The sequence below is a fragment of the Podarcis raffonei genome, chromosome 9 (assembly GCF_027172205.1).
Source record: "Podarcis raffonei isolate rPodRaf1 chromosome 9, rPodRaf1.pri, whole genome shotgun sequence".
Lineage (NCBI taxonomy): Eukaryota > Metazoa > Chordata > Lepidosauria > Squamata > Lacertidae > Podarcis > Podarcis raffonei.
Genome location: NC_070610.1, coordinates 44,006,088 through 44,144,723, shown reverse-complemented (window position 1 = coordinate 44,144,723; position 138,636 = coordinate 44,006,088). Strand labels below are relative to the sequence as shown.

The 138,636-nt window shown below is 42.1% G+C and overlaps 4 protein-coding genes across 8 annotated transcripts; 2 read left to right on the top strand and 2 right to left on the bottom strand.

Annotated features, from left to right (window-relative positions):
* Positions 1–17,659: 17,659 nt before the first annotated feature.
* Positions 17,660–42,230, bottom strand: ANAPC10 (anaphase promoting complex subunit 10). Of its 2 annotated transcripts, none has more exons than XM_053403266.1 (5): positions 42,135–42,230; positions 37,761–37,881; positions 37,142–37,232; positions 35,143–35,263; positions 17,660–17,957 (listed from the first exon to the last, which is right to left on the bottom strand). In XM_053403266.1, the coding sequence occupies exons 2-5, from the start codon at positions 37,873–37,875 to the stop codon at positions 17,727–17,729; spliced, it is 558 nt and encodes a 185-aa protein (XP_053259241.1). In that variant the 5' UTR covers positions 37,876–37,881; positions 42,135–42,230; the 3' UTR covers positions 17,660–17,726. The 2 variants fall into 2 exon arrangements, with proteins under 2 accessions (XP_053259241.1, XP_053259242.1); XM_053403267.1 differs by lacking the exon at positions 42,135–42,230 and adding an exon at positions 41,961–42,119.
* A 105-nt stretch (positions 42,231–42,335) lies between these two features.
* ABCE1 (ATP binding cassette subfamily E member 1) lies at positions 42,336–61,386 on the top strand. Its single transcript, XM_053403265.1, has 18 exons — positions 42,336–42,513; positions 47,656–47,831; positions 48,159–48,244; positions 48,885–48,982; positions 49,699–49,816; positions 51,434–51,571; positions 52,134–52,203; positions 53,834–53,930; positions 55,372–55,461; positions 56,176–56,297; positions 57,195–57,416; positions 58,746–58,805; positions 58,895–58,953; positions 59,060–59,170; positions 59,261–59,403; positions 59,532–59,654; positions 60,692–60,803; positions 60,909–61,386. Exons 2-18 carry the CDS (start codon positions 47,729–47,731, stop codon positions 60,954–60,956), a joined length of 1,800 nt encoding a protein of 599 aa, XP_053259240.1. The 5' UTR covers positions 42,336–42,513; positions 47,656–47,728; the 3' UTR covers positions 60,957–61,386.
* LOC128421039 (cardiolipin synthase (CMP-forming)-like) lies at positions 44,839–46,699 on the top strand. The gene has a single exon (XM_053403268.1). The coding sequence runs from the start codon at positions 44,905–44,907 to the stop codon at positions 45,385–45,387; it is 483 nt and encodes a 160-aa protein (XP_053259243.1). The 5' UTR covers positions 44,839–44,904; the 3' UTR covers positions 45,388–46,699.
* Positions 61,387–62,370: 984 nt separating the features above from the next.
* OTUD4 (OTU deubiquitinase 4) lies at positions 62,371–90,210 on the bottom strand. 4 transcript variants are annotated; one of them, XM_053403261.1, is made up of 21 exons: positions 89,588–90,206; positions 86,784–86,867; positions 83,933–83,983; positions 82,512–82,558; positions 82,214–82,286; positions 81,129–81,210; positions 80,183–80,321; positions 79,451–79,508; positions 78,069–78,186; positions 77,896–77,960; positions 76,417–76,517; positions 74,223–74,347; positions 73,963–74,134; positions 73,214–73,379; positions 70,515–70,665; positions 70,123–70,178; positions 69,944–70,015; positions 68,499–68,637; positions 67,907–68,176; positions 66,315–66,355; positions 62,371–64,830 (listed from the first exon to the last, which is right to left on the bottom strand). In XM_053403261.1, the coding sequence occupies exons 1-21, from the start codon at positions 89,771–89,773 to the stop codon at positions 63,655–63,657; spliced, it is 3,372 nt and encodes a 1,123-aa protein (XP_053259236.1). In that variant the 5' UTR covers positions 89,774–90,206; the 3' UTR covers positions 62,371–63,654. The 4 variants fall into 4 exon arrangements, with proteins under 4 accessions (XP_053259236.1, XP_053259237.1, XP_053259238.1 ...); XM_053403262.1 differs by lacking the exon at positions 89,588–90,206 and adding an exon at positions 88,332–88,418; XM_053403263.1 differs by lacking the exons at positions 62,371–64,830; positions 66,315–66,355; positions 68,499–68,637 and having other exon boundaries at positions 68,039–68,176; positions 89,588–90,207.
* Positions 90,211–138,636: the final 48,426 nt, after the last annotated feature.

The following is a 138,636-nucleotide window of genomic DNA, read 5'->3' as shown; positions in this document are numbered from 1 at the left end:
TCCCTGTATCCTTTACTGAACCTCTGCATTATTTCCTTACATACACACACACACACGCACACGCACACACACCAGTTTTCAGGTATAACTTATCACACGTTCCTGAAGACTGCCCATGATGGGGAACCTGTGACCTTCCAGATGTTGGATTCCAACTGCCATCAACCCCAGCCAAGATAGTCCATGGTCACAGATGAGGGGAGCTGTAGTCGTGCAAGATCTGGACGGCTACAATTTCCCCACTCCTGTGCTATACAGTAACGTTCATCAGCAGAAACTTCCATAGTGGCTTACACCCTTTGTGAGAAGTCTCGACTCTTCCAAATGCCCATTTTCAAGATTAGCTCAGGGTTTAGTCATTAGTTTATTACACTTAAATCCAACCCTTCTTCCCAGGAGCACAAGGCTATCTATCTATGTATCTTCAGGTAGGTAGCTATGTTGGTCTGATGCAGTCAAAATATTTTTTTAATTTTTTAAAATGTCCAGTAGCACCTTAGAGACCAACTAAGTTTTTTCTTGGTACTGTATAAGTTTTCGTGTGCATGCATGTATCTGAAGAAGTGTGCATGCACATGAAAGCTTATACCAAGAACAAACTTAGTTGGTCTCTAAGGTGCTACTGGACAATTTTTTATATCTATCTATCTATCTATCTATCTATCTATCTATCTATCTGGGTCTCCAGCCACTTCCCAGTCCCAGACCTCCTTAGCTTCAGCAAGGTGGCATTATACCTTCAGGTGACTTTGAAATGTCATGGAAACATAGTGGCCAAGCATCTTATGAAACCTTTTGGGGAAAACAGAAAGTCTATTGCAAAACATAAATGTAAACAGTTTGTGCATAAAATTCAGCTGCTAATCGGAATACTAACTTTAATGGGGAAATGGGGCATAATTGTCAATGGGTTGTACCCATTTTTATTCCTACATAACTAACTTGGGTCCATTAATTTCAATGGGTCCAACTCTAGAGTATAACTTTTATTGGATGCAACACAATGAGCCTTTCCTACAAGTGGGAATAGTTAGGATCAGGTTGGAAGGATGTCACCAACAGTACCTGATTTTGAAAAGGCCTATAGAGGGAGGATGATGCAAGTGTAATAAATAAACAAGGTGGATATGAACCGAGCTTTGATCCAGACAATAAACACTGGGAACAATACAAGGCAATGGCTTAGAGAGCCAATGTGGTATAGTGGTTAAATTGTTTTGACTAGACCTGGGGAGACACAGGTTCAAATTCTCACTCAGCTATGACGCTCATGTGGTGACCTTGGGCCAGACACTATCTCCAAGCCCAACTTACTTTACAAGATATAATGGAAGGGGACTGTGTACACTGAGCCCCTTGGAGGGTATAAAGCTAATAGATGATTCTATGAAATTGTGAGCATCAATAACGGTCCTTGCTGCCAGCTGGTGGAAGTGGAGGAGGTCCTTCCTGGGTGCAGGTACAGCAGTGGGTGTGGCGCTTTGTCCTGGACAGGCTGTTGGGTTCCTGCAGCCCAGGCTGACTCTGCTTTTCTACAGTCTGCAAGGGCCCATCTACATGCAAAGCAGAAGTGATGGGCTGATCCCCCTCTGTCTCTCTTCAGGAGGGTGGCAGACATGCAGTTTGCCATCCACACCAATATGCTGGGCATGTCACTCTTCTTCCTCATCATCCTATATGGCTATCAACAACCCCCAAAGCAGGAGGGATATTGAGGGGTTGGGGGGGGACTAATCCCCCACCTCACAGAGACAGAGGCCTCCAGGACAATGAAGCATGGAGGCCCTAGACACCGAAGCCCTGCTAGGCAATAATGGCTCGATAAAAAAGAGGAAAATGTCCCTTATCGCCTTTGTCAAGACCTAATATGTGCTTTAAATGATTTGCTCAACTGTGTTTTCCAGAACCCACAGTAATACAGCATGTTTATATATTGACTCCCAGCCAGAGCAGCTCTGCTTTGGAGGCCTGCTCTGTCATTGGCCATTAACAAAACAAAATAAATTTCAACTGAGTAAGGTAAGCCAAGTAGAAACCACAAATCAGGAAGGCCACTGGCTTAGGTTGTCTTCACTGCCAAAGCCTAATGCGATATATAATGGAAAGATAATGAGAGGTTACAGTTAAGTTCTACTGTGCTGCACATAAATGCTGGCAAGGCAGAAGGGCTGGGCCGATCTTCTCAATCCTTAAACAAACATTTGATTCTGTTTCCCCTGCCTCACTTTCCCACCGCAGCGATATGCCCTCCCCTCTAGTGACCTAAGCCTCTTTACTCCAGGGTGGGGTAGGGCTAGGTCCTCTTTGTTCATTTACCGCTCTGCTTCTTTGCTGCTCCAGCCCATTCCAGATGTACCTAGCTTCCAGCCACACCAGATTCTGGATATCCTGAAGGAGCAGGAGGAGGAGGAGGCGGCCATGAGAAGGCAACATCCTGCACTAGCATCACATTAACTGGCTTGCAACTTCTCCCCGCAGTTTATTATTCATAGCACTAGCGGGAGGGCAAGGTGCAGGCTGACTCACACAATGGCATGCCAGAGCTGTAAGCTAATACCAATCCACACCCCCAGAACTGAGAATCAGATCTGGATTGGGTCAAAGCGGTCAGCTTCCCTCCAAGTGAGAGCTGGGGCCCGAGGGACTCGCTGCTCAGGGCTGCCGAGCTCAGTTGCTATCACCAAGTACAAAACAAGGGACGGAGAAAGCCTTCTTCCAACTGTTTTGGAGAAACGCTGTATTTCACAAAGCTTCTGTCAAAGAAATTAAGGCTGATGCTTTTAACAAATGGGCATGTGGGGTTTGAACATCCTTCAGGTGTTTGCAGCGGTGGGGTGGGGGAGAGTGCTGAAGAAAAACATCAATACAACCAGAGGCAGATGAAACAGATTTGAAATAGAAATCTCAACATCATTTATTATTTCTGAGTGCTTACAGTTTGCAAAGCAATGCAGAGAGATAAAAGCGGGCAGCCTCTCCTGTACCCTTACCTTCTCAAACTTTTCAAATCTAAAATAATCTTAAAAGTTTTTCTCCCATTTAAAGAACAATGCATAATAATGATTAATATATGATTGTCATGAGCCACTGCTTATATCACTCTCAGTCTGCCCTGGACTCCTTTACTTATTATTTAACCTCTGAATATTGCATAAAATGTGTTCTCACCTGGCCTGCAGCAGCATAGCCCAAGTTAAAGAATAGTTCTAGGGAAGCAGAATTAATCTAGGATGGATTTGGTTAGGCTACTGAGCAAACCAGGTCAGCTGCTAGAGAAACTGGTACAAAAATAACTCGAGAAATTATAGTAAATTTTGAAGAGCTCTCTTTACATTCTAAGGGCAGAGAGTGGAATACTACAGCTAATAATACACCTTTTTAAAGACAGGTTTTCCAAAGTCCATGATATACATAATTGCTGAAGTACAATAGAGACATGAGCAACCAGAATATTTCTCCCCCAAGTGGATAAAAATATTTCAACATGTAAAAGGTTTTATTAATTGATGCACCTTCATCTCAATATTATTATTAATTACAGCCACAGATCTTCACAGACCCTTTCTTCCCTGGCGGGAGAGCGCCATTTTGTGAGTTCACCACAAATGCAAAAATGTATTGGGCCAGCTCTGCTGGGCAGGGGGTACAATGTGGATCAGGACCACAGCACTGCAAATGGTTAAAGCCCCCATCCCCTCTATGCCACAGTCCCAAATCAGATTAGCTCTCTACAGAGCTGCTGTTTTAAAGAAATATCACATCACGTTTGGCCCTGAAAGTTGGGTTCACCTATGGAAAAACATGAGGAGTAAAAGTGCTAGTTAATTGTGTTTTCTTTCCTTGCTGCTGATTGTACTATCTGAAACTGCTTTAAGATACAAGACAATGGAGGGCAGTAGTAGCATATCTTGTTAGAAGCCCTTCATTCAATAACTGTTTTTTTTAAAAATGTGACCATGCTGGCAGCTACCAAAGCTTGAATTAGTATAATAGGGTAAGAAAACCTTTGTAAAATATTTAAACTAACACCAACATCTGCCGATGGTTGGAAGTTCTGCAGTGCATCATCATCATCATCATCATCATCATTATTATTATTATTAAAGATTTCTTAGTTTACAAAAATACATGCATTGTCTCTTTTCAAGTTGTGTTTTCTACAGATCAGTTTCATTTCTTGTGAGACATTAGTGTTGCATACAGTATTAGGTTGGGAAGAAATGAAGGGGAAAGAGGAAGAGGGGGAATGGTGAGTGGGGTAGGGTGGGGTGGCAATGCTTCTCTTCTTCTATTTAGTGTATGTGTGGGGTTTTGTGTCAGCGTCACTTGTATGGGTTGTCTTACTATTCACTTGTTATATTTCCTTGGTAGTGAGAGGGGTTGGGGTGGCCTGGGGTATGGTTGGTTGTCTTTGGTTGGCTGTAGTAATATTTTTTTACGTGTGAGAGAGGAAGTGGATTTTTTGACCAGGTTAGCCAGATTGATTCATATGCTGTCGGTGGATTCTTGTTGGGCTATGTAGGTGTTCAAACTTTTGGAGCCAGTGTGGTGTAGTGGTTAAGAGCAGTAGACTCGTAATCTGGTGAACCGGGTTCACTTCCCCGCTCCTCCACATGCAGCTGCTGGGTGACCTTGGGCTAGTCACACTTCTTTGAAGTCTCTCAGCCCCACTCACCTCACAGAGTGTTTGTTGTGGGGGAGGAAGGGAAAGGAGAATGTTAGCTGCTTTGAGACTCCTTCAGGTAGTGATAAGGCAGGATATCAAATCCAAACTCCTCTTCTTCTCTCTTTGCTTCAGTGGAAAATTTTGTCAAGGAGAAATGAGCATTCTGAGATGGATGTAGTGTCACTCTGAATAATGGAAACTGGAATCCAGCTCAGATTTTCACTTCTCACAAAGTTCAGAAGAAAGCCCATATCTCACCTCTGTTGTGTAGTATCTGGCATGCACTTTAACAATGCCTTTCCCAGTATTTATGCTCAATGGAAAGAAATCTGACACATATATTAGATCTCTTTATTATGTTTATCCATAAAGAATTGCTGCCAGAAATTAGTGACTAGGTTAGGGGTACCATCAAGTCCAACATTATTATTATTTTAGTTTGGGTGTGCTTCTTAATATGGACTTCAATCTGGATGTTGAAGTACCTTAACACTTTTGAACAGCTGAGGGTAATATGCAGATTGTGCCCATTCCAGAAGGTGTCAGATATGGCCCATAGTGATGTACTATATTTACATCTTCTTTGAACTACTGTAAAACCATAATAATTAAATGTCTCCATACAGCTGGTTGGCAAGTACTGTGCTTTGCTTTTTCCTTCAGGTCATACATAAGGTTTAGATCTGAGCTTCCAGTCCATGATCCCATCTCTCTTTCTCTCTTCTTTCTGTGCGTGTGTCCATGTGTGTGTAAAAAAATCTTTTTAGATGTTTTCTTGGCTTCAATCACTCACAATTTTTCATTTAGAACAGGGTGACCTGGCCAGGCACTCTGAAATTGTTCACTCCCAGTTCTCTGGCACATCATCAAGCTTTTTCTTTATTGAATCAGTCATTAGGAAGGATGGTTCCTCCATAATTCACACAGCAGCATCCCTAGAAAGAAGCATTGTGATGCTGTTGTTGGGTTTCAACAAAGGAAAGAAACCTAGGTTGGAATCACCACTCAGCTATGAAGCTCGCTGAGTGATTATAGGAAAATCAGTATCTGCCAGCCTATCCTTCAGAGGGACATTATGAGACTAAAACTAAAGCTATGCAGTTTTATTTGTCTGAATCCCAAACCGAATTGGGTCCATTTGAATCAATTTGGCTGAATCTGAATTGGGTCAAGGCAGCTACAAATCGCTGCAGTCAGGTGGACCAGAATACATTTACAGCAGTTTGTGCCGAACCAATGCTCAGAATGGTCTCTGGAAAAGCCAGACAAGCTGTCTCCTACATTTTGCAATTATTAATTATAGCACCATATGTGAAGAAATCCTGTTTATTTGAATTAAGTTTTAATGAGTATTGTGTAATGTGTTCTGACATTTGTATTGTACATGGTAATGCATTTCATGTGGAAAGATTTCTGTCTGGACCAGTGAAAGTTAGTTTAACTGTCGTAGGGACCTTGACTAAGAGCTGTGAGGAAGGGTTGGTGATATAAAGAAGAGTAGAAGCTATGTACATTTCAATTGGTGGGTGCAGGTTTAGAATTTTCAGTTAGACAGTGTGATTGGCTGGGGTTGGATTAGAGGGGCCTACAGAAGAAGGGGCCTATAGAAGAAGCCTGTATGTGGCTTGGTGCTGGTCCAGCAGAGGAGAGTTGGGGTGGAGCTGTTGATGCTTGGTGTTCATGGAATCATCCAGAAGGCAAGGAGAAGGAAGACCTCAGAGGCAGCTGGAATGGCTTGCTGGGGATAGGTGAATAAATGAAGAAACAAGAGAACCTGTCTGCAGTCCTGAGGGAAGTAAGAAGGAACTTGGGATGTGGGTCTCTGGTGACAGTTAGGAGTACCAGAAGTGAAGATTTCCAGGGCACTGGCAGAAGACAAACCTGTGCTTCAGCCAGGTCAAAAGAACTAGGATGGAAAGAATAAAAGAGAAGTTTGGCTAAAGGATTTTAATGAGTGACTAAGTAACTAACTCAAATCTGATGCACCTATATGGAAAAAAATAAATTTATGGAAATTTTGATTTCCTAATGCAAGTCAATGGAATTTCCAAAGGGTTTCTCCCCCCCCCCCCCAGATTGTAAACTGGATCTAGGGTTTGAGCTGAGTTTGGATTATCCCTGGTCAAAGCTGTTTTGGGTTGGAATGAATTGGATAAGAAGGGGACTGTACACAGCACTAGCTACAGCATATCTAAATTTACTAGAAAAAACTATGAGCTATAATTGTAATAAACTGATATTGTAATATTCTATGTTAAAATATAGAGGTGGCCTTTAACTGAAATATCAAAGAATGTTCACAGCTGCTACAAAAGTATAACTCTAAACAGAACATTCACAAGCAGTCCAGCTTCTGTGAGGGAAATTAAACACCATTTTGACTAGTTCTCATATTTAAGGATCTGAAAATTTCACAGGATCACATTTGGGAGTCATTCCTCAAATATATAATTAGTGATTAGCAATGTTTGAGTAGTTTCACCTCAAATATTGCATTACAATTACAGTGGTACCTCGCGTTAAGTACTTAATTCATTCCAGAGGTCCGTTCTTAACCTGAAACTGTTCTTAACCTGAGGTACCACTTTAGCTAATGGGGCCTCCCACTGCCGCCGTGCCGCCGGAGCACGAGTTCTGTTCACATCCTGAAGCAAAGTTCTTAACCGAGGTACTATTTCTGGGTTAGCGGAGTCTGTAACCTGAAGCGTTTGTAACCCGAGGTACCACTGTATTTGGATCTTAAGTTGCATTCACTTGAGAAAGTTCACAGAAGAAAAGTCTCCTCCTTCCCCTTGCAGCCCCCTGTGCCTCTCCAGAGGGTTGGGGGCCCCCCTGAACACTGTGGAACAGGGTATATGGCACATTTGATGCCTCCTCTGGCATAAACTAGAAGTGATGGAGGCAAACATTAAAAAGTAATAACCACATAAACTTACACACAGAGAGAAAAATCTATATTGGAATGGATTTATGTTGTTATGTAATGTTCACTGGTACATATGGAAGGTGGGTAATTCTGGGTAATGTCTTTTAATGCTGGATATATATTTATATAGTATGGTAGTGTCATTTTTTAGTATGTGAAGCTACTCATGTGTACTACACTGATACCTCGGGTTACAGACGCTTCTGGTTACAGACTCTGCTAACCCTGAAATAGTACCTCGGGTTAAGAACTTTGCTTCAGGATGAGAACAGAAATTGTGCAGTGGCGGCGCGGTACCAGCGTGAGGCCCCATTAGCTAAAGTAGTGCTTCAGGTTAAGAACAGTTTCAGGTTAAGAATGGACCTCCGGAATGAATTAAGTTCTTAACCCAAGGTACCACTGTATGCCTTAACATTTAGACCAGCTTTTCTCAACCTTTGGTCCCCAGATGTTGTTGGACTACAACTCCCATCATCCCTAGGTAGCAGGACCAGTGGTGAGGGATGATGGGGATTGTAATCCAACAACATCCAAGAATAACGCACATGTGCTAGATTATTTCCAGGCACTTGCTTTCCTAATAATCCATGCAGAGAGGACAGGAAGAGAATATGGCTCCCCTTTAGAGAAAATTGCTGTATGCCATCATAAAGTACAATTTCTTCATCTGTGAACTGTTTCTTTGCAATGAAAAAGGTGCAAATAATCTCATAGGCAAAATCTAGTGCCTATGAACACATTTAACAAATATTTATCAACAAAATTACACATTTTTTTCCTGTGAAAAAGTAGCATTAGTGAGATGCAACACCGGAAAGGAAAAGCTTAGCCTCAACCTTCCATGTTCATAAAACTGTGCAATGGGAAAATGTGTGTGTTCAAAATACATAAACAGAGTATACTGACTTGTTAATCTTAAAATTCACCAATGTTACGGCAAAGTCAGTCATGGAACACTTTGTGTCCAATCAGAGAAAACTCAATGGGGCAACTGGACAAATATTAAAATAACAAATCCATGGATATTTAAATAAAATATGTCTTCTCTACTAATGTATGAACTTTTGCCTTTTAACTTTGTGAAAAGGTAATTTCAATTTTTTTAAAAGCGATGCCAACTGAGTTTTACGAGCCTGCTATAAAAATAGGGGTTAGTAAAAATAATAATTTCACTAGGCATTTGTAATTTTGAAAAAACAAACAAACCAATAACCTGTGCCTTCAACACTCTTAAAAGGACTAAAGTATTCACCAAAGCTATCTTAATTTCAGTAATGTACTCACTGGTGAAACCACATAACACAATTGGAGCCACCCATATTTAGTCACTACCAATATTGAGTTGCTTTGAAAATACAACATGTGACTGCTCACAATGGATAGGTATGAATATGCTGTATTTAATTATAGTTTATTAAAAAAACACTCTGAAATAAATGGGAGCACACCAGTATAAACCTGTAATAGGAAAGATTAGCCAGGTCTAATGTGTTAAAGTCTGAAGAAATATGACTGTGATGATCCGGCCCTGCAACTACAACTCCCATCAGCCCTAGCAAGAATGGCAAATGACCAAGGATGAGGTAAGTCATCGTTCAGCAATATCTGGAGGGCCAAAGTGTACTCCCACAAACTCTACCATTTATTCAGCGATTTGATACGTATTCAGATAACTGTTTTAACTCATACATATTCTGACTTTTCTGGTTGTTAATTGGTAGGATTCAAGTGAAATGGAAATGGAGGCTTCCATGATGGTTTCCCAATCAAACAGTTCTGAACGAGCTTGATTTTTGCAGCTCTGTCGCAGCATCAAATATATTTTCAGGCAGTAAGAGTGATGCATTATCTCAGGACCTGGAGCCTTTGATACTCAAACTCCACAGTACTTATTTATATATTTCCACTTTTGAAACACTTCCTATAAAACATCCTGAAGTGATAAACAATATCAACAATAAATGACATTTTAAACAATTTCATCTAAACACAATTCAAATACAGTGCACATACAGACTGAGATATTATATACAGTGGTACCTTGGGTTACAGACGCTTCAGGTTACAGACGCTTCAGGGTACAGACTCCACTAACCTAGAAATAGTACCTCGGGTTATGAACTTTGCTTCAGGATGAGAACAGAAATCGTGTGCTGGCGCTGCAGCGGCAGCGGGAGGCCCCATTAGCTAAAGTGGTACCTCAGGTTAAGAACAGTTTCAGGTTAAGAATGGACCTCCAGAACGAATTAAGTTCTTAACCCAAGGTACCACTGTGTGTGTGTGTGTGTGTGTGTGTGTGTGTGTTAACTCCACTTAAAATCTCCACTTTTAAAAAAGTCTGATAGGGGTCTGTCCCTGAGAAATCAATGGGACTAGTTTATATTGACTTAAGAAAAGTAGATAATAGGATTTGTGAGTTCACTAATAGACATCTGGCCCTACATTTAACTACATCAATCTTCTATCCTTACAGTGGGTGATAGTCAACCAAGTCATACTCAGGATATATCCACTCAATTACTGTTTGAAAGGATATGTCCTGAATATGACTAACATTGGTTATCACTCAGTATAGTTAATGATGAAGGTAATTATTATTGCCTCAAAGAAGTCAATATACAGGGTTTAAAACCCAGAATAAATATGTGGGGCGGGGGAGAAGAGATTATAGAGGTGAGATACTCCTCCTTTACCTCACCTCTCCTCACCTACCTGCTTAATTAAGGTTTAAAACTGGGATTAAATGGTACGGCTGTGAAAGCCTCCCAGTTGGTTGGGGCCTAAGTTGGGTCTGGACTGGTCTGGCCTAGATTGGGGCCTAATCAGGGTTACCAAATTGGGCCTCAAACTAAATTAGGACTGGAAGACAAACCAGGAGACATACAGCCAAAGATTCCAGGAACTCACCAGAGCTCAAGAAGACTTTCTTGCTTGAGCAAAGCTTGAAATAGGAAGACCTTTTATAGTTCTTTTTTTACCGGGGGCTTACCTCCCTCGCAAATTTAGGATTTAGTCAGATTTTGATCACATGTTCAGTTTGCTGTTAACTGTACATTGGTATTTTCTTCAAACACTGTAACAGCAGTTCCAGGCCAACCTTAATAATAATTTGTAAAGAAGTTTTTTACTGGTTCTTCCCAATTTGCTGATTGAGAAAACTTCCTGTCTGTGTTTTGTTCAAACAGGCACATATTTATTCAATTTATTTAGCTTCAAAGCACCATATTCACCTCCCTAACCTGAAAAACTAGCTACTCCAGGTTTTCCCCTCATACATTTTGCTTTTAAAAAAATCAATTTCTTATTTCAGTGGATATTTGTAGGTGCAGTACATAGTGAGTTTGTCCATATTTCAATGCTCCTCTGTTACTTCCTTAACAAGTAAATACCACAAGGATGGCGCCAAAATATATCCAGTGCAACATTAAGCTACAAAATCATTGTATTTGTCCTCTATGGTTCTCTAGTGGACCGTTGGCTGTCCTGCAGGAGACAACTCAATATATCCCATTTTCATACACTTCAGTGCCTTCAACATATACATGAGCCCAATTTCAGCTTTCCAAATGACTAATGCTCATAATTTTGTGGTGGAAGATCCCTCATGATTTTGAGATTTCACTGTCAGTTAGCTAGTGAGGGCCCCCCAAACATCTTACGTATGATTTTTTAAAGTTATTCTCTCTCCCCGCACCCACCCACCCCACAAAAAAGTGCAAAGAGCAAATGTTCAGACTAATCTATATTGTAAGCTTGTGCTCTGTCAAGTTTGGCAAGTTCATAGTTCTTAGTCTAAATACTATGCTTGTTTTTCGGCTTCAATAATAAACAATTACTGCATACATGTATTAAACTCCCATTTTGTCAGACTTGGAAGTCAATCAAAGTCTTCCTCTGGTGGAATGTGCCCTGTATCTATCCAATAGAAATATGAGCAGGACCACACAAAATGGTCCCACCCATTTCACCTTCCTTAAAATAAACCTTAACCACAAAAACTTGTCATTTCCTACTTATTAAAAATGACATACTATGTCATGTCATTTCCAGTTCATTTTATCTCTGCATCTGAGCCTTCATGCACTCAACAAATGAATATTAAATGGACACTGATTCAACCAAATTAAGCAATTGTGTGAATTTTACCACAAGTGCTAAGAAAAAGAAGTGTTGCACCTAAAATTGCCCCAACCCTTACCGTCAAAGTTAAAATTTACTTCAGACATCATATCACAACTGCGAAAGGCAGATGCTTATTAAAGCCTTGCTTAACTGACTATTTTATGGGACCAACGTATGATTCAGAAGGAGGGGTCCTATTGACAGTAGCATCAGAAGTTGCAGATGTTCAACAGTCATACACTTTTACACAGATATAAACACCTAATAAAATGCAGGCTATAACTTATCCACATGTGCCTCCCTCCCTCTGTTGAATCATACCTTTCAATCTACAAAGCAAGTTATTTCATCTCCTAAAAACAAATAGTACCTGCTCATATGCTCCAGCAACCAACCAACAACCTGCCCTACACAATCCACGTCCCTTTTCTTACTCCCAGGGGTGTGTATGTACCAATAGGTGCCGTGCCAGTAATACCAACAAGTGTTAGTGCTAATGCCCAGGGATGGGTTTACCCTGCTCTGTGCCAGTATCTGAGAGAGCTGTGAGTTTTCCTTTAAGCTAAGATCTCCTGGCTCATTGTCAGCAAGCCCATGCCAGCTGCACCAGCCAATGAAAGCTTATAGGAAAAATAAATTTGTCATAGGAAAAGTACAGAAATGTGATTGCTTTCATGCAGGACTACAGTCAAGAGATTGTTTGACTAAATTTTGCTAAGGCTGAAGGGGTAAAGGGGTGGGGGGCAGAAAAAACCTTGCCAAATTAGATTGCGGTCAATTAAAATGTAAGTGCCTGGACTTGCCCACAAGGAACAAAAAATATTTTAAATAACAAAACACAGCGATGCTGCTGGCTTAATTTTGTTGATAAATCCAAGCCATTTCAAAGCCATTTTGCTCCATCATCCCACCAAGGTGTAAAGATTGGCCAGAGAATGAGCAGCTGCAGAGCCTTCTTCCCCTCCCTTCTGGCTAGAAAGTTCCAGCTGTTAACTGCCCTGGGATGACAGAAGGGAAGAGATGGACACTCTGGTCTCTACCACCGGCCTGAAGAACAAGGGACCTGGGTACTAGTTTGTTTAATCATCTGAATGCATTGTACGCAAAGCCTTGGAGGTCATTAGAACAAAAGGTGATATAATTACCGTATTTTTTGCACCATAACACTCACTTTTTTCCTCCTAGAAAGTAAGGGGAAATGTCTGTGCGTGTTATGGAGGGAATGCCTAAGGGTGGCATGCCTACGGATTTTCCTCCTCTAAAAACTACGTGCGTGTTATGGTCGGGTGCGTGTTATAGAGCGAAAAATACGGTATTTCACGTAACCATTCAAAAACACAAAAATGACGTGCGAAGGGAGGGTAATTTGAGAAGCACAGTTAGAAAATGGAAGATATTATGGAATCTTAAGGGAAGTGCCTGGTCTTAAGTTTATGAGCTTCAAAAGCTCTGCCGACACAAATCACATTAAAGGTGAAAGATCTTCCTGAGTAGAGTATTTGAGGTTCTGTTTGCTTATGGTTGAACTTACTCCATTTCATCCAAAATGCAACTGAAATTAATGAATAGCTTCGAAAGGGAAGAGGAAATGGAGTGAACTTAATATATCCTCAGCCAAATGCCAGTGTTCCTGGAGTCTCCCATTATAAAGTGCTAATGACTTTAGGCCAGGGTTGGGGAACCATTTTGTTGGACCCCAGTTCTCCTGGCCTGGTAGAATCCCTTTGGCTAACCCTACCATGGCAAAGTAATTGGAAAACTGAGGTACAACAGCATTTTTAAAAGGATACCAGTCCCTGTCTTTATTATTAAACTACTTCTAAGTAAGTGTAGATCAGCAATGATTCCAATTGTTAATGGAGTGAGGAAATGTGAGAGCTTTCTTCAATGGCCAAGTTAACTCATTGTATCAGACGTAAAGAAAGACAGACAACACAAACTTGCAAGAAATTCACAGCCATGTATTGATTACAGCATGGATTTGGGGTTAATCAAAACATATTGTGGTTTTACAGAGTCTTGAAGTTGGGTATGGCGAGTTGGGTATAATAATGGTTATATTATTATATTTGAATCTATAATCAAAAAGGTATGATATGGATTCTTGTCTTTTTTTCCTTTTTTCACTTTGGCTAATTCCTTTTGATATAGAATGCAAGCTTATTTTAAATTTTGTAGTTATTTTGTAATTGTAGTTCTGCAGATGTTCTGTTTAAACTCTGACTTCCCCTTTTTTTGAATTGTAATCAGGGTGGATAAAAATCTGATTTTTTAAAAGAGGAAGAGTAAAGAAAGAACTAAACTATGTAAATAACATTAGAGAGACCTGCATCAACTTCTATTGTCTTCTGGCTTTGTCACATTCGGTGTGAAGGGAGGAACACCCTGAATTAAGAAAGGATTTCCAAATGGAAGCTAGCAATAATAGGGCCATATACTGTGACAGCATAAAAAGACCAAAGTTGTTTTATTTGCCCATGAATATGCTACTTGGGTGGTAGAAGGTACTTGGCTTCCTCAATAACCTAGTGTATTAGCAACTTTGTAAAAATGGAGGATCCTAACGCCATATTTACTAAGACACCTAATCTACTCTGAAGAGGTGAAGAGATCAAGTGCATTTCTGTTAAATCTATTATACATGTTCACCACGAAGCGCATGATGGCATTCGCTCCCCTATAGCTCTCTCAAGTATTTCCTTTTAAAAAGAAGGAAATACAAGTGATGATGCATCACATTGCACAATATTGTAAAAACTGAAAACAAACTGATGTGCAAGTCAAAGGATTTTTAATTGCTATATTAAGAGGTATGGTTTTTTTAAATAAGCACAGTATGCTATGTTCTGGAGTCAGGGGACTGCAGCTGCCGAAATATGCCTAATATTCAGCATTTCATGCATTATTATTCCATCTGGACCTGTTACCATTTGAAATAGCTGCCTTGACTATTATTGTCACTGATGTTGCCAACTAATTCAAACGTTAGGGACTGTGTTCTAGATGCATAATACAAATACTTGAGATTCAGCTTATTTGATACAGTAGTTCTTCTTTGTGTGTCCCCTAAACGAAAACATACTTATTTCAATGTTCGCTTTACAGCACCCTGATTAAGGAATAACCCCAGCATCATAGCTACCAATATATAGGTGAATAAGTCATTTCATATACATTTGGGCGGCCTTGGGTCCAAGTTCACAATCTCATCTTCAATAAGCAAAGCACTTAAGTCCAGGATTTACCAGCACAAGTTCCTAATGCAGATTAAAGCCTAATCTTAAATCTCTGGCACTCTGGATTTTCTGAGATCCTGGTTTGTTTGAACATTCCTGCTCTATGGAGTTTTTAAGACTGGTCCTCTGGAAATGGATAAATATTTTAATGGGGAAAACAAATATGCTGACTCTTTATTTCATCCTACTAAAGAATCCACACAATCAGAAAGCTTTGAGGTCTTCACAAACATTTTTGTTACACTGAGCCAGAGTCAAAATAATGTTTTAATCAGTTCAAACGGCATGCGATTTTCTAAGGTGGAAACTTGAGATGAGACGTCCACTGATTAGGATACATAATAGGACCTAGCTTTCACATACATGTTCCAAAGTAGGGGTGGTCTCAGAGTGGCCTTCAATCTACTATGAGAAGCCCTCTACAAACAATCAGTTCAGATCTCTGGCAAAAGCAATCTGTTCTTTCTGTGGCAGCTTGCTGGGGAAGGAGAAAGAGGGAGGAGGAGGAGGCCCTACCCATCACCTTCTGCCTCCCCACCACCAGCATGTGGACCAAAACAGAGGACAGACCTCAACAGGAAAAAAGGTTGGTCACCCATGTTCTTAAGTAACCGTGGAAAGGAGACGAGGCACATGGCAAAATGTGGAAGCAAGAATCCTCATCAATACTTTAGGGAAATCTGTCCTCAACCAAAAGTCTTGACTCCAGAGTGGAGAACAAAATAAAACAATCAGCTCTCTAGTATTCCATACTAGAAAGGAATACTGAGTAGAAGACAAAGGAGACCCTCAATCAAATGACAAAGCACATGCATCTCAACAGAATCTGGGTTTGGCACCTGCCTAAATCTGAACTGAATGAGGGAATCAGATCCAGATTCTCCTGTAGCATTAACTGTATGTGTCTGGAAATCCAGACATCTAAATATTTAAATTGGTGCTGCTGCCAATGCAAAGGATACTTAATAAAATGGTGCTAAAATGAGACACAATCCTACCCCAGTTTACCACAATTGGTGGAATATATACATAGCATATACCAAACACGTACTAAAGTTAATTATTTTCTAACAAATTTGGGGATAATAATATATAGGTCAGAGAATATAGTAAGTCAATGTAGTATCTATAAATAAGTTATACTCACTTAGCACACACTGATTATTCCTAGAATTGGGACTTCATAGTCCTCTGGAGCTGTACTTCGTGTCTTTAACCTCAGCCAGGAAAAATAGTGCCTAATATCAACTGCACAAAATATCTAGGTAGGGTTGCACAATTGTTGTATGAAGACTCCTGCTTTGTGGTAAAGTGGAGTTTCTTGGCCATTTGAGCTCTTCCAACAATGCAACATTTGTCTGAAAATGCTTTATTTTATGGGCTGGACTCCTGTAGCAGAAAGCAAAGATGGCAGTAACTATAGTTTTAAATGTTTAGGAGACTGAAGCTTGCTTCACAACTTCCAGTAACACAACTGTACAAGGAACACAACACTGCTTTGTAATTTAAAGTTTTATGTAGATCCAAATTACTCTAGCAAAATTTAAGCAACACACACACCCTTGTCACAGTTACGTTACTGAAGGGATGGGAAACCTTTGGCCCTACAGATGGTGTTGGATCCAAACTTCCAAAATTCTTCACCTTTTTAGTCACACTAGCAGGAGCAGCATGGTGTTAGAATCCAAGAACACCTGGAGGGCCCAAAGTTCCCCAGCCCTGCCTTAGAGAGATGTGTATAAGTGCCGGCTCCAGGATTTGGGCCCCCCTAACACAAGGCATTCTTATGAACCCTCATCCTGGAAACAACGTGAAACACTAGGCTGGGGAAGTAGTGCAGTTAGGTAATTTCAGACTCTGGTTATACAGCACACACACAGGTAATGTGTATTAATTCAAAATGTGATAAGTCCGTCCTGATTCATTTAGAGGCTCTCCTGCTGATTCTTCTGTGTGGGACTCTTGACTTCTACTACAAAGGCCTCCCTTGAAGGCACTACTGCAAGCAAATGCTAAGGTGTAGTGATGGTCACTGATGTCTTAAAGTGGGATTAGACAAATTAAATAATTAGAATTTCTGGATGTGATAGATAAGCAGAACCTTCAGATTAAAAGGCAGTATGCAACCAAATCTCAGTTACTAGAGAGGCAATGGTGTGGGAGGCCTAATGCCTTCATGCCCTGGTCATGGCTTCCTAGAAACATCTGGCTGTATCAGACAGACCTTTGGTCTAATCCAGCAAGGCTCTTATGTTTCAGAAATAAGAATCTTATCCTTTACCTCTACAAAATCAAATAAAATTATATCCTCAGATTGCCTTCCTTCAAATCTCTATAAAATATTCTTAGAAGTAGCTCTGTATATGCTATGGGTAACCAGCACTTAAGAAAGTCTGGTCCTACAGGAGGCAGTAAGGCAAAGTTCATGAATTTATTCATCAGCTTCCCTGTACATTGAACAAAATTACATAATCACACTTTAAAAAGCCATTTACACACTTGTGGAGGACCCCAATGTAATAATGAAATTATACAATAAAATACACTAACAGATAATGATCAAATGAAGAAGCTTCTGAGATTTCCCCCCTTCTGTTTCTAGAAAGGAAAAGCAATACATTTCTTGGAATAAAATAAACAATAGTGAAGTTACATCCATGAGGATGTCTGCAGTGCACACACACACATCCAGGAACTAGACAGTGCAACAAGATTTTATGTCTTTATTTGAAAATTAAACAAAAATACAATGCTTTAGTACAAAATTGAGCTTTGTTTACCTGATTGAACGATACATCATGAAATCAATTGTTGTACACCTAGGAAATTTACCAATAGAACTTTCTTCCACTGGCGTATACACCTTGATTTGCCGCATATGAGTGTCTCTTCCATTTTGGTGATTGGCTAAAACAGCAATCTGAATCATAAAAGTGCGGATAGGTTTCTTATGAGTATCTGTTAAGGCTACGTGAATCCAACCACTGGGTTCCACTAATTCAAGTTGCTGGAGAAGAAAAGAAGAATAAAAAGGTAGAAATGGAATCAGATTAAATTATCACTTAGCATAAGCAATCAATTATTCAGTACAAAAGGAAGTGGACTGAAGTGGAAAATGAGAGTTGAGCATACATGATCCCACAGTCGTCTCACATTTGCTACATACACAGTCCAGCACGGACCTTGAGAAGGAAAAGGAAGGGCTGTAATGCTTTTTTAGGCATCTGCAAAATGCCACTTCTACATCTTAACAAGGAAGATACATACAGTGGAACAAACGCTTCGGGTAACAAGCTCCGCTAACCCGGAAGTAGGTGCTCCTGGTAGTGAACTTTGACCCGGGATGCAAGTGGAAGTTGTGCAGTGGCAGCGGGAGGCCCCATTAGTGAAAGCGCGCCTCAGGTTAAGAACAGTTTCGGGTTAAGAACAGACATCTGGAACGAATTAAGTTCGTAACCGGAGGTACCACTGTAGTTCTGCCAAAGGTAAAAGTGTTCATGGGGCAGGAGCTACCAACACTGAAAAGTTATTGGCATGTAAGGAAATATGTATGCTAGACTTTTGTGAAGATTTTTCTATCTTCTTAGCAAAGGTTGTCCCCTCCCCCCCCCCCCGCCATGCTGCACATCTTAAGTTTTTCTATTTTGACGGTTTGTGAAATTTCATGTCACTGGTGCAGTTAGCATATAAATCAGAATTTAGTGCTATGTGCAGGAGTGGGAATGGACCTAAGCGAAGCCCTGAGCTTGTGTGCTTGCACCTTCTCCCTCTATCTCAGGCAGGAGGGCTTCTGCTGCATTTAGTTTCACTTTCCATGAACAAATTCCGGTCAGTTTCAAAATGAGCCAGCTTCAAACCATGGGTAATTAAAACTGGCTTGTTTAACTAACCTGAGGTTGTTTTAAACCACCGTCTATGGTTCATACATGATGAGAAAGCAAGGATTCATAGAAAGTAAAACTAAACACTGCAGAATCCTTCTCCTGGCCATTATGAGAGGAGGAGAGGAAGGAGTGCAAGAGCCAGAGCTTTTCTCAGACTCAGTCCAACTGATACACTTAGCAATAAACCATGGCTTAGTTGTTATGTGCAGACAAGCTCACTGCCATGTATAAAACCATGAAGATTAATATCTCACAAGAAGTTTAATTCACGACCTGCAAAATTAAGACTCCTGTTATCTTATTCCAACCATCCATTCCTGACATGTTGCAACATGGATATGACAATGTACACAATTTAACTATGTTAGAAGAGCACTGTCAGAATGTGGTGTGGAGTAAGGAACAAAGGGCAGAATCAAAACTTAGATTACTGGTTTCAGATATGAAACAGCTATTCTTTTATTTTTGGATTTACAAATTGAGATCAGATATTTAAGAGGCGAGGATAGAAATAAATGATTTTCAAAAAGTAATTAGATTTTTAGCATTTAAATTGGATTTCTTTTTAAAAATCGTATTAATTGCCCTTTTAAAATCCAAATGTTACAGTATTATAATAACATTATTAGGTCAAACAAAATGCCAAAAAGTTGTGAGCAACATGGTTGTTTATAATTTCTGTGTGCTTTTGTTTAAAAATGTAAGCTGGGTTCAAATCTCTACTCAGACACTGAGTGACTTTGGGCTATTCATCCCTCAGCCTACTACAACAAAGGGTTATTGTGAGGGGTTTTGTTAAAATTAATAAGCAAGGGGGGACTATGTATTTTACTTTACGCTCCTTGGGAGGAAAGAACGGCTATAACCACAATAATAAAATAAAGTAAACATCCAGCTAACCCATTTTTTTTAAGTGTTTATCATGATATAGTTTACCAAATTATACGAACAAAAAGTTCTCTGCAAATAAAACTTGCAAAAATAAATTCTTACCAGAATGAATACACACACACACACACACACACACACACACACACACACACTTCAAGTATGTCACTTCTAAACGCTGAGCTGAAAAGCCCTCTCAATAGGCAATGATTTCTAGTAATTTATTGATGCACCGTATCTTGGCACTCAAAAAAAAATGCCCCCCTCCCGCCTGCCCCCCCTGGTGAGTTTGCTGCACTTCCCTGAAGTGCACGTGCCTCCTCGTAACAGCTTTAAAGAAAGAATAACTTATCCTGAATTTTGCAGTCTCTGCCCCATGGCTCCCATGTACCACAACATAACTACAAGGAATAGGTTTCAGCAGGCTGCTGTGCAATTCCAAAACTGGAACTGTCAACACATGAAGTAGCAGATTTTGGGCGCCTGCCATCTCTTCGCTTAAGACAGAAGAGAACAAGTTAATAGCAATGATGCACCGGTTCCAGCTAGAAAGTGAAGCGTATCCAAGAGAAACTTCAGAAATTCCAAGTGAGTCAAAAGGAGGGACACCACAAGAGAAGCTTTACAAGAAATGCAGAAGGAACTCCAGTCAAAGAGCTCACTGTGGAGAGGCCGACTCGCTTGCCCTCGTGAAGCAACGACCACCTAGGGAGGTGACGGTGTGGCCACCATCCGTTACCTCCTGTAAATGGTCAAGACGTGGCTTACTTCAGTCCATTAGGTCAGAAGAGCTTTCTATTCACTCAAGAAGCTAAAACAGACATTCCTGGAGAGCCTACAGGAAGACAGTCCGGTTCCAAATAAATGCCAAATATGAAGAAAAAAAATATTTCAACAACAATTTTTGTAGAAGGAAACATATAGAAAAGGAAAGACCATCAAGATGGTGGAAATGACGAAATGCCATGGCAGGGAATCCTTGAACACAGTCCAATGAAGGCTCAGAGGAACAGTCTCTGCACCACACACAACCTCTTTCCTGCAGGATTAAACAAAATTGTGGACACCAACAGGTGTAGAAAAGATCACAATTTTGTATTTTGCCATGCGCTCACATAGTTGGAAGCAACTGTGCACTGTCCATTTAGCAAAAGTGACATGCGCGATATGGCCTTCAGAGACGTATTGAAGGAAACAATAGGTGAATGTGTCTTTTTCTTATTTTAAAAATAAATCTTATTTGACAGTGATCAGTAAACTCAACAAAACTACAACCCACCTAGCCACCCACAAACATAATATTTTATTTGTGTGTGTTTCAATACATCATAGGTACTAGGCAACAGAAGTATGAAAAGTTACTTGAACCAAAGTAATAGGTAAGTTGATGTGAATGTCCAACAAGCCATTACTTGAAGAAGAGGCTTGTCTCTTCAGCAGTGGGAGCTGCTGCACTGAATGAACACAATAGAAACATGACTGTACAGTCATGTGGTACCTTTCCTTCCATAACACACATCTGAATTGTACTTAGAGTGTATTGTAAATTTATGACAGGTCTACCACACTGTCAAATGCTGTCACTGTGACAAATGCTAGCCATTCCTTGTTTCTGTCTCATTCTTTTATCTCTTGTCGCTGACAGACTGGGGAAACATTTGATCTGTTTCCACTAACAAATCTTAATTCACTACTTGCATCACTTTGAAAATGGATCAATGGCTTGGGACTGAAGCAGGGTAAGGAAATAATGGCACACGGCCATAGTAATCTCACTGAAACAGAGCTTGGGACTTTTGTTTAAAGGAAAGGCGGGATATAAATGTTTTAAATAAAAAGAAAGAGGTTAATTCTTGCTAGAGCTTTGCATGCAGAAAAGTCAACTGGACTACTGAGAAACTGTGTGGGACACTATAAAAGTCTGGAATCTCCTACTGACTTGTCTTCTGTCATTGGTAACTTTTGCATGTGCAAAGAGGGGAATTTTAAAGGTCCTTGGGCCCTCTTAAAATTTTAGAGCCCTGAAGAGTTCTAACTGAAAGTTGACCTCATTAGATTTATAAGAAAGCAAAAAAGACGTCACTTGGAGGTTATCCACAGTAGGAAAAGAACTGCAAGTTTCAGACATTCATACATGGCCACAAATAAAAGAAAGTTCAATCAAATGCATCATGACTTGCACAACCCTTACTTTGGGTTTGTCATTTACTAGGACTAGCACTGCAATAAACATTCCTTGACTATAGAAAAACAGCAACACAGACCAATGCTAGCTAATTCATGACACACTTTGCACATAAAACGGTAAAGATTTATCTGCTTGTAGAATATTCTTAAAGATAATTGTCATGGCAATGTACAAGAAACAGAATTTGGACATCTACAGCATACCTGCTGTCTGTTTGTGGTACTTCAGATGTCTTGAAGATGACTTGCTCAGATGCACAGACTGAGCTATGTGGCATTGGTCGCATCTGATATAACTCAGAGCAAACTTAAACCAGCACCCAAGCCTAAAGTGAGGATTGCAGCTGAAAAGCTTATTCCCTGTCTGCTCTGGTTCAAAAAGAACAATACACTTGCCTGATTATAAATGGAGAAGGTGCTTTGCTAAGGTCCCCAGTCTCTGTGACATACATAAGCAAGCTTAAACTGGAGCTACTTATGCAGTATAATTCAACTGTAGGCTATTTAAAATAGTACATCTTGCAGGGCGCACTTCAGGGACCTCACAAAGCAGTTAAGAAATAGTTTTCTTGAAATCTCAGCATCACGATCAGGCAGCTCAATACAGATCTTCTTTGGAGTGTGAAAAATGACCACATAGTACTGAATGCACTGGCTTAGGATGGGATCAACATATGCCCAGGAGGTGAAAGCACAAAAAGCAATTGGCTAAACATTAGACAATACCTCATACAGTGACTTAACTTATTTACACTGCAAATGATACAACTCTGTACATGATTGCCACATTGGATTGGTTTAAGAATGACAACACGTCCAGTCTACTGGTTTTATGCTCTTTTAGCCAAGGTTTGCAGACAAGCTCTTTCCCTAAGGACAAAAGAATTATCTAAACAAGCATTTTTGATAGCTTACAGATTTCCTAACCTAGTACATTAGGCTTCAGTTTTTGGGTCTCACTCTTAACTAAAGTGGGTTGCAGCAGTAGCATCATTCCTATTTTGATATAAAAGTGGGGAGGGGCAGAAAGGCATAGACTAGATGCAAAGGGGCAGAGAACTGCTTCTTGGGCAAAAGAGGGAATTCTGGTAGGTGTGATATTTTGATCACAGGGCCCAAAATTTCCTCTTCTGCACTCTGCTCAAAAAATCAAAAGTGGTTCCCAGCACCGTGGGTTGAGGTTATAGGTAAATCCCAGAAGCATGCTCACAGTACGTATTGCTCATCTTCTCTTTACTCCTTTTTGAAATTGACAAGTAGCAAACCAGGACAGTTTTTCTCTATTTGCTTTACACAGGTTACACATTAACAAACTGCAACTGATGTCACTGTGGTTACATCAATGCAAGCCACTTGGCACACTAACACAGATGCGTCTATCTACAGAACTGGGATGCTTTTGTGATAACGCTGCTTAGACTGCAAGCAGCCTCCACTTGGTTTCCCCCCATTCCCCCTCTCAGTGTGGCCCCCACCTCACATTCCAGGCCTTCCCCAAGCGTCTCCCAACCCTCAGGACAGGCTTTTCGTGGCATGCAAAAGGCTGCAATGAGAAGGAAGGAGCAGAGAAATGCCCTTGGGCAAGTGCTCTTCTGCAAACGCTGCATCGGATACAATTCACAGTGTTTTGTTTTGCCATAGTGAGAAGTTTTTTAATAAAAAAAGAAAAAAGTGCATGCCAAAATGTTGAGGGAAAAAATAATTAGTTATTTCCTAGCAGTGGTTTTGGGTTTTGTTTTGTTTTTTGCACCATATCCCCATACAGACACAAGACTGTTGGAAAATAATTTTGCTTCACTTCAACTCTCTGCTAATTCAATTTGTCCTGTTTTTATCATATATAATGGAAAGAGACTATGAACGTGCAAAAAGAAAGTTCATAATTTACTTTGAAAATTGTTTGTTATGTCTAGACAGATTTCCTGAGCATGAATAAAATGAGTAATCTATATATAAAAAAAATAAACTAAGCAATGGAATTAAAGTAATTTTGCATCTGCACAACTGAACAGAAATATGCTAAAGGGCTACAGAATATAAGAAGACCAAGAATGCCACACTGGACCAGTCTCTTACAGCCTTTGTAGGGTTTGCATCATACAAGCTTCCAATTCCATGTTAATGTTAGTTAGAAGAACAACAGGATACACTACTGAGGTGCGCTGCTCACTCAGACATCTTTGGTATTCAAACGAAGGTAAAAAAACACATATCAAGCAAGCTGCATACTAAATGCTCAGCAGAGGTGCTGCCAGAATTTGACTTTCACTCAGTTCACTTGTATGCCTCAAGAGGAAATGTAATCAGACAAACCCTGGGGGGTAGTGGGTTATTCTCGCCTCCACATCAGATCCTGGACCACAGATTTTAGGGGGGGGGCAGGATGCTCCATTATAGTTTTTCCTATTCTAGATCTTTTCCTGGACAAGTGAACAGAGGAAAAAGTACAGTGCTACCTCAGGTTAAGTACTTAATTCGTTCCGGAGGTCCGTACTTATCCTGAAACTGTTCTTAACCTGAAGCACCACTTTAGCTAATGGGGCCTCCTGCTGCTGCAGCGCCGCGGGAGCACAATTTCTGTTCTCATCCTGAAGCAAAGTACTTAACCTGAAGCACCATTTATGGGTTAGCGGAGTCTGTAACCTGAAGCATATGTAACCTGAAGCGTATGTAACCCGAGGTACCACTGTATTCAGCTTTACTAGTAGAGAATGAGGAAGTGGACTGCAATAAAAAACCATGCGGCAAATTCGACGGTCAACTCTGCCAGTGGGGGTGTGTGTCACTTTTCAGGGAATAAAAAACACAGGTTTCAAGAGCTGATATCAGTATTTGAGTAATGCTGTGATATATAAAGTTTTGTGGTACCAGATGGGCTTGCAATCATTTGCGGGGGGTGGCAGCAGAACTCTTATTACAGCAATACATTCAAATGAGTTTGTTTGTTTCAACTGCATTTTAAAGATGGTGCAACAAACATATTAACTATGCTACAGCTTCATGCAACAATCACCCTCACTAGTTCTAGCTGATTTCGAGGGTTGCATCATTTCAATAATGACAGATAAATGTTTCTGCAGTGATGCACAACTGGCCATCACGTATGAACAAAGGCAAGCAAGCCATATTTCAAAAACTGAAAATAGATTATATATTCCAAGCAGTACCCCCTCCCCCAAAAAACCTTTTCCAGTGCTTGCAGTTTTTGCATTTGTGACTATCTACATTTCTCCCCCCTTTCATTTATGGTTTACCTGAGAGGTAAGTTACAAACTGCCAATGCATCGCTTGAACTCTGCAAATCAGCTATCAAAATTATGACGAAGATGCTGAAAACTCTGTGTGTTGGGGGTGGGAATTAATTAAAAAGTAAAACAGAAAAAAGCAAGCATCAATGGGAGCTTTTTATCTTGGAAACGATGTGCACATTGCATCTGACCAAATATGGAATACAGCCGATCTAAACATTCTAACACTAGAAGTATCTGCGCAATCATTTTTGTTGTTAAGGTATCATCCAGCCAAGGTATACTTCATCTAAAATGAAATCCAAGTTTAAGATCTTCAATGGTTATATGTCAATATTTAAAGCTATCATTTCCCCTGCTACCACACACATATACATGCAAACACTCCTTCAAATTTTTTTTTCTTTCAAGGCAGAAAAAACAAATACAGGATAGAAGAGCATCTGGTGTTGTGTGTGTGTGTGTTTGACGCAACACTTATTTACTTTATCCAGCTCCCTCACCACCGTTGGTTTCTTTTCTTTTTTGATGTAGTAATGATCATCTGCGAAATACATCTAGTGAGCCTACCAAAGCAAACTGAACAATATTCGCTACAACCTTTAAAACACAAGGGCCAAAAAAAACCTCTCAGTACACTCTCCAATATTCCAAAGAGAACTTTGAAGGGGGGAAAATGTGTGTGAACAGCAGACATTGATGTTCACACAAGCACACTGCATACAACTCAGCAGGCGGTATTTCTGTTTTTATTGGATTAAGCCCTGGCACAATGGAGTTTCAATGCCATAACTGCTTATTTCACTGTGTGCCAGCCTTGAAAACAGGTAAAGAGAAAATAAAGCCAGGCACATAAAAGAGAGAAAGCTGCACCCCATCTATTTTTTTTTAAGAGTCACAAAATAGAACGTTCTTAATTCTTCATTTCAAACTATATAATTTATAACCATGACACGAATAGGGAAGAAGCACAAAGGAGAAAATACAGAAACATAACTTTCCCAAGGTTCAGTTTGCAAGGACCTCACACAAAGTTTTTTTGTTGGTTTTCTTTTGCTTGCGACTCTTGCTAGAAACAGTATTATTTGCTAAAAATGCAAAAGCTGCCAAAAGCTATGGTCCATCTAAAGCAAACATGTTTAAGATGGAAACGGAGAGCCAGCACTGAAGAAAGGCAGAATAGAGTATACAAAATTTCTGTAAGGTTGCAGATGAGGTTGTTCTGTGCTGTTGCAAAGCTGAGCAAGTGTAACTGTAAACAGATTGTGTTCACAGATTGAGGATTTGAATTATATAAAATACATTAAGACAGTAAGAAAAGTAATCACATTTCAAGCTTTCTAATTAAACTACTTCCACCCCCCTTCCCCGTCAAGTTATTGGGAATTCAACGCTAGTCTTGGTTCACATGCTAGAACAATGGGAAAATTTTCCGAATGGTTGAACGCTAACCCTGACAAGTGTGGAGAGCCAACTACAATACATTATATGGTAGCATAACCTGCCACCCACGATGCTGAGAGAACAGCTTTCAAACACATGCACTGAGCTGTAAAACCACAAAATCCCTTATTACATATTGTCTCTCTTACTTTAGGTGAAACATACCATCATTTCCCCCTCATTACAAATCTAAGGGACTTTTTTTTAAAAAAAAACCACCATCTGTAAGCTAGCTTTCCAGTCAACTAAACTATCATTTTAGATATCAGGTGCAATTTTGATCATTGCTTTTTAAAAGAAGACAATCATCTCCCTGCGGCTTATAATGAATCCAAGCATGTCATCTTTTGAGGTTCTCGGAACTTATTTTTACAGCTATATTTTATTTAAAAATAGTTGTCTCCTGCTGTTCTTTTCCAAACCAAAGCAGTTTCTTTCCATGTGACATTTCACATCATTTAAGGAGACAAAATTATGTACTGGAGACTGTATTTTTGAGTATTTCTTTCTCAGAGGAAATAATGCATTATGCTTTTCCCCATCCCCCATTTTTTTTATAGTTTAAATAAAATCTTCTCATCACTGCTGTAACAGATTTAAAAGATGGACCACAGTGACATTTTATATTTTAAAAACAGGAGCAGTCCATTTGCTGCAGTTGCTTTCTACCAGGACACAATGCTGATAGATTCACAGGAACATGCTCTTGAATATCCAGATGTACTGTTCTGTATATTGGCTCACTAATGCAAAAATCAGACATCACTACAGAATGACAAACATACTCCACCCTCATTACAACACAGTGTGGTTGGAAGCCAAACATTCTTGCCTTTTGATCAGAAAAATAGGAGTTTACAACAAAAGCAAGGAAAATGGACAAACGGAGACATGGAGAAATATGTATACTAGCTAACTTAACAATTGCTTGGAAATCTAGCTCTAAGTGAAAAAACCAAGTTTTTTAGGTTTTTTTTAACACACACATGCCTATCAAAACAGCAAAACTCATTGAAATATTTAGCATGCTGACATTCAGTCCATGATTTTCCAACCCTCTCCAATGACTGAATCATAGCATTCCAAGGTTCTTAGAGGATACTCCAATTTCTTATGGAATTTCTTCACTTACAATTTTGTTGGCAGGGGGAATTTTGTTTGCAAGTGTTTCTATTATATAGTGACATGGTCAGTTAGTCCAGCAACCTATTGGCCATTCCGCCCATTAGCTTAGCGGATTGTTTGGTGGACCACATCCAGAACCCACAACAAAATGCAGCTCCCCTTATAGATTGGAGACCACTGGCTGTCCAGGGATATTGCTAATAATTCTAACCACAAGAACTAGCAATGAGCTCGCACCACGCTGAACCTGGAAGTGACCCCAAAAGTCACAATGGAACAAGGTGTTTGCAGGCTTTTCCAAAAGCGTGTTCCAATTATATGCGACTTAACGTAAGCATGTGGTGCCTCGGAACGTAATCCCCATGTAAATGGAGAGTTGCCTGTATTTCTTTTGCTTTGTAGACTATGAGCATGAACCATAAAGGACCTCTCATGTACACCTAAAAAAGTCCAATCCATTATTAAGCTTGGGAATTTTACATTGTAAACCATCAGGATTGCAACGATGTGATTTGGGGATATATTAGCACATAAACTACTTTGGTTGCCCTGTATGATGACCTCTGTCGGGAGAGAGACAGAGGAAATGTGTTCCTGTTAATTCTTCTCAACCTGTCAGTGGCTATCAATAGCATTGTCCATGGCATCCTTCTGGAGCAGCTGTCTGAGTTAGGGTGGGGTGGTGGGTGGCACTGCTTTACAGTGGTTCCAGTCCTGCTTGGATGGTCATTTCCAGAGGGTGATGCTTGGGGAGTGCTCTTTTGGCCCTGTGGAGCCTTCAATGTGGGGTTCCTCAGGGTTCCGTTTTATCCCCAATGCTGTTTAACATCTACATAAAACTGCTCAGTGGGGTTATCTGGAGCTTTGGAGTATGTTTTCAATAATGCTGATGACACACAGCTCTACTACTTCTTTACATCTGCAGGTGTGGCAGTGGATGTGCTGGACTGCTGTCTTGCCTCGGTAATGGACTGGATGAGAGCCAACAATCCAAAGAAGACTGATTATTCATTATTATTATTATTATTTATTAAATTTGTATACTGCCCTTCATCCAAAGATCACAGGGCGGTTCACAACATAAAAATACAAAATGAGAACACAAAATACATAATAAAAAACAAACAAAACAATAACACCCCTCCCACAAACACATTTCAATCAGCCAAAGGCCTGGTTATAGAGAAATGTTTTGTAGTGAAGGTGTCAAGTGAGGCTCTCTGGAGAGAGCATTCTATAAACAGGGAGCCACTGCAGAAAAGGCCAACTCTCATGTTGCCACCCTCCAGACTGCTCATGGAGGAGGCACATGAAGAAGGGCATCAGATGATGATCACAGGGTCCAGGTTGTTTCAAATGGGGAGAGGCAAACTGAGGCACGGTTAGTGGGAGGTTCCCTAGACAGGATAGATGGAAGGTTACCTGCTCTTGATGGGTCACAAACGCTCTTAAGGAGCGGGTACATAGCTTGGGTGTACTCCTGGATCCATTGCTGTCACATCTAGAGAGGGATAGCTTAACTTCTTTTGTCAATGCTCTGGTAACCTCTAGACTAGATTACTGCAATGAGTTATACATGGGGCTGTGAAACATTATTTGAGGTGCTGCCTCTGAAGACAATTTGGAAACTTCAGCTGGTGCAGAATTTGGATGCTGGATTTGACCTATAAAGCTTAAATGGCTCAGGACCACAGTACCTCAAGGACCGCCTCTCCCCATATGAACTGACCTGGACCCTTTTAAATGTGTGTGTTGTGAGGAGAGGATTATTGGTTTTTGTTGTTGTTATGGTTATTGTTGCTGTCGCTGGTGCTGCTGTTATGATAGACATTATGTGTTTTCATTTTGTACTTTTATGCTGTAAAACACCCTGTGATCTTTGGGTAAAGGGAGGTATATAACTTAAATAAATAAATGAATAATAGTAACAACTTTCCAAAACAGCTTGTCATTTAACATGAAGAAGGGAGTAGCAATGTTGTTATTATAAAAGTAGATGTCAAAAGCCATCTGGGCACATTTAATTAGTTGCTGTTCTTTGGAACCATCCATATGCATCATGTATGTACACTTTCATTTTTACAGGAATTATGTGTTCCACAGTGCTCCTGCCACCCCTGGGAATGTAACCATGATTGAAAGCAGCTTTCCCCAACCTGCTGCCCTGAAGATGTTATGGACTACAACCTCCATCATCCCTGACAAATGGCCACGCTGGCTTGGGTTGCTGGCAGCGGAAGAATCAAGTGTCCAAATAGACACTTGTCACTCAACAAACAGGCACCATTAAAATTATTCACAAATTCTAATGCAATCAAACAATATATACACATGGAAAAGTCCTCAGTGTGTGATCATTGACTAACAGCCGCCATCCAGTTTAGAGAAGCTGCTCATCTGCTTATGAAGCAACAAATATTCCAGAGTGATAAATAGGGTGGCAACATGTCCTTCTGGCTATCACATCTTCCAAGGCTGGGGAAAGCATGCCATGGTGCTATTTCTATCTTTTGATGTTACTGATGGTAAACTGAGATCTGTTTTCTTAGCTTCGGTGATGTTTTATTGTGAGTCTATTGAATTATTGTAACCCACCTAGATATATTTAGGTCAACAGAAGGTTATAAGTACCTCAAATAAATAAATATCCAGCCACCTGCTTGTGCAAACAGGTCCTGCTTTTGGACTTCCCATGCTGATTGACCACTGCGAGAACAGAGGGGCTTTGGCCTGCTCCAGCAAGCTCCTCTTAAGTTCTCCTTGTCCTTTAACACTACCATATACTAGCTGGTCCAGTTTTAAAGGCATAGCTTAGTTATTTGGAATAATGTACTGGCAGAGGGCAAGGGCCATGACTGAGTAGACCAGGGGACCAGAAGAAGAAAATGTGGAGTTGCCTCCCAGTCACTGATGAAACATCAGTACTTAACTAAGGAAATAGCAAGATGCAGAATGCTGCAAAATATGAGAAATATCTATGTGTTTTGGATCCTCACAAGAGAGCATATCACTCAGGAGGGGCAGAGTAACCCACCCCACCCAATTAAGTGATCAATTTGCTTTTGAGGGCTCTTTTAGGTATATGGCCTCATATATACACATATACAGACTACTAAACTAATGTTAGCTATGTGAGCCCTTAGTATGGTCTGGACTATAAATCTATATAAATAAATAAAACTGGAAGAAGCCCCACTGAATCCCAACACTTCATGACTTTAAAACTAAATTGGCATGTCTTATAAAGAATCCAACTTCTATGAACCAATGATATGGTAAGAAAATATACGAAGACAGAGGCAGAATAAACGGGCTATAGCCCAGCCTGCCGTATGGTTGTTTGCTTTAACCCAGTCCATACAATCCATTTATGGTAGGTCTTTCAGCCTGAATTGTTGGGTCTATCCACAGTTTACACACAGGCCCAGTTCACAGACAACACCAAACTATGGTTTAGCGCTACTTGGGCAAGGCCTCCACAAACCTAAGCAAAGCACTGGGCTTATATGCTCCATCCTCCGCTCTTGCTATGCAGCAGGATGAGAACTTCAGCAGAATTTAGTTTTGCTTTCAACAAATCTCAGATTAGTGTTACATATGAACCAGGATGAACCAGGGATCCTGGTTTAAAACAATGGTCAGTTAAGCAACCAGCTTCATAACTGGTGGCTTGAAATTGACTTGTTTGAAAACTGACCACACTTCGCTTTAAACCAAGATTAAACCTAGATTTTTGTTTCAGACATAACACTATGCCAAGATTTCTTTATAAAGTATGGCATGGTGTGGCACTGCTGCTCCCCTGACCTCTGCCTGGTTGAGCTGCTGCTGCTTACTAGGAGGCAGAGGGGTGGCAAGGGGTAAACGCAACAGCAGAGCTAATCCAGTTCTAGTGCCAGTGTGTTTCCATTGTGCCAGTTTCTCTACCCACCCTTCACCTCCCCGTAACATGACCAAGTGGAAACCAAGTGAGTGGCGCATCCCACCCCCACTGCCCACTACTGCTTAAAAGGGGAAATGAAACTCAGCTCAAGTCCTCCTCCTGGCCATACAGGAAAAGCCCAAGGCTTTGCTCATGTTTGTGGAGACTTGTCCAACTAACGCTAAATCATGACTTCATGTTCACACATTAACGCTGCCACACTGTAGGTTGTTTCCCTAGAAAGAGGGAGGGTAGTACATTTGGATGTGTACAAAGGCTATGCTGATAAGGCACTTGCCTTTACTGGATATATTTGTCATGTTCAGAACCTTATAAATGCCATTTGCCACAATGGTAAAATGTTTTGCTAATTATATATAATAGGAAGGATAGGGAGGTGATTTTTTCTTTTTCTTCCTTATTTGCTTTTTTAACCTTTTTTGGACCTAGCCTTGGCAATGATTGTTTTTGTTTGTTTGTTTTTATGAAATTGCATGGTCAGGATCCCATCAGCCAGATAACTACGTAGTTACATATACTAATGGGGCTTTTCTATTGGGTTTCTTGCAGCTTTCCCATACAACCAACTGTTTTTGAACCTCATGGGGAGTTTTAAAAAGCAGCTGGTGATATTGCATAGGGGATCGCTTATTTTGTTCCAGAACCCCAGCTAATACTATACAGTGGTACCTTGGGATGCGAACGGGATCCGTTCTGGAGCCCTGTTTGCAACCTGAACGCAACGTAAGCTGCAACGGCGCGTCTGTGCATGCGTGGGTCACGTTTTGCCGCTTCCACGCATGCGCGTGACGTCATTTTGAGCGTCTGAGCGTGCGCGAGTGGCGAAACCCGGAAGTAATGCGCTCTGTTACTTCTGGGTTGCCGCGGAGCGCAACTCGAGCGCACTCAACCCAAAGCACGTTCAACCCGAGGTATGACTGTAGTTGCTATTTCTTAGATTTTTACCTGCTCTTCACCACAAGGTCCCACTATGAACAGTTCTCATGCATTCATTTAGGTGCATTTTACAGATCACAATATTTTTACAGAGAAAAACCTGACAAAAATAAACATGTTGCTAGACCCAGGATTAACAAACCCTCTAAGAACACTGATAAAGTTCTCCAGTGCTAATGCTACCACAGAATGGCAGGTTGAAAAAATAATTTATAGTGAAGCTGGCCCATATGCCAAATTACTGTTTCTTCCCAAATGCTGACAGATTCACGGATACAATCTCAAAAAGTTGAAAAAATATAGTTCAAATGCAGTTTCCAGATATTCAAAGGACAGTAATATACGAATTTTGGTTCCCAAGTTTAAATGTTTTCCAGATTAGAGTAGCTACTCCAAGAAAGGTAAACACACACTTCATATCAGGTGCAAAATCTCAGCTAACACTAAGAAGGCATTGTTTTATAACAGTCGAAAACAGAGAGGAAATACAGGACAACATCATGGGATTTTCATTATACACCATGAGCTGGGCAAGCATCCATGGAAAAATATTAAAAATTATTTAGTTGGATTTTCCATCCAGTTAATCAGCCTCAAAACAAGGGAATAACTGTACAAAGAACTGACGTTGCTTAAAATAACTTAAAATTACATTGGGTTGGGTAAGGAGCAATAAGGAAAGTAATATGACTTGTGACATGTTTTCTGTTTGGGGGTGTTGAATAGTGTAATAAGACAAAACCACTTTGCGTATAGATCACTGTTGCTCCATGAATTAAAACAACAACAACAATCAAACTACAAAAAGGAAACAAACATTTGGAGGTTGGGGGGGCAGGGGGAATAGTACTCCATAATAGCTTGGCAACAGTTGAGAAAGGCATCCTGGTTTATAATTTGTGTCTATGAAAACCTAAAATTGTCCACTGAAGAATATTTTCAAAACTCTCTCACAAACAGATCAAGGGTGGCATGAAGAGCAGAAGCTTTCAAGTTTCTCGCCGAGCCCCTGAAAATTACCAAGGATACACGTAGAACTACATATCATTATAGATGTATAAGCGTTTACTACGAGTAGAGAGGGTGGTGGAGCATGACTCCAATAGCTAGTATTTAAAGCCAACAATGACATCTAGTGGACACTAAATGTAAAAAAGGAAGTACAGATAAGAAGGAGGATTTTTAATTTCATGCTGGAAGAAACGCTTTTGGAGGTGCAACAGCAACCTTCGCCTCCCCAGAGAAAGAAAACACCACAGTAATTGTGAGTGTTCCCTGCCCAATCCTGTTCTCTGCTATTTCCCTTATATGCTGCCCTTTCTGTATTACCCCACCCCCATGATTCTAATCACTGTTTTTTTCTCCTTGTATTTGTAACAGGAGCTATCCTAGCTGATATGGGATCACACAGCGAACAGGATGACATCACAATCCTACATAGCCCAACAGATTTCACTACATGACTGTATCATTAAATGCAAGCAAAGCTATTCAGAGTGAGGGCAATTCTTTCTGGATCAGGCAAGCGGCTGCTCCCAGCCGACCAGGAATCACTTCTTAAAACAGGATGGCCTAACACTGCAGAACCAACCAGTGTCTTTGTCACTGAGGGCAAATACATTCAGAAGGATAGCAATGCCTCCTGAACATGTAATCTTTTTGCAGACAACAGAAGCAATCACACACACACACAAATCACCAATGGGTGAACTTTCTGAATGTTCATTTAAAGCAGCAAGTTCTACTTTTTTAAAAAAAGGTTGTTTTGTTTCCTTTCTTGACCCAGAGATTAAATTAAAACTCCCAGGATGCAACTGTGATGCTTCTTTAGATGAGACAGTTGTGACCAACTCAGTGCAATTTGGAACTCAGCGCTTATGGAAGTTGTAGCTGGAGGGCACAAAGTTGGGGAAAGCTGACCTACCTTACATTATTCGACCTTGGGGATCATAATGCGGTAATGCAGGTGGAGTGGAGGGATAAATTTGCATAAGATGGAAAGGCAGGCACATTCCCACACATTTATGTGTCCTAAACCAAACTTGGTAAAGCTGGTACCATCGGTGCTGGCTGGGGCTGATGGGATTTGTAGTCCAACTGCTAGAAGGCACCAGGTTGGTGAAGCCTGCTCTAAACCCTAGTTAATGCTATTTCTTTCTGCTCTAGCAATTTGTGTTAACTTTAAACTGAATACAAAATGAGAGGCTGCCCCACCGTCTCCTCAAGTGGGTCTTCTCAATGATAGAACCTCCCTCAGCTAATTCATGAGATGGAGACAGCAGTGGCTTTTAAATACCTCTAAATACTGTATCTTTCTTTGCTAGATTCTAATTCTTTAACTTTTTAACTCTGTTTCATACACTGCTTAGTTTTATTTGATATGTAGCCTTTTTACCTTGTTTCAACTTGTTTTACCTTGTTTCTGGAAAGCTTTTACTGAATGTCATGTAAAAAAAAAATCAAGCACCATAGACAATGTATTGTCTGACTGAAAATAACTGGTCTGACAAAATGTTTTGAGGAGTAAAGCACACCTACCCGGATTTCCTGTAGATTGTGGAAGTTGTTTCCTACCCTGACAGAGATCTTACTTGGAGTGTAGCTTTCATCTGATTTATAATCTGCATAAATACACAGCGTTTTCACCGTTGTTTTCCTCCTGTAAGTAAAAATAATAATTAAAAATGGCAAAACCGAAGCCCTGTTAAGAATTATCCAATACAGTAGTACCTCAGGTTAAGTACTTAATTCGTTCTGGAGGTCCGTTCTTAACCTGAAACTGTTCTTAACCTGAAGCACCACTTTAGCTAATGGGGCCTCCTGCTGCTGCCGTGCCGCCGGAGCACGATTTCTGTTCTCATCCTGAAGCAAAGTTCTTAACCTGAAGCACTATTTCTGGGTTAGTGGAGTCTGTAACCTGAAGCGTATGTAACCCAAGGCACCACTGTATATGTGTATGTGCTATTTATTTATTTATAAACGTATTTCTATCCTGTTTCATAAGCAATCAGGACAGTGTTGAACAACAAGACATAAAACACTGTTAAAAAATACAGATCATTGTTAGTGACTGGCTAATTAAACAGCTGCAAAGACTCACTGGCATAGAAAGGTCTTCAAGAGCTGCCTATCAAATCTCTGGTGGAAGGGTGTTCCATAGCATCAGTCTGGCAACACTAAAGTAGAGGCCATTTCAGCCTCTGCAAAAAGGGGGAAAACTAACAGCACTCCTTCAGAGGATCTCACTGATCAATGTGGGACTTAAGGACTCAGACAGTCCTATACAGTATATATTTACTTAGTATGGAAAGTTCAACACTTAATTTATCCTTGTCTATCTTAATTATTTTATTCTGAAACATTACAAGCCACTTTGGGAACATGCTTGAATGGTGGGTGAAAATCCCTAACACAAAAGACAGCTGACAGAAATGAATTGTTTCATACCAAGAACCATGTCCGTTATTTTATAATATACTTCTAAAGAGACTCGTTCAAGGGCCAGCTCTCATATGCCTTCAATATGGCTGTGCTGACAGGAGGAAGGCACCAAAAGGGTCTTCCTCACTGGAAGAGTACTGCATTTAAAAGGACTTTCTTCTGTGTAGACACAGTCACAATTGCACTGCAAGGTTATCAGCACCAGTGTATGGAATGGCATGTTTAGGCCAATGTGCTCCAAGACCTTCAAGGTCAATCAGAACACTTTGGGTTAGGCACACAGCAGACATGGAAGTATGCAGACAGCTCTGAAGTTAAGGGATCATTGGCTTCCTTGGTTATCCTGATGTCCAGCCCCTTAGAAAGCTTAACTCTCCTTGTATAATTTTTATATTTATTTTTATTTAAACCCCATGTTTTTTTCCCTGACAGGGACTCAAGTCAGCTTACAGATTCAAAAACAACAACTAAAAACATAGAAAAAAAAACAATAATTAAAAAACCCAGTAAACATTGACAGAAATTTTAAAACCATACAAATAATTACAGTAAAAATAGCCAAATGCCTAATTATATGCATATAATCTGAGGATGGGGGACGGGAGGGCCATTATGGGTAACTTGCACCTCTCAACTATTTTTCTTTCCAGGTAAGCATATGAACAATAAAGTGTGTCTTGTCTCAACACCTGCAAAGGTGGATGGAGTTCAAAGTCAAGACAAACTTGCAGCAATATGAGAACAACTAAAGCCACTGAGAAAGGGAATCCATTGGATTCTGAGCTTATAGAAACTAATTCAGAACTATTAGCCCTGAAACAAGTTCAGATTTCCTCAATCATTATGTTTGACTTTTAGGCAACAGCAGATTTAAACAAGCCAAATATCCACTAACTATAACATTATGAAGCCAAGCTACAGTAGACCTAGTTTCAAAAGTTATAACTTCTGACCATTTTGCTACAAATCATGTTTGGGGATTAGCTATGATAAATAAAACAAAATAACACACTCCTTCTGCAGCCTCTATCTTTTGCCTTCTTCCAAAGAAAGTAATAATGACTGCATAAAATCCAATATATATAATATTCATTACCTGAATTGAATGTTCACCAAATGAGGTTGTGATCCATCAGACTGCCAGTATGTTTCTAGATTATCATCTCGTAACTGATCCACACCGAATCCTAGCGTGGAAAAGTACATATGGGTTTCACCACTGCACTCGTATGATGGAGATGTCAAAAACATCATAGTCCAGTGGAATCTTGGTTTTTTTAACGTAATCTGTTCTGGAAGACTGTTTGACTTCCGAAATGTTCAAAAACCGAAGCAGCTACTTCCAGGAGCATTTACTTATAGGAAAACTCAATACGGAAGCCAAGTGGCACATTCAGCTTCTGAGACGTTCGAAAACTGAGGTTCCACTCTAATATATATCCTAGGATCTGGGAGGCCCTGTTATGGTTCTGAACATGGGAACAAACTAATAATAGAGTACTGTCACCACAGTTATCCAGAAAACTCCACTAGCAATATTGGTACAGTTCCAAATTCCTCTATTTTTTTCTTTTTTCTTAGATCAAAAGGCCATATAATGTAGAAAGGCAAATACACATTAGATAATTTAAATTGACACAGAAAATCACTGTCTAAGTAGTACTTGAGAAATTCAGCAGATATGAATAGTTTGTATGTGCACACTTTGCACTTACCTGGTTTACAAGAGGAAAGTGACCAAACAGCTTGTGATCCAATTTCTCGAACAGTTCCAGTCCTTTCCAGTTGCTTTGGATCTGCACCGGGTGGTGTCTTGTTAGCAGTGGTCATTTTTCACTAGGAAAAGGAGGAGTTACAAATGTGTTTTAAAAAATAATCCAGGTTCGAGACAAAGGAGAAGGAAGAACAATATTTTGAAAGTCTGCCACAAACACAGCAACTTTTGGTGGCAATGTAGACAGCCTCTTTGGCACATGCAAATAGCATATATGTAGTCAACTAATTAAATATGCTTGCACTTGATGCTAGCACAACAGAGGGAACCTCTTTACTATATATATATATATATACATATATATATATATATAAAATATTTTTATTTAATCACTCACCTGGTAGCCACAGACAACAAGGAATTACATACAGGCTACTGAGTGGCTGCTGGAAGAGGAAAAGAGAAACCTAACATATTGAAGAAGGCGCTACAGCATTTAGGACCACAATCCTCACCTTTAACATTTTGTATGGGGAAAGTCTAGGGATAAGTTGCATTTTATGTTGCAAACCACCCTGTAGTCTCTTGATGAAAGGCAGTATAGAAATGCAATAATAATGATATATCATATTAATGATATATTTCAGCCTATGCACGGTCTAGTTGAGACTAATCTTTGGCCCTCCATATGTTGCTGTACTCCCATCACCCCTGACCACCAGTCACATTGGCTGGGACTAATAGCAGTTAACAGACCAGCAGCTCTGGAAGGCCTCAGGTTAGCCACTCTTTGTCCAGTTATACAGTAGGGCTGCAAACCTACAGACACCTACAGAAGAGTAAGTTGAACTTAACTTCAGTATAAACATCCAATGGGATGAGGTTGCAAGAATATCTAGTCTGAACACTGTACAGAAAATGAAACAAGACATATTAAGCTATCTGGGCTAGTGGGAACAAAATCTGTGCAAAATATATTCAGAAAACCAACTTTGAAAGAATTGTATAATTGCATTTTTCCTTTTCAGAAGCCTATGTGGAATAGGGGACAGTTAGGACTTGGACCAGGGACAGCTAGGTTCAAATCCCCACTCAGGATGAAACTCAGCTGTGTGAACTTGGGCCATGAGTATCTCTCCATCCCACAAGCTTGTGGGGATAAAGTGAGAAAGCATCATAGATGCCCTAATTCTGAACTCCTTGGAATACAAATCAAAAGAATCAGCATTTTTTGACTCTCCTTTTTATTTTTCCTTCCGTTTATTTTGCATGTTTAATTAATCACCGATTTATCTGAAATATATCAAATTAAGATAATAAAAATAATGCATATTTAAGCTGTAATTAAAAGAGCAATTCCCAGATCAGACACCAGAAGGCAGTCTTTTCTGAACAAAATATCCACAAACTACTATCTTTTTTTTGTTGTGGTCCTTCATCTGTTTAGCACAAGCAGTAAAAGAAGTAAATTGTTCTTTGCGGATCTAGTCACAATAGAAACATAAAGAGCCATTATCAGGAATGAATTATAAAATAATTACACAATGGGAAAATTCAAAGAGACCTTTAAGTTGTATTAGTTACAGCTACTGGAATAGTTTCAAATTTATTAATAGCAATAACAATTTCCAGTGTGTCAGATCTGGTTTCCAAACAGTTTTCAAATTCTTCAAAATGTCAAGAATCTGTGGTTTGCAACCATGCACCAATTGCGTCTTAGGAAGCAATTTTCCATTGTAATAACATGCTGCCTTCATGGTTGGAAAACAGAATTTTCATGCAACACAAATGAAGAATGTTTCCCTAGACCCAATTACAGAGCAAATATTTAGGAAGTCAGACATCATGGCACACTTTTTTCTGCAAGACAAACAATATAGGACATGGTGGTTAAGACTGTTTTTGCAATTAATAAAAGACCAGTTTTTGCAATTTCTGATCTTTCCTCTAGATAATCTAACCCATTCTTGTAAACAAGCCCACCAACAGAGGGCCTGCAAAGGAAGTACAAAAATTTCCATCCCTCCTGTAGCAACCCACTGCATTTTTAAGCTGGGCTAGGAGAAAAGGGCATCCCTTCTCTGGCAGTCCACCTGGTTCTATGCTAGATGGGACAAGTCACTCCATCCCTCTACTGCCAGCCTTTTCATTTGCCTGAATGCAATGCCTTGCCACCTATGTACTTTGGAGAGAAGGGAAGCATGGCCATTCCATCAGTTCTTCTGAGAGACCGGCCACTTTTGGCCCTTCCTAAACTGTTGCCTGGCAGCATTTCATATTGTTAATTTGCTTAAAACTATTATAGTTACATATGCCAGAACCTATTTCAAATTTTGAGTGCTGATATGCTCCAAAGAAGCCAAAATGACGCAGTAATCAGAAATAATGGTTACTAAAATAAGTTGTCAAATACATGAATCCTAATGGACTATAAAATTTCTACCAGTATTGGCTAAAAAACCAAGCCTGGTCATTGACATCTGAACTGCTGAAGGCAAGAAGCAGGTGTTCTCCTCCCAGGTATGCTACTGTTGCAGGATCTGACTACTGCCTCCTTTACTCCCCCAACAGTCTTCAGTTGAGGGAGATGAGTTGCTGCCAAGGCAAGTCCTAGATGCTGCTGCCACCACTTCCTCCTCCTCTTCCTTTAGTTATTATTATCCTAGCTGGATCTCATTAACAGTGGCTGCTAGAGAAGGCTGAGCAGCTAGCTAGGCAATGAAGAGGTTTGCAGAACAACTGTATCAGATTCAACTCAGGCTGCCTAAGACTCCATCACAGTGGACAACTAGGAGGTTGGGCATATTTTGATAGGATGCTATCTCACATCCCTCTCAGAGTACCAAGGAACATGTGCTAGGGTGCTGCAAAGCACAGCCTTCCATCTTCTTCTAAACAAGTAACACTGCTACTTTAACAGACTTTTACAGGCCTACCAAGCTGTTTTTGCTGTTGTCACATGAGCAGTCCTCATATGTGGTGGTGGCTGTATGTGTCATGTGTATGCATGTGCTATGAATGTGAAGTTCTGAAACATGACAGTCCAAACGGACATGAGTAAAGTGAACACATGTGCAAGTGTTCCGCATGCAACCTGCGATTTTTTAATCCACCTGGCATCTGTGCTGGCCAGTTTCCTTACAGCATTAGCATGTCAGTGGCACCAATGGCCAATGAATTTAATTGTGACATGGGTGCCTGTGGAATGCCTACATGAGCAAGTACTTTCCCACAGCCCTGCCTCTCACCCATTCCAGCCCTGAATCAGGTGCTGCCACATAGAAAGCCATCCTTGTAAAAAAAGACATAAGGAGATGCTGTGCCCTTTGCAGGGTGCATTGTTTTGAGCGCACATATGTGCGGTAATAAACTTACCAGAAAAGTCAAATAACCCAGATCAGCACCTGTGCCTCACTAACCCAAGTCAAGTCTCTGCCTACCATGTTCCTTCAGTTCAATGAACTAACAGAGCAACATCAAGACTCTGGCTGAGGTAAAGGCACATGACAATAGCTTCTTGGGTACACACAGACAGGAAAGGGGTCGTGAAGGAAAGGTTGTCTGCTCATGAGCAGGGACACTTTCTCCCTTGGTCAAATCCTTCTGTTTTAAGAAGGTACCTCTTCTCGTTCTACACCCTGACTCAAAAGTGTTCCCCTACACCTGCTGATCGGAAGGTCGGCAGTTCGAATCCACACAATGGAATGAGCTCCCGTTGCTCTGTCCCAGCTTCTGCCAACCTAGCAGTTTGAAAGGATACCCGCACGAGTAGATGAATAGGTATAGCTGTGGCAGGAAGGTAAATGGGGTTCCCATGCGCTCTGGCTTCCATCACGGTGTCCCGCTGTGCTAGAAGCGGTTTAGTCATGCTGGCCACATGACCTAGAAAGCTGTCTGTGGACAAACGCCAGCCCCCTTGGCCTGAAAGTGAGAGGAGCATCGCAACCCCAGAGTCGCCTTTGACTGAACTTAACCGTCCAGGGATTCTTTACCTTTACCTTCACCTACACTTCATCTCTGTATCCCATGTCCTTTCTTTCTCTTTTTCTCCACTCAATTTTTTTCTCCTTTCTTGTCTCCCATTATATCTGGCTGCTGGATCTGTGTTTTTTTTGGGGGGGGGGAGGGAACCCGTTTCCCTCCATTGGCGAAGGCAGAGGCGGCAGGTGGGCGAGGACGGGCGTTTCCACTGCTACTTTACCTGCTCCTGAATCTTAACGGCGCGCGATAAATATCCTAACTGGTAGCGTTAGGGGCCGAATCTCTTCCTCTTGTGGGGAAAAAGGGCACATATACTACAGGTGAAGGAGAGCGAGGATGCTGTTGAGGGACGCGGCTTTCCCTCAACAGAACCAGCAACAGCAGCGCTACTTACGCTTCCCGCGTCCGGCGGCGCCGCCAGCGGCCTGTGGCCACGCCCCCTCCCCCGCCAACTCCCTCCCCTCCCGTCGGCTTCACAGACACCCCGTCGCTAAGCGATGGCGTCACGCGTAGAGCGGCCGCCTCGCCCTGCGCTTCCGGCGCTCTGACCCTTGTCTACGGCGGCGGCGCGTAGCTCGCCCACAGGCCGCATCTCTATGGTGAGCGGCGCCAGCTCCTCCTTTTAGGGTGGCGGCCATTTTGGCCGGGTGGCAGCCGGAGCACGTTGTCTCCGAGCCCAGCTGCGAGCCCCGGAGGGGGCCCTTCGCAGCTTCCCCGTTTCCCTCCGTCCCGGACTGGAGGCCTCCCCTTCTCCCCCCCCCCTTCGCTTCTTGGTAAGTAAAAGCTGCCGGAGGGCGATAACTTGGCAGCCACCCGCTCCTCCTCTGGGCAGGTGGGGCCGCTGGAGCGGCTGGAGATAAGGCTGGCTGGGCCGCGCGGGTTCCCGACCGGCTTCGGCTGTGTGAGGAACACGCGGGGCCCCGCCGGCCCTTCCAGCTGCCGAGTAGGCAGGGCAGCCTCCAGCCTCTTGGGGTTCCTGCCTTCCCCTTTAATTCTTCCCCATCTCCACGGGTTGTCCAACCCCTTGGTTCTCCCCGACCCTCCATAATGATTTCGGATCTTTTCTTTCCACGTAGAGGCCTTTGTTTGGGGGCTGGGGGACTTCCACACTTTGGAAAGGGAAAATGGTTTTTTTGGGGGGGGCGGGTTGGCTCCAGCTAAACAGACCCTCCTGGTGAGAAAGGTTGAAACAGTGGTCGACTGTCAAAAGGTGTTAAAATTACTCTTTTTTTCCTCTTGCATGAGCCGCTCAGGTAAGCTTGTCATAAGTCAAGACCTATCTCTCTCCCCCCCCCCCCCCGTATTGTTGGCTGTATCCTCCATCTCCTGTTAAATTCAGTGTCGGTGGCCCTCCATACATTACGTATAAATAAGGAGAGAGGGAGAGTTCCAGTCCCTTGGTTTTTAATCATCTGAGATGTAAGGCCACTTCTGTGCCGTGCATTTAAAGCACTGCTGTGGCATTTTAGCAGCCATGGCTTCCCATAAAGAGTCTTGGGAGCTGTAGTTTTTTTCAGGGTGTGGAGAGTCCTTAGAAGACCCCATATTCCCCTGACAGAGTTCCTAGGAAAGAGGAGTCACTTGTTAAACCACTCTGGAAAATGTAGCTCTATGAGGGAAGAGGCATTTTGTAACAATTCTCAGTATCCATAGCAAACTATGGTTCCCATGATTATTTAAGGGAAGCCATGACTGCTGAAGTTTTATAGTACTTTAAATGTATGATGCAGCAGTAGTATTGACATGAGTAGACTAGTGTCTCTTTTTAACAAAATTAGTTGAGATGGATAAATTGGTCTTCTACTGGTAAATTTGACATGTTGGAGTTTTGCTGCTGTCTAAAGTTGCTAGAAGGCTATTTATTACATAGAATCATAGAATTGTAGGGTTGGAAGGTACCGTAAAAATGTGCACTTTCTTTATCCGCCCTGCATTAAGTAATGGCTTAGTTAAGGATGGTCCCTCTATAGCAGTTGTGTCCAAACTTTTTTCAAAGAGGGCCAGATTTGATGAAGTGAAGGGCCTTGAGGGCCGACCAAAGTTGTTGATGTTTTTTTAGGATTTAATTTTGAATTTGTTGAGGTTTTTTTTTTAGGATTTTACCCCAGGAAATAAACTGCCACAGGGGCTGGATTAAACTGACCAGTGGACCAGACATGCTTGCTCTGTGGTTTTCCATGGTAGATTTTAGGATGATTAGTTGAACTCTGTGTACATATAGGGATGTAGGAGTTGCCTTTTTAAAGTTAAAATAGGTGTGTTCGTCTGTTGGAGCCAAAGCTAGAGAGATAAGGTACCTTAAAGGTTAACCATTTTTATTGCTAACAGCTGCTTAAAAATATTCTCACTCATAACTTTATTCAACCACATCAGGCAGTTCTGAAGGACCTAGAAGTCAGAACGCATTGAGAATTATAACATTTCTTATGATAACAATTATGGGAAAGTGGTCTCCTACAAAAAATGCTGTGCAGAAATAGAAATCCCAACTGAGGTACGAAAACAGGATCTCTGCACTGGGGAGAACTTGGCTTATAGCTGGAGCTTTGCTTCCTTTTCCTGTGTCAGCAGTTCTCTTTGCCAGAAAGACCAGCTTCTTAAATAGCTTATTATTACTGCTATATCAAAGCTCTCACAGCATATTTCACTCTCTCACTGCATATGCTAGTCACTTCTTTCTTTCCTGGCCTTCATGAGGAAAAACCGATATCTTTAAATGAAAAGAGGGGGTGAACTCTAGGAGATTACAGAGGCAGAAAGTGGCCTTTCTTTGCATTCCTACAGGGTGGAGCTTTTTGGTCTAACTACTGGCCAAGTATAACATCAAGTAGAATATCAGCAAACATGACCCCTGTTCAGAATTAACATAATTTGATGCCTGCAGCTGGGGGCTCCTGAGGGGTGCGGGCCCCAGTGAAGTCTCCGGCGCCAGATTCCTCTCCCAGGTGCCACTCGTGACTGCCGCCTACCCTCCTGGCAGCTGCTCACCTTGGCCTGGCCCGGGTGCTCCACCTGAGGGCCTGGGCAGCCACGATGTGAGCAGGCAGAGGTGGCCCCATGGGTAGCCCCCAGAAAACTCAAGAGCATGGTGCGGGAAAGTGAGACCTTCCCACGGATACACCGAACTGTATTACAACTCTCGGACAATTCCTAATTATCTATCAATGGCAAGGATTGGTCTGGCACCAGTTTTGGGCTACTTGATTGTTAAAGAAAATTTCAGTATTCCGTTGGGTGTATTTACTCTGGCTGGAATAACAGATTTGTTGGACGGCTTTATTGCACAAAATTGGGCCAACCAAAAATCTGCTTTAGGAAGTGCTCTGGACCCTCTGGCTAATAAAGTTGTCATCAGCGTCCTGTTCATCAGCCTGACTTGTGCAAATCTTATTCCAGTTCCTCTTACATCTTTGATCATTTTAAAGGACATTGCATTAATTGCTGCTGGTTTTTATATGCAATACAGAACTGTTCCTCCACTAAGAACACTTAGATGCTTTAATCCATGTTATGCCACGGCTCAGTTAAAGCCAACATTTATCAGCAAGACGAACACAGTAGTACAGGTCACCTTAATGGCAGCTTCTTTAGCAGCTCCTGTTTTCAATTATGTGGACAGTATCTTCAGACCTTATGGTGCATCATAGCTTTCACAGTGACAGCATCTGCTTACAGTTACTAACTGGCCGAAAAACAGTTTAGGTGCTAAACAGCAACTGAAGGATCTCAAGAGTGAGTTGCTGACTTCCTATTTTGTTTGTGTTGGGATGGCATTGCCTGCATAATATTTGGACTATGGATAAAGAACACTTCTTTTGATAGCTTTGTCTCAGTGGAAACCATGTCTTCACATTGAAGCTAATCAGAAGTTAAAGTGAAGATTTGATCATGTAAATATGCTCAATTTTCAATGCACTTTTTCAATTTGTTGCAAATAAAATATGTTTTACCTTAAAGCAATTAAAAAAAAAAGAATTACAGTAACATAATTGAAGTAATAGTGTTTTTCTGCCACACTGAGGCATTTGCTGTGTAGGTAGAAGGTTGGGTTGTCTGTTTTAAAGGCAAGTCTATTATATATGTAATATGATGAGGATGGCCAACTTTGTTTTTACGGTGACCATTCTGTTTTCCAGTTTGTGATCCAAGGTATTCTGCTGTGCAAACAGCTTTATTATAGAGCCTACCTAGCAATAAGAATTTTCCAGTAATAGAGAACATGCACTGGGGTGTAGCATTCTGTACAAAGAACACTTTAATGTATTTACATTAAGGATGTGAGAGAAGGAGATAGAAAAGATAGAATATCTTTGTTTATCTGAAAACATTTATCTGAAAGTTTAGGCAGACCCCTATAACTCCTTATTCCTCTCTGGCTCAGAAGTGTGCTCTTCAGTGGTATTTCTTATTTTTTCATGAAATAGTCATTGTCCCATTGGGGTTCTATTCCTTAATTTCCTTTCTCTCTGTCTTTCTAATCTTACATCCTATTTCATTGTTGTATTACTTAGCCATGTGTTATATTCATGGTCTGTCCTATTGTCATGTCTGGTCTGTTATGTTTTTGATTATGTAACTACTTCTGTAAAGCGCTTACTCAAAAAGATCTTTATAAGTATTCATATTGTATTGTTATGTTGAACATACTTAAAGACGTGTCCCCTTATCTTGACAGTTACTGTTCTGCAGAGTGTACTTTCATGGTATTACCATTTCAATCTCTGGTTGGGCCCAATTTCTAAAGCATTTTTTAAATAAAAGATTTCCCTAGAAAATATTCCATTCTGCTCACCTAGTTATTGTAATACCTGATTTTCAGGACAGTACACTTGCAGCTAAAGATCATGGCACTAGAAGCATGCTAGTATTTGATTTACCTTATAATTTTGTAGCGTCCAACTCAGAGGTAGGAAGCATAGTTGTCAGAGATAATGAGGCAGTTTTGCAGGAGGCAAAAGCATAATGCAGCATATTCCCAGTCATCTTGCTGTTAAGTCCTTACCAGTTCAAGCCTTAACGTAAATTTGGTTATACATGAAACTGAATTTATCAATCCATGTTAGTAAAGAAGCTTGTAATATTGATGGGTGGAGTTGAGCCAGAGACTTGTTTCCATTGCTAGGAGATAATGCCTTTATCATTCAGTATGTGCCACTAGTCTTTCACAGCATCAAAATGACCCACCAATTACCACAATGAATTTTTAAAGTGGAGAATAAAATTACTGTGATGTATATAAGCATGCATGAATAAAAAAACGTAAGAGACCTCTTTATGATTCCTTGGATAAAAATACTTTCCAGAAATAATTTGTCACTTTGCAAGAAGAAGTAATTAGAAGTATGCGTATATATCTATATTTCAATTGCTTTCAGGGTTTTTTACAGTCCAGCGGTATGAACATTTTATCGTGTGTATGTATATACACATTTCATCAGCTCTGCGGGTTGGTTTTGATATATTTTCTTGACACTTTGTTGAATATAAGTTGAAGTATTAAAATATGGCAGGATAGGTCCTATCTTTGAAATATGCATAAGGAAGGTAACCAGATTTTTCTTTTTCATTGCATTTCTCAGTCTCTGTAGTTTTCCATATAAAAACTGGTATTTCTTCCTTGTCTGTCACAACCAGCTGAATAAATATTGGGAACCTGAGCAGGTTGGGAATCCGTGACCCTCCAAATGCTGTTGGAAGTCCTAACTCTCATTATCGCTGACTATTGCTCATGCTGGCTGGGGCAGGTGTGAGTTGGAGGGCAACACATTCCTAGTTTCTAGACTTTGCCCACAATGATTACTTGTCAAAGTGAGAACCCATTCCTGAGTTTAATGAACATGCTTGATCTTGGACTGCACTTCTTATATCCTGTGCTTTCTCACTGTTTATTAATCATTCTGTTTGTTTCCACCTAGAACTTGAATTATCCAATTCCATTGTTTTGGAATCTCAAGTCTGTGTTATCTACGTAATTCTAAGTTCATCACAATGGCTGATAAGCTAACAAGAATTGCTATTGTGAGCCATGACAAGTGTAAGCCAAAGAAATGCCGCCAAGAGTGCAAAAAGAGCTGTCCTGTGGTTCGAATGGGTAAGGAACTCAAAACTCTTAATACAAAACTCTGTGTTAATATTAAAACAGGCTGAATGTTCCACTTACTGGTTTCTAGACTACAGAGTCAGATTTTTAAGTTTTTTTTATTTTTGAATGTGTATGAAAGTACAGTATCATAATAAGAATATGGAGAATTTGGGGCAATCAAAACCATGAAAACTGCATCATGTGGAATTCAAATTCAAGACTATTGGAGGTCTAAGTCACAAATTGATGCTACTGCCTGGTTTCTAGATCACATTCCATACTAATGCTTTCAATAAGACCTGCGTGTCTAATCTTTTTAATATTCCTTTTCACCAGGGAAGCTGTGCATAGAAGTGACATCACAGTGCAAAATAGCATGGATTTCTGAAACGTTGTGCATTGGTTGTGGTATTTGCATAAAGGTAAAGATTATGTCTAGTAATAATAATTGAAATTTGTTTAAAGCATATGTCACATTAGAGCTGTTTGGACATGGGTGATCTCATCTTCTCCCCATCCCACCTCCATGCATTGAGAATTTTGGGCTTGTGTGCTTCATCACCGCACGTCCCCTACCTCCCAGACACTCAAATAAACATGGCCAGTGACATGCTCATGGCCTACTTTGCATGTACTGTTTTAAACTCTGAAAATCCCACTGTGGCCTGGTTCACACAGTACATTAAACCATAGTTTAAAATAAACTGGTTTAATGAGAACAAGTGGTGTGCTGGTAAATGTTGCTGAGATAACATGCTTTGCTGCTCTCACCCACCGACTGCTGCTGGAAAATACGTTGTGGTCTCGCTTGTCTCCCCCCCCCCCTTTTTTTTTTTTTTTTGTCTCCTGACAAAGTTCAAGAAAGAGGGAAACCAAGGTTTGTTCTTGGTTTGTTTCTCATGATTTGCATGTAAGTCTAGGTTCAGATGGCAAATCAGACCATGGCTTGTTTCCTGACCGGGGCAACAAATACAAGTGAAAAACAGTCTTATTCCAATACTATACTTGGCTTCTGTTTTGTTTATTTGTTGTAATGTAAAGCTTATTTTATTTATGTTACAGAAATGTCCTTTTGGAGCCTTGTCCATTGTTAACTTGCCTAGCAACCTGGAGAAAGAAACAACACACAGATACTGTGCCAATGCCTTCAAACTTCACAGGTATCACTCTGCTACAATCCCTGAAAAGTTGTTAATATAAATTATTGTCATTATTTGTTAATCACCTTCCACTTTCCTTCAAGGCAATGTACAAAATAAAATAATAGCAGCTGTTAAAAAGTTAATGGGGGGGGGGACCAGGATTTGAATTTTAAACAATACAGAATGGACACCCATGGCAGAGATTTATTCATCCAGCTAGTAAAGCTTGTCACACACACACACACACAAAATGTATTCAGTTGTTTCCAGAAAGTGCAGGTAGTGGGTGCCTGTCATATTTTGACAGCTAACATGTTGTGACACACAGTTTGGAAAGCTCTGGTTTAGGAGAAAGAAGCCATTCCTTCCAAGATAGGTGTGTGTGTGTGTGTGTGTGTGTGTGTGTGTGTGAGAGAGAGAGAGAGAGAGAGAGAGAGAGAGAGACTGACTGACTTATGGTGAAAAGTATTTCCTTCTGAATTACTCTCTTTGGTAAATGTGTCTTGTTTGCCTTTGTAAAGTAATTAAAGGATAGTGTATATAATTTTAAATTTCAGAGCAAATAGAGATCACTTTAGATATCATTAATTATATTTCCTTATTTCTGATGAAAATGATGCACATAATGGGGTTGAGAGAGGAAAGCATATTGAATTAACACCTAAGTTCTGTCTTGCTTTAGATAAGGCTGTGTTGGTTTATTGTTGTGTAAAATGTTGGATTACTTTATGAAGGTTGCCTATTCCACGTCCAGGAGAGGTGCTGGGGTTGGTTGGAACCAATGGTATTGGAAAGTCAACTGCCTTGAAAATCTTAGCAGGAAAACAGAAGCCAAACCTTGGAAAATACGATGTATGTATTTTAAATAAATGTCCAATGTGATTTCCTAATATCCTTTGAAACTGCATTTTGCAGTTCTTGTGCAAATGAAAATGAGTAGTGCTTGCTAGACTGGCAGCATTACTTTGCCCCAATAAGTAAAATCTATATAGCCATTTAACCATTAGGAAGTTCACAAATATGTATGCTAAGAGATGTACAAACGTTTTTCACGTGAGGATGTTAACCATCATTTTCCTGTTGGACCAAGAAGTTAATGGGTGGGAAAAGGAGGCTGTTGAAAGGACGAGCATTGTAAAGCAGCAGTGATGACAGGTTTTGCTATAAGCATCTTTCCACTCTATTGCTATTGGTCTTTTTTATTTTATGCATTATTATGCCATTCTGTGTTACGAACACAGAAACATAGGGTGCTGCTTTATACCAAGTCAGACCGTCTAACTCAATATTGCTTACACTAACTGGCAACAGCAGTCAAGGGTTTCAGGCAGAAGTCTTTTCCCAGCCCTAGCTTAGCTGGAGGTGCAGGGGATTGAACTTTTGCATGCAGTGTACATGCTCTACTACCAAAATACAGTTCCTATTCCGTTCCCCCTTTCCAGCTGTGAATTCACTTGCATTCACATCCCACATAAACACTTCGTGGTTTTTGCCATGTGTAGTAGTATTTTGTGGAAACTTTAAACCCCAAAGCTTGAATTGATATACCACACTTTTTTGGGGGGGGGATCCTTGCATAATTAGGAATATCATTTTTATACCTCCATTAAAAGTTTAAAATCCTAGATTTCTGCGACAGAATGCATAAGTAAGCAGTAGGTTCAGACACCTCGGTTCTGCCTACTTGACCTGATTGATGTTAAAGTTAAGTTTTTGTACAAAGAATTGGTTGCCTACAAGTAGATGTCATGACTTGCTAACTGTATTCTATGCAAGTTGGATGGGTTAAATTTAGTCCTGCATGATTTGTTTCAAACTAGCTTCTCAAAAATACCACCTGACAATTTATCTGATGTAAAAAAGAACAGAGCTATAAGCTGCTGCTACTGCTTTATGAAACTCATGATAGACACATTTGTGAGTCACATTACACGATAGCTAATAGTTTAGCATGAATGTGAAGATTACACCTGCTTTTCTTCTCTCCTAGCATGAGTGGGAGTGAAAACCATAATCCCTAGCTTCCAGTTAAAACTGAATGGGAATTGTGATTTCTTTACTTCTAAACAACCCATGTTCAAGAATAAATCTTGGCATCGCATCATGGCTTGTTTGGAGTGCAATAAACCATGATCTCTGGTTCAGACCTAACACTTAGATCACATATTTTGCTTTATTCCTTACATTAGAGGAGTTGAAACAAAATTTAAAAATTCCTGTATCTAGAATTAGAGGAGTTGTGCTTTGTTCCTTATGCTAGGGGACTAGAAAACGGGAAGCCACTTGTACATTCAATGTACAGTGTCTACTACAGACAACTGGGGTGTGATCACAGCCAGTGTTGCTCTAGGAGGCCACTGCTCCCTCATGAGCACTTGAAACATTTTCTCAAAATGCCATTCAAAGTATTCTTGTCCTTAGACGTGTTTCCATACCTCTCAAGTGTTTATTTGAAATGCTTTTATATAGGATCCTCCTGATTGGCAAGAAATCCTGACTTACTTTCGAGGATCTGAGTTGCAGAACTATTTCACCAAGATCTTGGAAGATGACCTCAAGGCCATCATTAAGCCCCAGTATGTGGACCAGATCCCTAAAGCTGCTAAGGTGAGTAAGCTTGTTGGCTAAGGCTGCAGTCCTAAGTTCCCTTATCTTGGAGTAAACCTCATTGAATTCAGTAGGACTTAGTTCTGAGTAGACATGGTTAGGATTGTGCTGTAAGGTGGGATGAGGGGAAGAAACAGACTGGCTTTCTGTATGGGGTAAAGGTAAAGGACCCCTGGATGGTTAAAGTCCAGTCAAAGGCGACTATGGGGTGCGGTGCTCATCTTGCTTCAGACCGAGGGAGCCAGTGTTTGGCCACAGACAGCTTTCCAGATCATGTGGCCAGCATGACTAAATGCTTTTGGCACACAGAGGACCGTGATGAGTGCCAGAGCACACGGAAACGCCATTCACCTTCCTGCCATAGTGGTACCTATTTATCTACTTGCACTGGTGTGCTTTCAAACTGCTAGGTTGGCAGAAGCTGGGACAGAGCAATGGAAGCTAACCCTGTTCTGTATGAAAGATATAAGACAGAGTTTTAGTCAAGAGCAGATTACAATTTTAGTATAGTATCTCATATCGTGGCTTAAGTAAAGTCCTGATTGTCATCTTATTGTGACAGGGAACAGTGGGCACTATATTGGACAGGAAAGATGAAACTGGCACACAGACTATTGTATGTCAGCAGCTTGGTAAGTGATGTTTTTATACAAAGTTTTAAAATAACCTGTGTAATTACCATATTTTTCGCACCATAGGGCGCACTGGAGCATAGGGCGCACCCAGCTTTTAGGGGGGGAAATCAAGAAGAAAAATATTTTCCCCCCCCAGCCCCGAAGAGCAGCGTACAGGCTGCGCACAACCTCTCCCTGCCGGAGGGGTTGCGCGCGGCTATGGCACAAGCCAAGGCAGCGAGCAGGATGGATCCCGATAGCAGTTTTGGCTTCCCCTTTAGCCCTGTGCAGCCTCTCCTTGCCAGAGGGGTTGCGTGCAGCTATGGAGCAAGCCAAGGCAGGGGGCGGGATGGATCCCGCTCGCTGTTTTGGCTTCCCCTTTAGCCCCGTGCAGCCTCTCCCTCCCGGGAGAGGCTGCGTGGGGCTAAAGAATCCATAGCCCCGTGCAGCCTCTCCTTGCTGGGAGACGCTGCGCAGGGCTTTCCTGGCTTTTCTGGGAGGTGGGGGGATTCCCTCACCTTTCGCAAAACCGGCAGAAGCCGCGCACACTTTAAAAGGGCTGCACGGCTTCTTCTGGCTTTCCTGGGAGGTGGGAGAAGCAACTGATGCGGCCAGTCAGTCCCTTCTCCCTCCTGGGGAAAAGCCCGCAAGAGCGCACGGAGCTTGTGTGCGGCTCTTGGGGGCTTTTCCCGACTGCCTCCCCCCTGCATTCGCTCCATAGGACGCACACACATTTTCCCTTGCTTTTTAGGAGAGAAAAAGTGCGTCCTATGGTGCGAAAAATACTAGTCCTAAAAACTTTGTTTTGTTTTTAAAATTGAAACTACTTTCATAAACCTTAAACTTTTAAATTCACATTCAGCATTATATTTTTTTAATTTAAGAATGTTTATAGACTGCTTAGTGCAGAATGATGATTAATATTAGTTACTTATGAAATTTTAGGCTTTCTTTGTAAAAGTATAATCATGTGTCCCAGTAATACGACTTAAGCTAAAAATTGATTGGATCCAGACTAAGTTAGTCATGCTGTAGACCCATTGAAATCAGTTGGACTTAGTTGTGAACAACTTCACTTTTTCCACTGGTATTGATAGTCTGGATCCATCTCGATCACAATAAAACCAATTGATAATACAGTAACCATAAAATAAATGCCACAGAATTACCAAATGGAGGCCCAAATTACAAACACTAGAGGTCATTTAAAAAGGCACATTTTCACCTTTTTATGAACAATATGAAAATATGGGAATATGATCAAACCCTATGGGCTAAAGGGCACAGGGAAGAGCAGTAGTCCCTCACCACTGCCTTTCCAGAGCCTACTTTCTAGGAATGAAATTTTTTTTTATAAAATATTATGTCTCAAGGTTCATTCCCAAAAGGTCATCCAGAAGGGTGCTATAGCTGAAGCCATAGTTGCATCCGCCAACACTTAACTTCATTTGCGGAGGGCATCAGTTCGTTTTGGGACTTGTACATGTTGTGCAGTGGACACTGTTGGTGCAACCCGGGTTAATGTGTGGAGTTACTTATTGAGATGAATGGTGAAGTTCTTGTGTAGAAACTAATATATTTAATTGTAACCAGTTCACATGTTAGCATATTTTGTATGTACTTGGTTGTGAGAAAAATATATTTGCAGATTTGTCTCATCTGAGGGAAAGAAATGTTGAAGATCTATCTGGAGGAGAACTTCAGAGATTTGCCTGTGCTGTGGTTTGCATTCAAAAAGCTGACATGTATGTAGCAATTTGGCTTTTAATAGTGACTTCAGTAACTTTAGATAATTTTAGAATATTGTTTGTGACCTGAGTTGTATGCATAATTTTCACTCACTTTGTCATGCGGGCCAGGCATTTCGAAAGTTCAAAATTAGACCTTAATTTTTTCACTTACCTAATTAACTTCACGTCTTTTACTGACTAGGGTTTATAAACTGTGTGAAATCTAGTCTTGTGCAAGTGGAGCTGTCTTTCCTCCCTGCAGCCCATCACAACCACCAAACTTGCTCTGAAGAATCGCTTGACACGCCAGATCAGATCTTGAGGGTTTACAGGAGAGGAGAGAAGTCCTGTTGTATAACAATATAATCATCATCATCATTTATTCTTTATATGCCACCCATCTGGTTACCCCAGCCACACCCTGCAGCTTCCAACAAATGAAAACACAATGAGACATTGAATATTAAAAACTTCCCTAATACAGGGTTGCCTTCAGATATAGAAGTCTGTTCCCCTCACGTCCACGCCATTGGATACAACCTTGTGATATTAAGACTGAAGACTTTCTAAGTTGGCAAGAGACCATAATAGTCACATGACCATTTCTATTACAAATTGTTTTATGCAGCGTTTTGACAAGAGAGTATTCAAATTTTAGCATTCAGCATGCTTTAAACTTGTATTTATAACCAGGGATGCTGTTCATGGGGACCAATCTATTCTGCAGACAATATAGGGACTGAAATACTTGGTGTGACTTAGCACGAATATTCACTTTCTAGCAAGGAAGCTCACGTGGAGTTGTCCATGTGTAACATTGAAAAGACATTTTTCACAACTTACTGGAGGAATTATTTGAGTGAAACCAGACAGATAACTGGATCCTCTGTGCTCGTCCAGTGGGTTATCACTGCTTTGTGTGATACTGTGGCAGAAGAACAAGGCACCAAATGCCAGAGCATGGTTGAGGAGGAGGAGGTGGGGCTATTAAGCCTTTGAGAAACGAGATATGGCAACAGAATATTGTATCCTCACCCCTTAACAGGAGTACTAGTATTCAGGATTCCAGCCTGCCATACAGGCTATTGGAAGCTGTGTAAAGTGTTCAAATGGGCCAATTCATTCCTCTACATTACACACATTTTTATTTTTCTCTTTACTAACATGACATTTCATCCCTCAAGGCTCATTTCCCATTCGCTCGTTTTGAGCTTTTTGCTCCCTTGGGGTTTTTAAAAAGATTTTCCGTACTTCTGCATACCTTTAGGTGCACCTGATGGTGCTGGCATATCCCTCTTGTTTCTCCAACAATCCCTTTTTTTGGTTCCATTCTTATTGGTTCTCAGTTCATTATTAGTAGAGAGAAATGGAATTTAGGGAAGAATGGGTGGTCTGTTAAATTTGATGAATATAAAACCTGTCTCCCCCCCTTTTTTTTTCTTTTTCCATGGGATAGCTTCATGTTTGATGAGCCCTCCAGCTACCTGGATGTTAAGCAGCGTCTGAAGGCTGCCATTACTATTCGATCTCTAATAAATCCTGACCGGTAAGTAATGTAATTATAAATGGAGGTACTATTACTCAAGCCTCATAATGCTGATTACATGTGATAATTTTCTTATGAGAGATATGTACTTGGAGGCGGGATGTTTAGTATCCTTACTTATAGTTCTTATTGCATGTGTTTAATATTGGTTTACTATGTAAGTTTCCTTCAGATCTGCAGTTAGAAGGTGATGCATAATTAAATTAGTAAAAATACTAATTGTTCATAGTATCATCCTGCCCACTAGTGCCTGAATTCATTTCAGGTTTTGTGATTTCAACCAAAACCGATGCCAGTATGCCTTATCTTAAGCACTTACTTAGAGATGCAGAGCCTCAGAATGCTACTGTTTGTTTCTAGTTTTAATGTAGAAATAATAGGGGTGGACATTGCTTGCTCCTGGAGAATATCCCATTTACATCTATTATTTTCTGATTTAAATGTCTCTTTCTGTATCTACTTTTGTAATTTATTGGATAAAGTGGAGAATAAACTGAAACTGACATTCTTTGACTTTCATATCTTAGTAAAATAACGGCAACCAGATTTTCAATATTTACAATTTACAATTTTGCTTAAAATGCACTATGAAATGGTACCATGTATGTATGATACCATATACTAGCAGAAAAAATTCATGCTGTCTTATTTTTGCTTGAATCTAAAAATATAAGAAAACTTAATTCACCTATCTTTTTGTTTTTGTTTTTTCAGGTATATTATTGTTGTGGAACATGACCTGAGTGTGCTGGATTATTTGTCTGACTTCATCTGCTGCTTATATGGTGTGCCAAGTGCTTATGGTGTTGTCACTATGCCTTTTAGTGTAAGAGAAGGTAACTATATTTTAAATCAACTTTCTCTTCTCCCTCAATTATCTGTGTTCTTCCTGCAAAATAGTTATGTGTGATTTAAACAATTTGACATCTTTAGTGTGTGTGGGTTTTTTTACAAATACTTCCTAAATGCTCTCAGGCTTCTCATACTTAAAAAGTAGGTCACATTAGACAAATAACTGAGCTGGGTTAGCTCTTGCCCTTACCAATATATAGTTATTTCCATCTATATAGTTCTATTCACTTCATTCCTCGTCTGTTTCATCTCAATACCATGAAAGTAATATGACATGTATTTCGAGGAGAAGAGCAGACCCTGAGTACCCCTAAATAGAGCTGAGTCCTATTTTTGGGTTGTCTGTGTCAGGAGCTCGTCCTACACTCAAGTAGGACCCTGTCAGAGAAACATGCCCAGCTGGCATGTTCTCTCCCTCCTGGTCGATCGTTCGGGAGCTGCATTAGCTTTCTTCAGCCCAAACATCACAGCGACTGATGCCAACAGACATCGGCACGCTTAGGGATCCGCAGAGTTTGCACAGTTGCGTGACAGACCTCAGCAACTCAGCATTTTAGCTAATCTACTTTATTTACATATAAACACACACGGAGCACTGTAACATGGCTCCCTCTCTCTCTAGCATCAGATAGCAAAGAGAAAAATAACAAAGGACAATAGTCCCACTTCACGGAACACAGTAACACAAACATCCTGTCTCTGTCACTTCCCACTCTGTGGAGTAAAAACATATACCGTCATGTGATAGACAACAATCCCATGACTGCAGTCATAGAGCAGGAATTCTAACAGTGTTGTTCTGTCATGTTGGTGATTTATCTTTTGATAATTCTATGCCTGGTTTAGGTGCTCTTTCCTAATGATGATTTATCTTCTTACAGGGATAAACATTTTCTTGGATGGCTATGTTCCAACAGAAAACCTAAGGTTCCGAGATGCGTCTCTTGTTTTTAAGGTGGCAGAGACAGCTAACGAAGAAGAGGTCAAGAAGATGTGTATGTATAAATATCCCGGAATGAGAAAAAAGATGGGGGAATTTGAGCTGTCAATCGTTGCTGGAGAATTCACTGACTCTGAAATAATGGTGATGCTGGGAGAAAATGGTGAGTGTATTTCAACTGGAGAATTCATTGTGATCTGTTTTTCAGGGGTTAGGTCCAAAGGCTGTGTCAGAGTGAAAGGATATAACTTGCTTATCCCAGTTGGTAAGGTTGGGGCACATCCAATGTCATTTCGTATTTACCCTTCTGAATCCAAATTGATGCAAATAGAGGGCATAGCAAAACTCTCCAGGAACAGTGTTTGGTTGTTTCCTGGCCTCATCCAAATTAATTGCAATATTTTAAAACCGTTTTTAAAAAGTTTCAAATGTCTCAATGGATGCCAGCAAAAGAAATGAATAGACTGAAAACCATTATTTAAAAATGAATGGCAAGTGTCTAGTGTCCCCCACACCCCACCCCAACTTGGATCAAGATGTAAGCAGCTTCTCTTATTTTCTGCTAGTTTCACAACTTTGTGAACTTTGATACTTAGCTGCAGGAAGATAGTCGCACTATACATGTATGAATACCTTTATTCAACCAAGCATGGACTCAGTTCTCTAAAGTTTTGATTGAACACAAGGGAGCAGGTGGTCTCTATAAGTCTTGCATGGGCCCAGAAACCGATTTATGACTTTTAAAGTAAAAAATCCATTGCATTAGAACTGGGCCTGGAAGAGAACTGAGAGCTTGTGCACCTTGTGACCAGCTGCTGTTAAATGACAGTCAAATCAACTGCATTCCACACCAACTGAGCCTTCTTACCGTCCTGCATATTAGCCCCGTGTGGAACACATAACAGTAGATTAGGAATGCTACATCAGTTCATAATAAACATGCAAGTAAAAACAACACTGAACCCAGGGTTTTTTTTAAAGGGATTTATTAGCATTCTGCTCTTAGTAAAAAAATTTAGTGCAGCAGTGTTGGAAGCATTTGTACATCATGGTGCACTATAGTTAATATTTTACCCCAATTGCATCCATTTGTGCCAGAGGTGGGGTACAAACCATCATCTCCAGCTTAGTGATACACCCAGACCTGGAGATCATGGTTTGTTTTGTTCCAGACAAACCTTAGCATAGATTCTGGTTTATGGAATAAGAACCATAAACTCCAGTTTGGATGTAACATTTCGCTACAGATTGTGGTTTTCTCCCCTGCACTTGTGGAGATGAGGGAACTGGTTACAGTTGGTATGTTCATGATAAAACATGAACTACAGTTTACTGAAACAAGCAAACTGGACCTATATGGCGCCTTTAGATCTCTATAAACAGTACTGTTCCCCAAAGCTTTGCCAATTTTATTATATTCAGATTTATGTTTTAAAGACTAGCCATAAACTATGCTTTGCTAATTTTGATTATATATTTTTTAATCTTACAGGAACTGGAAAAACGACATTCATTCGCATGCTTGCTGGGAGACTGACACCTGATGATAAAAGTAATGTTTTGTGTATTTATTTAACATATCATTTAAAACTTTAATTTTGTTTTTAATTACTGTGACTACATATGATGTCTCTCTTACAGGTGAAGTACCAGTTTTAAATGTTAGTTATAAGCCACAGAAGATTAGTCCTAAATCTACTGTAAGTGTTTGTTTCACATTTTTACTTTCTAAGCAATAGTAATGGGAATGGCAAGAGTAAGAATGAGGGGAACTGGACTAAGCAAAGTGTGAACTTATTTTGATAGGGAAGTGTACGTCAGCTACTTCATGAAAAGATTCGAGATGCCTATACACACCCCCAGTTTGTGACTGATGTAATGAAACCTCTACAGATTGAAAATATCATTGATCAAGAGGTATTTATCACCCATGTGATGCCACGTTTTGTAGTTAATGGGTCCCTTCCCTCTTACACCAAGTGAATTTTTTAATATTGCTTCAACCAGGTGCAAACATTGTCTGGTGGTGAGTTGCAGCGGGTTGCTCTTGCCCTCTGTCTTGGCAAGCCAGCTGATGTCTACTTGATTGATGAACCTTCGGCATACCTAGACTCAGAACAACGTCTGATGGCGGCCAGAGTTGTCAAACGGTAAGCTGCTTAGTGGATAGGGAAAGAGGGGTGCATGTCTGCTAAGGTTTCATTTGATATTTGAAGGTAGTTTAACTTTTTTAAAAAAAAAAATGCAAAAGCCTCATTGATTTTCCCTTCCATTTCAGTTTCATTCTCCATGCTAAAAAAACTGCCTTTGTGGTAGAGCACGACTTCATCATGGCTACCTACCTTGCAGATCGTGTCATTGTCTTTGATGGCATTCCATCCAGGTGCACAGTGGCAAACAGGTAATGCACAGCGCCGGGGGGGGCGGAATATTGTAGTGCAATTTTGATGTTTATGTTCCTATGGTGACAGGATCCGCTTCTGCCTTTGGATTCTACAGTGGTACCTCGGGTTAAGAACTTAATTCGTTCCGGAGGTCTGTTCTTAACCTGAGACACCACTTTAGCTAATGGGGCCTCCCGCTGCTGCTGCACAATTTATGTTCTCATCCTGAAGCAAAGTTCTTAACTCAAGGTACTATTTCTGCGTTAGCAGAGTCTGTAACCTGAAGCGTCTGTAACCCAAGGTACCACTGTACTCTGGGAAGGAGCCATACTATTTGCTCAATCCCTGTGGTGTTCGTGTTGGCTTCATGTTGATGTGATATTATTGCATGGAATTGTTGTGAAGCAATCAGAGTAAGGGCAGTACTTCCTGGCACTGGAGTCTTGTAGGTTTTTTAAAAATTGGCAACTCCCAGCAGCAGGAAGCACAATCAACACCCATGGTAAGGTCTCCACATACTTCACCTCATTCGTGTCTCTCCCATCTTCACAACTTGTGAATAGTATAACAAAAGCGGTGGCATTTTAGCCTGATACTAGTGCAAATACAGAACTTAGATTAGAAATGTTGTGTTTGAACAAGCATATCAGTTTATGCCATTTATCCCAATTTATGTGGGAATGATAAAATTGTAGGGTTGGGACTTAGTCATCTGGTCCAGCCCCCTACAATTCAAGAATCTCAACACGTGGTCCCCCATCTAATTTGAAACTATAATGGACCCTTGTTAGCTTTGCAAATATACTAGCAGTTTTATTGCTGCACCACTAGGGAACCAATGTTGCATAGGTGGAAAGGGAGTAATGCTAATAAGGGATGTGATTTAAGAGGCCAAGATGATTTCGTAGTGCATTGTGTTCCTAGCAAAAGTAAATAAAAAGAGGACCCTTTAACGCAAGTCCAGGAAAAAGAGGTTGCCTCTCCAGACTATGCAGGTTTACAAGACCACTAAAAGCACCTTTGAGAAAGTAATATACACCTGCTTTCTTCACAGTCCTCAAACTCTTTTGGCTGGCATGAATAAGTTCTTGTCTCAGCTCGAGATTACTTTCAGAAGAGATCCAAACAATTACAGACCAAGAATAAACAAACTCAATTCAATCAAGGTAAGAATTCTAAGCTTTCTTCAAATCTGTCATACAATAAAAAAATGTATGCTGGATGACCAAGCAGGGGTAAGGTTTCTGATGGTGTTTTTTTTCTTCTAACAGGATGTGGAACAGAAGAAAAGTGGGAACTACTTTTTCTTGGATGATTAAATGAAAAGTTGATCATCAGTTTATAAAAACGAAAACTTTGTTATATGAAATGCAATCAGGTTTTAAAATATTTCTCATTCCAGAGGTTAAAATAGAATGTTACTGTCATGTAACATCTCCTGCCCAGTAGCAGAGTCAGAGCACCTCTTTTTGTGCCTGCCAAGGCCATCTTTTGATGTAATATTTCAAAGCAGAGACAGCTGAAGTGACCATACCAAGATACTATGTACTTTTTCCACAATGGGGATATTTTGGTTCAAACCTAACTTATTAATGTACCAAACGCTGACATGTTTCCAATTTTAAGTCTTTGAGCTGTTTTCTGTACAAGATGGTTTACAAAAAAGTCAAGATATAGAAATTGCTTATTTTAAAAGATTGACTCTCTGTAAATGAGGGTTTCATAAATAAATGTCATCTAAATCTACAATTGTTTGAATGTCAGTGATCAGATTGTAAACATGCATAGTCCTTGACAAGCAAGATCACTCATGAGTTGTTAGTCTAGTTTCTCCCTTGAGGTTCTGTGAGTAATGCATTAAACTAATTCCAGTATATAAAGTCATTGTAATGAGAAAACACCATCCTGAACATTAGTCTGCCTAGTCCCATTTGATCCCTCTACCTTTGGATTACGGAGCTGGTGCACATGTCCTTGCTTTCATGTTTAAAAGTTCTTTGCATTTTCTCCTTTTGTAGGGTCTATGTATTCAGTCTGGAAAAGTTCACAGCAGAGAGTCCTATAGGGTTCTGCAAGGCCCCTGTAATTGTGTCTTAACACATGTTGTATTGACACAGCTAGTGCACCAATAGGGGAGAAGTCAAACTATTGGAGTGTTACAGCACTTGCCGTGGCTGGAGACCAATGCAGGAGAGAAATGTTTTATTGAAGCTGGGGGCAGTTGAAGGCATCCGTTTCCGCTGTTGTGCACCATTATGTTTCTTCTCTCTGTGCTCCTCCCAGCAGTAATTTCTCCTCTGGTCTCCAAGCACTGAGGTTATCTGCAAGGGATTCCCACATAGCGGGGTTAATGTCGTCAGCCTTCATGTCACATTTGCAGGCTATAACACAGTTTGTCTGGCTACAGGCCTGCTGCCAGCTCCCCAAAAAGCACGTCCTTGGGAATCCTGCCATCTTCCATTCTGACCAAGCCAACGTAAACGTCACTGAGACAGAAGTGCAAACATGTTGGGAATATGGGCTTGGCAGAGTACATCTTTGTTTGGGGGGGGGAGAGAGAATATGCTCTGCCAAGTCCAACTATTCCTGGGTATTTTTTAAACTAGGTATTAAGCTTTAGTTGCAAAGTTGTTGCAAGCTAAACTTTACTCAGCTTCCTAGTCTACACCTGAGTTTCACTTACATCTAGTTATCAGGTAGATGTTTAAAAACCACTCACACCATATAAAGAAATTCAGAAAAAACAAAACTTTTTTAATTATAGCATGCATCAGAAGGGTATTCATAAACAGTATCATTCAAGTCTCCTGATGAAAGTTATACAATCTCTTGGACACAAAATAGTAGTAGCCATCACCTTCTCCACTGATATACACACACAAATATACACAGTTCAACTTTACAGAGGGGAAAAAATGGAGCACATATTTCAGTGCTTTGTAAGGCAAAAGAAAGCAACCAGATTGATAGTGTAATGTAAATTAGAAATCTCCCACTCAAAGATGGGTAACCAGGCTTTATATATATTTTTATATATAGGCAGGAAGGAGGCTTTAAAAAAAGGAAAGAACAAACAATACAAACATTTCCACAGTGTAAAGGGGCAGGCAAAGGAGGCTTAACAGCAACTCAGTGCCTAAGCCTTGCTTAAACAGAAAAGGGAAGCTTAAATCTAGCCCATGCATTTCTCACATAGCAAGTGTTTTAAGGATTTGTCAGTGCAAAAGTATCTTAAAAGTTCTGTTGTAACAGTTGCAAAACTATTTTGGAAATGTACTTTTGTCGAGGGTACATAGTTGGCATAGGCACCATTACAATCATACCAGTGGTTAAGACTGCCTGGAAGAATTCACAACAACTTCCTACCAGTTTATACACTAGTATTCTTGATTGCTTTTTACAAGTTCAAGAAATGCTTTATAAAATTAAAAAATATATACCCCTATGAGTAAGACACTATCAACCACCTAGGACACACAAGGATAGTTGACTACCATATGTGGCATCTTAACTGAAGCAAAACGCAACCTCACGTGTTCAAGTTTCACAGATTTTTGAGATGAAAGGCCTTTGGATTGGAAGCACATCAAAGTCAACTGTCCAGGAAGCTACAAGTGTTTATTCCCAAGAGGCAGTATGCGAGGACATACATTCTATTTGGTTCAACATTCTTCACTGTCATCTGTCAAAATACTCAACTGCAGTAGGTTTCCATTGTAGCCATTTTTTTCTATTATAAATTCCAAAGAAAAAGTCCAAACACCAAACCTACCTTTCAATATTTTAAACACAATAGTTTATATAGTTTTCGGAATTTAAATAAACCAACTAGCATTTATTTATAATTTCCAAAAGTTATTTAACACTCGTGAGGTTATTCCACTTGGGCCTCACGTCCCTCTTCAAAAATAGAAAAGGGAATTCTGCTCTTTAAAGAAAACAAAGAGGGGAAACCTTTGGGCATATTTCAGCTGTCAACATGCATGTGCATGTTGAAGCCTTCCGGAAGAAGTGCTCTTAAGGCAGCTGCTGCCCACGATAACCATCTCCCATGTTTGCTCTTCTTCTGTCATTCCGATATGGCCTTCCTCTATAATTGCGGTGATACTGAAAGCCATCATCTCTGCTTCTGCTGTGTGGCCCCCGCCAGGTTTCTTCATTTCTTGAGTAATGGTATCCCCCCCGTCCAGGAGGGTAGCCCCATTCACCTCTAGGCCTTCTGCCACCTCCATAAGTCTGGTTATAAAACTGTTTTGACCGGCCACTCCTCAGCATATCACACACTTCATGCTCATCTTCCGAACTCTCTTCCCTTGGCCTTTGTACCCGACAATCCTCCAGGCCTGCACTGGCTTGGTCATTCTTCTCTTTATGACTAAAAGAAGAGTTTTTCAATTCTCTTTTTGGCGTTGACACCACCTGTCTTCTGCTGTCCTGCGTCTCTGTGGATGGGTTTTGGAGTGGAGACTCTGCTTGTGTAGCAGATGGCGCAGGAGGACAAGCCTGCTTCTCCCTAGGCACTCTGGTTGAGGTTTTATTTAGAACATTACAGTCACTCTTTGCAGGGGCTGCAGAGAGAGGTGAGCCTTGGGTGCTGTTTTCACTCCTTGCCTTCTGAAACGACTCGGTGTATCCCGTCGCTGCAGCAAGGCCCTCCTTAGGCAAGCCGGCATCAGCTCTCTTGTCCACAGGAGGCACAACCACTTGTCTCACCCCAGAATTGTCAATATAGCCCTGAACAGGATACCCATACCAAAGTTGAGAATACACTGGTGCAACAGGAACAGGTCCTAGAAATTGATTCTGCCCAAACGGAGGTTGTGGGAACATGCTTTGGCCTCCGAAGGACTCGTCGTATTCAGCCGGAAGGCCTTGCCCTAGATTCTCAGACTCTACACAGACAAGTCCTTGGCTTTCAGGCACCTGAGCAGCCGGTATGAAGAGGGGCACAGATGGAGGCCGGGTGTCAGTCTGCGGACTCTGGCCATTCATTCCGACTTCATTCTGCCCAGGCAAGTGTCCGTCTATTCGGGGAGCTTCATTTCCGTTCTGAGATAAAGAAACCTCTTGCATCCAAGGGTTGTGGGAATACACTGCCAGGGACACCTTCGGGTACATTCGGCAGGCTGTTAGGCAAGCCTGATGAAGAGGGTACAGATACGAGTGAGGGGCCCACATGGGGCAACTGTACGCCTGCAGAAACGCAAACAAGGAGAACTTGGATGAACCTTCATCATACGAAAAATCCTCGATCTAGTTTTTCAAGTTCTTGTTTTTCATGCCTAATGCAGTATGTTGGTTAACATTATCCAGTTACAGTTCTAATGTGCATAGGTTATTTTCCCTAATGCATGACACCTCAATGGCATATCATTACATTAACTCACATTGCTAAGCTAAAGGTGTCCCCTTATAAAGTAGCCCCCACATATTGGCAAACCTTCCTAAACGGGGTTAAGGTTTTTCTTCTGGATCTCCCAGAAGCACTCGTAATAGAACAGCAATAATTTTAACTATTTGATAAGGTGACAGCCACACTATTACAATCCCACTCATATAGGGAGATTGTGGTGGCAAAGCTGAGCAGAATAAAGACTTGCTTCTTGGGACTACTTTACTATTTGCAACCAGCAGGTGGTGCAACAGGGTGCATTTGGATTTTATCCTATCTGGAGATAGATTTTATGCAGCACATCTGTCCTGAAAAACTGCAGGTTGGTGAGATGTTAAAGCCTCTCTTTGCAAACTAGGAAGTTTTCCATCAACACAAGTTTTCATTTTCATCTGGACCAGGAAACTCTGGCCAACTATACTAAGAGAAGCTAGGATATGAAAGCCAACTTCAAATTATGGCTTTCATCTCCTGCCTTGCTCCAAAGCTGTTAACCATAGTTCTCTAATTCGGACAATACAAAAAGTTCAAGTTGTTAAAAGCAAATTGTCATTTGCTTGGTTACGCTATGGAGGGTTGAGGATTCAAGGGGCTGGGATGCATGTACAGCCAAATGGTGTGTTCATATCTTTATTTATTAAGCTGAGATGTGATCGGCTCAAATAAGACCACACTCTCAACACAGGCATAACCTGCCCCTAACAGTAGGCATGCTAGATGTGCCAAGTTAGTTCTAAACAGATAGTCTTTCCATTGTTTCACATTTCAATGAGACTTTTCCATGTTAATATAAGCTTAACATGTCCAAATGCATTTAAGCATAAGCCAAACACAGTAAGAAGAGCTATTCACCTTACTCCACTATCTGCTCCATGAGCAGGTGGAGGAACTACAAGGAAGCCAAGCCCCCAGTGCATATGGGCTGTACGTGTAACCTGACACCTTCTGTGAGTTTATGTGGTTACAACCCACCTACTTGTCACCAACCTACTTTTGACTTGTTTTAACAGTAAAGCACTTATGTTTTTACTGTGAACTGCCTTGGGAGTCATTTTGGCCAAAAGGCAAGCAATCAAGAAAGTAAAATACCCTTCAGAAAGATAATAGATGAAAGGACTTGATGGTTTTTTAGTTGTTTCGGAGGTGAGCTGTTCCAACTTCAAAACAACCAGAATTCTGAGGCATTCAATTTCTCTAAAACTGCTACATCTTTTAAAAAACACACAACTGGGCTCGTGCATATTTTGGTTCTGCAATACTGAAATGGAAAATACAGATAACTTACCTTTACACCAAGGTTGAAGAAAAATCGGAGGGTATTTTTATCTGAGAAAAGGAAAAAGCAAAACAAATTCAAAGGGTTTCCCCCCAATTCCAGTGTGTGTGTGTGTGTGTGTGTGTGTGTGTGTGTGAGAGAGAGAGAGAGAGAGAGAGAGAGAGAGAGAGAGAGAGAGAGTCACTTTGAACTGTGTCACCTCATCTAAAGCTTTTCATTTCTACTGATTCATAGCACAAGGAGCTGAGTTCTGAGAGAGAAGATAGTGACCACTTTGCTCCTCCTCTGCTCATGCTACCGCTGCTGCTAACTCATGGTTTTGCTTAGTATTGCATCTGAAACTGGTCTTAAGGTTTTTTCAATTTCAGGTGTACCACCACCCGTAGCCAAGGTATGTTCTACAGTATTCCACCTGTTTGTCTGTGGGAGATAAACCACGAGCCACACACTGGCTTAGTATTACATGCAAAAGAGATTACTGTCTTGTAATATGGCCTGGGAATCAACTCAAGCTTTAATGCCACACTTAAAGGACTTGAATCTAGGACATACAGAAGACTTGCAGTACTAAGTGTATTGCTTACACATATTTTTAGGGAGGGTTACAAAACTTGACCAAATTAGGCAATGAGATGGAAGACAAGAACACTGCTCCAGAGGGCAGTAACCTCTCTGAACTATTGAAACATTTTTCATTCTGTTGATAATCTACTGTACACCTAGCCTTGCTAAGCAATATGGTGTTAAACAGCCACAGATTCCCTATAGACCTTTCAATCCTCATTGTTGCTCCCTCGCACAATTTCCTACAAGCCCGTATGCTTCTTAAATGGCAAGCTTATCAACAGACCAGTCAAATTCCAATCCTGAGCACATTAAATTGGGAGTAAGCCTTTTTGGACACAGTGGGAGTAAGCACAACTAGAACTGCACCCTGTAAGTCATATTAATCTGTAGAAGCCAGAAATAAGGATGCAGCGTTATCTCTGTTAGCCAAACTCTTGAGTAAATCCACTGAGGGGGGATCTTCAACTATTCTTTTCTCAGAGTAGACCTACTGAAATTAATGGTTGTGGTCCTTAATGGGTCAAATTGAGTAAAAACACAGGTGAATACCACCGACTTAAATTTATGACATGACTAACTTTGGCCCATTAATTTCAAAGGTCTACTCCAGGGCTGGCCCATACATGAGGCAGGGTGAAATAGCCGCCTCAGGCAGCAGAAGCCTCAGGTGGAGCCCCCTTGAGCACACCACAAACCCTACCACCTCTGCCACTGGTGGAGAAGCAAGATTACAGGATCTTGCTGGAAATCAGCACTGCTTCTGTGGCAGCAGCGGCAGGTGACACAGAACTTGCTTGATTCACCTCAAGTGGCAAAATGGGGCAGGCTGCCTCTGGCCTACTCTCAGTGGAACTTAACTGAAGCAAGGCTAGAAAATTTCCTATATAATTCTATTTGTGGCTGCTTTAAGACAGTCTATGCTTGCTCCTCACATTTTTTATAAAGCTACACCCACCCACCCCTAACCTAGATTTTGACCAAACTTAACAACAATATTCCCCTGGAGCTATGGTGATAAAGTTCCTTCCCCTTACCGTTGGGAAGATCCTCCCCTGTGCTGCACAAGGAGTAAGGTGGTGTAACGACTCGCTCCCCCTTTTCGTTTAGAGGGAATCCAGGGTAAAGTGGGTCCTGGTAAAGGTTCATGGTTTGAGGCACAGGCATTAGAGGCTGGTTCACTGCTTGGAGAGATACTGGAATCCCAGTAACTGGACTGGAGGTCACATGGACTGGGGACAGAGAGGGATCTAGCCCAGTCACCGGCGTCGGCATCACTGAGGACACGGGTATCTGAGGTGGAAGACCTAAGACACAAAGGGTGGAAAAACAAAAAAAAAGAACACAGAAAATTGTCTAGATCTAGGTAAGAGTAACACCAAGAACAAATTAAAAAGTCAGCTTGTGGAACGAGATGTGGATTGATACAGGGATTGTGGGATTACCGTAACAACCAGACACCCTGAGATCCGATAGGCAAAGTATTTAATGTTGACAATGTCTCTTTAAAAAATATTTATTCTGTATTAGCAGTTTCCATGACAGATTTTTAAGAACCATTCTATAGCAAGGTATGACATTAAAGGACCTCGTTCTTTTTGGATGAGCAAGCTATTTATTTCTCCGAACCTGTTGGTCCATAGGTTGTTGGCTCATTTGGCCAAGCTGGCACAACGGATGGCACAGAAGGCACTGGAGGAGGTAAATGCATCTCGTGAAAGGCCAAAGATGGAGGAGGAGTCACGCCTGGTATGTGTTCCTGGAAGCTCTGCAAGACGAAGACGCCACAGAGAAAACTTAGAAATGTTTCCAAATCAAATGCTCAACCAAGAGAAAAAATTAACTCAGTGGCAAAACTCAACATACCCTCCTTCCCAGGAATGAGAAGGTACTATAATAACTTCGAAGTCAACTCGAAGGACATTTATTCAGAAGTCTCACCAAGTTAAACCAGTCTTACTTCCCTGTTAAGCGAGCACAGAGCTGCAGCCCCAAAGGACAAACTCATACAAAATATAAACCAACTACTACTAATTTATTTTCATTTTCATTATGATGTTGCCCCTCTGACTGGGTTGCCCCAGCCACTCTGGGGGGCTCCCAAAAAAAAAATAGTAAAAACACAATACAACATCACACGCTAAAAACTTCCCTGAACAGCTTTCTATGACAGCTTTCTTACACAACCAGCTGTGCATGAGGACTGAACCCTCTTGACCAAAGGCAGGAAAGATACCGTATTTTATGCTCTATGACTCACTTTTTCCCTCCTAAAAAGTAAGGGGAAATGTGTGTGTGCATCTTATGGAGTGAATACAGGCTGCACAGCTATCCCAGAAACCAGAACAGCAAGAGTGATTGCTGCTTTCACTGCGTAGCGATCCCTCTTGCTGTTCTGGCTTCTGAGATTCAGAATATTTTTTTTTCTTGTTTACCTCCACCAAAAACTAGGTGCGTCTTGTGGTCTGGTGCATCTTATAGAGCGAAAAATATGGTAGGTCTAAGGCAAATAGGCAACAGAAGACCCTACTGAACCCTACCCAGATGCTTCCAAGAACAGGCACTAGTAGGGCATGTAAGTCACCATCTTTCCCTGTTCATTCCTAGTATCTGGTGGTTCAGAGGTACACTGCTTCTGGTCCCATTGGTTCCAATTAGCCATCATAGCACTCTGAGCTGACCAGATCAGCTACACAGCATGTGCGACTTCAGGTGGATTCAGTGAGCCAGTGAGCAGTTTTACAGTTACCAAGTGACAGGAATCGAGTGGCACTAGATCCGGTCTAAGATATCTATTATGTGGAGGGGCTCGGCATCCATTACTAAACCAGATCAGTGTCTGCTTTAATTAAGGCATTCATCTCTGATTAATAGTGTGCACCCCAAACAAATCCTCATCTTGTTAAATCAGCTCTTCCCAAATGCTGTTTCTGGCAATTGTGCCCAAAGTTCCAACCAACCAGCATTCGGGAATACGAGGCATTCCGCTGTAATCTGAACCTGCGATAGGAAGGAAAGAGGAAGCTAAGTTTGCAACAAAAAGAGTGGTAGAATTTAAACACAAAATCCCTTACTTGTTCCAAAAATGGGGATTGCGAATCCCCATGACCTGAGGGGGGCGATATTCGTGAAGTTTCTCCATGGTTCTGGAAGTCAAAATGGACATAACACAGTTGCTTTATAAGCTTTCGTTTTGTGAAAGGCTACGGTTTTTGCGGTACACATCACAGCTCATCAAATATTGAGTTATTACCTCAGATATTTTTGGCTCAAAATTCTGATCTAAGAGGATCTGCCCAGGGTTAGATTCTGCAACAGGAAAATAAAAAGTACCATTAACAAAGTCAAGATATTATAACGCAGACTTCAGCTTTAAGTTCCCCAGATGTTATTGGAGTACAACTCCTATCATCCCTCCCCAGTGGTCAAGCTAGCTGTGGATGATGCATACAGAAGGTTGCTACACTGTATCGTCATTTAAAATACCGTTCAGCTGCTTTTCCCAAAACTCGGCAAGTGTTTAAAGTAATTCCCCACCCTGCCCCAAATGCCCTCATATTGCGTAACTTCCTTATTTCACAAAAGCTACAGAAGAGCTTCAACTAAGGATTTGTCAGTTTTAAACCCACTTTCCATTTTTTATACCTTTTTCCTCTTTTGCTTCCATATTTTTGCTTTTCCCCTTCTCTTCTTTCAAACTACTTCTTCTTCTTCCTCCTCCTCCATTAGATGCTCGGTGTTTTCTCCATCCAGTGTTATCAGTAGTTTGAGTAGCTACCTGAGACACTGCTGGGTTCTGAAAGAATTGAGGGTTTTTTAAAAACTAAGAACTAATGTGTGCCACATTTTTTATCAACGGGGCCTGGTCATAACAGTCAGAGCAGAGTCCTACCACCTGAAGAGACCTTGATCACTGCTCTCCTACTAGTACAGTGGTATCTTGGGTTAAGAACTTAATTCGTTCTGGAGGTCCGTTTTTAACCTGAGGTACCACTTTAGCTAATGGGGCCTCCCACTGCTGCTGCGCCGCCACCATGCGATTTCTGTTCTCATCCTGAAGTAAAGTTCTTAACCCAAGGTACTATTTCTGGGTTAGCGGAGTCCATAACCTGAAGCGTCTGTAACCTGAGGTACCACTGTATAAGCTCTACTTAACTGAGTTCCTCATTGGTGTAAGATGAGAATGCCCATTGTCCTAGCCCCAATACATTATTTGTATGAAGCCTCAATACAATAAAAGGGGAGAGGTAGGCAAGTTCCTACAAAACAGTGGTGCCTAATCTGTGTCCCTCCCAATGTTGACGGACTTCGACTCCCAACAACCAGTCCCAAACAGCACAGCCAATGATCAGGGATGACAGCAGCTGTAGTTCCAACAACATAAGGAAAGCTACAGGCTGCCCACCAATGCCACCAATGAAAACTAACTGTGCTGAAGACTAGTGTCTTAAAATTACAAATCTGATGCTTTAAAATGTAGGTTAAATTCCATTAAAATGGGGTGGGTGGTAAGAGTAACAGTCTCATAAGGGGGAAACCTCCACACAAAGGACCTCCTTCGGTCACAATTGCCTTTCAATCACCAGAAAATTCCAAAAACCACCACATCATGGTCCTGTAAGCCAACTAAGTGATTTATACCATTATGAATGTATAACAGGTTCTCGGTAGCTGCGCAACTAGGAGACAAATCACATAGGCCAAGATCCAAAAAGCCATTTTAGGTGCAGCCAGTGGGGTTGCACTTTAAAAACAAAAAACCTTCCCCCACCATTGTAAAGCAGTTGCTCTCATTGCATCACAAATGGCTTTTGACTGCCCCCAGCCTCAATTCTAAAAGTGGCACCATGGGAGCACCATGTATGAAATATCAATGTTTAAAATATACATTCCACGATTTATTGGATTCTGTCCAGTACGAGGACAACATCTGGTAGCTTCCACAGATTATAACGACAATCCAGCTTTTCAGTTATATTTTATGACACTCTTCTGTCCTTCTCATTTTGGCAGGGGGGGGGGAGATGAGGGAGAGGAAGAACAGTTTCAGCAGAATGGAATGACAGAGGAATGGTGGCTAATATCTTGCTGGCTTATGATAGTTACAAGCCCAAATACTGTCCCTAACATTCAGTACTACTTATTACCACACACTATTCCATGAATTGAAGGGGCGTGGGTGGCACTGTGGGTTAAAGTACAGAGCCTAGGACTTGCCGATCAGAAGGTAAGCGGTTCGAATCCCTGCGACGGGGTGAGCTCCCGTTGTTCGGTCCTGCTCCTGCCAACCTAGCAGTTTGAAAGCACGTCAAAGTGCAAGTAGATTAATAGGTACCGCCCTGGCGGGAAGGTAAACGGCGTTTCTGTGCACTGCTCTGGTTCGCCAGAAGCGGCTTAGTCATGCTGGCCACATGACCCGGAAGCTGTACGCCGGCTCCCTCGGCCAATAAAGTGAGATGAGTGCCGCAACCCCAGAATTGGCCACGACTGGACCTAATGGTCAGGGGTCCCTTTACCTTTACCTATTCCATGAATCACCCCCCCCCCCGGCTAAACTCCTTAATTAAAGAAACAGAAGCAGACAGATCCAGTTCCAGATTTCCTAAGCAAACTGCCCTTGGTGGGGTCTCCAGTGATAGTATGAGCACCCACTCTGTGGGTGCCTACCCACCAGTAGTTGACGGGCAGGTTACTACCGTGAGCGTCCAGCAAAAGTGGTGTGCCTATACTCACCAGTGTGTGAGTACAGTGTCAGGAGACCCGGGTTCCATCCCCCACTTGGCCACGAACCTCACTGGGTGACCTCGGGCCTGCCTCTCAGCCTAACCTACCTCACAGAGTTGTTGTGGAGATTACATGAGGAGGGAGGTGCAAGTTTTATCATGTTTTATGACTTGTATGTGTCCAGTTTTGTAGCAGAAAAATTATATAGAATACAAATAAATCCATCCATGTTAAATGATGCTTCCTTGCCTCTGATACATTTGTCTTGTGGGTGGCATCTTCAATACTTCAGCTCTAGTCCTCCCATGTGTGCTAGGCAGGAACATAAATCTACTTGGCACCACTGTTGCCCAGAACCTCCCTTCTAGAAGCACAATGTTCCAGTGTTGGTTTTTCTGGTTGGGTATTTTCGGTGGGGGGTGGGGATTATTGCACTGTGTCTCTTCTGTTATGATACCACTGTATTTACACCCTACTTAAAACCCGTCATAAAAAGATATACCAGGTTAACGCTGCAGCGGTGAGAAGAGAAGCAGCACTGATTTTGCAACTCATTTTCATCATTCACTGAGCAAGGAAACAGTGCGCTCCAAGAAACATTCTGTGTCCTGTACACGTACCGAAAGTGCAGGAAAGGCTACTTCATCCCAGAACTGAATCTCATAAAGTGAATGTGTTTCCTCTATGGCCTCTCTCTCCCGGCGCTCCTCTGGAGAAAGGCCAAAGTAGTTACAATCTCTGCTGTTTGTATACTCCAAGTCTTCTGTTCTCTCACGACCTGCCCTTCTGAAAAGGGGAAAAAATGGTTTACAGCCACTTAAATGGTTTAAATAGCTCCTTTTCCAAAAGGACATCAGGTATGATACCTGCTCCCATAATAATTCAAATGCTCAGTTGAGTTTGATTTAGAAAATACAATTAAGGTACTGTATACCTCATGAGACGCAATGGCTAAATGACCTTTTTTTTAAGAGGGAGGGAAGCGACTGCCAGGTTATGGGTTCATCCACACTACACTTTCCCACAACACCAATCTAAAGCCTCACCCCACTGGAACAAACTCACCATATTCAAAGACTGACAGACTGTTAACTGCCTCAGGAGCAATATTCACACCTCTGCTAGAACTGAGGGGCACATCTATCTCTTGGGGGGGAAACTCACAGGTCATCACAATAGTTCTTGCTATAAAGGCACTCCTCTCAAGATCAGAAATCTGACAACGAGAGGAAGCTTCTGAGCAGGAAGCACCCCTATATTAGAATATTCATGAACGTTCAGGAGTTGTGATCCCTAAATTATTAAAAGCACCAAGAATAAAATACCAAGCCCTCCAAATTAAGAATTTTTAGTGACAGGCTGAGTTCACCTTAATGCCTGAGAGGGATTTCTGCCTGGAGTGCTGTGTTCAGGAGAAGTTTGCTGGAAATAAATCCCAGGGCAGGACATGTGATGCTGCCTCGTGCCATGCAGTCGAGGAGGTAGCCCTGATGCATTTTTCATTGCCTTGTTTGGATTCTTTGACCCTCTGAAGTCTCCATCTGAAACAACAAGAGTTTGCCGAATTTATCACAGGCAGGCTGCAAAAATAAAAAGTCCATACAATATGCAAAGCGGAAGTAAACCTACCAAAATGACTAAACTGCCCATGGGGTGAAATTGGCTTTTTTATCTTCTTCCCTGGCACAGTGTTCCAGCTTTCCAGAGGAGCTGCTTGTGGGATTGGCTTAAGGTTCTTCAGGAGTACGGAATGCCTGCAGGGGAGAAGATAAGGCAATAATCACCAATGCTATGGCACTGTGCTGCAACTCAAAAAAAAACCCCAACAGCATAGCTCAGAATGGTTTACAATAAATATATTTTGCCAAGAGCTCCTGCCCTGACTCACGTTGCTCACCAGCCCCAACTACCACCTCCCTTTACACCTCATCCCAACTCCCCATTCCCTCATCGCTCCCGTGTTCCTCTGTTCCTGCTCAATTCAAACCTTTGCCGTTGTTGAAAATGGCCATTTTAAAAACTGCCTTCATTTTTTATCCCCTCCCTCCCTCCCTAACTTCACACAAATCTTCCAATGGGGACTGTGTGTCGACAACCCTTAGGTTTATATTTCACACAGGAAGAAACACTGAAGAACAAGACATACAATAAAATACGAACAGGCAAGATTGAAAGGCAATCGTTTTCCAGCATTAAACTTCTAAAGCCACTATCAGCTCATTCCAGCCAGACACTGGAAAGCCTAGTGGTCTACTAGGCCATGGTCTACTAACTCCTTATAAAACTAAGATTTTCTTTTCAAACAGGGGCAGGGAGAACCTGTGGCGTCTGTTGCTGGACTACAAATCCCTACATCCGTGGCCACTGGCCATGTTGGCTGATGGGAGTTGGAGTCCAGAAACATCTTGAGGCTCACAGGTTCCCCACCCCTGCCTTTAAAGGATGTAGAAGCTGAAGATTGTGTTCAATACCAGTTATTTAGGTTGGCCTCCAACAGGAGCCCGTTATCCCAGCATCAGCAAGTGCTGGCTCCAGCCAAGCTCTGTAGCATTCTGAGCAATCATGTTTCTTTGAAGCAAGCAAGAAACAGTTTACGTAACTAATTCCCACTCCCTCCTTCCAAGACCATGTTTCACTTCCCCAAGCAGTTACCCAAACAGAAAATGTTTTCCCAAAAAACCCCACCATAGTCTATTCCTATCACTTTCTGTATGGAAGAAACATAGCCGTGCCTCCAATGAAGCATTTGCCTTAGATGAAAGCACTTCATCTCACATGGTGTGGGACACTCAATTTTCACCAATTCTCCCTTAGCTATTTATGCCTTACAGCCACCTCCCTCCCCTGCCCATGGTTGGAGGAGCTTTTGGAAGAGAACAGAATGTGGCATGGGGGTCTGCAGTAGGGGGTGGGGAACAGATGAAACTCAATTATGAGAATTTCCCAGAAAATGCTGACATGCATTATAAAAATGGAACTAAAACAGCATATTTCTCCAAGCATTGTAAGTGCCACTGCTAATGTTACCACCTTAAAGGTAAAAGGTAAAGGGACTCCTGGCCATTAGGTCCAGTCGTGGACGACTCTGGGGTTGTGGCGCTCATCTCGCTTTATTGGCCGAGGGAGCCGGCGTACAGCTTCCGGGTCATGTGGCCAGCATGACTAAGCTGCTTCTGGCGAACCAGAGCAGAGCACAGAAAAGCCGTTTACCTTCCCGCCATCTACTTGCACTTTGACGTACTTTCAAACTGCTAGGTTGGCAGGAGCAGGGACTGAGCAACGGGAGCTCACACTGTCGCGGGGATTCGAACCGGCGACCTTCTGATCAGCAAGTCCTAGGCTCTGTGGTTTAACCCACAGCGCCACCCACGTCCTTCTTACCACCTTATGCAGTTGTATTTACAGACACCGTTGCCATAGCGCTTGGGCTCACTTCCAAAAGCATCTGAGGACAAGGATGGGAAACCAGTTGTGGCTGGATTACAACTCCCATTATCCCCATCTACAGGCCATGCTAGCTGGGAATGGTGAGAGTTGGAGTCCAGCACCGTCTGGAGGGCCACAGCTTCCCCACCACCTCAGAGGAAATAAAATAGAAACACAGTTTGGAGCTAGTTTGCAGTATTGCCTTTGCTCCTTTTGATGGAAGTTAGGCAGACACAAAGCCTGCAAAAATACCTGCAGATTTTGGAGACTGATTCAAAAGAATCTAGCATTGACTATAATAATAGTAATAAAATAATAATAATAATAATAATAATAATTTATTATCACCAGTCACCAAGACGTGTGACTAGGCAGAAAATGGCATTGTTTCACTTACTTGGCACCAAGCTCTTCCACAAAAACAACAACTGGCCCGTTTGGAGACTGGACTTCTTGGATGTGAGCATTATAGAATCTTCCACTTTGGTCTAAACGCACCTATGGAGTAATGAAGAAGAAAGGAAATGTTTCTGTAAAGTAATGTCTCTCCTCCTGAACCACTTTGCCAGTAACAAGTAGAAGCAGTACTGATAGATGCCAAGAAGAGAGAAGTAACTTAATACAGTTTGAGAGATCCTGGAACTTTTCACAAGGCAGATCCATAGATCTCCTATTGGGACCACATAAGGAATAACACTGCTTTCCCTTGTGTTGTCACATCAGCAGCCCCACACAAATTCCTGCCATCAACTCGCCTATCTACATCCCTCACAATCCAATCCTACTACAGCCAGGGGCAAAGACTTAACTGGCCTGGAAGCAAAACTCACAGATGAGCCACAATCCCCACCTGGACTATACACTTAGAGGAGCATCAAACCACATTAAACAGTAATGGCTTCCCCCAAAGAATCCTGGGAAGTAAAGGTTGTTATGGGTCTCGAGAGTCATTAGGAGACTACTATCCCCCTCACAGAAATACAGTGTCGTTTAACAGATAATCCCTCCACCCAGGGAACTCTGGAAATTGTAGCTCTGTGAAGGGAATAGGGATCGCCTAACAACTCTCAGGACCCTTAAACTACACTTCCCATGATTTTCTTTTTGGGAAGCCATGAATGTTTAATACTTTTTATAGATTTATAGTGCAGATGGGACCACAACCAGCACAGGTACTACACATTCTCCACCTTATGGACTTCTTTGCCTGGCATTTTAATGTTCAAAACCACATCCAAGACGAAACACCGTTTCCTGCTAATACCTGGAAGTTCTGCGAGATGCAAAAAGGAGAATTCTGTTTAGGAGAACAGAACGCTTGTTACCGTAATCCCAGGAGTGGGGAACTGGATCTGACAGGACGGATTCTTATCTCGCATCAGCCTGTGAAGACTAACCTTGACTTGACTTTTTGTTGGCAGCCACCCAGATGGGTGGGGTATAAATAGTAAATTATTATTATTATTAGGGGGAGGGCTGCTTACTTGGCATCAAATTGACATCAGGTGACACAATTTCCTTTGCCTGCAGCAGGCAAAAGCACTGTGCTGATTGTCATCAAGTGCAAGGCTTGGTGCACTTTCAAAAAGGACCAGCATTTGGAAGCACAGTGGGAAGAGAAGGATGAACATAAACTATAAGGAGGATTGCCACCTTTTTGTTCGACAGAGGCTCTGGGACTTTCATTTCAGCAGCTTCCCTCAGCACTGAATTTCCATGCCGGGGGAGGAGCCCAGTTTGATTTCAGCCTTGCATTTCTGCTTTTAAAGGCACAAAACTTCTATCAAGAAAATAAGTGGCAACCCCATAGCGGCACACAAGACTGAGGCAAGAAACGGTAGTTAAGCGGAATTGGCTCACATTCAACATCACCTACTTTGCATTTATCCCCAACTGAATATTGCATGCCAGCAGCAATAGAGAAATCTTGCTTTTGCTGATCTGCAAGCACAAAAAGAAAACACGTCATTATACACTAGCAGGTGAGCACAGAATAATGCTTGATGCTCTTCTTACACCAAGAAACTGATTTCAAACTATGGAGCTCACCTCGTTTTGACTGCTGCCAGGCTTCATATTCAATATTTTGGTAGACTGACGGATTCAGTGACCTAAGAACGCCTTTAGGTAAGGTAAGGGAGTTGGATCTCCCACGTTTGTGAAGCTGCTGTGTAATATAAATAAGGAAGAATTTAATAAAAAATACATTAAAAAAATTAAGGAAGGAAAGAATATCCATTGCAACAACGGAATATTTGTCTTTACGTATTTCTTTATATAAAAGCATTCATACCACTTAATATTTCAAAAATCTCTATTTTTTTTGCACAGATATGAACAAGCTTGGGCACAAATGCAAGTATTGTTGCAAACAATACAAACACAGTAAGATCACAACTTACATTCCAGGGTCACTAAAGCCAAAATCATATATAGCCAAAACACATTGGGTGCAACGGCGGGTAGGATTTCTAAAGCATTTTTTCCTGGCCAGTCACCCCCTTTCTTCTCCTCGTTCATTCATTTAGCCAAGTGTGTAAAGCAGAATGTGCACAAGTTAAATACATATAAGTTACAGGCTTACTGTTTATTGATTTTTAGATTCTTACATGATATATAAAAAAGAAAAGAGGATCTCCAACTATAGCTTTATAAAAAATTCCTAGACAGCAGAAAATGCATTGTAATAAGTCAAATAAAGTAGCCTGATATATCTCTGATTCACAGAGCAAAGCTTACCAAGGCCTTAATACATAAAACACTGTTTAGCAACCAGAATACATTCCCCCCTTTTTTTTCTGACCAGATGCTTAAGGGTCAGACTAAAGGAGCGACCTATATTTTTCCTCAAAGGCAAACCAAAGGTACTATCAGAGAAATTGCATTCCACTAAAAATAAATGCAGTTTGCAGCACAAGCCTGTGTTTACTCAGATGGAAGTAGTCAGGTGTTCAGTGAGGCTTGCTTCCTAATGCAGAGGTCACTCACCTTTGCGGGGGTCTGAGGACATATTAGCAAACTGGAACAAACTGTTGTGGTCACAACTCACGCAATGAAACCTATTCTACTGGCTGCAGAAAAAAATGCTTCTTTCAAGCCAACTTTCATGGGGAAGGAAAACTACAGGACACCATGAAAGATCTCTGTGGGCACATGTGCACCACGATAGTTGTGTTGGCAACCCCCTACACTAAATAGTTAAGTGCATGTAGGAGTACAGCCTTAGCAACATGAACTATGGCGTTGCACTCATTAGCGTCAGTGCACTGAAATTTCTCTGGCTTACACCTTATGCCAGCTAGCATTCCCTGGATGAAATTAAGTCAAGCTCCTAAACACCAATGGTAATATCCTCAGCTACATTGACACAGAGACCCAGAACTTTATAGGTAACTGAGAGAAATTAAAGAACAAAAATTAAAGCAATATACCTGTTTGCCTTCAGGTGGCTTCAATCCATTGGTATGATTGGCTGCAGCCGTTTCACTTCTGTGAGGAGCAAAGGTATAGAAAAGCTTTTTTTTGCAACAACAAACTCTGTATTTTTGTTTTGACACTATCACCCAGCTTTGTAAATAAGTTCACAAACATTACTAACATAGATTTTTTTGCTAGCCTGCTAAGAGGCTAAAACCAAGGAAACACAGGCTACTAAATAAATCTGCCTTCTATCAAGTGCACTAGGGACAAAGGAAGCCCACTTCATGTCCCAGTCTAGCATAGAGAAAGCTAGGCCACTTACTCTCTGGGATAGAACTCCTGGCCACCTATGGCTGCCAGGCAAGGTGTTAAATATTTTGACCTTATGAAAGCTGCAAATATCAATTGAATGTGGCAAGACAATCCATTCCAGACTCGCATTAGTAGGACTAATATATTTTAAATGTAAGTATTCTGGTTTGACCAAGCTGCTGAAATCACACTTGCAAGCAACCTTTCAGCAAGCATCCAGTTGTTGCTTTTAAAGGAATACAGATTCTGTAAAAAAGTTTGAATTTTTTATGTCTTCTGAGCAGACATAGAAGAACCAGGTACTAATTTTTTGCTTTGTTTTTTAGAAACACCGTATTTTTTAAAAAAATTAAAATCCCCATATCAGGCATCAAACATCTCAGCCAACATGATACTCCCTGTGCTTTTTAACGCTGAATTTGTAGACTTACTCCATGTCTCCGTCCTCTGAATCAGACGCTTCACTGTTTCCGTCGGCATCCTTAGTCACTTCAGGAGGGCTGAGTTCTTTTAAGATTTTACTCACATCGACGCCGAACACTTTCTCGTACAGCATTTCATACAGAATAGCTAATCAGGGCAACGAAACAGCATTTATCAGGGTTAAGCAATCATACTTTAAACAGTTCTACATGCGACATCATTTTACATAGTTTTAATTACATGTTGAAATTAGGCATCAAGGATACCATCTGAGAGGTATTGATGCTGCCAATGTGTCCTGCACAAGGGAGTTAAGCAATCTGGGAAAGTAGCCAAAACTCAGCTGATTAACGAGTCAAGGGCTGCATTTGGATAACCACATTTGGCATGAGCAGGCAACAATTATTCTTCGGTTTGTGTGTACTTTTGGAGAAATACTACAATTCACTTTCTGGGTAAAACTTCAGCATATCTATACAGCTTCCAGTTCCTAAGCAGGAAAAGGCCATTCTTGGTTTCAACAAAAAGATTCGTAACGAAAATGCCAGACTGTATTCCAGATGCAAGAATAACTGCTCTGATCTGGAGAGTCCCTTCCATTGGCAGAAAACACTGTTTTTCATCAAATGCTCAAAACTCCTCTCAGTTTAAGAGGCAGTCCATTCCACTGCCTCTTATTTATTTATATTCCTCCTTGCTTCCAACATGGAACTCAAGGTGACGTACATGGATTCCCATGTGGTCTCCCATCCAGACACTGTTCCGACCCAAACTTACTTACTTTCCACAAGGTGGCCACCTTCAAACCAAAACAAGACACAGAAAGTTGTGCCTTCAAACCATGCTGCAGTTTGAAGGCAAGTAAGCACTGGAAATGGTTGCCTCCAAGAAACATGGGAACGTGAAGCTTCAGCTGGGTCTGCCAAGACTCACCATCAAAATATCAGTACTTACACTGGCAAAGAGCAGCATTGACTGTGTATTCTACCGGATAGACAATATCGTAGTGGCTTCCACTGGTGAAACACAGCAATACCTAAGAGAAAGCAGAATAATAATATTGAAATAGCATGATCAGAAACCAACACACTGACCAAAAAACCAAATCAACAAATACCTCCACAAAGCAATTTTAAAGAAACATTTAGCAAGTAGAACTGCTTCAAGACTCTAAACTTAACTAGTTGAATACTGTCTATGTTTCCTGGATATACTCAAGCAGTAGAAGAAACCCAGCAGAAGTGCGTTGACTTGAACTTTATTAGGATCAGATATGTAGACAATCCAGGATAAGAATTTTTAGAATATTCATAGCAGGTTTGTTGGGTGGGGCGGAGAATTCTGATATCAGAGGAGGAGAGTTAACGCTCCTCTCCTGCTTCAAACATCACATCCCCAAGCCAAGATTTCAGCCATAGGCACAGGGCTGCTTTTTTAAAAAAATGCAATTGTTCTTAAGTTTCAGAACACAAAAAAGAAACAGAACAAATAAATGCTCACTGCTACTGCACAATACTTGTAAGTTGCCTCCCCAGGATGGGAAACAGCATTAAGACTAGGAAAAGTGACAGGGGAGGAGTTTCCTCTCCAGCCCTGATTCAAATCCAGCATAGAAGCTGTTGATATTTATTTTCAAGATGCAGGAGAAACTAACAACACAATGTTTTAGTCTGACTTCAAGACCCTAAACTAAGCAAGCTTAACCCAAGACAAGCATGTACAGTGGTACCTCAGGTTACAAACACCTCGGGTTACAAATCCGCAAACCCGGAAGTAGTACCTCGGGTTCCCCCAGGATGAGAACGGAAATCGCGCAGCAGCAGCAGGAGGCCCCATTAGCAAAAGCGCACCTCAGGTTAAGAACAGATCTCCGGAATGAATTAAGTTTGTAACCGGAGGTACCACTGTATTGTTATAATGCTGTGCTCTTCTTTGGGCTCAGAGGTAGCATGCCATTATCCCCACATGGCAAAACATGCCACACCAGCTCTGCCCTAACTATTCCGCTGCAAGTTTGCCAATATTAGCACTTCTCTTACCTTGTCAGGAAAGCCATTTTCAGTTACATGCGAAGGAGCAGAATTTGGTTCCTGATATATTATGAAGTCTTTTCTAAAAGAATATGCAAAGGGGGGAAATGTATTAATAACAGACTTTAACAGTACAATGTCATTAACAGTACAATCATCCACATCCAAACAGTCCCAGAACCATATATATCCACTAAGAAAATGGCAACGTCAACAATTGTTGCCAAATTCTTGAACAAGAATTCTTCACAGTAGCCAAATGTTTGCTTTGATTCATATTGAAGGAAAACGTAGAAGTATTTCTTACCTGTACATAAGAGAAAGGGCACTTATTTCCACTTGTCCGACCCATTCCTATATCAAAAGGGGGGGGGGGAAATATTGCAATGAAAAACCACCATTGAGGAAGAATACTTTTTACATCAAGTTAGAACACAGCCCATCAAGTGCTTCTTCTCCACATGCCCAGTGGAAAGTCACCAAGTTGCTCAAGAACACACATCAAATCACCAGCAACAGACAAACATTTTCAAAGTTCCATCGTACCTCGCCTAATGTGCATTTGCTGCAGCTCATCAGAATTATATTTAGGGGTATGAAATGAAAATTTAAAAGTCATTTCAATCCAGCTGAATGAATATTCCCAGCTTCCACATAACCTCATCCTCCGTGAAGTATATTATGCAAAATATTTGGGGGGGGTGGATTAGCCCCCAATACCAATGCTTGGCACCCCTCTTCCACAAACTGTTTTCCATGTGTCCAACAGTGCACACAGGACATTGACTTAAGCAACTGGCCTATTTGATTAGGCGGTCTATAGGACTCAGACCAAGTTGGCAACTCAGACCCACCCAAGCTACATATCTGGCAGGTGGCAAACCTCTGTTATCTTTCTACTGTACTGCCTATTGAAGGACCTCCTTTTGTGAAAAGCCTGGTCTGTATCTTGCTGTTTTTTAATTGTTGATGCTTTCATTGTTTACCCCAGGGGTAGGCAGCCTAAGGCCCGGGGGCCGGATGTAGCCCAATCGCCTTCTCCATCCGGACCACAGATGGTCCGGGAATCAGCGTGTTTTTACATGAGTAGAAGGTTTCCTTTTATTTAAAATGCATCTCTGGGTTATTTGTGGGGCCTGCCTGGTGTTTTTACATGAGTAGAATGTGTCCTTTTATTTAAAATGCATCTCTGGGTTATTTGTGGGGCATAGGAATTCATTCATATATTTTTTTCAAAATATATTCCGGCCCACCACATAGTATGAGGGATGGTGTACTGGCCCATGGCTGAAAAAGGTTGCTGACCCCTGGTTTACCCAAATGAATATGGCAATCTCAACAGTAAATGCCTACATTTAGATACTATTAGAGGCTTTCCTCTCCTTTAAATCTTTGGCAGCTTGCTAAAGCTAGCTAAGGACAGAGCAAAACGGTTTCTGAATTCCTACTTGCAGGGACCAGCAAAGTCTGTGCAATTCAAAACGTGTGTTCCTCCACCATCAATATGGGGTACTGTTATTATCCCTTTTGCAAATTCCACAAACACCCAGACGGACTCAAATAATTTTTTTAGCAGGGCTTGTGAAGAGCACATCACATGTAACACCAAGACACAAGAAAAGCTTGTGCACACTTCAGGATTAATATTTAGGAGAAACAGATGAGCCAGCTGCAGTCAAGTAGTGTGCTTTACATCACACACTGCATACTTAATCCAACAACACATACCTGAGGGTTTTCAAGACTCTTCAGGTATTCTTCAAATGGTCCCTCTATAAACTGTAAAATATTAACAATGAAAAGAATTTGTTAGCAGCATTGTGGTGAAACAGCTTTGACATAATTCCAGAAAAAGTTCAGCTCTGTCTGGAAACCCACTGTGTGATCTGAAAGCCTTTCCAGAGCAGGGGACCCTCAGAGGCCCAGGGACTCTTAATCTCAGGGTCAGCAGTTCAAGCCCCACATTGGTATTGCAGGGGGTTGGACTAGATGACCCTTTGGTCCCTTCCAATTATATGATTCTATGACTGAATGCAACCCTCAAGGTTTGCTGATTCAGCCTTCACGATTCCCTGGTCTGTAACATCCTTGGGTGCTTTTATCTGGCTAAAACGTGTCCTTTAACTGTGATAATGCCTCTTGCTGCCCTAGACAGGTGTGTTCACATGTCCTATGTGTATAGAAACCTCTGCCTTCTCCATGGCTAGAATGTAGCCTGCCATACAAAAGCAGAAGTCACAGTCATTGTTCCACACACTTTCTGCCAACCATTGGTACGCAGCTGCTAAAAAGTTAAAAATAGGTTCCCCACCTGCTGCTCTAGTCTCAGATTTAAGGGGGAAGGAAAATGCACTCTGCACCTGCTCAGAGGAACTTCATATGTTCCAGGGTTAAATGCTGGGATTAAAAACAGATGTCAGAGCTGGGGCCTGGTACAAATTCAACGCTGCGTATCAAAACAAAGCCTTCAGTAACTTTTTCACTGCTTTTATTTATTATTTACTGTATTTCTCTCCCACCTTTCCTCCCAAGAGCTCAAGGTGGCATACATAGTTATCCTCCTCCCTATTTCAGGCATGTTCAAAGTCTGTTTTGGGGGCCTAATCCAGCCCGCTGGTCGGTTTAATCCGGCCCATGGCAGTTTACTTCCTGGGGTAAAATCCCAAAAAAAAGTCAACAACTTTGGTTGGTCCTCACAGCCCCTCACTTCATGAAATATGGCCCTCTTTGAAAAAAGTTTGGACACCACTGCCCTATTTTATCCTCACAAGAACCCTGTGAGGTAGATAGGCTGGGAGCAAGTGACTGGTCCAAGATTACCCAGCGAGTTTCATGGCTGAGTGAGTACTTGAACCCTGGTCTCTCAGGCGCTAGTCCAACAACACTCTAGCCACTGTTGCTATCCCTACTGTAATGCAGTCCTGCCTAGCAAATAGCCTACCTCAGCAAATTACTCATAAAGGCTACAACAATCACAGTTTTGTACAAAAGGTTATGTCGATTCTTCTTCTCCAACATAACACTTAATCAGCCACAGACGAAAATAGTCTACTATTCAATTCAAAATGTAAAAAATAATAAGCCTAGAACAGTTCACATAGGCAAAACACCCCCAGCCACACAATTTGCATGGAAGACACAACAGATGTTCAAAGTGATCTGACGCATCCCAGAGTGGCCATCTCCACTATCGAAGCAACTTGACAAAGTATTGCCAAGGCCACGAGAATCACAGCAAACTCTTCCTGTGAGCATCTGAGGATACACCAGGCCACGCACTGCCTCCTCCTCCACAAGAATACAGATGTGAAAATCCCCAAGGCAGCTCAGGCCACACTGGATGGAGGAACCATGGGCCGGAAGCTCCCAAGCTTTGAGCTTGGGACTGACGAGTATCTAAGAGATGCATCCAGATGACAAGCTTCTGGCAGGTGTGCCAAAGTAAGCAGGTTCACAATACAAATCTGACTCTTGCCACATTAGGAAGATACACATCATACAGCTGCAATATACATGTCTATGTGTGAACATATATGTGTACTGCTTTTGTTTATAACAACAAAGTAATTGACAATAACTGGAGAAAATGCAGCTACACTGTTAAGAATGCATGCAAGCAATCTAATGCAAGCAGCAGCTGTACAGACAGGAATGTTGGTTTCACGGTATTTGGACACCCCCTCAGAACAAGTTCCAGTGCCCTGGGAAAAAAGCTGACTCAGATGAAGTATCTACAAAAGCCACACCTATACAGTGGTACCTCGGTTTAAGAACAGCCCTGTTTACAAACGATTCGGTTTATGAACTCCACAAAACCGGAAGTAGTCTCCCGGTTTGCAAACTTTACCTCGGTCTAAGAACGGAATCCGAACGGTGGAAGGGCACTGGTGGTGGGAGGCCTCATTACAGAAAGCGCACCTCGGTTTAAGAACGGTTTCGGTTTAAGAACCAACTTCCAGAATGGATTAAGTTCGTAAACCGAGGTACCACAACAGCCCTGTAAGGTAAATTAGGCTAAGAAGTGACTGGCCGAAAAATCATCCGGTGAGCTTCATGACTGAGCGGTGATTTGAACCCTGATCTCCAAGGTCCTAGTCTAATACTCTGACCACTAGACCACACTGCATTTATTTAGAGCACTTATTAATTTACTATGTTCATTTATCTCTTCCCATTGTGGAACTCAAGGCAAAGTACAAGGGGGTTTCCCTGGCTGCATCTCCTCCAGGCACTGAACAGATTCAGACCCACTTAGCTTGCATTGAGAGATGACTGAATCATGTGTCTTCAGCCCATGTCCTGCAACTATAAACCATCTGATCAAAGCAAAACAAAGTTGCCCTTAGCCAGAGTGTGTTGGAAGGAGCGTAGACCCAGGGAGAGTGGGAAAGGAAACGGTTGTTTACACCAACCTTCACTAACCTGGTACCCTCCATTTCAGACTACAACCCTCATCAGCCCAAGCCTGCATTTTATTTTATTTTTTGCCAAGCTGGCATACACCCACAAAGCAAGAGCTGTGAGAAACAGCACTGCCCCTGATAAGACACCCTGCACAATGAAAACATCGTTTGCTTACCGCTTCAAAATGCTCTCTGTTGTTCCGCAGAAAGTGTATACAGGCCATCCTAATGTCCAGATGTTGAGCCTGGGAATGGAAAACCTAGAGGAGTCAGATAAAAACAAGAACAACAAGGTGTTTAATGAACTGGTACCAATGAACAGACACATTACTGAGTTTCAAACTTGCATATGCTCATGCACTCAAATGTAAGGAGTCAAAAAGCTGCTGCGTTAGTAGTAAAGGCAAAATAAAAGACAAATATACAGCAAAAACTGAGGCCTGATCTGCACATATGGAGTCTGAAATGGAAGAGTAGACCACCCAAATTTAAAAGGGGGGGAGGCACTCTGTGAAAAGTGTGTCCATGCTTTTGCTTAGTTATGTGGGTTTTATTTCTGAAGTTTAGGGAGACATTGAAAATGGTATTTCCCACATGAACACACCCCTGCAGTCTGAAAGAGATAAGAGATGTAGCTATAATACCTTGCTGCTCCATCTCACTTTGACAACTATGACTGCCTCAGTGTCCTACCAGTTCCCTCAGTTGGAATGGGCAAAGAAGGGCACAAAAGGAGAGCCTCACCACCCTCAGTCAAGTCCAATGAGCAATAGCTTCTCCCAGATCACAGCTTTAAGAGTGGGGAGAAGAGTTCAGAAAAAATATTTTAAGAATGTTATGTTGCGTGATGTCGTTGCTCAATTCAATCTTTTTACATGATTTTGTATTGTGGTATATAGCTGACCGCCCGCCCCCATCCTCAAAAAGCATTGAAAAGCATTAGTAAATGTAAAGGACCCCTGACCGTTAAGTCCAGTCGTGAACGACTCTGGGGTTGTGGCTCTCATCTCGCTTTCCTGGCCGAGGGAGCCTCCGTTTGTCCACAGTTAGTTTTTCTGGGTCATGTGACCAGCATGACTAAGCCGCTTCTGGCGAAACCAGAGCAGCGCACAGAAATGCCATTTACCTTCCCGCTGGAGCAGTACCTACTGGTATTTATCTACTTGTACTTGGACGTGCTTTCAAACTGCTAGGTAGCAGGAGCTGGGACCAAACAATGGGAGCTCACCTCGTCGCACGGATTTGAACCGCCAACCTTCCAACCGGCAAGCCCAAGGCTCAGTGGTTTACACCACAGCACCACCCACGTCCAGTGATGCTCAATTAACTGAGGTTCTGCTTCCCCCAGCAGAAGCATGCCCCCTACCTATAATGTTCCTTTTTCGAGGGGGGGAGTTTTACCCATGATCTCCCCAAAAAAGCTCAATAACTTTTTGCCCCCCCCCCAAAAAAAAGTGAGTCAATAGGCAGGAGGGATGGTCCAGCACAGAAACAAAGCAGCCTGCCTTGGGCAGCAAACCCTCCTTGCTGCCCAATACAGAAATACAACTCCCTTCCCTCTGCCAGCCTTCTCCGTGGGCTTATTTTACAAGGCTATTTAGTGCTTCAGAGGCTTCAAATCACTGCACACATATTATGCTGTCCTTACAACAATCCTGTGAAGTAGTTCAGTTCTGTCCTTCTTCCCATACTGGGGAGGGGAAGAAAGAGACAGAGACACTCACCTGATTCCTAATTAATTCACAACATCTGGGGACCCACAGGTGGAGAAAGGCTAATCAGGAGTTCTTAATTCACTCAGCTGCTCCCTGACAACCCTGATAAGCCAACCCAAAAGGCTTGCGGCACCTTAAAAGGACTAATAAAATTGTTACGGCATAAAACATCTGCTGAAATGGACTTCACAAAAGCTTAGGCTATAAATTACATTGCCAGCCTTTTCAAGGTACCACAAGACTTTTTGTTGCAACAATCTAACTCGGAAATTATGGTGTGTGTTTTTTAAAAAAAAGTGTTCTCATAAGTGATTCAGTTATAAGCATCAGGAATCAATCTGACAATACAGCCCAACCCTGTGCCCCCCCCCATCGCCCCACAACTGCCCCTAGAAGTGGAAGTATTACTAAGCACAAGCTAAGTCCCCTACATTCAGCTTTGGGAAGGTGCAGAGTCATATAGCGACAGGAAGCTGACCTAATTTCAAAGCAGCCCTGGGGTTGTTTTGCACTCTGCAAGCCAGACAGCGTTGCACCCATTTCCCCCAGGCCGAATGCCATATTCCAGTCTGGACATAAATGCTCCCCGAGTCGGCTGAGCCACAACAGAAATAAAGGAGACCAGAGGCAAGGCGTTTTGCGTTTTCAGGCTACGCACTTAAGGAGGCCGAAGTTCAACCCCCCCCCCTTTTCACCATCGTATATAAATAATATACAAGCATCCCATCAAATATATACAAAAGGAAGGATAAATATCGTGTCTCCTTTCGTTTACCGGCAGATTTTAAATAGTCTACAAAATTGGTGTTGGGAACATAATAAACATGGGACGTTTAACCGAAACAACTTGTCGGAAGGTGACCAAAGAGCTGGGGAGGAAAGAGAATCGTTTCCCTCGAAACTAGAAAAAGGCAACTAGCAAATCTCTCTCTCAACAGCGCAACAAGTTCGCGGAGGGCGCTCAACTCCGCTTTCCACACATAGATTCTTTTTCCCGGACGGGTTTCTTTCCTTGGGCGGCTGCGCCCCTAACCGCTCGCCTTTGGCCCTGGAGAGCGCGCAGCCCAGATCCGCAAAAAACTTCCACCAACTCGTTACCGCGGCTTTCTCCGCCGCCTGAAGCCAGAGACAGCCGACGCGCGCCGGCAGGTCAAAGTCCTCCTTCCCAGGGGATTCTAGCGGCACCTCGGGGAGGAGGGAGAGAGACCCTCTCCCCTAACAAAGCCGCCTCTCACGACCCTCGCGCTCTCCCCTTGCGCACCCACCTGCTCCGCCACGGCTCGGAAGAGGCATGACCCGTCCTTCGCCACTCGCTTGCGGTACAACCCCTGAGATCGCAGGCAGGCGTCCATGGAGGAATCCGCCGGGGCCTCCGCGCCGGAGCCCGGGGGGCTCTGCTCCTCGCCACCTGGCTTCTCTTCTGCAGCAGCAGTAGCAGCCGTCGCCTCCATGTTTATTTATTGCTCCGGGGGTTGCAGGGAAATCGCGGCTTCAGCCCCACATGCTGCAGGAGAAAGCGGGAGAGATGCGCCTCAAGCCCCTCGCTCCAAGGGCGGCTGGCGGCGCAGCGGGAACCGGACTCCCGTTCGCAGGTCTCCTGCGAGGCGCACCGCACGCACCGGGCGGCGGCAGCGTCTCCCGCTTCTTGCTCGGCCTTCCCGCCGGAGTTTCCTTGGCTCAAGCCCGGCGCGGAGAACTTGCGCGCTCCTCCTGCTGCCCCGCTTGGGAAGGCGGCTCTCGCCCGCTCCCTTTACGCATCACTGGGCTCCCGGAGCGGAAACAAAAGAGAAACGGAACATGTGGCGCTTTCCCTCCCTGAAACGGGCAGCCCTGAAGTTTGTTTTCACTTTCAGAGCCAGACCGACACCCAAAGGGCTTCTGGGAGTTGTGGTTCGGCCGCTTCAGGAAGCGGCCGCGGTGGGGAGAGAGGGAGGGAGCCGGGAGGCAAAGGGGCTCGTAGGGAAGCGCGGAGTCCTCTTATAGGAGGGCGGAGGAGCAAAGCAGCTGCTCTTTCCCGCGGAGGAATCCGTGGCCACAGCGCGATAGCTGTGATATTGGTGGCCAAGCCTCAGTGGTTATTTGGTTCTGGCTTAGGGGGCGACGCAGGTTCTGCAAACTTCAGAACCCACAGCTGGGCAACACCACCTTCATCAAGACCAAACAAAACTCCGCAAAGCAAGCTTTCAAGCTCTCCAGAAGTCTTCCTGAAGCTAAATGTTACAAAGTACCCCCCCAAAAAAGTCCAAAAGTTAGGCTGGGTGTTTAAGCCATGAGAGCTGCATTTTTAGACCCAGTTCGAGGGTGGAGATTGCAAACATTCAGTGGGCTGTGCACACACGTCATGCCATAAAAGCACATTTTTTCCATCAGATAACTGGGCACTGTAGTTAAGAGTTGCTGGGAGTTGTAACCATCCTTTTCTGCAAATGAGCTTTGGATGTGAAGTGACAGAGAAGAGGGAGTTTAAGCATGTGCAGAGTGTCTTCTCTCTAATCAGTGACTGAAGAGTAATGTTTGTGGATATGATGACTGCATTTTTCTTTACTTCTCTGCCTCACAAGCAAGCCAGTACAGTATGCTCCAATAAGCTGGGTCTTAAAATGGCACTCCCCACGCTGGTTATGTGTGTGGAATGTTTGCTGAGTTGCAAATGACATCCCTCCCATAGCACCAAGCGCCCTGGGTGATCTTAGGCCAAGCACAGTATCTCTCAGCCTCAATTCCCTCTCAGAGTTGTTGTGACGATAAAATGGGTGTATCATGCCCAGGTGGTGTAGACAGAATGTAGTGGGATGTACACAGAAAAGGTACAACACTCCCAACAGTGTGGAAAGTCAATTGCATTCTGCTTGTCCCTTGCAATGGAAGAACGATGATTGGGTAGCACTAGGAGATACCTCGTCCAGAAGCAGCCAGGCTTAATATGCTCCTTTTTCAGCCATAGACATCCATTCAATTAAAATCCAAATGCAGTAGCAACCACAACCAACATAAAACTCAAAAATCCACAATATGCTACCAATTTACATATCACAAGGATACAATATTAAAGGAGGATATTGTTCTCTTTTCAAAAGTGAACACACATTGCTTGTTTGCCCCATATTGGTTATTTTGAACATCCTGACAGAATAGAGCAAGCTCAACAAAGAGCTGCTGGTGGCACTGTAAAGGTAAAGGGACCCCTGACCATTAGGTCCAGTCATGGCCGACTCTGGGGTTGCGGCGCTCATCTCGCTTTATTAGCCGAGGGAGCTGGCGTACAGCTTCTGGGTCATGTGGCCAGCATGACTAAGCCGCTTCTGGCGAAACAGAGCAGTGCACAGAAACGCCGTTTACCTTCCCGCCGGAGCAGTACCTATTTATCAACTTGCACTTTGACGTGCTTTCAAACTGCTAGGTTGGCAGGAGCAGGGACCGAACAACGGGAGCTCACCCCGTCGTGGGGATTTGAACCGCCAACCTTCCGATCAGCAAGTCCTAGGCTCTGTGGTTTAGAGAGTCCCTAATTTTGCAGGAGCTTCTGAGATCTTACCAGCTGGTATCAAAAACAACACAGGCTTTTGTGGGTCCTTTAAAAGTTAACAAATTATTGTTTTTAACATGAATAATAATTTATTATCATTCATGGATTATGGTCCACTTAATCAATGCGGCTAAACGGAAGCTGCTGAACCATTAGACTTGGACTGGAGATTGGGAACAGCTCTGCCTGACTGCAGAAAGTAATTAGGTGTGCATAAACACTATTCATCTTGTTTTGCCCATTCATTCATTACATGGCTGGCAGTAGATCACACCGACACTTGATTGTATATTTTACTCCCTTTTGTAGACCTTGTTTGCATTAAATTTTGCATAGTGATGACTTTTGCATTGATGTGTCTTCTGCCCTCACTTAGTAACAGTTAATACACACGATTATTCTTTCTGTTGTGTGTGTGTTTGTAATTTGCCAAGTTACAGTACTTTGTGTATCTAATAAAACAGGTTTTGATCCACAGAAGCTTATAGCACAGTAAGTTTGTATGCTTTCCAAGGTGGTGGTGTTTTTCTTCTTCCACATGCTGGCTGGGGGCTGATGGGAATTATAGTCCAAAAACAACCAGAAGGCACCAGGGACTCAGCTAGACAGCTGCAAATAAAATGTTTTAAGTGCATTGTAAAGTGCATTATAAAAATATGGTACTAGATGGCGATGTCAAGCTATGGCGAATTCAATATATTTTTCAAAACATTTTTTCAAAAAGCATTTTCACAACTTTTTTAAGTGTCTAGATTCCACCTAGGTTAGCGAAAAATGAGCTAGATAATAATGTGCTGTCTTTGGGTGTGATGAAGCCTTTTACTGGGACCAAAAACTCTTCCAAGATACTGAAAACAAGATACTGAACTATGGGGAGGTGGGGGGAATCATGTTACACACCCAGACTGTTGCTTTATCTGATGAAAACTGCAATCAAGGGACAAGAAGTAACAGTACAGGCTATTTTAATTTGATAAGGAGCAGCTAGGCCTTGCCCAGTGTTCTTGGATTCTTACCCTTTTCAGTGAATAATGAAAAATCTGCAGCGAACGGGAAAAAAAGATAATATTCACAATACTTGCATTGCAATTAAGCGAAATGCTTTTTAAACAAATCTTGTATGAGGATGTTCTCTTTCCTTTTCAGCGTCTGGTCTCCAGTCAGGAGAAGCTGCAGCCATTTTTCCTGAGGTATCTGGCTCAGAAACACTTTCCCCTACTAGGCAACTAGGAAGGGAAGATTAAGGTTCCTTTTGCTCCCCTTCAGCAGTTGAAGAACACATGACTAAGACTTGTTGAACAGTTACAGGTTGGTAGCCGTGTTGGTCTGCCGTAGTCGAAACAAACAAACAAAATTCCTTCTAGTAGCACCTTAGAGACCAACTACGTTTGTTATTGGTATGAGCTTTCATGCGCATGCACACGAAAGCTCATACCAATAACAAACTTAGTTGGTCTCTAAGGTGCTACTGGAAGGAATTTTTTTATTTTGTTTCGACTTGTTGAACAGAAGGTGTGTTAATGTTCATTTGCCTAGTACAGTGGTACCTCTGGTTAAGAATTTAATTTGTTCTGGAGGTCCGTTCTTAACTTGAAACTGTTCTTAACCTCAGGTACCACTTTAGCTAATGGGGCCTCCCACTGCTGCCGCGCCACTGCTACACGATTTCTCCTCTCATCCTGAAGCAAAGTTCTTAACCCGAGGTACTATTTCTGGGTTAGCCGAGTCTGTAACTTGAAGTGTCTGTAACCTGAAGCGTCTGTAACCCAAGGTACCACTGTATAGGACCAGGATAAGGGGAAGGTCCATAGGCTCACAGGTAGAGCACCTGCTTTGAAAGCAGTAAGCTCAAGGTCAATGCTCAGCATTGCCAGGTAAGACTGGGAGAGACAGAGGGAGCTGCCTTATATCGAGTGAATCCAATGGCCCATCTAGATCAGTATTGTCTACATTGAATGGCAGTAGCTTCAGAGGAAGGTTCTCTCTCAGACCTACCCAGAGGTGCCAGGGATTAAACCTGAGATTTTCTGCATGCAAAGCTAAACTGACACCCTGGAGACCCTTGACAGTCACTGTAGAAAATACTCTGTTAGATGGATCAATAGTCTGACACAGTATCCAGCAGTGTTAGGATGGTCAGCATCACAACATTTGGGCAGCCCACTGTATACAATCCACGCCTCCTAGCAACCAGGTAACAACACTTTATTCCCCTGATGGAGTGGACTGTAGTCCATGAGAGCTTGGACTCTGTTGCTATCGCTGCAAGAAGCTTAACACAGCCACCTCTCTGGAAATAGTTTCTATAGCATGTGATAGCCTCCAGATGGCACTAAATCCTTAGACATGATAGCAAAACATCCCGGGCTGAAATGCTGTAGGCATCCTACACAAGACAACAGCCCCAAAATATCCCAATTTAGACTGTAGGCTCCTCAAGACAGAATCAGAGAATCTTAGAGTTGGACGGGACCATGAGAGTCATCTAGTCCAACCTTTCAATGCAAGGATCTTTTTTTGCCCGTGGTTTTGAACCCACGGCCCTAAGATAAAGAACCTCATGCTCTAGAGTTCTCTGTGTTTTGTTTATATTATTCTGTAAAACACCAGGTACACTGATATGACTGTATATGCAACCACAATTATGTTCCGATGAGAGTGTGCTTTCCATTTCCCCTGTTTATTCGTAAATAATTTTAAACATTTTTTCACAAAGATCTTTTTAAAAAGATGGGCCCATTGCTTGTCCTAGGAGTATTGAAATTAATGGACATGGCTAACTTAGCTCCATTAATTTCAAGGAGTCTACTCTGAGTATGGTTTAGATGGATACAACACACAATTTATTACGCGGGCAGTAAGAAATTGAAAATAATTAGAGCCCATACATAAAATCCTTTGGAAACCAAATTGCACAGCACAGACAATAGGATCAGTATCACAGGTGAGGCTCATCATCCATTAGCAGCATGAGGGTGGAGATCATGTGCCAGAAGGTAAAGTTGAATTTTTCTAATTTAGTGAGATCTTGTGCCTAGATCTAATTTTACTTTCTCAGTGGCGGAAAGTATGTTAATTAGAAACTTTAGGATATAAGTTGTGGGGCTTCTCATAATTTGTCAGATAGCCAGTATGGCACATGTATTTATATTCAAGAAACCATAAGGCATTTAGAGCATTCAAAACAGCCTATCTGGCAGCAGGGCTTAAGCACCTTATTCTCTTCTCCACCAGGTCAACTTGGGGGTTAAAAGAAGTGGCTGGCTTAGCTCTACAGCGCCCCTTTCATCATGGCAGGAAAGGGGACTGCAGCCCAGCTGAATCAAATGGCTTGGATAACCGAGATTATATAATGCATCTGAATCTTATTCTGAGCAGGTTGTTGCTGGGAGCAGTAGTACAACTCTTGGAAGTTCACTGCCTGCCTCTGATGTTTTGTCTACCCATTCAAAAATCTACCTGCCTGCCTTGGCCCACATCTTTTTGGGCCCCTTGGACCCATAGTTATCCCCATGGACTTGACCCAAACTTAGCTAAGCTGTTTGGCTTCTACCACACTGGTTCCTGACAGGTTTGAGCAGCTAGCGGGAGCGAGGGGAGTTGGGGGTAATGTATATAGCTTGCAGAATGGTGTCTGAGAAGCAAAGGAGCTGTATAGTTAAATAAGCATTAGATGGCAGCATGCTAAGTAGCGTGAGAATGAACAGGTTAATTGCTAATCTCATGGCTCATTCTTGTTTTATCAGTAGCTCAGTGTAATCATGAGCTTCTTCCTTGGCTAAGACCTTGGTAAGGTCAGTTTGCGATTTTGGATTGTTTCAAGACTGTACAGATTACAAGACTTCCCTTCAACCTCACAAAATATTTATTCAAAAGGTCCATGAGATTCCAGAAATAGGGCCCTATGAAAAATTTGTCAAAAATTCTAATGATCAAATTGCAAGGTTTTGGAACAATGTGAAATGTTGACGGTGCTAGTTCCTTGAACTTAAAAACTATATACTCTTATTATTTACCAAGCAATCAAGCTGACCACCTAGGCAGGTGCTGATCTCTTAACCAAAGGAATAGTGTTAGGCTTTTATTTCGGCAGTTAAATCTAAACTTAGTAAGAAGGCATAAGTGTGGCATTTGCTTACTTGTCTGGCATTTTGCTTCCATCCCCCAAATGGCACATGATAGCTATTCTGCTTTTCTCCATATGACAAGTTTTTTAGAGGCTTGCCATTTTAAAACAACTGTTTTGACATTTGTTCCATTCAGTCAACTCTGCTTCTTTCTAAGGATATTTTGTAAGCAAATAGAGATGATTCAGTTGGCAATGACTCCTGCAAGTGGTCTGTTTTAGGAACCACTGCCCTAAACCATTGTAGAAGTCCCTTGCGTCCTAGTTCCTAATACCAGTTTACGAACTGGAGAACAGAATAGTGTCTGAATGAGATGGCCAGTGTATTGCTGCTCTTAACAGACAAGCCTGTGTATGTTTCCCCAGAAGTAAACCCAACTGAGTTTAGTGGGGCTTTCTTCCAGATAAGTTTGTATAGCAGGGACAGGGAACCTGTGGCCAGACTACAACTCCCATCATCCCTGTCTATTGGCCATGTTGCCTGAAGCTAATGGGAGTTGGAGTCCAACAACAGGTGAAAGGTTAAAGGTTCCACATTCCTGGTGTATAGGATTGCAATCTGTAATCAATCCTATGCTACAAAGTGTGTACACTTACCTGCTAGCAAACCCCACTGAACTCTGTTGGGCTTACTTCTGAGCAAACATGCATGGGCTTGCGCGGCCAGGTTTTTGCCACATCCCTGTTGGCTTTGCTACTGCACTGCCTTTCATCAACTGTTCATCTGGCCAGTTAATATTCCTAGCTTTTGGATATATAATTAAAGCTCATGCAAAGGGTGCTTGGAAAAAAATCTCTAAGTTATGCTAAATTTGCATTCCCACAGACTATTTTCATTGTTCTGACATCATATAGTCTACAGCAAATTGTCTACTAACAGAGATGGTGTCTTTCTCTGCAACTTTGGTCTAAATATTTTTGAACATCAGGAGCCCATGGACTTTGAAATACAGTGTTTGGGGAATCTGTGTCCCTCCAGTTATAGTTGGACTCCAATTCCTATCAGTCTTGGCCAGCAAGGGCAATAGTCAGGGATGCTACAAGTAGTAGTGCATCTGGAGGGCCATAGCTTCCCCACCCCGGCTGAAATAATGGTTAGTTGCCTGAATTATCAGAGCAGCCCAGAGCAAAACACTCACTGCAAGACGGCTTTTTCTCTGTCCACCATACCCTAAACTTACTAGGATCAGGGCATAGGCAGTTAATACTGGTTTATGTGCAAACCTTTCTCTGGATTGTGCCTATCCTATGGAAATTAAACTGAGATTTAATTCCTGCAATTCATTTGGTTAGGGGAGCTTTTATCCCAGAGCTTTCAAAACTGTGTGTCGCGATACGTCAGTGTGTCAGCTGCAGTGTGTCGTGTGTCACGCAAACATTCCCCGCGCTCCTCCCAGAGCTGGAAAGGGGTTAGTTTAACCTCCGATTTGCTAGTAAAGCTGAATTACTGTGTCACGAAATGATGCATGTCTAAAAAGTGTGTCACCAACATGAAGAGTTTTGAAAGCTCTGCCAAATAAATTACCAAATAAAAAGTTAGAATGGTTTCTGAATTATGAGTTATTTGAAGATTATTATTTGGAGGAGAGGATGAGTAGTTAAGAACACTGAGTTTTAAAGACTTGGAATGTTTAATAACAACAAATGTCTTATGCTGTTTTTGTGGACTTAAGTGCAATATTTCTACTAGAAACAACATTATTTCCTACATCCAGGGTAGGTTTCACAGGACTTTATTGAAGAAAGAAAGTCATGTCATCAATAAATGTTTGCTTCATTACTTATTTTTTATTGAACAGCCAGGGAGATCAGCATATGGAAGCAGGCCTCCATGACTTTTATCTGCATAGTGATGTTAATTTAGGCTCCACTAAACTAGATGGAGGTTTTTGCTTGCTTGCTTTCTTTCTTTCTTTCTTTCTTTCTTTCTTTCTTTCTTTCTTTCTTTCTTTTTTAATGCTGATCACAAGATAATTCCATTGGGGGAAGGGACACTAGTTTGATATAGTGACTAATAGTGAACAGCTCCAGCCACATCAGATCACTTGTGGCCTAGTGGCAACACAGCACTGTCCTCATCGTGAACATAGCAGATAAATGGTTCAAATCTTCAAAAAGCCATCAAAGAGGATAGCTTTCAGCAACCTACTATCTTCATAGTTCAGCGTCTTCCATCTATAAAAAAGAATAGTTATGTCGCAAAGTTATTACCTACCAAAATGTCTGGGAACTAAGATTAATTGCAGTTCCCATTAAGGAATAGTAACAGTTGCTAAATGCAGCCTAGAGCATGCAAAAAAAATTGCAGAAAAGGAGAGAAATTAAGCAGACTGTCAAAGAAAAACAAAGCAGGATCATTACTACCTTCTTTCCTCTTTCATCCATGTAGCTTTGTAGTCATACTTACAACCGAGAAAGGAGAATTTTATGTTAGTGCCAAAAATTGCAGGAGTCAGACTGGCATTTTCAAAACAAGCATTTGGGGTGTTTTCTCCCCTGAGTTTAAACTGTTTGTGGAAAAGACAATGCAGTTGCAGGTGGCTAATTACTGTTAATCAGGCGAAAGAGTGGAAGAAGCTAGCAGCATCAGCCTTAACAGAGGTCAAACAGTGTGTGGATCTTCAGCAGGGAAAAGGGAAGTGTGATGTTCTAATCCAAACAGCTCTCTAATTGGAATCATGGGCTCATAGATACCAAAGGGACCTGAAGTTTATCTCTGCTACAGGTGTAGGATCCATCCACAATGCATCATTGTATCAGGCCATATGGTCCAGATTATAGTGTACTGTAGTGTCTTAAACCTTACTTTTACAGGGCAAGACGTCCAGGTTGCATATGCAAGGGAAACTTGTCTGCATTCTACAGGGAGATACAAAAATAAAGGGAGAACAAAGCAGCCTGCTGCTGCTGCCGCCATCCAGGTATTTATTTATTATGTTTACAGACCACCTCTCTTCCAAGGAGCTCAAAATACATGGCACTTCTCCTCTCCCCATTTTATCCTCACAACAACCCTGTGAAGTAGGTTACGATGAGATACAGTGACTGGCCCAAGATCACCCAGTGAGGGTTTGAACCCTGGGCTCCCAAGTCCTAGTCCAATATTCCAGCCACTGTCCCACATATCATAACTTAATGACCAGAAACTTAGAGTGGTCTTCAACTAAGCCCTACTCAAAGAGTCATTGGAATTGATGGATATAATTAGTCATGCTCCTTAACATTAATGGGTCTACTCTGTGTAGGACTAGTACTGAACACCACCCATGGCAGTTTAAGGGGAGGGTCGTAACTCAGAGCTAGAGCACATGCTTTCCTTGCAAAAGGTCCCAGGTTCAATCCCCAATATCTCCCAGAAGGATTGGGAATGTGTGACTACAGACAACTTTTGAATTATGGTGCTGGAGGAGACTCTTGAGAGTCCCATGGACTGCAAGAAGATCAAACCGATCCATTCTTAAGGAAATCAGCCCTGAGTGCTCACTAGAAGGACAGATCCTGAAGCTGAGGCTCCAATACTTTGGCCACCGCATGAGAAGAGAAGACTCCCTGGAAAAGACCCTGATGTTGGGAAAGATGGAGGGCACAAGGAGAAGGGGACAACAGAGGATGAGATGGTTGGACATTGTTCTCGAAGCTACTAACATGAGTTTGACCAAACTGCGGGAGGCAGTGGAAGACAGGAGTGCCTGGCGTGCTCTGGTCCATGGGGTCACGAAGAGTCAGACACGACTAAACAACAACAACACAGACAACTACACTACTACATGAGGAAGGCCAAGGAGGGAATTCTTTTCAAGATGCTACTGAATGTTAATATTGAAAATGGCAGAAAGAGTAACAACATTGCCGCATTTCCAGGGACAGATCTATGAGGTTTACACTGCAAACACTCTTACCTGGGAGTAAATCATATTGAACTCAATGGGGATTGCTTCTGAATCAACATATATATAAAATCGTACTGAAATAATATATAATTTCTCCTTTTGAAGGAGAAATTATTGGGGGTATTATAGTTCTTTTTGTAATGGCTGAGCCTGTAGGTGTAGGCAGCCAGTTTAAGAAGATTTATTGGCCTCCATGCAACATGAGACCAACACCTCAAGATTCTGTCTAATCCCATATCTTCTTCCAGCACTTTAGTTAGGGAGTTCCCCTTCCTTCTATCTGCTCAAGAGTTGACAAACTAGTTCGAGCTGCTTCCATTTCCAGGAAAGGCCTTTTGTAAGATTGATGGGCCTTGATTGCCCATTCAAAACCAAGTCACATCAAAGCTTCAGGATACTTTGCATTACAGCAGACAGAGCTCAGGCAATATCAATAGTTAACTGTAGGATAAATAGCCTAATCAGTGGCAGAGCATCCACTTTCCATGGCTGAGTCCCTGGCATCTCCAGTAGGGCTGTGGGAGGCCCCTGTCTGAATCCCTGGAGAGCTTCTGCCAGTCAGAGTAGGCAATACTATAGGGACCAATGGCCTGACTCAGCCCATTGATAAAGCAGCTTCCTATGCCCATGCATAGTGTAATGTCGTATTTTCCCCATTCACACCAGGGCTGGCACTGTAAAAGGGCCAGGAAGTAGCTTTCTATCAATTCCTTTTCAGGACAAAGCCTTTATAGCTAAACTTCCTCTCAATCTCTATTTCTGTTCTAACACAAATACTTTAGCTTATGATGCCAGCTCACATTTATAGACTGGACTCTGTGACTTCATAGACCATAATAACAGCCTTTGTAAATGAGTGTCTTAAAACCATTTCGTACAGAAGCTTAAGAGAGGCAACTGACAGGCCACAGTCACCCGCTGGTGGCCTATTCAAGAGGAAGAACCATGTTGGCATCCAAATGTTTCATGTTTCATAGGTTGACACATTTCTGACTCTTGCATAAAAGCTGGCTTTGCATCAGACTCCCGAATTATTCTTTGTTCCTTTTTGATCCCGATAGGTTATTCAGACTCTTTGGATGTAGTGCCATGATATAAAGCCGTAGAGATTCACATATTAGGACTATAGGAGCTGGTAAGGAAAATCCAACGAGAAGTGGACATGCAAATATCTCTCTTGTTGCCCTTTCCTTCCTTCCTTCCTTCCTTCCTTCCTTCCTTCCTTCCTTCCTTCCCTTTTCTCTCTCCCTATGATGGAAGTCATAAGCACAAGGACAGGAATGTGTTAACAACCTTAGAAAGGATCCTGCAAAAATTTACTGGTTCTCCAGAAATCATACCCAAAATCCTTTCAAGATTCTATAGTATATGCTAAGGGTTTTGTGAACTCAATAAAGATGTTAATTCTCCTTACAGATACTAGCAAACAGGATGATAGGATACACAAAAGGGGGAAAAATGGGAAATGCTTTATTGCAGTGTTTGCTTGCATTTGTAATATGTGGTCAACGCCCAGCCAGCTTATGTAGAAAAGGAAACTGTAAAATTGAAAGGAAATTAGAGACAGTTCCATGGCAGACTCTTAAGAAGAGCCTTTTTTAAAAAAAAAAAAAGAAAAGAACATGGGATATGTGTGAAATGAATAGCAAGGGATCTAAATTCCAGTGTTAATTTGTTGCAGGAAAAGAGTTCTGTGGCATCTTAAAGACAAACATGTTTATTGCAGGATAAGCTTCCATGGGCAGAGTGCTCTTCATCACATCAGCTTAATGCATCCTCAGCTGAAACAGGCAGCGGTATGGGGGATGAGGTTATTGCAAAGCCAAGCCAAAAGGCCCAACAGATGCAAGAGCTATCACCCTGTAGAGCCTATGTAAAGCAAACAAAGTCTGTTGAAAAGGTGAAAAGATCCAATCAGAGTTGGTATGACCCACTCCCACTGGTAACGAAATTGGCAAAGCAAGATGGAACAGTGTGCATGAATGAGCCTAATGAGAGACAATGACTTTTTTGTAGTTATCTAGCCACTCTATTCAGGCCTGTCTGATGTGTTGCCTGTGTTGGTGTGAGCAGGCATAAGAGAGCACAAGGCCCTTCTATGGAAGGGTTGGGTGTCTTGGGGGAATTTGGCTCAGAGGGTACTTTCTCCAGGAGACCTGGCTTGAGGGGGCAGCGTGTTCTGGCTGTTTGACTCAGTGTCATCATCAGGGTCCAAGTTTGACATTTCTGCAGCTTACGCCATTGATCACGGTACTGATCGCAAACTGGAAAAAGTCAAACGAACCTCCAGAAACACGAACAGCATACATTTCTACAAGAGATGTCTTTATGTTTTGGTGCATTTGTCATGGATATTAGACTGTGCACATGATAGGCTCATGATGAATAAACATGCTCTGCAATGCCCAGAGGTTTTTTTTAAAAGGTACTTTTAATATGTATAAAGATGAGGTGTGAATAGTGTTCTTGTAATCCTTGAAATAAAATAAAAGGCACAAGTCAACTTTACCCAACTATTTCAGAACATTCTTGTTTTGTTTTAGAAGTGGAATTAATGAGAGCAAAAGATGCTTGCAATCTGATATGGTCGATTTCATCATTCCCTTGACTGGGTTGTATATGCTGAAAGATTTGCAGAAACTTAAATCTCTTTGTTCAAATAGGCTTCAGTAAAGCATTTTTGGTCATGGGATTACAGTATACTGGTTTGCAAGAGTGTTTCCAGTCTTGGTCATGTGATTGGATCACAAGAGTATTTCAGTGGCTGAAAATCATTACTAAGCAGTTGCTGACGAACACAAACTATGTTTAAGGAGGAAAAGGGACACAAGCAAAGCATTTCCAGTATTGCATGTGTTTTTCTCACTGATGATCAGTTCTGAGGTTTAATGGAGGAAGAATGTCCTTTCAAACAATATTCTATTTAGCATAGTCTGCAAAAGCAGAAAAAGACATAACTTAGGACTGAGGTGTGCTTTCCCTATCAGCTGCAGTGAGAATAAGGCACAGGAAAAGGTGATGTAATGATGATATCAGTTACACCATTCTCTCCCTAATGAATAATCTTCTACACCAAGGATGAGCTCACTTACTATTATTGGAATCACATCTGTATGCCACAGGACACTGCTGAACATTTGAAGGATTTAATGGGGTGTGATCAGCCTGAAGCTAACAACTGCTTTTATAATGGCCAAATTATTGTGCGTATACCCAAGGTAACAAGGCATATATTTCTTGATACAGAGACCAGAGGGATCACAGCTTTTTGTTTGTCCGTTTCACTGTAAGAAAGCCACACTTTCTAGGCAGAATGGATTCTTTGCCCGGAACTCAGCCTTGAAACTATTATTAGTTTGAATATCTAAAATGCGATGAATGCCTTTGCCCCCACTTCAGCTAGAGCTCACATGACAGACACAAGAGGCTGCGTTTCAATTTCAGACTCAGGACAGAGAGAAAATTATATTTTTTTTGTTGTTGTTTTTCTCAGCTTCCAGATGGACACTCCATAAAAAAACAGCAGAGCATTTACCTCATGTACATTCTGGAAATGCCTAGTCACACCTTCTTTAAAGCTAACCATGAATAAACCGGATTTTATATATGAGTGATGCAGTAACATTTCCAAGTTCATTGGCTAAACATGTGCTCTTATGGAATGGCCTCAAGACTGAAGCTTGCATTAAAGTAAAAGATATACTATTATTATATATGTAATTTTTAAAAGCTTGCCTGGGATAGGAGCACCGTCTTGTTGATGACACTAAAGCATGAGCTTCCAGCACTCTTATGCATCATAAATTACCATATTTTTTGCTCTATAAGACTCACTTTTTCCCTCCTAAAAAGTAAGGGGAAATGTGTGTGCGTCTTATGGAGCGAATGCTGGCTGTGCAGCTATCCCAGAAGCCAGAACAGCAAGAGGGATCGCTGCTTTCGCGGCGCAACAATCCCTCTTGCAGTTCTGGCTTCTGGGATTCAGAATATTTTTTTTCTTGTTTTCCTCCTCCAAAAACTAGGTGCATCTTGTGGTCTGGTGCGTCTTATAGAGCGAAAAATACGGTACTGGCCTGTTCCAGGTGCTGCAGACTTTTGTGCATTTCAGAAAGGGTCAGAGGTTCAACGTGCGTGTGTGCATGCATTGTAGTTGTGGAGCAAAGCCAGTTGGCTCCGATGATCAGAACTCTGAGAGATGCCATTCTCCAATCTGCTCAGAATGCTGTACAATACCAGGGTATTGGATATTTTGAAATGCAAGTTATTTATTATAAAGCTAAGGCCATATGTGTGATTCTAAAATTGGGGTGGGGGCCCTGTGGCCCTCCATAAGATGGTCTACAATGCCATAGTTGCCCACTGCTGCTTTATGCTGGCAAAAGTATTCAGTTTAGATGCCACAGGACAACTAAATCACTTCCTGCTTTGGACCTTGGCCAGTGCCGGATTTACATACAGTGGTACCTCGGGTTAAGAACTTAATTCGTTCCGGAGATCGGTTCTTAACCTGAAACTGAAGAACCACTTTAGCTAATGGGGCCTCCTGCTGCTGCCACGCCGCCGGAGCACGATATCTGTTCTCATCCTGAAGCAAAGTTCTTAACCTGAGGTAATATTTCTGGGTTAGCAGAGTCTGTAACCTGAAGCATATGCAACCTGAAGCGTATGTAACCCGAGGTACCACTGTATAAGCTAAAGCTTAGGGTCCCACTCTCTGGGGGGCCCCAAAAAAATTTAAGGAAAAAACCTGGATGTACATTTCCAAAATATAAGATAAAAAACAAATAAAATAAAACCTACATACAGTTAGAGCTTAATTATTTCACTATTAATATATTTCTTAATTGTATTTCACTATTAATATACTTCTTCTTAATTGTATTTCAGTTCAACAATTACGTTTATAAAATACATATTTTGTTATGCGCAAACGGCTTTAGATACCTATTAGGTCCATAAATTACCATATAGCATAGATTCAACACAAAAAACAGCAACAATTTGTTGTTGACAAAGGACAGCTGGACATATAAAGGGACCCATTACCTTCAGTAGCTTAGGGCCTCATCAAACCTAAATCGGGCCCTGACCTTGGCGCACGGCTTAGTTGTATTTTCACCTTACACCCTTTTCTAATACTTTTGCTCCCGACTTCCCCCTTTTCATCTAAACTTGTTTTCTCATCTTGCAAGCCCCTTCTGCCCCTCTCACCCACTTTTTTGAGAAGCTCCCAGCTCCCTTTCAGCTGTAGTTGCTAAGCTACGAAGTTGGCTTCCGACTGCTGAACTCCTTGCATGGCATCCTTCCTTGCTTTTTGCTTCTAGTATCCAGCTCCCAGTGTCCAGGATGGTTTCAGGCACAAGATTTTGGCAAAACTGCTTTTGCAAATACAGCCCAGAAGCCTTCCTGTGCACTACATAATCACAGGACTGTCCCATGATGCGTAGGTTCATCGTTAACACAGCATTGTTGCTCACATAGACCTTCCCTGCCCCCTTCAACTCTTTTTCTAATGGTGCCACTCTTTGAAGTTTAACTGACCCGTTCTCATTAAATGCACTGAAACCTTCTTCTTCCTGCTTCACCTTAAGCGAGCAATGTCTTCACATTGTCACCTGAATACAATTTAATCAAGTAATTGCTGGGACCTACAAATTAGGCGACATTCTTGCTAGTTGCTAAAGGAGGCATTTGAGCACTTGTCTCAACACGTTGAATGGGCTTTTCTTGTTTCATTTTTTCTTCTTCTTTTCAGCTGACTGCTTTTCTTCAAGCCCTGCCTGGCACCTCTTTCTTTGAGAGCTGCCAAAATTGTTTCTCTTCCCTGTTTTGTGTGCTGATTAATTCTCTGCACATTCCAGGAACATAACCCACAATGATGAATTCAGCCTACTGATGTGATTCTTGTGTGGGAAAAAGCCATTATGTCTCTCATCACCGTTACTCACTGAATTGCCCAGTTTACTATTTAGCTTCCTTAAAGATGCATCACATCTTACCATATTGACATCATTTGGGTTTTTTGATTTAAGAAAAGGAAGATCAACGTTCTTGCACATATACTGAGATAATGGAGAACTTTTGTTAATGCATTAACTTTTTCAACGTACATTGCACAAGTGCATTTTCATACTGTTTCTAGTTTTGCATAAATATCATAGCTTAACACAGTTAATTTGCCTCTTGAATATCAGTGAGCCCAAGTCAGACCGCATGAATATTAAGATCAGAAATAATGTTGCTTTCCCCGCTTTCTATCAGTTAGCCTATATAAAAGTCTCTATTTTGTAAAGAGGTTTTGTCAGATCATCAAAGGCTTCTTTTTCAGATACCAGCCTCCATCTTATGCCCTGAGGTATGTTTATTCCTTGTCTGAGAGATATTTTTGAAGTGGTGTACAGCACCTTATCTACACCTGCCCTCTGATCCTGCTAAAGATGTGAAGGTCTGAAAATAAGTATGTCCTCTACTGTACCAGAATTGAAAACTTTAGTAAGACTGGTGCATATAGTAAATCACACTCATGTATAGTGTCAGTTCAGAAAGATTAAGGTGGAATAGCTGTGATCCAGTAGCTGTACACAGATATGATTGAGAATCCTCCTAACAGATGAACATGGCCTGCAGGAACTGTTCTGCAGCCTGCTGCCCTGATCCCAGGTGTCCATCCTCCATTGACATCAACATCAGGGATGGGGAACCTGTGGCTTTCCATATGTCTCTGGGCTCTCATCAACCCCAGCAGGCATGGCCAAATCCTAGAGCTCCCTATGAAGAGGGGCTGACTGTTAAACCCCTCTGAGTATTGTAACTCTTTGATTTGATTTGACTATGAGAAGAAGAAGAAGTGTCTTCTGACAACTCTCAGCAACCTTAACAAACTACAGCTCCCAGATTATTTTGGGGAGGGGAGAGGAGAAGCCATATCTGTTTAAAGTGGCACCTGTGTTTTAAAGTGGTACCACAGTGCTTTAAATGTATGATGTGAATGATGGGCCTGACTCTACCCACTGTTAGTATCTCTGCTTTCCACCTGATCCTACCAATCCCAATGGTCAGCAGGCAACACAGGTAGCAATGGTGAGGAAGAGAAGAAGCAGCTGGTGTTTATGGTGTAAGTAAGACTTACTGAAGAAAAGGGGTCAGTGGGGTCCTTTCCCAAGAGCTCCTCCAAATCTGGAGCATACACAGAGGAAGGGAAGAAAGGAAATGCTCAATGACTCATTACTGTTCACCTTGTGGCTCCTCTTCACTGCTGCAGAGCAAGAAGTCTGTGCATCATCAGCTGAACGCTTTATGGGATGAGCTTGCCAAAAGTCCAGGGAAGGTAGTGTTCTCTGCTGGTTTGGTAAAATAGGCCTGCACCTGTCTGATTTTCATAGCAAAACAAGTAGAAATCCCCTTCCCGCCTCATGGAGTATAAAAAGAGCAACTAATACAGAAGCAGAACTCTCAGTGGGAAACATTAGCAATATGCCAAAATGTATCCACTTTTGAAGCGCAATGTCAAAGTGATAATAAACACTTTCCTGTTAATTTTACAGTTCTGTTAAAATGAACAACAAATATTTATTTGGTTTAGTCATAATATTCTGGGTGATTAAATCCAAAATATAAATAGTAAAGAAGTCTAGTTGCTGCTTAATATGGAAGTCTACTCACATCTCCCTTTGGCTGTGTTTTCTGTTTGGGGCATCTGTAAAATTTGTGGAAATGCTTCCTTCACCTGTTTTATCTTATGGTATGGTAACTATCTGAGGGCAGAGTAGAAAATCTTAACCTTCTGGGTGAAACTTGTAGGAGTTATAAGGCTAGTAAAAACATCCGTCTATCTCAGAACAACCTTCCTTCCTAATCCCAAAGCATGATTTGATCATGCTATCTGCATTAGGAAGCTACCAGTAAATGCTAAAAATGCCAGTCGCTTTCCCATTTTCCTGGGTCATCTATTGATTTCCCCACTCCCCCATTTCTCTGTGGCAATATTCTTGCCATATGTGACCAGCTAAATTTTGTATACTATTAGGAGATAGCACAGAGAATCCATTCATGCAGACATTTCTGCTGCAATAATCTTTTAAAGTAAAGGTAAAGGGACCCCTGACCATTAGGTCCAGTCGTGACCAACTCTGGGGTTGCGGCGCTCATCTTGCTTTATTGGCCGAGGGAGCTGGCGTACAGCTTCCGGGTCATGTAGCCAGCATGACTAAGCCGCTTCTGGTGAACCAGAGCAGCACATGGAAACACCGTTTACCTTCCCGCTGGAGAGGTACCTATTTATCTACTTGCACTTTGACGTGCTTTCGAACTGCTAGGTTGGCAGGAGCAGGGACCGAGCAACAGGAGCTCACCCCGTCGCGAGGATTCGAACCGCCGACCTTCTGATCGGCAAGTCCTAGGCTCTGTGGTTTAGACCACAGCACCACCCGTGTCCCTTTACAATAATCTTTTAGCATTTCTTAAAAATTTCCATCTGGAAGTCCTCAAAGGATGCATAGAGCCTCATGGAAATAATTTAGATCGGGTACAACTGGCCATGCTGTTTAGGGCAGATGGGGGTTGAAGTCCAACAACAATATATGGAGGGCCACAGGTTCCCCTTCTCTGACTTCAAATAGTTGAGTTCAGAGCCGTCTTTCCCATTGGGTTTACTGGCGCGTTGTGCACCAGCCTCTCATGGGTGCCCCAGCGAGTGGAGGAGCTGCACAGCTTTGCCGGCAGCCTCTCCTTTCCCTCTTGCACGTCTGCCAGCTGCGCCCCGTCAACCATATGGCTGGTGGGCATGCAGATTGCCTCCCAAGCCTCCGTGGGAGGAGAGCGATCCCTGCAGAGGCTTGGGAAAAGGTTGACAATTCTGGGAAACGGGGAGTGGGGCGCCAGAGGGATCTTTGCACCACAGCGCCGAATATGCTTAAGACGGCCCTGGTTGAGTTCACATATTCCAGCTACCTGTTGTACTAGGCTGGCCAATGCCCCAAAAGAGGATGTGCATGACAAAAAAATGGACAACAATTGTGGGGGGGGGGTTTGAAAATTTCAAAATTGTCAGAATTTAAATAGCCAATGGACTGATAAGCCCATAATGTTATGAGTATTTTCACAAGCAAAGATAAAGATAATCCGAATTAGGAATGTACCACTTGTGAATTCAATACATCCATTACACATGAACCTTCTTTGATAAGCCTCCTCTACTGATGTTCAGCATGCAGAGTTGCCAATGCAATTGTCTCATAATCCCTTACCAAATTGATATCTACAGCCCCCGGGGCCTGGCTCTAAAACACAGAAGGATAGTGACTATGGGACAAAGGTAGTGAGTACAGTGGTACCTCAGGTTACATATGCTTCAGGTTACATACACTTCAGGTTACAGACTCCGCTAACCCAGAAATAGTGCTTCAGGTTAAGAACTTTGCTTCAGGATGAGAACAGAAAACGGGCTCCGGGGGCGCGGCAGCAGCAGGAGGCCCCATTGGCTAAAGTGGTGCTTCAGGTTAAGAACAGTTTCAGGTTAAGTACGGACCTCCGGAACAAATTAAGTACTTAACCTGAGGTACCACTGTACTTATGAGATCCACCAAGTGTCCTATTGCCTGTTTCAGATGTGTTGGAAAGGTCTTGTAAGGTATGTGGATGGCCTCACCCAATATTTTGATTATGTAGTAAACAGAAGCTGGATCTGAGCCACAGCAGGGTGCATACAGGAGCAAACCTGAAACAGAAGGAGCTAGGTAAAAAAAAATATTGAGAAAGGAAAAATATAAAAGAAAAAGCCGTCTCTACTTTAGAACCTCTGGACCAGCAAATTCTTCCTAAAGTGGAGAGGCTGTCACAATGCCTCCAGAAGAAATGCCTTTACTTAACATGGGGAAAATGTTGTGGCAAAGAATTTAGCAATTTTCAAACATGGATTAAACATCAGTCAGTAATAGCCAGCTGATTATACCAAACTCTACCTTCATCTGCCACCATCATGTTAATGGCTCAGCCCTTGAAACACCATTTTGTGACTGATAGACCTCTGTAATTTACAGCTGCCTCAGCAGGGCCCTGGGGCTATAGAACATTTGAGAGCCCCTGTTCTAAGGCAAATAGGAAATGGATGCTTGAGAGATGGAATTTCCATGCTCCCAGAAAATACAGGCTAATTTTCTGTGGTTGCCATGGAAAGACTAAAATAATAATAATTCCAGTAGCTTAGTGTGAGTTTATTGTTGGGCCGACATTATGAAGCTCACTAGGTGGCCTTAGGCAAGTGACTATATTTTCTCAGCCTCATCTACCTCAGAGGGTTGTTCCAAGGTTGACACCAAATAACCCCATATATCCTGCTCCCTTTGGTGGAAGGGCTGGAAGGTGATGTGATAAATAAGCAAAATATTAAGGTGAGTGAGTTCACACATGTGTCACTGCTAATGTACTCATTGTTAAAACTGTGTTTATGGAAGACAATCTTACTCGGCTACGAGTGATCGCCAGAGAAGAAGAACTACAATATGGCTACTGTACTGCTTCTGTTGTGCCAATCATAAAGGCCAGCTCTAACATCTTGTGCATCTTGTGGCACTTTAAAGATTTAAACTATTTTATTATGGCATAAGTCTCAGATACATGAAGTGCTATCCTGAGTTGTAGGTATGTAAAGACGTGGTTGGGTGGGATTGTAAAAAGTGAGGTCAGAGTGAAATTAAATGCAGAGACTACTCTAGTCTTCCGTAAATCTTCCTTGCTATAGTTTCAGCAGCAAAATTGGTCCTGCACCAGTTTGATGGTTCCATGGCAGCTGTGTGGGTGGCTTTGAAGGTTATTTAAAATCTCCTGCCAACCTAGCAGTTTGAAAGCACGTCAAAGTGCAAGTAGATAAATAGGTACCGCTCTGGCGGGAAGGTAAACGGCGTTTCCGTGCGCTGCTCTGGTTCGCCAGAAGCGGCTTAGTCATGCTGGCCGCATGACTCGGAAGCTGTATGCCGGCTCCCTCGGCCAATAAAGCGAGATGAGCGCCGCAACCCCAGAGTCGGTCACGACTGGACCTAATGGTCAGGGGTCCCTTTACCTTTTATATGGGAATAGGCTCTGGCTCCTGCCTTATGCTACACCCCACCTGTGTGGGTGTGGGTGGGTAGGTGGGTGTGTGAGAGAGAGAGATTTGGAATATTATATTACTTCTCAATCTGAAAATGTAACCAACCATATTGATCTTTAACAAAATGGGGGGAATAATTAATTTGCAAAGCAAATGGTTTCCAACCAATGGTTTCCCAAGGGAAAAAACTGGCAGTTACCATTTTTCTGCAGTGGTGGTCTCTTAAAAGACAGAAGGAGTGTAGTAAGCTTGTCAAGCAAAGGTATTGAATACTAATTCAGGATTTAGTTGCTGGGAGTCCCCTATTCAACATTGCTAAGAATTTGGAAGGAGTTGATTTCTCAGAATTACAGGGAAAGAGAGCAATCAACATGACTTTGATCTCAGACAATGGTCTGAAGTCACAGGAGGAGTAAGTCACCTCCTAGTATTAATACTAAATCTGGTAAATACAAAGGCTTCATATTGCCTGCTAAGCATGGGAACTGAGGTTCCAGACCCGTGTGTGTGTGTGTGTGTGTGTGTGTGTGTGTGTGTTTTAAGGATAGCAAGAGTCTTGAGAGCTAAGTCATAGCCTCAGATTCAGAGGGTGTGTTCCAGACCTTGGACTCTCTGATACCTCCCTAGCAGCTTGGAAATCCCAGCAATGTGGTAAAGTTATAGTCAACCCATGGTAAGAGGTCCACCTGTGCATCCAGTTGGGAATTGCTGCTTTAATTGGGACAATACATGCATGGTCATTTGTGTTCCATTAGTCTTTCCTAAACAAACATAGGAAGTATCCGCTAGATCAGACCAGTGGTCCATCTAGTTCAGTATCAGCTACACGAAGAATAGCTGTGCTGCCCTCCAGATGTCATTGGACTACAACTCAGTCCCAGTCAGCATGGCCAGTTGTCAAGGATGATGTAAGCAGTAGTCCAGCAACATCTGCAGGGCACCATGTTGGGCACAGCTCTCCACAGTTTCAGGCAGAAGTCTCTCCCAGCCCTTCATGGAGAAATGGGGGATTGAACCTTGAACCTCCTGCATGTAAAGCAGATGTTCTACCACTGAGCTACAGCCCTTCCCTTTGTAATTCTATATTTAACAATGCTCATTGAAAAACACTTTTTAAAAAAAGGCATTAACCCTAACATTTTTGTGCTGTTGACAGCACAGCCACCATTTTGCACTCCATTTATGAGAAACATCTTGCTGTTCAAGCAGATGCCACATCTGCAGCCCTGGTGTTTACTTCTGTTAATTTGAATGGCTGTGTTAGCTTTTCAGACACATGGCTCAGTGTCTCCACTCTTCAGTTTGTTTTGCTTTTGAGGCAGATGTTGCAAATTAGCAGCAGCAATCTTGAAGATGAGCAGAAACATATTTTCTGGTTTTGATGTGGAGTCAGTCACACAGGCGTTGAAACTAATCAGATTCAGCAAAGGATTCTGAAGCGACTTGAAATGCTTCTCTGAAGCCATTTGCCTCCTCCTTGGCAAGGCCCATCGCCACACTTCTTACTAGCTTCCCAGAAATCTGTGAAATGTTGAACTCAGATGGTTTCTCTCAGCCACAGAAAGGGCTATAAAAGTAAACTATTGCACAAGCAAAGCCAGATTAATGTAGCCAGCGTGTACCCCATGATGACATTTGCTGATGGATCCTGTCCACCACAAATGGAGCTGAAAAACAAGGATTGTTTGGGGGAGTGAGAGGTTTGGGGTTTCTTGTGTTGTTTTCCTTCTCTTAGTCCATGCTTGTCCCTCTTGACTTGAACAATTCTTTCATTAAGGGGTCATTTTGGGAATAGAGCTGACAAGTCACACTCAATCTGGGGGTCAATTCTTAGCACAGCAAGTTTAAATCTTGAGGCCAACAATCTCAAAAATACTACTTCTGGAGATCTCATGTCTTCATCTGCACCATACACTTAAAGCACCTTTGAAGTAGATTGCTTCCCCTAAGAATCTTGGGAACTGTAGGTTGTTAAGGGTGCTGGGAAGCACAGCTCTGCGAAGGGTAAATTATGTCTCCCAGGCTTTTGGGGCAGAAATCATGTGCTTTAAATCTATGCTGTGGATGAAGACTTGCAATTCGGAAGTAGGGTTTCTGAGATTGGTTCAGATGTGAGTGTTGCAGCTGTGTGGCTGGCATATAACCATAAAGAGGCGCTCAGTTATAAAGGAATAGTTCAGTGGCAGGGCAGTCGTGTTGCATGCAGAAGGTCTCATATTCAATTCCTGTCACTCCCCCAGTTAGGTCTGGGAAAGCACCTTATCTGAAAGCCTGGAAAGCCACTTCCAGGCAATGTAAAGCAAGGCTTTCCTCACAGGTGACTTCTGAGGGACATATGCCAGGGATGGGCAGAGTCGGGGAGAAGTGGACAGGGCAAGTCATGTGATTGTTACCTTTCTACGGGTGGCACTGTGGTCTAAACCACTGAGCCTCTTTGGGCTTGCCAATCAGAAGGTCAGCGGTTCGAATCCCTGCAACAGGGTGAGCTCCCGTTGCTCTATCCCAGCTCCTGCCAACCTAGCAGTTCGAAAGCACGCCAGTGCAAGTAGATAAATAGGTACCACTGCGGTGGGAAGGTAAATGGCATTTCCATGTGCTCTAGTTTCCGTCATGGTGTTCTATTGCGCCGGAAGCGGTTTAGTCATGCTGGCCACGACCTGGAAAGCTGCCTGTGGACAAACGCTGGCTCCCTTGGCCTGAAAGTGAGATGAGTGCCATAATCCCATAGTTGCCTTTGACTGGATTTAACCATCCAGGGGTCCTTTACCCGTTTTTTGTTTTAATGTTTTTTTACAGCAGACTACATTCTAGCGATGCCCAAGTCAAAGGTTTCTGTGCACAGATCTTTCCATTCACTATCCAGGCAACCAGGAGACATTATCACAGCTCAAAAACACATTCCAACCAAACAAAAACATTCAAGCTGCGGATTGAACCTACGGCCTTCTGCGTGCAAATTTAATGCTAGAACAGTGAACTATAACCCTTCTATCGTGAACATATATAAACATAATGAAAAACATATGAAAAAATTATTGCATTTTCTTGTAACGTAGCACCTTTTCTCCACCACATTTAATCACTATTATATTATAGAGGGAGTAGGGAGGCTGGAAAGGGTAAGATACAGGATAAGATTACAAAGTAATGCTTGATTATAGCCTACAGTATAAGTATCTTCACTTGGAAGTCGGTTTCAGATGAGTAGCCATGTTCAAAAGACTAACACATTTATTATGGCGTAAAGGTTTTATGAAGGACTGCCCACTTCATCCCAGGCATGAAGTATAATCCTAAACTAGCAGACATATATAAGCATAGCAGGAGGAGGAATAGAATGGAGAAGACCAAGGTCAGAGGGAAATGTAGTGATTAAAGAACACAGAGGCAATTACGTCAAAACAGAATAAGTGGCCATGAACAAGGCAGTCTCTTGATAAGGCAAACATCTTGATACCAATAAACTGATTAGTGCATGTAATGGGATAAAAACTGCTATCTTAATTCAAGCCACAGGTGACAGAATTGAATTTCCTGAAATATTGTAATGCAGAGGTTTCATGCTGGAGTTTCCCTTTGAAATGCCTCCCCCCCCCCAAAATGGTTACTTTAAGATCGGCAGCAGTTAGGGTGTCCTATGGGGTTGAAATGTCCTCCCTGCTGACACAAGTTAGCTAGAGCAGTCCTACTATAGTTCACAATAAGGCACAGTGTCTGTACATTTTGATACCCTTGAAAAAATTAAAAACCCCAAGTGGATTTAGTGAAGACCCCTTCATACTACAACCATTTTACATGGTTCTGCTCAACACAGCTTAAATGTGGTTGGCTGTACATGTTCCTTATATATGCGTCAAACGAGGGATGAAATTCTAATACTTGAAGAATGTAGGCCTCCCACAGATATGAGGCACCCAACACATTGCATCAGAGTGTGAGTCATTGTAGGCCATCATTTCGCCTTGAACTCCCAGGCCTAAAGGTAAGCCAAACTAAGGGTTCGCCCACATTTCTGTTTGTTCTGTGATTTCTAGTCACAGGTCCAATATGTTTTTCTTCTGACCCGTCGCTTCCCTGGGAAAACCTGCTGTTTACTGCTGAATTGGAACAAATGTAAATCAGTGTTTGTTTGTTTGTTTGTTTGTTTGCATATTGACATTTGTTCCAATTCAGCAGTAAACAGCAGGTTTTCCTTGGGAAAGTAACGGGACAAAATAAAATCCTCTCAGACCTACGGCTAGAAATCAGAGGCAGTGGATGAGCTCAAATATGCAATAAAAAAACCCCCAGCCATTCTGGAGTCCAGACCCTCCAAGGACTCAGCTATTCAGCTGCAAATAAAACGTTTTAAGTGTGTATTAAGCGTGATATACAATGCAACACTAGATGGCGATGGTGAGCCTTATAGAAAATTCAATGTATTTTAAAAATGCTTTTTTTAAAAAAAAGAAAGCATTTTCAGAACGCTTTTTATATGTGTGTAGAGTGCACCCAAGTGTCCCTATTTTGCAGGGACATCCCTGATTTAGAGAACCAGTCCCAGTTTCTGATTTGACCTAGGAATGTCCCGCTTTTCCTTAGGATGTCCCTATTTTCACTGGAGAAACGTTGGAGGGTATGGAGTTGACTCCTAAGCTGTCTGAAGGCAATCCTGTAATGGGCAGTTTTTAAAAATATGTTTAATGTTTTATTATGTTTTTATATATTTTGGAAGCTGTCCAGAGTAGAAGGTAATTTTACTATTTATACCCAGTAGAAGGTGTGGGGTATAAATAGTAAAATTATTGTTATGGAATGGGACGTCCCTATTTTCACTGGAGAAATGTTGGAGGGTATGGGAGTCAGCCATGATCTATTTAATGTGTGAGGGGTGAGTGAGTGATATCAACTTTGTTTATGTATGAAATTTTTACTTTAATGACAATAAACCTAACAGCAGGTTTTGTATAGGCATATGCAATGCTTTTTTTCCCTATAAACAAAAAGTTTAGGGGTACTCTCATTTTCCTCCTCATATTGAGATACTGCCCCTCAACGAGGCCAAACTTTGACTCACAAAATGTTTAGGGGTATGCGTACCCCTGCGTCCCCCCAGAAAAAAAGCACTGGGCATATGAATTATGAATTTATGCCTTGTTGCAACTTCATAGCCTGCTGCTGTTGGGTATGAAACAGGTTTCTTTGTTGCAGGTATGCCTTGCTCTTTCTTCAAGAAGCTCAATTTATTTTTCTGTACTTCCTAAGCGTTTCCCAATCATGACCATCTACAAAAAGAGACCGACTGAGCTTCTGTGGTAGAACTATGAGTCTTGTGGCCATTCTCTTGGCCAAAGCCTACACTTTTGTAAGCCGCTCAGAGATTCTCTTATAATCAAACGGTACATACATTTTGTTAAATAAATAGGTGTAATCAGCTCTCTGCTTCATCTGTCCTTACCATCTTTAACAACATATCAATCATTAACATATACAGTCCCCATTCCCTAGATTTGTAAATAATTTGCACAAGAGTTGATCAGGTTAGTTGGTCCTCCCTACTTTAGGCAATCCCCTTCAGAAACCCAACTAACACTTTGCTAGGCCACACAAATAGAACTTGAAACTGATTCCACCTGTTTGTTGTTTGCCTCTGGAGTTCAGTTCTGCTTCTCTCTACAGAATCACCACGATTGTCTTTCTTTAGAATCCGTAGCCTTTGAACCAACCAGCTCCTTTTTTCCCTAACTAATGTTTGGTTCTATAAGGAAAAGAGCTTGATTTGTGCTTAAGCATTTAACCAAACAGTAGTTCAAAGTTAAAATGATGCCATTAGCTTGATTGGGTTTTTTTGGTAAAAGAAGAAAGGGGACTTAGTTTCACAAAGGAGGAGAGTACCCATCCCAACAACATAATGATTGTGAATCTCCACCCCTGGCAAAATTTTAGGGTAGGATTGCCATGCCCACCTTAGAAATGCACTGTATTTTGCTAAATATTGAAGGCATTTTGTATGGTATTTCTAATTATGTTTATTCCTCTTTTTGTTGAGATGTGTAAACTGCTTAGAGATTTCTGCTGGAATATGAAGTGGCACATAAATAAATTTAATTAAGATCCCATTTGTTGTTTGCTTATTTAAGGCCCCACAGGGATACAGACACTGAACCCATGTATCTAAAGTTGGGGGTGTGTGTTTGAAATAAACACATAATTCCACAAGGAATTATCATAAATGCACCTTACTTAAGAAGCTTTTTGAAGACATCAGTCAAGATGGATGGAATAATGTGACCATTATCTATATAGCAGACTTTACCTGATGCTGTATATAGTCTTATATCTGAATTGAGACAAAGAGCTCCTTCTACAAACTTGAGACAGGATACTATTTAAACAAAAACTCCTGTGAGCAAGCTGTATGGATTTCTTTCTGCTTTATTTCCAAGCTTGACACATTTTCATATTTGGTGATCCTCAGCATATAAAGCATGCATTTTATGTCATAATGAGAGGTACTTATGCAGGCTATCCAGACAGGAGAAAAAAATTCCACAGGAAGTGATAGATTCAGCATGCAGTACAAACTCATGATGACACTACTAAAATTACAGCTGATGGAAGGCCTACAGTAAACACTGGCCCCCAAATGCTTTGTGATGAAATGCAAAACAGTCTGGAACCTCAAGTGACCTTGCCTCCACAATCCAGTGTTGCAGAGTTCCAGATATCCCAGCTGGGTTGCAACTCTCATCATTCAGCATCAGAGGTGCCAGGACAAACAGAATAATCACATATTGATCTTGGAAATTCTACGTAGAAAACTGATTTGCCAGGGCAGAGGTGAATACAGTGAGATAAACTGCACCATTGAACGCGAGAAGTCAGAGAGGGAATTACTCGGCTCCTCAGGCCAAATTCTGAAGTGTAATATGCCAATGGAAAGAGGGAACATTATAATGTCAGCCAAGGCAGAAGCAGCCTGTAAACTGTAACTCTTGTCCATTATGAATGGACACAGAGAGAAGGACAAGTTAGGAATAGCTTCACTCTAATACCTGTTTAGTTTCTGAACCAAAAGCAGACTTGCCATATGCCTTCAACAGACATATCTGCCAAGTCTGGCTACTTGGTGACTTGAAGTCCTCTGTTGTGTAACCTTGCAGCATACTCTGTTCTTTGCTCTCCCGCTTTCGGTGTCCTTCCAATAATGCCTTTCCCTCAGTCAGTCCCTTCCTGGTTTCAAGGCCAGCCTTCGCTTGAAGCTTCTTTGCAAGTTACCTAAGGCTGCAAAATAGGAAGCTGAAATGACTCTTCCCATTACAGTACAGTGATACCTCAGGTTAGGAACTTAATTTCTTCTGGAGGTCTGTTCTTAACCTGAAACTGTTCTTAACCTGAGGTACCACTTTAGCTAATGGGGCCTCCGGCTGCTGCCATATGATTTCTGTTCTCATCCTGAAGCAAAGTTCTTACCCTGAGGTACTATTTCTGGGTTACCGGAGTCTGTAACCTGAAGCGCCTGTAACCCGAGGTACCACTGTATATACCGTATTTTCTGCTCTATAAGACGCACCAGACCACAAGACGCACCTAGTTTTTGGAGGAGGAGAACAAGAAAAAAAATATTCTGAATCTCAGAAGCCAGAACAGGAAGAGGGATTGCTGTGCAGTGCAAGCAGCAATCCCTCTTGCTGTTCTGGCTTCTGGGATAGCTGCGCAGCCTGCATTCGCTCCATAAGACACACACACATTTCCCTTTACTTTTTAGGAGGGAAAAAGTGAGTCTTACAGAGCAAAAAATACGGTACGTTTCTTTAGCTCGTGCAAAGAGAGAACTAATGGGATGGGGAAATGAGGCCTAAGAGGACTCATGATGAGGAGGTAAAATCTACCTGTAGGTAGACACAGAATTTCCCCCCTCTATATTGGACCCAGAAGCATGTGCAGAGAATGTGCCAGTTGCTCATACACATTCTGCGTGTACTTCTAGGTAATATGCAAAACTAGTCTAGGAGATGTCATGTTGCGGCTGTTCCTGTCAACAATGGCCAGGTTCAGACAGAACAAGGGCACCAGGCTGACAAGACTGTTCTATGGTATGGCAGTAGAGGGGGGGAAATGTGATCATAAGTGGTGGCGTAACAAAAACCATAAATAAAGGCTGAAATCCTATACCCATCCCACCTTGGAACAAGCAGGCATACACAGATCTGTGCTGTAAGCTATTTAGGAAGCCAAGAGACTTAATCTCATCTGTTCAAATGTTAAGCTGAATATGTGGAAATGTACACTCTGCAATTTAGATATCCTTTTTAGCATGCAAAAAAGTGTGGTGTAGTGGTTAGAGTGTTCAACTAGGACCTGGGAGACTAATTCCTGCTCAACCATAAAGTTCCCTGACTGACCTTGGGTCAAGTCACTATGCGTGGTAATCAATTTACTCAGAATTGACCTAATGAAATGAATGGACCAAACATTGTCATGTTCGTTAATTTCAGTGGATCTACTCTGAGGAAAATGTGAATAGCAGCCCATCTCTAAGACTAACCTACTCCAGAGGATTGTTTTGAGACTGAAATAGAAAAGGGGAGAGCCATATTGTCAGGGAACTGCCATCGGAGCCTAGAGTGGAGGTAAGGCTCCCTAACGATGCAGGAGAAGGGACCAGCAGGGAGAGAGAGCAAACTTCCTTTGAGGAAGGAAATAGGAGGGACACCAGGAAGCAAAGGGAGACTGCGGAGGGAGGGCTCCGAGACTCTTCCACAGAGAGCAGCAGGGAGAGCCCCGGACCTCCGTTGGGCACGCCCACTCTGCGCAGGAGACTTCCGCGCAGAGAGGCTAGGCGGAGACTTGGGGTGAAAGAATTTTTATGTTGGAAGAAGTTCAGAAAACGCCCACTGACGGATTCTGCCAGCGACTGACACAGCCATGGAGAAAGGGCTGTCCAGCCAGGGAAAGGTTTAGCCAGGCAACGTTGCCTAGAGCTGCAGCACCCTTTACACACAAGCAACCCCCAATTCCCTTTACACATATACGCCACCTTGAGCTCTTTAGAGGAAAAGTGAGATACACCATATTTTTTGCTCTATAAGACGCACCAGACCACAAGACGCACCTAGTTTTTGGAGGAGGAAAACAAGAAAAAAAATATTCTGAATCCCAGAAGCAAGAACAGCAAGGGGGAATCGCTGCACAGCAAAAGCAGCGATCCCTCTTATTGTTCTGGCTTCTGGGATAGCTGCGCAGCCTGCATTCGCTCCATAAGACGCACACACATTTCCCCTTACTTTTTAGGAGGGAAAAAGTGAGTCTTATAGAGCAAAAAATACGGTAAATGTAATATGAACAATTAAAATGATGGTGCTTTTTACACAGAGCTAGAAAATGCTTTCTACTGTAATAGCTTATCTTCATAGCAGCTTAGTAAATTACAGTTTAGGGCCTCGGCTTATGAGGTGTCTCTAAATAGGAAAAGAAAAACACACACCAAGAAACAAATGTTCAAGTTTTACATAATTACCTAATACACATTTGGGGGGAAGGCCATAGGGCCTCTTAAACTTGACATAATTTAGGGCCTCTTCAAGTCTGAATGTGGTCCTGTTTCACAGCCCGGCCAGCACTATTTTACAGACCACTTGAATAAATGTTGTCTGATGCTGCGCACCCCAAACCCACAGATGTGAGCCTAAAATAAATGCCACCTTACGGTTTTTGTCTCTCAGAAACCCTTTGGCATTTTTCTATCCCATGTTAAAAATGTCAGAAAGCAGCACATAACTCTCAGCAGGTTTCACTATTTCTGCTGGGACTCAGAGCCCTGTTTCTTCACACAGATGTCTGTCCACAAGAACTCCACAGTTGCTGCCTGCCTGCCAGGCATGTCTCTCTGATAATTCCCTGTTGGCTGATAGAGCAATCCTCAGCTGGGAACAGCTGAGATACAGCTGCAGCTGCTAAATGCTTGTTGGCTGACTGTCTGGGCCTTTGGTCCTCTTGAGTCCACCTGATTCCCAATTGCTGCCTCCATATCTTTGCCTTCTTGGCTGCTTGCCTACCCCTGGTGTTTCAGTAACTGTTGTGAGACCATAGATAAGGAATATTCAGACAGTATTTAGGCTGAGGCGATGGCTGATAACCGATTATTTATTTCCACTCACAGAAGACATAATACTGCCAGACCGCAGAGGAGAATGTTGTGTTCTAAGGGGCCATAATGGAAGTTCCTGCCACACACAAACACACACCGGCCCCAATTTACATGTTGAGTATTTAATTACCACACCTGCATGCTATTTATTTATTCAACACATTTTAATTCTGCCTTACCTCACATACGCAGTTCCTCCATAACACCGTTTTTCTTTTGGGTTTCTTTTTTTAAAAAAATACTATCATCTCATGAGTCGTAAAATGAGAAAATTAAAGAATTAAAAATGAATGAATATAATTAAAACAAAAAGCAGAGAAATAACATAAAACGGTGAATTGCAGCAACCAAACTAAATATGCAAGAGAAGCAACAGATAGAAGACTCATATTTCCAAGTACCCACCAAAATAAGAAGGTTTCTTAGGCGGTGGGGAATGTACAGCTCTCCAGATGTTGCTGAACTATTACTCCCATCACCCTTTGCCACTGGTCATGCTAGCTGAGGCTGATGGGAGTTGGAGTCCAACAACATTTCAAAGGCCACATATTCCCCGTGTTAGATGACCAAAATATAGAAAGGAAAGTATGACTCCTGGGGAAAGGAATTTTGAGAGATGGCACTCTCAAAAACCAATCAATACAAGTGCTCAGGTTGGCTCTTATTGAAAGAAGTAATCCTTCAAATACTCCGAGCCTGGGCCATTCAGCATTTTAAAGGTCATCTCTAGGACTTCATTGAAATAGGTCCTGGAGGCAACTCGCGACCCTCACTGCTTCATTTCAAACCAGTAGAAGTTTCTGAATACTCTTCAAATACAGCCCTACGTAGATTATGTTTACAGTTGTCTAATCTGGACATTAACAAGGTATGTTTGATTAGATATCTCCAAGAACAGGTGCAGCTGGCAGACTAACATGGAAAAGGAAACTGGTCAGTGTCACTGCCTGAACATCTAGAAAATCTAGGGGCACCCCCAAACTGTGACTCTAATTCTTTATGGGGAGTACAGCCTCATTCGAACCAAATTAAACACCTAAATCTATAACAACTCTTCTGCCAGCCACCAGCAATTCCATCTTGTCTGGATTAAGCTTAACTGTGTCCACCTGCATTTCACTCTTTACTGATCTCAGACACTGATTTGGTACCATTGCCTCTGTGGGATGCCAAAAGGAGAGGTGGGTATTCACATATTGATGACACCTAAATATTGGGTGGATCTCACCTATTGATTTCATGTGGAAGAACAGGGTAAATGATATTCTGCCCTTTCTCCAAGAGCCTTTAGTCAATAGTTGAACACATGCTTTGCTTGCAAAAGGTCACAGGTTCAATCCCTGGCATCTTGAGGAAGGGCTACAGAAGACTCCTGTCTGAAACCTTGGAGAGCTGCTATCAGCCAGTGCAGGCAGTACTAAGCTAGAAGGACCAATTGTCTGACATGATATTGAGTAGCTGCCTAAATCAAAGCGTCTGGGTTGGCATGGTCCCTATTTTAGAGAATAAAGTCCTTTATTTGAAGGCGTAAGTGACTACCTTTCAGAGAGTACATAGGTGTGTGGTGTAGTGGTTAAGAGCGGTAGTCTCGTAATCTGGGGAACCGGGTTCGCATCTCCGCTCCTCCACATGCAGCAGCTGGGCGACCTTGGGCCAGTCACACTTCTCTGAAGTCTCTCAGCCCCACTCACCTCACAGAGTGTTTGTTGTGGGGGAGGAAGGGAAATGAGATTGTTGGCCGCTTTGAGACTCCTTCGGGTAGTGATAAAGCGGGATATCAAATCCAAACTCTTCTTCTTAATGTTTTCCCTAACAACAACCCTAGTTCAGACTGAGAGCATGAATTTAAGGCCAGTTCCATGAGCCCCTCCAGTCAAGATAGACTGGAATAATACATTGTGCCTTGTTTTGAGATGAGCTGGAAAAAGAGAGAGAAGAGGCCTGGAAAATGCCTGAGCTATTTAAAGAAATACGGGAAATTAATGTTCTTTCTGGGTCATTCCAGAGTGTGATGGAAACAAGGAAATGGCAAATAAGGATGTGTTCTAGAATATCATCAAGGTGTTTCTAGAAAATTATCATAAAACTCTGCAGAACAACCACTACTGATTCACAATATACCTTATTTTTAACTTGTGCTGTGAGTTTTGAGCTGCAAAGTATCTATGGCATGCAAAACTACTTTGCACCTGTTCAAATATTTGTTTTGTTCCATTGATTCCTTTTGAATGGCTCAGCCATGCCTGAGGATCCAATTCCACAGTGAACTGGTAAGTGTTGGTGTAGTGCTGGTCTTCCAAATTTTGAGGTACAATGCTATTTACTTTGTGGTTTTGGCCTAGGTCAGGGGTCCCCAACTTTTATTGAGCCCAAGGGCACATTTTAAAATCTAAGAAATTATTGTGAGAACCACAAAATGCCCATTTCACAGAATAAAAAATGGCAATGCTCAACCCCCAGTTAAAAAAACAGCCAAAATACCTGTACCTCCAAAAACAAAGAAACAAGTAAAATGGGGGGGGGAGCATGCAGCTCTCCCAAACTTTCAAATTCAATAAAATTGAGAGAAACAGAAGGTTTTGGGTGACCCCAAAGGGGAGTGTCTGCGAGTGTAGTTCAGAGGCAGGTTTAGGACAGTCTTACCAGTTTCACTACACTGGGCACTGAGCCTAGGGAGTGCTGCAAGGCATCACAACTATGAAATAGTGAATTAAGCAGAATGGAAGGAAGGGGTTATCAAACTTTGGCCTCACACATGGCACCACTGAAATCTGAATAACCAAAGTTCGCTCCTGGTGCAGTTGTTCTTCACAGGCACCACACTAAGGACCCAAGTGTCAGGTGTGCGTGCAGGAGCCAGACCCTGTGACCAATAGGACTTTGCAGGACTGGGGCCTTCCTAAGTTTGTTCTGAAGAGGCAAGGCGCAGCCTCACAGGTGAGGCCGATTGGTAACTCACAGCAACTAGTGGCAAGAGCTGGGAAGGGATATAAGGTCAGCATTTCCCTTCGGCTCTTTGCCACAGCAACACGCTTCTTGCCTTTGGCTTCTTGCTTCCTGATCCTTGAACCTCGGCTTCTTGACTCCCTGCTTCTTGATCCTCGGACCCTTGACTTCTTGACTGCTTGCTTCCTGACCCTTGGCTTCTTGACTCCTGGCTCTCTGACTGTTGGACTCTTGGCTCCTGACTTCTGGACCCCTGTTCCTGCTCCAACCCTGCCATCTTGCCCCCAGTCCTGACGTCCTCTGCCAGAACTTTGATTGCCCATGACACCAAGTTAGGATTAACCAGTAATAGAACAGCAGCAGTTAGTACCATCACTTTGTGCAGTGATGATCAAGGAGGTAATGTCAACATACAGAAAGATAATTTCAGGCACCCCTGCCGAAGACAAAATCGCTCTTGAGAAGGAGAGTTATTTCACATGTCATACAAAAGTTGACTATGAGTTGCTACTGGAGATGAAGGAAATAGCTCACAGCAGATAGTGTGCCCCAGGCACAACTCTGATTATTTGGACTAGTGTAGGTGGGTTCCCACAAAGCAAGACACAGTGATAACAGCAAGAACTTTTATTGAACTAACAGAACTGGACAACAGGGGCAAAGAAACTGCTTATATACATTTCTGAAGGCCTAGACCACTCCCACTGTCAACATGATTGGCTGTCTAAACTCCCAAGCTGCAAATAATAACTTAGAGTTTAAGGGCCAATGGCAGTAGCCCAAATCCTGAAATGTTCTGTGATTGGATATCATGTATCGAATCAGAACACAGGGGCTCAGAATCCTTAGTCCAGACTCTAACTCAGGCAGACACAGACCACTGAATACATAACAACCAGCATAACACAAGTGAGTGAGTGAGCAGTGGGCAAGATTAATGAAATCAGACAGAAATTAGCATTTACTGAACAAATGCATGCCAGCTACTTCACATTTGCATGCAGCAGGAAAGAAGCAGGAGCCATCAGACTTATGGAAACTCAGAAAAACCCAGGGCTTCAAGTTAATGCTATATGTCAACACAACACTGATATGGCTGGCCACATCTCCATGCTATTCACCATGCTGGGGAAATGTGCAGACTTAAGTACTTTACTTAACAAAAACCAGCTCAGATTCTGCATAGTTCAGACAATATTCTAGCTTCTGGGTATGTTGATTCTCTTGCCTTACTGCATGGGGATAAAATGAATGCACTCATCCCATATCAATGTGGAACCAAACAGCCTGATCTTACACTTGTTTACTGAAAAGTACTGTAAGGTTCACTTATGGGAAACTAGTGTTGGGACTAACATAGGTGAATGCAACTGGGCACAGCTATGGACAACCAAACTTTTCAAGTGTGGTGTAGTGTGGTGTAGTGATTAAGAGCGGTAGACACGTAATCTGGTGAGCTGGGTTCACGTCTCCGCTCCTCCACATGCAGCTGCTGGGTGACCTTGGGCTAGTCACACTTCTCTGAAGTCTCTCAGCCCCACTCACCTTACAGAGTGTTTGTTATGGGGGAGGAAGGGAAAAGAGAATGTTCTCTGCTTTGAGACTCCTTCGGGTAGTGATAAAGTGGGGTATCAAATCCAAACTCCTCCTCCTCCTCTTCTTCTTCTTCTTCAAGTCAGTATTGGCATATATTAAGGAGAGCTCTAGCAAGGTTGTTTAGATGATGCAGAACGCTGGTGCAACTGCCCCATATGACCCCTGGATTATCTCCTACATGTTGGAGAGGGTGTGATCATAAGGGAAGGCACTACCAAATGTGTTGGACCTGCCCAGTGGTGCAGACCTTTCAGGGGGTAGCGCGTGTGGAGATTTCAAAGATAATCTGGGAACAAATTGATTTCATCCCTCAATTGCCCATTCTTTCTCTTTTTGAGGGGATGAATAAAGACATTAAGACCAAAGGCCAGTAAAGGAGGTTACTAGTTGCAGCAAGAATCTCCATAGTTCAAAACTGGTGAAACTTACAAGGTATGGGACTAGATTTATGGTTTGAGAATGTATGGAGAATAGGAATTTGGGGAGAAAATAACCCATGATGTAGCAGCATTGAAGGGAAAAAAAGAATCCAGATATTTTCTATGCCAGTTGGTGGCCATTTACTACATATGTTAATACTCTGGGAGTGTCAGCTTCATCAGCACAGACTTTCTGTACTGATTGCTTACCCTTTGTTAAAATAATGTTCATGTGTGTCCGATCTCCTTTGGGTGACAGAGACTATGATGATATGTTACATAAAATCTCTCTTGAAGGAATGGCAAAAATAGATAAGAAACAAACACGAGTGAAGATTGTGGGTTTTTTTTAATATTGTAATTTCATGACGTGAACTGCCCTGAGATCTATGAGTATAGGGCAGCTTACAAATTTAATACATAAAGAAATGATAAGTCATAAATAGGATATGAATTATAATACCAGCCGTCTGGTGGAAGGGGGGGACATTTAGATTGTATGGATGTTAATTGTCTTCAGTTACTGCATATTATTGCAAAATCAATAAAACTACTGTATTTGGGTGGAAGGGAAGGAGTAAGGTCCACTGAGTTCAATAGGACTAAACTCTCGGTTTATGTGATTCGTTGTTACTAGGAAGTTGCATGGTTAGAGATTATTTGTTGCTGAAATTACTTAGGAGGAAATAGTGAAGGCAGTCTCAAACCATGAGTTTGAGGATCATCTGTGAAAATGTCCTGCCTATCTACTTTAACCTCAGTTTCCATTCCACTAGGGCTTTGCTTGAACATGGTACTGTAATGCAATTAAAAACAAGCATTTACTCAGTTTTGCTTATCCCTGCTGTATAATGTTTCAAAACCATATGCCAAATGTATTGTCTCATATGCTGTAGCCCCATTTGGATACAATATTGTTTTCCATCCTGCATTCTAATAGGCAAAAACCTCCTCCTCCTCCTCCTCCTCCTCCTCCTCCTCCTCCTCCTCCTCCTTCTTCTCCCAAACCAAGCCCAAACAATTTTATAAGTGTCAGAGAAGAGGCTATGCTAATTGTGTTCTTTTGCATCTGTTTGGTCCAATGTTTCAGGGAGGGTCTCAGGTCCATGAAATGCCTCAAGGTACTCAATTTTTATCATTTGTATCTCTGATTTGGCAGACAGATGTGGGGAAAACACATGGCGGAGAATTCCCTGGAAACTTCACAGCTGCAGATACTGAAATTAAATGGCTGCAGTCAGCATAAACATAATGTTCAGATGCTTCCTTCCTTGTCTAAAAAAATGACACAGTTCAACAGCAAGTGCCATTAAAATGATTGCAAGGTAGTGCTCTTGCTCAACTTCCATTAATTTCAATGTGGCGCATGCAGGAGAACTTCTCAGAGTGTTAATAGTAATAATATGTTGATATTAATGTTGTCATCCACTATTACTACTACTATTACTAACTAACAGAATGATCTAACCTATAAGAAGCCAGCATAACTTAGGTTGGAATCATTTCCCTATTCTGAACTCCGTTCAGAAGCCTATGGGAAGAGCTGTTGCCAGCTAAGCAGGCAGGTAAATGTGGGCCCCTGGCCTGAGCGCTGGGCCCTACATCACAGGACCGAGCTCAGCGGGGTTTGTAATACAGTGGTACCTCGAGTTAAGTACTTAATTCGTTCCAGAGGTCCGTTCTTAACCTGAAACTGTTCTTAACCTGAAGTACCACTTTAGCTAATGGGGCCTCCAGCTGCTGCCGCGCTGCCAGAGCACGATTTCTGTTCTCATCCTGAAGCAAAGTTCTTAACCTGAGGTACTGTTTCTGGGTTAGCGGAGTCTGTAACCTGAAGTGTATGTAACCCGAGGTACCACTGTACATATGAGTCTCTTATTGGCCTGTCATGCCCCAGGAACACCATTTGGGGGTGGGGGGTGGACTCAGAGCAGTATAAGTTCCATTGATTTGAGTTCCACTAGCTGCACCTGACCTGGGCCAGGGTGAGGGATGTAAGCTGTCGCAGGCCTGCCTGAAAAAGCCCATATCTAAACTCTCTCACCCTGATAGATCTTGGTTTTGAATTGCACTGTGAGAATTATTTGCATGAGATGTTACTGATTTTTATGAGAAGTGGGGGTAGGGGAACCATACCAGTGCTGGAAACAGCCAAGTTCATTGAAGCCACTATTTTGATTTCCTACAGTGCCCCCCCCCATATACAATCACCCTGGGACAATATGGGAAACTAACATGGTGGCTCCAAGCCATACAGCACAGAGGGTCCAGAATCTCCAGGTTAAAGAGGGCATGCATCAGGGTAGCAGTGGCCTCTAGTGAGGCTCTGGGGACCCAGGAGGCACCCATTGCCATGAACTGGTGCAAGTCTTGTTAAGGAGGCTAACTAACTTCCACTGTGTTGGTGCTCCCACAGAAAAGGCCCTGTTCTTTGTGCTTGTACTTATGGTGCACACATTTCCACCATGAGCCACTTGGAATTTTTTGGTAACATTTGAAGGGTATTTTAGAGCCTGAAAATACATCATAAACATGGCTGAAAGAGGCACATAGCCCAGTATGTTTGCCGCATTTTTGAGATGCATGAATGCTGTTCAGCCATTACAGAAAATATGCAGTTGATCCACAGCAAGTTTACAGAAAAGTGGTAGCCTTTGGAGCATTCCCTCAGAATCTGCCCAAGGTATTTTGCTGCCTGAGGCAAAGCAGCAAATAATGCCTACCTCACAATTCAAGGTGCAGTTTGAACCTGAGGCACAAAATCTGTGAAATACCTCTCTTCCTCCTTGGTAGTTAGATACAACAATAATAAATTAAATAACTAACAATTTGCTGCCCTTTTGTGACACTCAAAAGCTCTGTGCCTAATGGTAGGGCTGGCCCTTTTTTCAGATAATACCAGTGATAACACTAAAACTTTAGGTGGGGGAAGCCAGCGCAGGAGTGTGAGTCAGTTTTATCTTAAATTCAGTTGTCAGCTTGCGTTTCTGGGAAGTTGTGAGACAATGTTGTGCTTTTCGATTAATTCAATTAACTCTTGCTTCTGGCACTTCAACTCAATTTTCAGAGATGTCCGAAGAACAAATGTACTGATTGTACTTTTTTTTGCATCTCATTGCCATTCAACTTACACTGTACAATTTCCACCTTTATGTACCTGCCAACTAAGATTTCACTTCATGCATCTGATGAAGTGGGCTTCATAAAAGCTTATGCCATAATAAATCAGTTAGTCTTTAATGTGCTGCAAGACTCTTTGTTTGTTTTGCTGTAAGAGACTAGCACGGGTACCTCTCTGGAAATTTTTACCCATGCTGGGTCCTATCCCTGGTCTGCTGGGAATCTTGTCCTTTGGCTACACTGTACACAGGTCACCAAAAGAAACACTTTCTATATGGGATACACGCATGCGTGCGAGCGCGAGTGCGCACGCACACACACACACACACACACACACAAACTCCAAAGTACAAACTATTTTCACAGACTCAAAAGGGCTCCAGATTTGTTCTTCTCCAACAGTACCCCAAAATTCCACATGGCAAATTGTTTTTGAAATTGAGAAGGGAGTGTTTAATCAACTGTTGGTGTGTGTGTGTGTGTGTGTGCCATTTGTGTGGCAGCTTAACTTGTGTATTGAGCTCCATATATTTCTATCCTTTGTAAAGATTCAGGAGAGGTAACAGCATCATGAATTAGCTATTAAAAATGAATTAGCTGCTCTTTTTAGACCTACTTATGTGGGAATAATTAAATGAAGTTGAACTTGCTTCTAAGCAGACATGCATAAGATTAAATCACCGTTAAATCACTTTCTTTCACAATACTTCTATTCCACATTTGTGTACATGTAGGAATTAAAGAATAAGGAAAAAAGGAGCTGACAGTGTTGAAAGACTACATGAGAGTTGGAAAGTCCCTACCGACATACAGGTCTTATCTCTGCTATGAAATCCACAAGGTTGCTCTAAGCTTGACAATATATCTCATACTCAACCTCATGGAGATAATAACACTGACCTTGCAAGGTCCTTATAAATAAAACTGAGATAATGCTTGTGAAATTATTTAGTCCTTCAAAGTGCTACGTAAAAACTGCTGGGTTTTTTATTCATTCGTTTATTTCCTGCCCTTCCTCCAAGGATACCAGGACAGTTTGCATAGCACCCCATCCCCTATTTTATCTTCAGGACAATGCTGCAAGATAGTAACTGGTTCAAGGTCACCAGTGAGCTTCATGGGGATTTGAAAATGGATCTGCCCACCCCAAGTCCCAGTCTGACACATTAAACCATGGAATCATAGAACTGTAGAGTTGGAAGGGACCCTGAGGATCATCTAGTCCAACCCCCTGCAATGCAGGACTATGCAGCTGCCCCATACAGGGATCAAACTTGCAACCTTGGCATCATCAGCACCACACTCTAACCAACTGAGCTATCCAGGTCTATCACCCCACATTCTAAAAAAACATGCATTTTGGTACACGCTTTGCTCTAGTGATACATATTGTTATTATTATTTACATCATAATCTCTGCACAACACAAACTTTGCATTTTGGACTGTTGAAAGCAATTTACACATTGCCTTTGAACATATTCTCAATATTTTATATTCAATTTGTGTTATCCCACCTAAGAGATATTTGTTGCTGAGACTAGTGCTTTCTTTCTTTAAAAAATGTTTAGGGGTACTCTAATTTTCCTACTCATATTGAAAAACTATCCCCCAATGAGGTCAAACTTAGATTCACAAAATGTTTAGGGGTATGCGTACTGCTGCGTCCCCCCAGAAAAAAAGCACTGGCTGAGATCATACATTTTTGGACAATTTTTATACTAAAGGTACAACTAAAGCAAACTAATGTGGCAGTGAACTTATATCAGTCTTGCCAAAGCATTGTATGATCATGTCTCTCTTCAGTGACAAATGCAATAATTTTCCATGCACTATTTGCACAATTTGTTAAAGATTGGTGAATACATAAGCTAGCCTTCCCTGAGCTGGTGTCCTCTAGATGTTTTGAACTTACAGTTCCCATCAGCCAGCACGAGCAATGGTCAGGGGTGATGGGAGTTCTAGTCCAAATTATCTGGAGGGTAGTCCAACAACATCTGAAAGGCACCAGCTTGGGGAAGACTGATGTTTTGTTGTTTAGTCGTGTCCGACTCTTCGTGACCCCATGGACCAGAGCACGCCAGGCACTCCTGTCTTCCATTGCCTGCCGCAGTTTGGTCAAACTCATGCTGGTAGCTTTGAGAACACTGTCCAACCATCTCGTCCTCTGTTGTCCCCTTCTCCTTGTGCCCTCAATCTTTCGCAACATCAGGGCCTTTTCCAGGGAGTCTTCTCTTCTCATGAGGTGGCCAAAGTATTGGAGTCTCAGCTTCAGAATCTGTCCTTCCAGTGAGCATTCAGGGCTGATTTCCTTCAGAATGGATAGGTTTGATCTTCTTGCAGTCCATGGGACTCTCAAGAGTCTCCTCCAGCACCATAATTCAAAAGCATCAATTCTTCGGCGATCAGCCTTCTTTATGGTCCAGCTCTCACTTCCATACATCACTACTGGGAAAACCATAGCTTTAACTATACAGACCTTTGTTGGCAAGGTGATGTCTCTGCTTTTTAAGATGCTGTCTAAGACGTAGGCATGATGAAATAAGTGGATTGAACTTGTTTGGTTCTGATAGTTAAAAGGAAGCAATAGAAATGGTTCCAGAGCACTGGCATTGTGAAGCTGGACTATGGTAGGATCCCAGAACTGTGGGCCCCAAGCTGGTGCCCTCTGGTTATTGCTGGACTCCAACTCCCATCAGCCTTGGCCAGCATGGCCAACCATCAGATGATTGGGGCTATAGTACAAAACATATGGAGAGTACAAGATTAGGGAAGAGTGGCTTCAAGACCAGGAGTGGACTTTGGTAATACAGTGCCCTGAGTGATGACAAAATTTGCCCCCCCACATTATGTGTTGTTGTTATTTGCCCCCTTAGGGGAACCATCCACACTGTGCTAAATCAGGCACTGTCAAGAGAGTACCAGCAGAAATCAAGAGACCTAGCTTCAAATCACCACAAAACTCACTGGATGACATGGACTGGCTTCATGCAGAGGAGTGCTGGGAGGCCCCAGCTGAAGAAACTCCAAGGAAATCCCCAAGAGAAGAAGGCTTAGAGCCAGGGGATTGGTGGGGGCATGGCGATGAGTGGTCAGAGGAAGAAGAGGGAGCAGACTGGGGGGAGGGGGAGGTGTTGGAAGCCAAAGAGGCAACAGGGTTTAGTGAGCAGGAAGAGGCTGGGGCAGAGGACAATCCAGAATCAGAAGCAGGAGAGGAGAGGGGCCAGAAGACAGAGGAGTGGCAAGCTGCTGAAGAATCCAGGAAGTCTCCCTCTCCTGCTGCAACTCCTCTCCCTGGTCTCCCAGAACACGCAGAGAAATGAAGAGGGCAGTGTGATGAGAGACAAGACGATGGAGCCTTAGGCTACTGGGGAAGGAACCAGAGGAGGAGACTTAATGAGTGGTGGGAAGGCGGGCACTTGTCTTCAGTAAATATTCTCTATGGTTAGATAATTGGCATGGTAGGGACCAGAAGGCACAAGTCTCTGGAACCAGGACTTGAGAAGAATCCATCTGGTAGTAATCCTGCTTACAAAAACCAGAACAGTATCTGGGCAGACTAGGTCAAGACTGACTGTGACCCAGACAGGTCCAAGTCTGACCTGGAAGCTTTTATAGCCTGTAAATGGCGTTTCCGTGTGCTGCTCTGGTTTCGCCAGAAGCGGCTTAGTCATGCTGGCCACATGACCTGGAAAAACTGTCTGCAGTCAAACGTCAGCTCCCTCGGCCAGTAAAGCAAGATGAGCGCTGCAACCCCAGAGTCATTCGTGACTGGACTTAACTGTCAAGGTACCTTCACCTTTACCTTTAGATAATGAGAAACCAATGGTGGTCTTGTGGAAGTAGAAAGCTGTGGTTCCAGGGGCTATGGTTTCTGACAACTAGTTATCATTATGTACAGACAGATAAAGATAACCTCATTCTACATATACTTATCCACCCACTTAACTCAGTTCAGATACTCTGCTTCATTCTCTTCCACCACCTGAAGTTCAGCAGATGAGCACAGAAGACAGGGAAGCCTTTCCACAGGAAGTCTACCTGGCTCAGTCTCTGCTTTGCAGTGCATGACCCACAATTTATTTCTTAAGAAGGCTTTTGATGCAGTGATCTGAGTTACGGCTGGCAATGTTATTGAGATGCTTTTGGATCTGAAGTCTGCTTAATTTAATTTTAACTTCATTTTGTGCTCTTCCATTTTCCGATTGTTTTGTATTTGTTATTAACCACCTTGAATATCAAGACTGATAAAATGCAGGGTATGCAGAAACAAAATGTACATTTTTTCCCCCTGCATTAGTCCATTGTGGCTTAGGAAGAGAAGCTGTCATTTGCAGCTTAAGTCTGCCTGGTCCCTTTAAAGGCTTTCAAGACCCTTGCTAGTAGGAATACCTGTGTGTCATTTAATTTAATTTTGAACACTTGTATAAATTAATAAGTGCTCGTGGGCATATGGTTCACAGTCTCTCTCTCTAGATGGATAGACATTACTGACTAAAAGCAAAGATAAGCATTTCTGACTGCCTCTTACCATAAATGAAAACCTTTCTGAGGACAAATGCTACATCATATCAAACACAATTATTGTGTCCATTTGGGGTTTCCACATCCCAAACTACATAGCCCTCCTGCTTCTTTTCTAACAGGTTCCACGGTTATAAAAGAGGGTGCAGCCCTCCCCACATTTGGACGGCATCAGAAAAATTGCACTGAGCTTGTCAAATACAATACTGATAGGGTAACAATACAGAGGCAGAGCAGTAAGGATAGCAGGCAGCACCAGAAGTTCCAACAAACATTACAGAGAAACTTGAGTAGTTTTTATTTTGATAACAGGCATTTATGACCACAGACAAGTTCTAAGAGTTGCACTAGCCAGAGATAATTTTGTGTTGCAAATGGCAATGCGGTGTAGCTGAGAGACCAATTGACTTATCTTTAATTTGATTGTAGCTTCAAACCAGTCATTTCTCCGCTAGGCGAAAAAGAGAGAGGAGACGGAGAGAAATTGGGCGCAACACATATCATGTACACACAAGCATAATAATTGTGGTAGCGGTCTGTGGGCTTCTTCTTGTGCCCCTGTAATGTTGTACCTGTGCATAAGGAAATAAGCAAACCACTATGAAAAACGCTTGTCTGCATCCAGTGCTTTTTTTCTGGGGGTACACAGGGGTACGCATACCCCTAAACATTTTGTGAATTTAAGTTTGGCCCCATTGTGGGGCAATATTTCAATATGAGTAGGAAAATGAGAGTACCCCTAAACATTATTTTAGGAAAAAACGACTGTTGCCTCAGTCCTCTCTGCTTGAGAAGAAACTGCCATGTAAAAAAGTGGGGGGGGGATTTATGACCTTCCAGATGTTGAACTCCAATTCCCTTCAGCCTCAGAGAACATGAACAGTGATCAGAGATGCATCTCAGTTGCAGTCCAATAATATCTGCTGTTAAAGCTGCTGTAAAGCCTGCCCTCACTGTTTGTTTATTACATTTATGTACCACGTTTTTCTTTCAAGGAGCTCAAAATGGTGTCCACCAACATCTGCAAGCTTTCACCAGGGCCATCTCTGACCATGGATATCAGCTGCCTTCAATCTGTGATCCCACTCTGCCCATGAACTTGCCTTCTCATTGCTTCACAGCGTCTCACTGCAGGTTTCCTATCTGCCAGTTTGCCTCCATGTGGAAGATCATCCAGTGCTGAATGCCACTACTGTGGGCCACTGTGTTCTCTTTGGGAAGGAAAAAAGCTTTTGCCTTGGTTTTCCCCTTGGCCCACCTTTATATATCCACTCATCTGCCGTGCACTTTTGTGACATCACAGGAAGTCCGCAGCCAATGGCAACGGACGCATCATCATATCCTCCTCAGCCCTCTGCATTGATTTGCTCATGTGATTGTTTACTGTTAAAATATGTAAAGCCCACCCCTTATCTGCACTTGTACCAGAGAAGGGTATGCCATGAACCCAGGGGGTGAGGGCATTTTTCAACCCATTGGCTGCACTCCTTTTGTGTTCAACATTCCAGGGCCAGTGGGGGTGGGGAGGGGCAGAGGCAAAGGGGAGCTGAGCGACAAATGTGACTCTTGGTACAGTGTGCTGCATTCCAGAAACTTCTGCACCCCCACTTTCCTCTCTCCATCCAGTTATGCAAGTAGCACAATCATAGTTCAAGGAAGGAGCACAATCGTAGTTCAAGGAAACACCCCAACCAGGCAAAAGCCCTTGAAGAGGATGTGGAGCACAGCTGCTGATTAGCTTAGCCTTGGAAGAGTCCGGAAGGCCAGATAAGACTGGCCTGAAGGGCTGCTTTTGGCCCATTCTGGCCATAAAATAAGTGATAAGGAATCAATCTTTTAGTATGTCGGCACCCACATTTTGGAACTCCTATTGACATGAGGCAGGCGCCTTCACTGTACTCTTTTCAGCAGTTGCTTTTGTTTAGACAAGCCTGCCCAGATATGTGGAATGTTTGCCCACCCCAGGCTGGCTGTAGGTGAGGGACTGGCTAATGGCAGACTGAAGTTGGTGGGGCAGCTCCCCTTAGCCCTAAAGGACCGGCCACCACTGAGTATTTCCACAAATAACAGGTACGCTGTTAAGACTAAAACCACACACTGGGTTGTGTTACTCATTGCCTGTTTCATCACATTTGACTTCTCTTTACAACTCCAGGTCAGTCTATGCTCATGTGCTGAGGAAATAACTCTTTGACATCTATTTCACATGTGTGTGTTTTTAGATTGCAGGGGTTAGACAGGTAAATGAACTTCTCTTCCTAGAACTGTCTGTGACACCCGGAGAACTGCACATCTGGCAAAAACAGCACCATCGTGATCTGATACTATAAAGGTGAAGGTTTGTTTTTCATTCCCCTGGTTTCAATAAATGCCCCTAACCATCTGTTTGTGGAATCGCTGTGTTGGCCCTAGATCTGGAAATGCGTCCAAAAGTGACGCAGCATGGAGTGTATCAGCAGTTGAATCATCCCCTGCCATCGTTTCCTGAAATACTCGTGACTTTCCTTCCATGTCTCCCATCCAACTGCCAATCGGACCTGCCCTGTGTGGCTTGAAATATGACTGTAATTTGGCTGTAGAAATGCAAGCCATAAATCTGAGTTATGTCCCTCCTGTTGGTTACTCTGACTAATGTATATTATGCTTGTAGTTAATGAGGGCTGAGACACACTTCGTTTGCATCCTTTATTGCTGCATGATGTGAGCGACTCCAGGCAGATTGCTACATGATCCCTGTATTATTATTATTATTCATTTGATGTCAGAGACGCTACAAGTGGCATTCACATTCCAAGTAAATGTATACGGCACCTACAAATTGCTCTAACCCACAATTCTCTTTGATTCTCTATCTCCCTTTCATCCTTCTTGAGCAGTGTCTGCAAGAAATATTATTTTGTATGGGTGGTATTCAGCTAAGATTAGTCACTACTGAAATGAACGGACCTAACTTAGTTATGTTCACTAATTTTAGCTGGTTTACTAAGTTCCAATCAGAGTAGAACTACTAAAATTAGTGAACATGACTAAGCTAGACCAATTTAGTTGAATACTACTCTATGCAAACATTGTTGAGTATTGCTTCTCTTCCTTTACTGATAACATAGTCCCAAAGTGCGATTTCATTTAACATAATTGGCCCTATATTTGGCTTAGTAATTAATAGAAAATGCTTTGATCTCTATACCTTTTGTTATTATATTGAATTATCCATAGTCCTTTAAGGAGTAACACAGGGTTTCCCCCACAACGCTCAAGCAGTTGCCTCTGAGAGGATCAAAACAGGACATAGAGACTGTTGTCTTCTCCTGTTGCTTCTCAGCAGATGGTATTCAGTAGTACACTGCCTGGAGGGTACCTACAGCCATCATGATTACAAGCAACAGATATACTTATCATTTGTTTGTCTGAAGGTAGACTTCTGAAGAACATTCAGCTTGTGGGCCACTTGGAAAGGGCTTGGAGAAACAGAACAGAGCCCAAATGCAAAGGATGTAAGGGAGTCACTTCAATGTTGCCAAAAAAGGAGGGCACAGATGTGCATAACATTTGCATATATCAATTTATATGATAGATGCCAATTGTCATCATCATTAATATTTAGTAGTTTACATAGCACTTGCCAAAATAGTTTCTAAGTGGCTTACCCGTATAAAACTAATGATCAAAAAATATGACCACATATAATTAAAGTACACGATAAAGCAATTTCACCAAAACATTAAAATTAACACCCACAATTAAAACATACAATTAACAATCCCATTAAGACAACAAAACAATTAGAACAGAAATGATTGCTGTAATTTAAATAAAAACACATCTCATCCTAGGGGGAAGACTGAGACCTGTGTTCCTGCTCAGCCTGCTGCCCAGTGTTTATTTGCAACTTCAGGGTCTATGCTCACTCTCCCTTCTTCTGGTTTTCTATCTTTAAACTAGACTTGGACTCACAGGGCAGTACTTCAAACAGAAGACTCCTTCAAGTTCAAACAGAAGGTCATCCTCCAAATGGTGGGGTATCCTCTATAAAGGAGGACACGTGAACACTCGAAGGTGATCCTTCCTTACACATTGTAAGGAAGAGGAAGGCAAAACAGGGGTGTCCTTTTTTAGGGGGTTACTCACACCCTCTCGTTATAGTCTTTTGCTCATGGCAGTCTCTCTAAACAGAGAAACAAAGCTTGTGTTTCCTTGCCATGCAAGTTATGCCGGCTGAAATGTCCTCTTTTGCACAACCATTAATTGTGCACATTCCCCCGGCTACCTTCCTTACTCCCCAGTCATCCCTCTGGTTGCATGCCTTCTCAGTCTCTGAGTAGGGCAGGGTTCCAGACCCAGGTTCTGTGTTTCCTTTTGGAAATGAGGCACAGTGGAGACTGTGGTGTCTTTATGATATACGGTTTATTTACACATATATACAATGAATCCTACAATGGAGGGGCTCACAGCATTAACACCCAAAAAGGTCTCCTTCTCCTATAACCACAGTCTTGGATTCCAGCTGAAATCAGGCATGGCTTTCCCTTGCTTCCATCTTCTTGCCTACACACACATAACTCTGGCTTTTGTCTTCCTAACTACCAGACAGTTGAAGGAGATGGCCCCACCCATTTGGCCTCTGGCACAGAGCCACTTCCTTTGTTACCTTAAGCACCCATACTTAGAGGGACATCACCAATAAACGTGTGTGGCCATTCCAGCAATTGAGTCCCTGTTGGATCCAAGAACTGGAAGGGGCTCGGGCATATAGCCTGCCCTGCACCAAACATACAACATCTCTATTTTCTTCCGCTCATGGACCATATCTTCACCACTACCACCCAACCCAAAGGATCAGGTCTAAGGGGTGAGGTTAAATGCTTTATAATAGGTGGGACATTTAACTGCTGGAAAAAACAAAACAATGCTGCTTAATTTCAGAAGAGGCACTGCTGTTTTGCACTGAACTGA

Coding starts and splice junctions, on each gene's coding strand:
- ANAPC10 (XM_053403266.1), bottom strand. CDS start 37,875: ATGACCACTGCTAACAAGACACCACCCGGTGCAGATCCAAAGCAACTG. Junction 35,264..37,141: donor TTGGTGAACATTCAATTCAG/GTAATGAATATT, acceptor TTTTACTTACAG/GAGGAAAACAACGGTGAAAA. Junction 17,958..35,142: donor ACAATCTACAGGAAATCCGG/GTAGGTGTGCTT, acceptor TTTCTTCTCCAG/CAACTTGAATTAGTGGAACC.
- LOC128421039 (XM_053403268.1), top strand. CDS start 44,905: ATGGCAAGGATTGGTCTGGCACCAGTTTTGGGCTACTTGATTGTTAAA.
- ABCE1 (XM_053403265.1), top strand. CDS start 47,729: ATGGCTGATAAGCTAACAAGAATTGCTATTGTGAGCCATGACAAGTGT. Junction 51,572..52,133: donor AGATCCCTAAAGCTGCTAAG/GTGAGTAAGCTT, acceptor TTATTGTGACAG/GGAACAGTGGGCACTATATT. Junction 52,204..53,833: donor TATTGTATGTCAGCAGCTTG/GTAAGTGATGTT, acceptor ATATATTTGCAG/ATTTGTCTCATCTGAGGGAA.
- OTUD4 (XM_053403261.1), bottom strand. CDS start 89,773: ATGGAGGCGACGGCTGCTACTGCTGCTGCAGAAGAGAAGCCAGGTGGC. Junction 78,187..79,450: donor AGCCACCTGAAGGCAAACAG/GTATATTGCTTT, acceptor TATATTACACAG/CAGCTTCACAAACGTGGGAG. Junction 74,348..76,416: donor GTGGAAGAGCTTGGTGCCAA/GTAAGTGAAACA, acceptor TCTCCCCTGCAG/GCATTCCGTACTCCTGAAGA.